Source organism: Erigeron canadensis, chromosome 7 (assembly GCF_010389155.1).
Source record: "Erigeron canadensis isolate Cc75 chromosome 7, C_canadensis_v1, whole genome shotgun sequence".
NCBI lineage: Eukaryota > Viridiplantae > Streptophyta > Magnoliopsida > Asterales > Asteraceae > Erigeron > Erigeron canadensis.
In genome coordinates this window covers 11,916,406-12,024,819 of record NC_057767.1, presented here as the reverse complement: position 1 = coordinate 12,024,819, position 108,414 = coordinate 11,916,406, and the positions used below count along the sequence as shown (strand labels likewise).

Below are 108,414 nucleotides of genomic sequence, written 5' to 3'. Positions count from 1 at the left end.
AATTGCGATAAAACTCTGCCGCTAGAAGACTCAAACCTGTTTCACTGGAGGACTTTATTGTGAAAGTCCTTAGTATGTCATTTACATGTCGTGAACTCAAGATCTTCAGCATGTAAAGCTAGTATTCAATCATTGAGCTATAATGTAAAGCTGGTGCTCAATAATTATTTATTATTGGTATAAAAATAAATATATTTATATAAAGTAGTAATGGAATTTGTATAAGTTTTTAATTAAAAAAACCAAGTACAAAAAACTATAGAAAATAAGATGATTTTTTATTTTATTCTTGAATTTCATCCCAATAAATTTATGCAAAGATTATGGATAAAGAAAATTTATCTAAAGCTTATGGTTTTAAACGAGATGGTGTCATGGATAAAGAAAAGAAAAAAGGAGGCTTTTATTCTCAACGTTGATTTTAACAAAGCTTATGACAACGTTAATTGGAATTTCTTGATGGCGGTTATGAATCAAATGGGTTTTCTGGGCAGATGGTGTAACTGGATTTATGGAATTCTCTTGTCCGCTCGGTCATCGGTTCTGGTTAACGGTTCACCTATGTATGGTGAATAAAGCTACGACTGGTGGATCCTTGGTCGGCTGAAGCTGCCAAACAATGGACCCCAAATTACACATTTACTCTATATAGATGATTGTATTTTTGTTGGTGAATGGTCAATGTAAAATATTATTAAGGTTACTAGGATGCTTAGGTGTTCTACATCTGCTCGGGTTTGAAGATCAATCTTGGGAAGTCGAATCTTTTTGGGGTAGGGGTCGAGGATGTTGAAGTTAAAAGGGTGGCTGATTTAATCAAGTGTAAGGAAGGGGTGCTGCCTTTTACGCATCTTGGTTTGAAAATTAGGGGGAATATGAGAAGAGTTTCGGGCTGGAATTTTTTGGTTGAAATATTTGAATCTCGGCTTGCTACTTAGAAGGAAAATTCGTTATCTATTGCTGGAAGGGTGACTCTCATTAAGGCTGTACTTGAGAGCCTGCCTACGTATTATTTTTCTTTGTTTGTTGTTCCTAACTCAGTAATTAACGGGCTTGAGTCATTGATTAGAAGGTTTCTATAGGGAGGCTCGGTGGACAGGAAAAAGATTAACTAGGTGGCATGGGAAAGGGTGGCGTCGCCTGTCAAGGAGGGTGGTTTAGGAATTTGTAATCTCAAAGATTCTAATATTGCGTTGTTATCTAAATGGATCTGGAGATATCAGAATGAACCAAATGCTATATGGAGGAAGGTTATTGACTCGCTTCATGGTGCGTCTAGAACTTGGAATGTTGCCCCGGTAAATCGAGCAATGACTGGAGTATGGAAATTTGATATGTCGTATTTTATACCCATTTCCTACGGCTTAATTAGTTGTTTCCATATGGTTTAAGAATCGTTTTCGTATATATTTGGTACGTTTATGGTGTTTGTTAGTGTTTGAGGGTGTTAACAGGTACCTAAGCGTTAATCTGAAGAAAACGAGATTTATGGAGTAAAATGAGTGCTTACGGACGTTTTACGAGGCACGTAAGTGAAGGTTAGAAGCAAGTCAAAGCTGGTCAAAGTTGGTCAACGAAAGTCAACGCATACTGCGACGCATTAGAGGACTGCGACGCAGTTATTCTTGCTGAGGAAAAAACTGCTTCGCAGTAGCCTAAGACTACGACGCAATTGGACCGTGTACAACCAAAAGACCAGTCAATGAAAGTCAAAGTCAGCAGAAGTCAAACGTGAGACTGCGACGCAGTTGGGTGCCGATTCTGTATTCTGTTGGAATGATATAAATAGCTTGTAAAACATTCTAAAAACCGTAACTTTACTTCCAGTCGACTTTTGAGCACTTTTTGAGGGTTTTTCTCGTATTCAACCATCTTTAAGGATTTCAAGCACGATTGGATCAACCATCTTTAAGGATTTCAAGCACCATCTTTAAGGGTTTTTCTCGTTTTCTCGCATGCGATTAGGTACACTGCCTGTGAGTGTGTAGTAGTCAGTCTTTTGGTAATTCGTGTTTATAAATTTTATTACTAGATTTCACACATCAAAATCCATTGTTGGAATGGTGGATAAGGTTAAGGTCGGTGGCAAGGGTCTAAATAATGCTTTCAAAGGGGTTTGTGGCAATGGTGCTTCTGTGCGTTTTTGGTTGGACTACTGGATAGGAAATTGCAGTTTAAAAGAAGCTTTCCCACTTATTTTCAAAATGGAAAAAGATAAAAAAGTGTTTTGTGATTGATCGATTTTGTGGTGAGACGAAGCATTTTATTGGCTGTCAAGAGTGGTACTCAGTAGTGCAATGGGTAGAGATGCTTTCGTTGCTGGAACATATACGAATTCGTGACGAAATGGACAAGTGGGTATGGCTTGGGGATAATCAAAACGCATTCTCGGTAAAAAGTGTGAAAAGGTTTTTGAGGAGCGATCGAGACTATAGCGACAGACATGTCTTCAAGTGGGTCTCTTGGGTTTCAAAAAATGCAACATATTTGTTTGTCGGGTTGTTCAAGATCGTATTCCTACTTATATGGCTTTACAAGCTCGGATTATGTGAGAGTTGGGATGAATCTGTTGATCATTTATTGTGTTATTGCCAAGTTTCTACACAGGTGTGGGATTGAATTGCTGCTTGGTGCAAGTTTGGTAGTTTGGTTTTTTCTTCTGTTCGTGAGCTTATTTAATTGTATGACAAAGTCGGTTTGGGGAAGAAAGCTAGGAAGGTTTTCAAATGTATCCTTTTTGTGACTTGTTGGTGCCTTTGGAAGCCAAGAAATGAGAAGATTTTTCAAGACGTCAAGGTGTGTAGCAATAATGTGTTCTTCGATATTAAGACGGTTAGCTTTTTGTGGTATAAAAGTAGATTGAAGAAAGGTTTCATTACTTGGGAGGATTGGAATAGATTTAATGTAATCTAATCCTGATGTTGTACTTTTACTACTCCGTGAGTGCGGAGTAGTTGTTATATGAATGATACTTACTTTTCGGAAAAAAAAAGAATTTGTGCAAAGTTCGTTGTTATTTTATGCAAATAACCCAGGTTTTTAAAACAATTTCATTTGATTATTAAGGTTTCTATGGGATTTTGTTTTTTCAAAATGCAATTCCATAATCTTTAACTCGTTTTATAGGTAATACTTTTATTCATGACAAACATTTTGTTGCGTGTTATATGGACCAAATGAAACAAGTATTTAGGATGCTGTGATCCTCAAAAACATATAATCACAAATACGGACTCAACAAACTACAAAGGGACTCGTCCCCCACATCGATTATTTTAGATCGTGGTTTGAAACATTTTCTGGACACAACAATACCATAAATATAAACGTGACATGCCTAGGAATGAAAAAAGAATAAAAGAAAACCCGACCTGACCCGAAGGGGAAACCCAATACCCATAAGAATACCCAAACCCGTTCGGGGCCGAAACTTTGAATAGATAAGAATATCGTCAATGAAGACAATCACAAAATGATCTAAGAATGGACGACATACCCGATTCATTAGATCCATAAAAGCGGCAAGAGCATTTGTCAACCCAAACGGCATGACAAGGAACTCATAGTGCCCATAACGTGTACGAAAAGCTGTCTTGGCTACATCATCCTTTTTGACTTTTAATTGATGATAGCCGGACCGCAAATCAATCTTTGAGAAGTATGAAGCACCATGGAGCTGATCAAAGAGATCATCAATACGTGGGAGAGGATACTTATTCTTAACCGTTTGCTTGTTAAGCTCATACAGATAGAACCATCTTTCTTTTTAACAAAGAGAACTAGAGTTCCCCAAGGTGAGGAATTTGGACGTATAAAACCTTTGTCAAGTAGCTCTTGGAGCCGAGACATAAGCTCTTTCCTTTTAGTAGGAGCTGAATGATAATGTGCCTTTGCGACAGGTGTAGCACCAGGCATAAGATCTATCTGAAATGTGACCTTACGGTCGGGAGGAATACCGGGAAAATTATCAGGACAACATCAGGAAAATCAGATACTACATCATCGTTAGAAGCATTAGGCTTCTCCTTTCGTGTTACAATAACATAAGCAAGAAAGTGGTTCTTATTCTGTCGAATACATTTGAGAGCCTTCATCAAATTAATGATCTTTAAGCTCCCTCTCTTCTTGTCTCCATAAACTGAAATAACTTTACCATCTGGAGAAAAGAAACGCACGACCTTTTGGGAACATAAAATATTAGCATCATGTTGAGATAACCAGTCCATGCCAATCACCACATCGAACCCAGCAAGAGTAGTAGGCAATAGCTGGATCGAAAAGCAACGACCTTCTATCTATATGGAACAATCATCATAACCCTCATGAATATCACAAATAGTACCGTTAGCAATTTCAACTTCTATAGAACAATCCAAGGGTGTAGTAACTTTATCGAGCTTAGGGGTAAACAAAGTAGACACAAAAGGCCTATTTGCACCCGCATCAAAAAGAATAGAAGCAGGTTTTGAATTAACAAGGAAAGTACCGCTTACTACCTCATCGTTATCCTTGGCAGCTTCAACTGTCATTTGAAAGGCTCGAGCTTTGGGCTTTTGGGCAGCCGTCTTCTTTCCATCATTTTTTCCTTGTGGGCAATCATTGATGAAATGACCAGTTTGGTGACACCGGTAACACTTTGGCTTATCTTTGCATTCTGCAGCAGGATGACCCGTACCACCATAAGTATCACATCTGCGAATCTTAACATGGACCAATATGAGGCAGCATGCTACCAAAACATCGAGCATTCATCATTCTATCAACCTTGAACCTCTTACTCCCATCCTGAATTTCCGTGTTCTTCATTTTTGAACTCGAACTTTCGTTTTGTCAACTTTTACAAACACATTTTCAACTTGAACCACTACAACTTCCATCACTGTAATATAGCAGGAATCGTTCGTGTTCAAGTGCGGAAGTAAGGTGATTAACAATGGTGGATGTGTGTGTGTTAGTGTGTGTATTGAGAGAGACAGAGATATGTGTGTGGAAAGCTTTGAAATATATTTTGCAATATGTGACTAGAGGTTGCAAAAGGTTAAGGCTTGAGGGGTATTTATACTCTAAGTAAATACATAAGCTCCCCCTCAACCTTATATTACATATACAACTTAACAAAGATAATGAAATACAACTAAGCACTATTTTGAATTTCTAACATTCTCCCCCTTAGTGCTTGGTTGTCTTCAATCAATTCCTCCTGTTCCTCCTCCTTCTTTTCTCAGCTCGTCTTTTCTTGTTCTTTATTTTCTTGTAATCTTGAGCTGCTTTTGATGTGGATGGTTTATCTTTCATGGAATTCCAAAAAGCTCTTTTCTTGTAACTATTCCAAGAGTCATTCCAATACCTCTTAGGAATGAAATGCCAGTTAGCGCCTTCTGGACGTTCATCAGGCAATCTGATATTGTCTTGAAAGTTAACTGGAGGAATATTATGAGGACCTCGTTCATGACTTGGATTCCAAAGAACCCATGAACCTGTCTCAGTATGAATGATTCCTTCTCTTGGTCTAATAGTTCTGACAGCAATAAGATCTCTAACTCTTTGACGCATGTCAATTGTCTCTTGGATCCTTCTTATGTGTCTTTCTCTTTGAATCTGGATGTTTTCATTTTCACTGTGATCAGGATTATCATGAATGGCTCTGAGGAAGAATAAACAATATTTCAGAGTGCCATTTGAATACTTTGGAAAATCAGATGCACGGACAAAGATTTTTCATCTGAAGCTGTTTATGAAAACAAATCCATTCAATTCTTCTATTGGATCTCCAATCTGATAAGAATCCAACTCATAACCTCCTGCTCTCTGAATTGGTCTCGTGAGATTGATTCTTCTTGTTCTCCTTTCTAGACCAATCTGGAAATAATTGAACTCATAATATCTGATTAAAGCCTGAATGTGACTCTTCAGAGCTTCATAAGCAAGGAGTTGATCTGGAGTCTTTGTAATCAAATGAGCATACTGGTTGTAGAGAAAGATGATGTCAGAGATTGGTAAGTATTGAAAAGATTCTTCATGAATAGCATAGATGTGACCATCAGCTCTTTGAACTCTAAATCGGACAAGTCTTTGATTCTGATACTTGATAGGAGCAATTAATGTCAACACTTTTGTGATTGGACTCTGGAACTGATTATACCACTCTTCACTTCTTACTGTGCTTTCAGCATTCATCATTTCCAAGTATGCATCCCTTTGATTTTGATGTCTGAAAAGAAAGAATGCTCTCAACCTATTCAAGGTCATGTTGAGTCTTTCCTTAGATGAGCAGTAAATCGGGAAGGCTCTTTCTTCAATATATCTAGCCCTGCATACTAATTCTTCAGGTCTGACATTCGGATTCAGCATTTGTGCATAATTCTCATGAAAATATCCTTCATTAATTTGCCAGATTTTGTCTCGAGTCATTCTTGGATGTCTAATGCCCATGCTAAGCTCTCTTGGAGTGTCAAGATTATTTGTATCTCTTAGATCATAGACAATTTCTTCAAAGATATCTTTCTCAAATTGTTCTTGAGACATAGCAGGTCTTGGTGGAGCATCATTAGAATCATCCGAATCAGAATCATTGTCATCATCAGTCCTCTTCACTGGTTGAAACGGATCAAGATCACTAGATTGATCAGAACTTGATGTGGTTGAGTAGTAGTGAGATATATTTAACAAGTGGAAGTAGATCATCTGAATCAGAATTATGAACTTGATGAGCTTGAGATGATGAAGGAATATCCACACTTTGAACTTGATCTTGATTTCCTTCTGTTGTATCTTGAACATTTACTTCTTGTGTTGTATTATGACCTTCTCCACTATCTTGAGCATTATTCTCCCCCTCGGGTTGATCATCTGGATTTTGATCATCCTGACTCCTTAAGATAGTGGCCGGTCGACATTGTTGCTCAAGCTCACTTATTCTCTTTCGAATTGCTTCATTTTCAGCCTTATGAGCAGTATCAGTTTCCAGAAAATGTTGATAAGAAAGAATTGATTGACAGATGGCTTGTTTTGGTGGATTCAGATTAGGCTCTTCAGATTTTAATCTACAAAGTACTGCCATTATGAGAGTATCAGTGGATATACCACTTTCATGAAGCCTATTAGTAGTATAATCATTCAAATAAGTATCACTGAGATCATAATCCTATGAAGATGAAGAACTTGAAGAAGAATCATGAGAATCAGGATCAGGAAACGATTGTTGAGTTGATGAAGTTGGAATTTCTGGGAGTGTTGGTAATGATTGAGTAATCGGTGGTGTTGATATGATTGGTTGAGATGACAAAGAAGTAACAGTTGGAACAGTTGAAATATGAGTAGAAGGTGTAGAGATTGGAGTATCAACAGATGAGCCAATTCTAAGTGCACCACCAGTAAGCAGTCTGCGTGGTGAAGAACTGGTTTGAGTCATTGGAAGTTTGCCAGTAATAGTATATCGGGAAGCATGTAAAACACTTTCTTGTTCTTGCTCAATCCCTTCAACCAGATGAGTCACAAGAGTTCGAACAATTGGAGATAATGCTGGAGATTCAGAAATTGAAGAAACAGGAGTAATGGAAGCTGACACATCAGTAGTTCCAAGTGGTTCTACTGAGTGACCTGACGCATCATGACTGTCACAGGATTTCCTGTTGATTCAAGAGTTTGAGCAACAGTTGATGATTCGGCTTCACAACCAGAATCCTGTGGAAAGTGGACAAACGTAACACCGGTGTCACTTAGATCAACCGTTAAACCCAAAGCACGAATAGCCGCAGCAACTGCTCGAGCTTGAGAGAGTTCAAACTGTCGCTGAGCGAATTCAGCTACACGGGTGCCTTCGTTCAAAGCTGGCATAACGTTAGCGATGGAAGGACTTCTAAACAATCCTTGAGAGGGCACTAAAACCGAGCTCTCTATGTTTGTTCCGGCAGCATCACCTAGATGTGCAGATGGTATAACAATCGGTGTAAGTGTCCTAGGGGTACTAGACAGACGTGCAGAAACGAAAGTCAAGAGAGGGGCAGATGTCTCCTTATCTTCAACATCCACAGACTCTGAAGGAGACTGGGATGGAGTACGTGGATTTTGCCCATGCAGAAATGAGACGTCAGCCTGTAGAGAGACTTCCGAATGGCTAGTGGAGGTTTGACCGTGCAAGAGTTGGGTGCTCTCGTCTTCTATCCTAGGTCGAACCCGGCGAGTATATGTGGTTTGAACTAATGGAAGGCCAACGCTTTCTTTATGCCTTATACCTAGCCCGGACCTCTCATCCTCTCTAACATTTTCAACTCCACCCTCAGTTCCACCTTGTTCCTCCGGGATGTCCATGACATCATCAGCAAATTGATTGGCTTCATTATCAGATGAATCAATATCAGAATCAGCCACATCTTTTTGTTCAGTTCGGGAGAAACGATCATACTCAAAGCGAGATCTTTTGAATGTTTTCTTTTTGATATTAACAGGAATGGACTTCCTGCGGCCTTGAAAGTATGTCGGTGGAGGAGATAAGAAAACAGGTGTAGTAATTGTTGATGAAGGAATTTGAGTTGGAATTTGTGATTGAGGCATTGTTGGGGCATCTAGTGTTAGAATTTCTGGAAGTGGAGATGTTTGTATTGGTGAAGAGTGTCTTTGTGGTGAAGGTGTTCTTGGTGATGGTGATCTTCTGATATTTGATGTTTTAGGAGGTGGTGATCGGAGTGGTCTTGGAGTCCCAGACTCAGAGATTGTATCCTCAGAAGATGTTGGAGAAGAAGGTTCAACCGGTGTTTTTCTTTTCAGCTTCTTTTTCTTTGAACTTCCCTTCTTTTTTTGTTGATGTACTTTCTTACTCAACTTTATCACAAACATTTCACCTCTTTGTTTCTTACTCTTTGGCCTACCTGAACTGGATTCACCCTCACTCTCTTTTCTTTTCCTCTTAGACCCCTCACTTGGCGACCTATGTACAACTTGGGTAGGAACCGGGAGGCTTTCCGGTCCCATTGTTGTTCTAATCCAGTCCAGATATGCCTTCTTGGCATCATCAGCATCAGAAACCATATCAAGTAAAAATGATGGTATCAAATAAGAGTAGTTAGGGATACCAGAGTCTCTAACGAACTTGAATGGATGAGTAACAACTCTTCCTGTCTCAAGAAGTCTTGGAATGTGCTTCTTGTTCCTGATTATACTTCGGACAATTGCTGAGAGAAATCTGATGAAAGGTATATACTTCTTGGGTGCAGATAATTTTCCATTTACTGCTACTATCAGCTGATCCCAAAGAAGTTGAGCAATGTCGTAGTGCTGATTGAAAACAAACCCATAGAATATATACAGCATTGTCTGGGTTAAGTTATCCATTCCTCTTGTATATGGATGTAAACAGTTGCTGAGCACAGAAAATACATAGTACCAAATTCTTGGTAACTTCTTCAACTTAAAATCAGTTGTTCTTGTCAGAGGACCATCATAACCAAGTGATATCAAGGCAGCAAACATCACATCATTTGATTCAAATGCATCATAATCATTTCTCCCATTTGAGTTTGCTTCTGGTAGCCTTAAATATCTTCTGAAATCATCTAAATTGAACTCGAAGTCATATGTATTCTCTTCAGAATGAAGTTCGAATTGAAAATAGCCTTGTCTACGAAGTTCTGGAGATTTGACTTTTGATTTAATCCTTGATGAAGATGGATCATGTGGTTGCACAAAGATAATGGATCTCCACATGTCAAATAAATATGATTCAGCCAGATCAACATCTACTGTTAGAGCATGAGTAAGAGGATGATTGTGGAAGATTGCTGAGATTATTGGAAAGCCGGGGGCATTGAAAGGATCATTCAGATATCGATTATTTCTCATATTGATGGAATTTCCGGCTGTAAGAATTTCTTCTATTGATTCATTAATGGCAGTCTCTTCATCATGTCTAACCTCCTCTTGATGATCCATTATTTTTATAATTTTCTGTTTGAAGACATAAAACTTTTAACACACACAGAAAAATAATATTTGAATAGCAAATAACAAGGTTCACACAGACAATTTATATAAGATACAAGGAGGTTCACAAAGGCGATCAACTCAGTGTATCCTTTATAAATCATTTGTTATGAAAAAATAAATACTGAATAGTTAAATACATATTTTCCATATATAAGTTTACAAAGAAGTTCACAAAGGCGATCAATTCTTTGTACTCTTATATACTTTTATATGTATATAACTTTGAAAATAAGATATAATCATATAAGTATGATATATTTGAGAATAATAAGGAAGTACACAAAGGCGTTCGATTCCTCGTATTCCAAAATATATGACAATTATATGATCATACAAAACAGTTTGTCACACCACATAATAATAAAAAAAAATAAAAAAAATTTTGAGAAGGGAAAAAAAAATTCTAAGTATAGAAAACCAGAACGATCTAAATTAGATCGTTCTAGGTTAGACTCAGTTGAAGAAATGAAACGCTCTAAATTTAGATCGTTTTGAAAACTTTTATGGAAAAAATAAAGAAGTATGGAAAACTGAAATTGAAACGATCTAAAAGAGATCGTGTTAAACCTTTATTTGAGCAAAAGTTTTAGTATGAGAAAAGAAAGTAAAACGATCTAAAAGAGATCGTTTTAAGTTTCTCATGTGAGAGAGAAAAAAAATGTTAAGTAGGGAAAAAAAATAAAATGATCTAAAAGAGATCGTTTTAGGTTTTGTTGAAAACTTTTGAAGTGAAGGAAAAATGAAACGATCTAATTTAGATCGTTGTGGAAAAATTTTGAGAAAAACTTCACTTCTATTTGAAAGGTTTTCTAACACTTTAAAAGATATAAAGTGAAATCAAATTCATGATTTCTCTGTCACTTAAAAGTATCAGATTTGAGCGAACCGAATTCATAAGAATTCAGTTACCCATCAATCGAATTCCAAACTCATTCTTAAACCACACAGCGTTCAGATCCAAGAACGATCCAAATTAGATCGTTTTGGTCTCAGTCTCAAGGGTTTTATCAAAGAAATAACATGAATAGAACATAAAAGGTGAATGGTAAACTTATTTTACTTCAAGTCGTTTAGAAATCAAAACGATCTAAATTTAGATCGTTTTAGAATCAAAACAACTCTAAAATATAATATTTTTGCCAAACACTTTTCAGTTACCCAAATATACATCAATATTCACATTCAATGGATCAAACTGCACCTTGAGCATGGCATAACATTTATCCCTAGCCAAACTAATAATATCATTACGCAACATATCTGAACAGACACACATCAATCCATTTAAACACACTCTGATCAACTTTATTTTCAAGAACAGGGTGGGAAGGGTTTTTGAATTTTCAAAAACATCAAACAAAGCATTTAAACATGTAGTAGTCATTTACACCTATCCTGAACATGCTTCTAATTCACATAATTAATACAGAAGTACTAACAGAATCAAGAAATTCAAGAAAAATTGTAAAACGGAAATCTACATTTAAACCGAGATAGTACATGTGGATGTGATTGAAAGATGATGATGTTATAGAAAGAAATGATCACAGAATGATTTGGAACAAGACCCTTAACTTCTTTTGATGATCAGAAACAAAAAAATTTTATGATGATTTTTGGTGAGAGAGTTAAAATTACGGGTAAATGTGAATAGATAAGAAAGAAAAATAATCTTTCCCTCCTTAAAGAGAAAGAAAAGAAAAATGGGTCGGGTATGGCTGATTGGATCGGGTTTGGTTTATCTGGGTCAGGTATGGTTTTATTTGTGTTGGGCTTGACTTGTTTTTGGGCTTTTTCTTATAACAGAATTTTGAAACAATAATAAACAAAATAAAACAAACAAAAATATTATTTTTTCATATTTTCTATTTTTATATTTTGTTTTTCTAAAATAACAATGAGTTCCTAATCAAATAGTGCAAATATACAAACTCCCCCTTGCTTCATGAATTATCCTTTCTCTCCCCCTCAAACATTGCATGATATAAGACATATTGCACGTAAGCATAGCATCAATGTTTGACAGATAATGAATGAAATTAGAGAGATGGAGGTTTGTTACACAACATGCAGAGGTAAGTTAGTATATTGGTAATTAGCACTTATTTGAGATAGTTTCTTTGATTAGAAACTCATTCCAGAATCATGTGTTGAATATCTTCCAAAGTGGAAATACGTAACACAGACCTTTATTACCTGAAAAAAATTATGTTGTTTTTGGTACCCACTTTTGAATGGGTCCTTTTGGGTTAGAAGAATTGATCATGATTTTTTTTGAAGATTTGGGATTCTGTTTCTTTGGAGTTTTGACAGTGAACCATCCATATTGATCCCTATAAATAGTTATACCTTAGATGTGTCTTTTGTGAGGAAAACTTGACTAGTTTTTGACATCTTGGATATTGGACTATTTTTAAGATAGTTTTAAGAGCAGAGGTTCTAGAAACAGATGAAACATGAACCTTAATGGTGTCTTTTCCTTCGTCAGTTGGTGCAATCTGACTTTTGGGTGAGTAAAGTGAAGTTGGAGCAATCTTAAATTTAGATTCCTTCATTGATTCAACTTTAGGCTTTTTGAAAGAAAGTTGTTTAACTCCTTTTTTAATTTTTGATTGACTTTTTGGTTGAGAACCGGTTTTGGTAGTCATCTTTTCAATCAAAGCTTTTGTTTTAGCCTTAAAATTTTCAGGAATCTCAATTTTATGCTCTAAAGTCACTTTACTTTTGTCATTAGGTGTGATCACAGGGGTTTCAAAAGAAAGTACCTTTTTGACAGAAGCAAGACGTTTAGTCTTCAAAGCTTGAATTTTTTCTTCAATCTTGGAAAATGATGATAGCATTGTTGTGGACATATCTTGAATTTCTTTAGAAAAGATGCAATCATCCTGCAATTCTTTTGTAGAATTCTCACTCCCATTGGATGGAGTGAAACAATTATCAGAATTATGATTAATCATCATATGGGTAGGGGTTGTCTCACTTACCTTTTGGGAATAATCTTGAGTTTTCAGATGTTCAATGACTGTTTGTTGAGACTCAACTTTTTGTTTTAGGTTTTCAATTTCTTTTTCCAATATGGTAGTTGGAATATAAGCTCTGTGAGAAATTGATCTTGAAGACTCTCGTTGAGACTCATTTTGTTTCACTGAAATGTTGTCTATTTCTTCTAACTCATAAATTGATCTGTTATGAGTTTGCTTGTAAGTATCATTAAGAGCAACATAATCAATGTTTATTTGAGTTGGTTTTGGTCTTTCAACATCATCTAACTCAAAATCATCCTCAGATGGTCTGATGAATTCTTGAATCATGCCAAGGCGAAGAAATTTTTCATCATACAAAGCACCAAGATCTTCTTTTTGAATTTTCTCCAAATGTGCTGGATTCTCACAACCTAAACCAAAAAGAAGTTCTGATTTATCAATCTTTGATTTGTTGTAATAAGCAGTGAAGTCTAAGAAAGGATTTTGTTCTATTTTGTAAATTTTCTCTTGGTAGAACAAAATGTTTGCTTTCAAATCCTCAACTTGTTTTTGAAGAGTTTCAATTTCAACTCCTTTGAGAAAACAAGAACTGTTTAAGTCAGAAATCTGTCTTTCATGTTTTTCACAATTTGGTCTCATATCTTTCATTTTGTTTGTGAGAAACTCAACATCTGCTTGTCTTGCATTTGCTCTTATCCATTCATTGGTTTTCTCAAGCTGTAAGGTCTCAATGGTTTGCTTGAGTGAATGGACAGTCTTTTCAAGGTCTTGACATTTATTAGTTAAATGTGCATTGGGTGAAACAACTTGAGAACTGTTACTTGACAAATGCATTTCTTTCAAAGAGTCATAGTTAACTTTGAGAGCATCATGAGCTATTGAGAGTTGAGAAAAAAGCTTTGTTAAGTTTATCAAACTCTTGTTTAGCTATAGTCAAATTTCTCTTCAAAGTATGATTTTGCATTGTCAAAGTATCAACAGTTGTTTGAAGAAACAATGTCAAAGTATCAGCAGTTGTTTGAAGAAACAAGTAATCATTTTGAGTAAAAGCTTGTACGTCTCTTGATGAAATGTCTGAATTGATGTTGATTTTTGTCATTTGAAATGATTGAAGTAAAAAAATTTGACTTAGAAACTGAAGCTAGAAATTTAGATCGTTTTAGATTTTCGAAAAAAAATTCTAAGTATTGAAAAATGAAAACAGAATGATCTAAATTAGATCGTTTTAGAAAAGAAATTTTCTAAGTGATGAAGAATAAAGACGAAAGAAGAAAGAAAGAAAAAAAATGAAATGTTTTAAAAAAGATTGTTTTAAGGAATTGTAATGAAAAGTTAGAACGATCTAAATTTAGATCGTTTTAACAATTTGGGTGAAAAATTTTCTAAGTATAAAAGCTTTGAAAATCTGGGCAGAGTAACACAATGATTTGGAAGTTTTTGAGCAAAACCAATCTCAAGGAGATCAGTTACCCAAGGAAGTGTGTGATTCCCAATCACTACAACTTCAGAATCACGATCCACACACCACACAATTCACACAGAATTAAACAAGCAGGAACGATCTAAATTAGATCGTTTTATCTTCAAACTGGTCCAAAAACTAGAACGATCTAAAAGAGATCGTTTTAGTTCCTTCAACATAGATCGTTTTGTGATACCTGCACATATAAACAGAACAGATAAAACAAATGGTTTTTGATACAAAATTGATCAATTCTCACTCAGTTTTGAGAAATAGGATGTGATCCAAACATCAAAATGCTCAGAAAATGATCGCGCACAATCCTAAAAACAATTCCATCTTTCAAATCAACTTAATTGTGAAAATCAAATTTTGATCAAATTTTCGAAAATTTTGATTTTTACTCAAAACTTTGAATTTGATTCTGAAACTTAACAGAATGTTTTGAAATATGATTTGGAAAGTATTAGTGAACAAAAACTTGAAAATTGAACAGAAATTGAATGTAAATTGTTGAAGAACAGAAATGGCGGTAAAAGGTTCTTTGAACACGTAGAAGCAGAATTTGAACAAAATCCAATGAATCTGTATTGAATCTGTTCTGGATCGTCAACTGATTGTTGTTTTTCTCTGATACCAAATGTAATATAGCAGGAATCGTTGGTGTTCAAGTGCGGAAGTAAGGTGATTAACAATGGTGGATGTGTGTGTGTTAGTGTGTGTATTGAGAGAGACAGAGATATGTGTGTGGAAAGCTTTGAAATATATTTTGCAATATGTGACTAGAGGTTACAAAAGGTTAAGGCTTGAGGGGTATTTATACTCTAAGTAAATACATAAGCTCCCCCTCAACCTTATATTACATATACAACTTAACAAAGATAATGAAATACAACTAAGCACTATTTTGAATTTCTAACAATCTCCCCCTTAGTGCTTGGTTGTCTTCAATCAATTCCTCCTGTTGCTTGTCATAGGGTCGAATTGATGTTGCTTGTGAATGTTGAACAAGGTTTTTATGTTTAATCGAAGATCCACAATTATTTGGATTTAAATTTTGTTTTCAACTTTTATATTTATTGATTGATAATTGTAATCAGAAGTTCGGGAGAAATCTATGTCATTGTCAATTGATTTATGAAATGGTTAATCGGTCTATAATTAACCTGAAATCGTTGGAGTTTGGGAGAAATCAACGATAAAGATTAAAAACAATTAAATTCATTTTGAATGTGTCAACGCTTATGATAGAGGGATCTGATTAGGCGAATAAGCAGTTCGGGAGAAAGCTTTCAAAAGATTAGATCATAAAATCAACTCAGGAATTTAATGCTTAACTGTTTAGAGGAGAAATTAAGTGCGGGAGCAATAATTATCTTTTGAGCAGTTAAAGTTTCAAGTATAACGGGAGTTCATCTTGTCTACTTTTTGAGTCGTTCAACAAATGCAAGTAATATTTAGACCCGATGATTGGCATGTGAGCTGATCCAAGTAGGTGTTCATTTTAAATCTGTGTTAAGATTCAACCAATCAAATACTCTTTGCGATTAATCCTACGGGATTACTGACTTTCTTCACTGACTTTGCAACGTGACAATTCGGTCACAAAACCCCCTTTTAATCTGAATCACTTTACTGTAACAATTGCTTATTAAGTCCTTGTGTTCGACCTCGGTTTACCAAGTCAACTATACTGCATACGAACGGGTTCACTGCCCGCAAGTGTGTAGTAGTCAGTAGCTATGTACTTCGTGTTTATAAATTTAAGACTAGAAAATACACATCAAGTTTTTGGCGCCGCTGCCGGGGACTTAATTTAAGTAGTTGTTTAGTTTTGTGATTCGACCCTTCCTTGCATTCATTTGTGAGGGAGTTAATTGTCTTTAATAGATAGATTTTATTTTTGTTTTAGTTTTACTTTGTAGTTTCTGGTGCGGTTAACGGTATTTCTTCTGGTGTTTGTGCAGGTGCTTTGTAGTTGATGAACACAAGAGCCTCTGGTAAACCTTTGCTTAGTCCTCAATCTAATCCAGGGAAAGCCAGACGACGCTTACTCAGATCAGACAACACAGAGCCCTCAAACACCGGAAACATAGATTCTAACACCGAAAACCGTGACCACCCGGACGTAGACTTGGATCAATATTACTCAAAGAAAGGTTCAACGTCCGAGGTGCGCTCAAGTCCTAAATTCTCCGAAGGTAGTGGGTTGTTCAAAACTGGTGATAGTTCAGGGGAAGAAGATAATCGGGATAAAACTGATCAACAGGATTTAACTGAGATTCCTAGAGAAAATCTTCAGGCAACTCAAACAATTAGAGCCAGGAGAATGGGTGATAGAGAGTCGGTAAACCCCGATAACTGTCTTTACGGTGAACGTAGGAGATATATCCCTACTAATAGGGGCACTCCTATTCGCCTTCCAACCACCGGAGTAAACTTTTCTCTTAAAGGAAGTCATTTGAAAAGTGTGGAGGAGCAGAAGTTCGATGAGGTGGCGAATAATGATCCATATGGGCATTTGGAAAGGTTCGAGAAGATTTGTAGGTTTTATCACTATGGCGCGAACCAAGATGACAATGTGAAGCTTGAGCTTTTTCGACTCACTTTATGTGGAGGAGCTAAGGCATGGTTAAAGGAGAAACCAGATGATCTGTATACGACTTGGGATGAGCTTCGTGTTGGGTTCATTGATGAGTTCTATTCTATCAGGACTTAGAGACAGTTGGAGAATAAGATCCGATCATTCACTCAAGATCTGGGGGAAGATGTAGTAGATGCCTGGAAACGATATAAGGAGATGATCAGGAATTGCCCAGGAAACAATCTGAACACGGAAGTAGTGGTGGAGATCTTCTACGATGGGTTGCTAAAGAGAACTAGAAGGGAATTAGCCGGGGCATTTGGAGGTAGTTTGAATAATGTCACCCCGGCTGAAGGATACAAAATCTTGGATGATATGGCCAAGGAATTCTCTGATCGCGATGAGGTTGTAAGTAAGAGAACTAGTGGAAAGACTGTAGCAAAGTTGGAAAGTAGCGAAGAATCAAGCTTGGTTGCTGAAGTCAAAGCCCTTACAAAGCAGATGAACGAGAGGTTTGACAACCAAGATGTGAGATTCAAAAGCATTGAAAGGGATGTTAAGGTGATTGCTGATGGTTGTGACTACTGTGGGGACATGCATTATTCAGAAGATTGCCCGGATAAGCCAGCTCAGGAAGTTAACTATGTCCAGAATCAGCAAGGGAAACCTGTTATCAAAATCGGTCATCAGGTACTTCTTATCCTTCGTCTAATTTTAATGCTAATAATTCTAGTTTTAGTGGAAGCAGGTTTAGCAGGTTCAACAGTCAGCAAAATGCGAATTCAGAATTGAGAGACATCATGAAGGATTTGGTAGGCGCTCAGAAAGCTACCAGTGAGAAGATGGCCTCTCAATGGGATGCTATGACTACTAGGTTTGATGGATTGGCAAATAAGCTTGAGCAAAGTTTGAAGAGTACTCATGCAACGTTTCAGGATATCGAGGCTAAGCTTGAAAGGCTAGGAACATCAAATAGGCAGCCTGGTACATTACCGAGCAATACCCAACAGAATCCTAAGCCTCAGCAAAATAGCCAAGGATCAGGAGCCAAGTATAGCCACCCGAACGCTCGAAATGAGCAAGTCAACGCAATCACAACAAGAGCAGGTAACACTTATAATTCTGCAAACCCATGGCCTAATGATGTTACTCCTCTTGTGCAGGTTGATGCCGATGGAACTGTTGATGATGAGGTTGAGATGGAACCGGAACCCGCCGTGAAGACACCGGCCGTTCCATCCAAGATTGCTGAGAAGACTCCTGTTGAGAAACCACCAGTTAAACCGTATCAGCCAAAGATACCTTTTCCTCAACGATTGAGGAAAGCGAAGATAAAGAAAAATTTTAAAAAGTTTGTTGATTTGATTCAAATGTTAACGTAACTGTTCCTTTAGTTGATCTTCTTGCAGGTATGCCAATTATGCAAAGTTTCTCAAGATCTTGTTTCGGATAGGAAGAAGTTAGAAGAGGCACAGACAACTGTACTGAGTGCCGAGGTGTCAGCTATCATCAAGAATGAGATTCCTCCTAAGCTAGAAGACCCAGGGAGTTTTCTTATCTCTTGTGCTTTTGGTGCTGTCTTGTATAAGGCACTAGCTGATTTAGGGGCTAGCATAAATCTAATGCCTTATTCTGTGTACAAAAGATTGTCTTTAGGTGATTTGACCCCTACCCGCATGAGCATTAGGCTAGCGGATCATTCATTCCAATATCCCATGGGGATAGCGGAAAATTTGCAAATTAGGGTAGGTCACATGATATTCCCGGTAGATTTTGTTGTTCTTGAAATGGAGGCGGATATTAATGTCCCTCTAATTCTTGGCCGACCGTTCCTCATGACCGCGGATGCTATCATCCGTGTAAAGCTAAGGAGATTTCCTTAGGGGTTGGCGATGACCGGGTTGTTTTTAATATTGATAGGGCTCTTAAGCATCCTTACTCATGTGATGAATCTTGTTTCAGGATCGATGTAGTCGAGGAAGAAGATGTTTTGGAAAAGGAGCTCATGGATTTTCTGGATATGGAGGGAGATGAAGCATTTCTAGCTTGTAGTGAAGAAGAACGAGAAATGGTTGGTGAAATGGTGCAGGAGATCATGGCGTCGAGTGTTGATGAAACGCCACCGGAAGATGACACTTTTGAAGAGATCACCGTTAATGATAGAAGACGAGTGCTAACTTCGGTGGAGAACCCTCCTACCGATTTGGAACTAAAGCCACTTCCGGACCATCTAGAGTTTGCTTATCTCGAAGGTACGTCTTTCTTGCCCGTTGTCATTTGCTCCTCACTTTTGGAGGATGAAAAGTCTAGACTTATGACCGTCCTAAAGGCCCATAAAAAGGCCTTTGCATGGAAAATTTCTGATATCCCGGGTATAAGTCCAGAATTTTGTAAGCACACCATAAATTTAATTGATGATTTTAAACCGGTTGTGCAAAGGCAACGTAGATTGAACCCGAACATGAAAGATGTGGTAAAAAAGGAGATAATAAAATTACTTGATGCGGGAATCATATTCCCCATTTCGGATAGTTCATGGGTAAGTCCGGTGCATTGTGTGCCGAAAAAGGGTGGGATGACCGTAGTTTTGAATGAAAAGAACGAATTGATTCCTACTAGAACTGTCACGGGGTGGAGGGTATGTATTGATTATCGGAAATTGAATGATGCAACCCGCAAAGATCACTTTCCTTTACCCTTTATCGATCAAATGCTCGAACGGTTAGCCGGAAACGAGTATTTTTGCTTTTTGGATGGGTTCTCCGGGTACTTCCAAATACCCATTGACCCCAAGGACCAAGAAAAGACTACCTTTACTTGTCCCTATGGCACTTATGCTTATAGGAGGATGCCATTTGGTCTTTGCAATGCTCCCGGAACTTTTCAAAGATGTATGATTGCCATTTTTCAAGACATGATCGAAACCTCCATGGAAGTTTTCATGGATGATTTTTCTGTCTTTGGTAGTTCATTTGAGAGTTGTCTAGAGAGTCTTGATAAAATGCTTGGAAGATGTGAAAAGGCACATTTGGTATTAAATTGGGAGAAATGCCATTTTATGGTAAAGGAGGGGATTGTGTTGGGACATAAGGTTTCTAAAGCAGGTCTAGAGGTTGATAAAGCAAAAATTGATGTTATCGCCAAGTTACCTCCACCTACTAATGTCAAATCAATTAGAAGCTTTTTGGGTCATGCCGGTTTTTATCGTAGGTTCATAAAAGATTTCTCAAAAATAACCCGGCCAATGACCAAGTTGTTGGAAAAAGATGTCCCTTTTGTGTTTGATGATGATTGTCTTAACGCATTTAACTTGTTAAAGAAAGAGTTGATTAATGCACCAATTATGATTTCACCCGATTGGTCATTACCTTTTGAGTTAATGTGTGATGCTAGTGATTTTGCCTTAGGGGCCGTTTTAGGCCAAAGGAGGATAAACATTTCCGTCCCATTTCTTATGCTAGCAAGACTTTGAATCCGGCCCAACAAAATTACACCGTGACCGAGAAAGAATTGTTGGCCGTTGTGTATGCTTTTGACAAATTTCGTCCCTACTTGGTTTTGAATAAGACTATTGTTTACACCGACCATTCCGCATTGAGGTACTTGTTTTCCAAACAAGATGCCAAACCCCGTCTCATTCGTTGGGTTTTGCTTTTGCAAGAATTCGACATTGAGATCAAGGATAAAAAGGGGGCGGAAAATGTGGCGGCCGACCATTTGAGTAGGCTCGAAAACCCTCGCCTTGAGGAGTTGCAAGAGCATGAGATTAATGATTATTTTCCTGATGAAGATTTGATGCAGGTGCAAGGAGAAGAAGAACCATGGTTTGCAGACATTGCTAATTATCTTTGTGCTAACATTCTTCCCGAAGAAATGACATCTCAACAAAAGAAGAAATTCTTTTCTGAGATTAAGCATTATTTTTGGGAGGAACCGTATTTGTTTAGAATGTGTGCAGATGGGATGATCAGGAGATGTGTTGCCGGTGCTGAAACCCGTGTGATTTTGGATGCATGCCACCATGGTCCGACCGGTGGTCATTACGGACCATCTGTGACGGGTAAGAAGGTATATGATGCAGGGTTCTATTGGCCCACCATTTTCAGGGAAGCAAAAACGTTGGTCGAAGTTTGCGATGCATGTCAACGTCAAGGTAATATCACTAAGAGAGACGAAATGCCTCAACAAATGATACAGGTATGTGAGGTTTTTGATGTATGGGGGATTGACTTTATGGGTCCTTTTCCTCCGTCACATAAGTTTCTTTATATTTTGGTAGCCGTTGATTATGTGTCCAAGTGGGCCGAGGCTAAAGCCCTTCCGACTAATGATGCTAAAGTTATAATTGAATTCTTGAAAAAGTTGTTTAGTCATTTTGGTGTACCAAAGGCCTTAATTAGTGATCGCGGGTCCCATTTCGCGAATCACCAGCTTGCTAAGGTTTTAAAGAGGTATGGGGTCACCCATAGGTTCTCCACCTCTTATCACCCTCAAACAAGCGGCCAAGTGGAAAACACGAATAGGGCTTTGAAAAGGATCCTTGAAAAGACCGTGCAAGATAACCCAAAAATTTGGGCCAAGAGGCTTGATGATGCCTTGTGGGCGTTTCGAACCGCCTACAAGACTCCAATTGGTACTACTCCTTATAAGCTTCTTTATGGAAAAACTTGTCATCTCCCGATTGAGATTGAACACAAAGCCTATTGGGCTTTGCAAAATTGTAATATGGATCTAATCTTGGCTGGTGAGAAAAGTTTTTGCAGTTGCACGAGTTGGATGAAATGAGGTTGCAAGCTTATGACAACTCCATGCTATACAAGGAGCGTACAAAAGCTTGGCATGATAAGAAGATCAGAGGAAGGAATTTAAAGCCGGTGACAAGGTACTTTTGTTTCAATCAAAGTACAAAATCAAAGCACCGAAGCTCAAGTTGAGATGGATTGGACCGTATGTGGTGAAAAGAAGTTATTCGTCCGGATATGTGGAGTTGTATGGCAATGATGAGAGCTTTATTGTAAATGGACAACGCTTGAAGCATTATCATGAAGAAGATGAAGAAAATGCGGAGGTGTTCGAAATTGGTTTTTATGCCATCAATAAGTGAAAGTATCAGGTGATCGAGTCAAGCTAAGCACGCGTTAATAAATTAAGCACTTCTCGGGAGGCAACCCGAGTTTGTTTCATTTTATGTTTCATTTTTATCTTGTCATTTTCTTTTCCTAAAATCAAAAATCCATAAAAATGTAAAAGTTATAAAAAGCCAAAAAGATTTTGTTTATTTCCTTTAGTTTCAATCATTTTTCAGTTTTTAATGTTTTCTGCATCAAGAATTGCAGGTCCGAAGGTCATCGTGGGCGTCGAGGTAAGTCAGGTGCAAAAGGTAAGTAGAAGTGCCGTTAGTAAGTTGTCACTTCAGGTCCTGTCGTCCGTTAAGTGTCACATGTTCGTTAGATTTTGACTTTGCTGGACGCGTGTAACGCCCGTTACCCCCTCTAACGGCCGTTAGAGGGGGATTTTGTTTTCCTGCTGTAACAGCCAGTTAGGGCCCAAACAGCCGTTAGTCCACTTTGAGTTTGTAACGCCCGTTACCCTGGTAACCCCCGTTACACGCATAGTACATGAGTAACTCCCGTTACTCTGCAAACGGCCATTACACGCGAAAAGTCTGGATAGATAAGGTCGATTATTGTCAGGAAAATCTCAAAAATCCAATCTCAACACATCCACACACACACGGCAGCAGAAAAGAAAAAAAAGGGAGGGGGGTTCCTTGCTTCAATTTTTTGTTTCTTCTTTTTCTCACATTAATCTCCAAAATCTTTGTTCAATCATCAAATTTTTCAGGTATGATTCTTCATTCTTTTCTTTTAATTTTTGTTTTTTTTATTGAAGATAATTATTGTTCTTGGAGATATTGTGAGTTACGGGTTTGTGTTTAATGGGTATGTTTAGTTGTTATTCATATTAGATTTCGTAGACATAGCCATAAACCTCATGTTGCTAGTGTTTCTTCCCCATTGTTTAGTTTAAGTGTGGGGGAAGAGGATTAAAGTTTGTTGAACTAAGAATCATAGATAATGTTTGTTACTAGTCGCTTAAATTGATCTTGTCGTAATTAGAGTTGAATTTTTCTTTAATTAGGGGATGAATTCTAATGTGATAATTTATGTGATTATTTAACAAGTATGAGTTTTGAGAATTGGAAAGGATAATGATGGTGGAATTATTTGTATGAAAAAATCACTTAAATTGATTTTGTCTAAATTAAGGTTTTTGTTCTATTATTTAGAGAAAGATTTTAATTCGATGATTTCTGTGATTTAATTTTTGGTTTAAGTTTTTGTAGACTTGGAGTCATCACATTGTTTTGTAGTCTTATATATGTGTGTGCTTGATTTTGTAGATGGCTACCAAGAGACAGCGTGACATGCAAAGGGCTGCCGCTTCAGCTGAAGCTTTCGCCTCAAGAGCTAGACAACCTGTAGCTCGAGCCCCCGTCATCCGTACTCCCGAGGAGGTACCCGCAAAGTACCAACCTAAGATTACTTTAGATGCTGTGAGGCGTAAGCCTATTATTGCTAATCGTAGGTTAGATTTCGATAACCTGGGGGAGTTAGGGGTAAATGTTGAGGAGTTGAACGGATTGTTGACACCCCCTTGGAGGGCCTTGTTCTCCATTAACACCAACATCTGGAGACACTTGTGCAATGAATTCTTTAGTTCGTTTAGGTTGAATACGGACGAGGGAAGTTGTAAGAAAACAGTTATGACATTCCACCTAGGAGGTCAAATTCATTGTATGTCCTACCAAGAGTTCGGGGTCCATTTAGGTTTTTATAGTGAGGATGATGTTCAGAGGGTGGCTTTTACAAAGGGGATTGTTCAATGGCCCGCATCTATGACTGCAGCCAGGTTTTGGGAGGAGGAGAATTTGAGTGATCAAGAATTCCACTATAATGTCAAACAATCTGCTGTTCGGAACCCGGTTTACAAGTTGCTTTTAAGAATGATAGCCGAGACCATTTCCAATAGGCATAGTAGTTCAAATAATGCTACTAGCACTGATTTATTTTTCTTGTATTGCATGGTTCGGAAGGTCTCTTGCAATTTAGCTAGGGCTGTGGCTTTATATTTGTATGAAAAGGGGCATGGTAAAGCCAAGGGTCATGTAGCCGGTGGTTTCTTTGTTTGTCATTTGGCAAGGCGGATGGGTTTGGTCCAGACGGATCGATTTGGTCTTTTACCGGGTTTTCAAGCTTATTGTCGCAGTGGGGTACTTGATAGGGCGACAATGATTAGAATGGGTATGGTTAGCCAGAATGAGGACTCGGAGGATGAAGGAGACAATATGGACGCTGAGGATGATGAGGATGAGATGGATGAGAAGCCGGATACTGGTGTTGGTGCTTCTGCGCCAACTAGAGGTGCCACCTCTAGCTCACATTCTTTTGATTTTTCAGGTTTAGGGCAGCGTGTGGACGAGATCTTTCATGGGCTCACTGGGATTCACGAGCGATTGGACCGCCAGGATGATTGGTCGCGTTTTGTCGGTAGTCAGGTTAACCGAATGGCATATCAGCAGGAGTACTTCCAGCCTTACATGCAGAGTTGGATTGCTTCAGGGTCTCCTCCACAGGTTCCTTCTGTGCCATCACAGGTACCTCCCCAGCAGTTCCCTCCCCAGCAGCCGTTTATGCCACCGTCGATTTATCCCATCAGCCAGAACGCTTTTGATCACTACTATCCCCAGTACGGTCAGGCGGCCCCATCGGGTGCAGGTACCAGTAGTTCTCAACCGCCTCCCTACAGTGGTGATAGGTACTCTGGTAATGCCTTTGATTTCTATGATATATTTGGTGGGCGACGTGATGGTGACGGCGATGGCGCTCCTTCAGCCTTTCCTCCGCCTGAGTTTTGAGCATGGATGGTTTTGATTATTATCATTGATACATTTTTACATTTTTAGTTTATCTTTAGATGTGTATTTAATTGTGTATATCCACCTTTGAGAGGTGATGAGACTATTTTCTTTCTCTTGCATGTTGGTTTGATTGCATGGAATTCTACATTGCAGGGTTTTTCTCTTTAGATATACATTAACGTTTTATTGTGTGTTCGTGGTGCTAGCACGTTGATTGTCATATGCATATCTGGCAGTAAGTTCAGCGCTCATGTTTCTTGTTGGCATCATTCACGCATGGAACACCTTTCATACCCGGCAAGTTTTTCTTATTCCTTATTTTTGCTTCTTAGTTTACTTTCCCTATTTCCCTTAGATTGGCTTAGTTTATTGGACATTGAGGACAGTGTCCAACTTAAGTGTGGGGGGGATGGTAAATAGGAAAAGTCGGGTATTTTAGAGGAATTGTGAAACTTTTGCTTGCTTGTCCTTGTAGTTAATTGCTTTTGTCACCTAATTATACATATAATTGAGCAATGTAACTACACCCTTGGCAAAAATTTTAATGTGTGAAATGTGTTTTGACTGATTAACGTGGCACTCCTTCTGGATTAATAACATTACTAGCATGCTTATAGCACCAAAACACCAAAATTGTGAGATATTATTGATTCATTGCTAGATATGATAGGTGTTACGGTTTTGGAACCTTTAGCCTTGTAAATTTGTCCCTCTCTTAGGCTTTTGGATTTATCCGGAAGTAAGGGTCTCTTTTAGAGCTCTGAACTAAGATGTGCAAGTTTAAGGTTGATTTTCCATTTCCAAATTATTTCATTTGCTATGAGTGTGCCGGTGATTGCGTTGATTCTAGAACTTGTCCTTGTTGATCGTTCCGTTATCTTGCTAGATGATAAAGAGGCAAATTTAGGATAAAACCTTTGTTCTTTGTTCATTCACCTTTTGTTTCGTAAAAATTTGTTATGTGCATGTTTTGTAATGTGCTTAGTAGCTAACTACACTGGTTAGTGAACCACCTGGTGAAAACCCGTATGTTGCACTCACTTTTAGTGTAAGAAACAATAGAAAACTTGTTGTCACTAGCCTGTTCTTTGTTGTCAAATCTACCTAAAAATAAACCTTTCCTCGCCATACCGATAGTCGAAGTCCTGGTGGGTCATTGGTTGCCTTTGCTAGATTGGATGGTTTGGGTTTTACCTTATTATGTCGGTCGGGTTATTCTCATCTTATGAGGGTAGTTTGATTTCATCATGGTTTTTGGAAAAGTCTAGATTGTTAATCTTGGCATCTTTTGTAATGATTTGTCACTGTTTCTTAAATTTTGTAAGAGAATACCAATTAGTCAGAGTAAAAGTAGCTCACATAAAAAAAAAAAAAGATATATATATAAAAACGAAAGAAGAAGCTTGGGCTGTCAGTTGGTATTTCTCTCTTTTGTCAAATCATTTTATGTAAGTTGGTACGTCGTTTAAAACCAACAAAGTGTTCTTAAATTGATACATTTGATTAGAGTGTTTGAGGTTGGCAAGTTTGTTGAAGTCAACACGGTAGATTTAGTTGATAGGCTGTTTGATTGTCATACACCACAACGGTGCCGGTTTTTGGATCGTTCTATTAGGGGTATGGTCGGGATAACTTCTTGGGATGTGGATCGTTGGCAACTAATGACATGGGTTTATTTGGACTAGACTATTTGTGAAAAAATTGTTAAATGTTGTGTTAGTTCTTTGTTTAACACTACTTGTTACCAAAAATTTCCAAACCTTGTTCAAATACCTTGTTTAGCCTTAAAATGTTACAACCCTTAAAGTCCTCTTTTGATAGACGTTATAGGGCGCATGCGCCTTGACGACTTAGGAACGATCCTTGTACAAGCCTATGGTTAAAAGATTATGCATCACGACTTGGCTATTGAGTGATTATTCGAATATTCAACCCCATATGAATGTTAGTTAGAGTAGGATAGGCGAGATATCACTTGTTCGTTACATTTGTGCTTAGTCGTGTTATTGAGGCTTGTATATCAGTCGAATATTGTCAAACGTTCCGGTTTTCATTTGAGATTAAAACTGCATAACTATTTATTCTCATTCTTGATTGTGGTTGCGCTTCTTTTTGATTACTGAAATGTGGTTCCATGATATGCCAAGGAATTTTATGATTTTCAGTTTGGATTTGCTTGAGGACAAGCAAAGCTTAAGTGTGGGGGGATTTGATGTGTCATAATTTATACCATTTCCCATGTGACTTTAGAACCAATTATTCGTCATTTTGATAGTTTTATATCCAACTTTCGATGCTTTGAAGGTGTGTTGAGTGTTTTTAGGTTGGAAATTGATTAGACGAATGAATTGGTCGATTTTGATGAGTTAAGGAAGAAACGGAAGAAAGATTCGGGTGAAATTAAGCGAAAGATGAAGAAAACGAATTCTGGAAGTTGTAACTGCCGTTACATGGGTAACGGCCGTTACAGAGGTAGTTTGTGGATTCTCCTGTAACTGGCAGTTAGAGAACTAACGACCGTTAGAAATTAACTGGAGTGTAACGGCCGTTAGTGTTGTAACGCCCGTTAGTTGTCAAGTTAAAGTGTAACGGCCAGTTAGTCCAGTAATGGCCGTTACACGCGTGTTTTGTACATGGGATCAGTTAGGGTTCTGCACTTTTGGACGATTAGGAGAACACAATTTGATGATTTTTTCATACTTAGGAATATTTTAGAGTAAACAAGTGATTAGGTTTTCACCTATTTTCAGCTTTGGATTGTAATCATCATTGCTACCGGATTATCGTCATTGAATTGGTATAATATGATTTCCTCTCTATTTGTTTGTTCTTGTGTTTGTAATATGAATAGCTAAATCTTTAGCACCCGCTTGGGTAGTAAGCATGTCATAGGGTCGAATTGATGTTGCTTGTGAATGTTGAACAAGGTTTTTATGTTTAATCGAAGATCCACAATTATTTGGATTTAAATTTTGTTTTCAACTTTTATATTTATTGATTGATAATTGTAATTAGAAGTTCGGGAGAAATCTATGTCATTGTCAATTGATTTATGAAATGGTTAATCGGTCTATAATTAACCTGAAATCGTTGGAGTTCGGGAGAAATCAACGATAAAGATTAAAAACAATTAAATTCATTTTGAATGTGTCAACGCTTATGATAGAGGGATCTGATTAAGCGAATAAGTAGTTCGGGAGAAAGCTTTCAAAAGATTAGATCATAAAATCAACTCAGGAATTTAATGTTTAACTGTTTAGAGGAGAAATTAAGTGCGGGAGCAATAATTATCTTTTGAGCAGTTAAAGTTTCAAGTATAACGGGAGTTCATTTTGTCTACTTTTTGAGTCGTTCAACAAATGCAAGTAATATTTAGACCCGATGATTGGCATGTGAGCTGATCCAAGTAGGTGTTCATTTTAAATCTGTGTTAAGATTCAACCAATCAAATACTCTTTGCGATTAATCCTACGGGATTACTGACTTTCTTCACTGACTTTGCAACGTGACAATTCGGTCACAAAACCCCCTTTTAATCTAAATCACTTTACTGTAACAATTGCTTATTAAGTCCTTGTGTTCGACCTCGGTTTACCAAGTCAACTATACTGCATACGAACGGGTTCACTGCCCGCAAGTGTGTAATAGTCAGTAGCTAGGTACTTCGTGTTTATCAATTTAAGACTAGAAAATACACATCACATCCCAACCCGTCCTAAAAGCATTTCATCATAAAGCTAAAGCTTAGATACTTAAGCCTATCATTACTCATGTGGTTTAAGTCCAAAATCCTAAGGTCTTGGTCGAATTTTGGTTCACTTAAACCATTTCTCTGATACCAACTTGTAACACCCATCATTTAAAAACCTGGATTTTCAAAAAACTTTCGCCTAACGGCGTTTAATAATAGCGGAAAAGGATCACATATAAATCTGCCCATCCGTAACCGGATGAAACTTTTGAAAACATTTGGTGTTACTAAATGAGTCATCGAAATAATAAAAGAAAATCCAAGTGTTGGCACCAACATATATGCCAAACATTATTATATAGTCTTTAATCATAATATCGTAAATAAAGTAGCCAAACAAAAGGCTAAGGGTAGCTTAAGCATCAAGAACATAAATGTTATTGTCTTTATTGTCTCTACCCATCCTCACCAAGCTATCCTTTCTCTAGCTCCAAACTCATCTAATCTGATGGCACAACATTTTCAAAAGAGCAAGTGTTAGCTAATAAATTAGCTAAGTAAGGATAACATATTTGAAAACATTTGCTGATTAGATATATTAACAAAATCATATCATCGTTATATGTTAATATCACATGAGCATCATAAACATCATAAACATAAGAAACATCATGAACATCATAAGCATCATATAGCAAAACACATTAGGAACATCATAATCCTAAGTGTGCCTATCATCATAAAGCTTTACTTTTCATCTTTCTTTACTTCCTTTATTTCTTTACTTTTCTTTTGCCTAGACGTAGGCTATGTGACATAAGCCACACATGCTTAGGGATGTGGGGTTGTGTGTAGGCGGTCATAGACCATACATGGAGTCCTCACACCCGACATGATGGGTAAACCATAAGGTGGTCCATCGACGTCGTTAAGGAAAGACAAAGTCATTTCCAACTGAATAAACCGTTTATGCCTTTACGCATTGGTGGTTAGTTACTCCACCCGGAATAAACAAACATAACTATGCCACAAGGAGCAACTCAAGTGACCACATACGCACTAGTTTTACAACTAGCACGGGTTAAGCTTAACACAACTTTACAAATGCTCGAGACTTCTTTATTACATTAGTTTAGGCTACACTTTCACCTAAACTAATCACTTTTATCTTTACTTTATATCAACGTAGGCTACACTTTCACCTAAGTTAATCACATATCATCTTTACTTTATGGCCCTTAACGTGCACGTGAACATGGCAATCCTAATCAAAGGACTAGTGACTAGGTGATCAAGCCACACATTAAATCTTATCATAAACATATCATCACTTCATGATCATATAACATTATCAAAACATCATTTCATTATCACCTATCATAATCATGTCATCATTACATATTCACTTTACATAAGCATATCATTACATTATGATCATTTAACTTAAGCATAACATCGTATCATGATCACATAACATAAACATGGCATCATATCTTATTCACATTTCATAAGCATATCATCATTCCATGATATGAGAACTTACCTTATGCCTTTGCAACTTGCATATACATGTCATTCATCATAGAAAGGTAAGTGTCATATCCCATATCAACCTCTCATAATCCCCTTTACTTTACTTTCAATCATACATACATGTTTGGAAGGTTTTACTTATGAAAACGTATTTTGTTGTACCACCAGGTGACAAAAGATGTTATCTTACCTCGTAGAAGCGTACAAAATGATAACGTAAGTTACCAAACTTTGCAAGTATTCCCGGCTACCTATAAGCATTAAACAACATAATGAGCTAAACAAGTACCTACTTACTTATGATCAGGAACAAGCCTAAATATCTATAAACATTACCGATGACAAGGGTTGATGCATCGGAAGTTCGTTTAATACTTTAGAGCTTACATAACTCGATAGAAATCAACATTCACTCAGTAATTTAACCTTTCAGGAAACTTTACATCATAATAATCTTTTATAAACATTACCATTAGAAAGTAGACTCTCTCACAATTTCGTGGATAGCTTATTTGTCAAAAACGGAGTTACGGTTCAAAAGTTATGTCCATTTAAAATTGTTAACAAAATCAGTCCCTAACGGGAGTTACGAATATTTGTAACGGGAGTTACAAGCGTAACGGGGGTTACGAAAATTTGTAACGGGAGTTATAGTGGAGGTGTTATCACGATTACCCAGCTAACGGGAGTTACACAATCATAACGGGAGTTACGACGACCAGACGTGAAAAACAACTCCAAAACCTAATCAAACACATTCCAAATGACTTTAACAAATCTCCAAGTCTTATGAACATCAAATACACTTAAAATAAGACCCATTTGACACCTCCAAAACACCAATTGATCCATGAATCATATACCAACCTTATACAATCGATTTAAAACCCGTAATTACCTAAAATCGATTATAAACGTAATTGAATCCAACCCAAACCCTAAGACCAGGAATAATTGATTCATATGATCACAAATCAAAGGGAAAATATCCATATTACCTGTAGATGATCGAGAGGATCCATAATCTTAACAAAACTTGCCCGAAACGGAAGAATTTGGAAGCGATTTTCTTTGAAGGAGGGAAGGCGGCGGCTTGAGGGTTTTCTCACACACGTATCATCTGGAGAATGACAATTAGGGATGCCTAATTGCCACTTAACCCCTGGCCATCATCTCCTAAAGTTTCATCTTAGGTCCCTCGACTTCTAAACGTTACTTTCTTAGCATAACTTTCCTACCGAGAGTCTTTACAATCTAACAAGCACTTAACTTTCATACTTTACTTTTAATTACTTTCATTTAACTCATATTAGTCATTTAATATTAAACACATAAGCATTTAATCACATAATCCCATATAGGGCACATAAACTTAACGTTGACTAACGGAAGGTCAAATAAACAAACTTAAAAAGTTTGGGATGTTACAGTTAGCAACTATTAAAAACGCGTGGTATCATTCTAGGAGACATTTATTAGTTCTAACATCATGGATCAAGATCACCATGCAATGCAATATAAGTTACTTAATAAATACAAAATTAACCTCGTTGCGGTAGAGAAGATCCATCATGATGTGGAAGATTCCGAAAACGAGATTCCAAGTGCATAAACCCTCCGGAAGTGTGTACACGAACAATGTCTTAACCAAGGATATGCTAGACACCTTTAAGCTTACGACCGCAACAAACGAAACCCTTACAATTCCACCTAGTGGAATTTGAACCTCTATAGCTAAAACAATTTTAAGGTTTTGCTTCTTTTGGGATGTTTCGTTCGACATACAAAAAAGGGAGAAATAAGATTTTCACCTTTATGTGTGTCTTAGGGATTTGTGAATGAATGAATTAACTAGGGATTTCTTAGGGTATTTTTAGGGAATTCTTCTAATCAAATTATGAAACCAAAAACCCTAAAAATCCCTTGCAAGTTTGATCCTCTCCCTTCTAAGATTGATCTAGAACCGCCCCAAGGGGATATATGGGTCGGACCGGACTTTCCTTATTTAATTAATTAACTATTAATTAATTATGGACATTTAACTATTAATTATCCAACCCGTTAACTTATTTAATTAATAAGTTATTTATCAATCAATTGAAACTAACTTTAATCGACTACTATAAATAACGATTGTCATTTTATCCGTTTATTGTCAATTAACTCGCATTAATTTATAAACGTACAATTTAATTAAAACTATTTAATTAAATGCGTAAATGATCAAATATCATTTCGTAGCTATGGTTAAATATTATAGATGTTCAATTGTGTATGACCCTACAAGCTCAAAGATCTGAAGAAATATGGTTAGTCGGGTCTACGAAATTTCACACAATTTCAACAACTTTTTCCCATACCCCTATTACCTGTATGTCACTTTTATCCGACAGTGTCATGGGTTCTATCTAGGTGGTCTTAATATGTCCCGATAAATAAGAATAACGGATTTTATTTAGGGTGTCCTATTTACATTTGTGTAGTAGTGTCATTACTATATAAAATGTTGTTTGATTTCCTAGTCAATGGTAGATCAAACAAAGAAGCAGCCAATGATATTTCTGGTATTATTCATGTGTGATGGTGGTGGAATATACCGTTAGAGGAGGACGGACATCATAAAAAGTTTATTGAAAAAATGTAACTGTCCTTTCAAATTGCATGGTCGTTATTCAAAGGCATGTGATTGGAGAGTAAATGTGATATATCATAGACATAATCATGACACAGATGATGTGTATGGTCATGCATTTGCTAGACGTTTATCTCTGGCTGAAGAAGAATACGTAAGGATACAATATTATTTAAGTCGGTTCGGTTTTTACTATCGGTTTTTATATATGAAACCGAAGCCAAACCGATCCATTTGGTTTCTAGAAGACCAAAACCAAACCAATCCGTTGATTCAATTTTTGCTTTGGTTTTATCCTTTTTTGTTGTTTTTGGTTTTCCAAATCGGAGATGGTAAAAATAAGAGTATTGATGATGAAAGAACCATAATGGCTACGTTAATCTAAACAACCAGAATATACTTTCAAAGATATTAACAACAGTGAAAGAAGATTGCATAAATAAGACTATTATAATCATGTTCTCGTTTTCAAACATAGTGACTAAATTGATACTTCCACATCTTCTCCTTTAATGTTTGAATGAACCATAAGACCATGTTCCAAATATTAACACTAGAACACAAATATATAATAAGTTATAACATATATGGTTTCGGTTCGGTTCTGTTTTTACTGTCCGTTTTATATATGAAATTGAAACCCGAACTGATCCTTTCGGTTTCTAGAAGGCCAAAACCAAACCAATCCGTTTATTGGTTTTCGGTTTTCTTGGTTCAGTTTTATCTCTATTTCGGTTTTCGGTTTCCTAGATCGGTTTTTGCGCACCTCTAATATGTATTGATCTGGAATTTAAATATATATTCAAAAGGGGCGAATTTTGCCCCTTCTGCCCAAGATATAATACCCTTTCTCTCTGCTCAAAATACCCTTCCCATATATTCTATATTTACCTGAAAAAACTATAATACCCTTTCTCTCTCTTCAAATCTCAACCAATCATTTTTTCTTTCTCCTCCATAAATCATTTTATCATTCTAATTCATTCAAAAATTTTTATATCAAAAACCGTACATCAACAAAATAATAAAAATTATGAGCACGGTACCCGCGCGATGCGCGCGATAGTCATGGCGGCGACGGTGTGATGATTGGGCGACGGTTGATGATGGAACGATGTTGAGCTGTGTATATAATTGATGTAAAGGGTTAATGGATATATTTTGAAACATAAAGGATTGATAGTATAATTTAATCATTAATGTCAAGAAAATAGTGTATATGAAAGTATTTTAAGAGGTGTCAAGTGAAAATATTACATATTTTCAACATTACTAAAAATAAAAAATTTCAACATTATCAAAAATAAAAAAAGGCTATTCTTTTTATAATATAGTATAGAAGTATAGATATGGGTATTCTTAAGATTTGATGCTCTTTTATTAGAGTGGTCATTCGATATACTTTCGACGAATTTTTATATCCGAGGGCAGAGCCCCGTCAAGTAGATCACCCCATCACCGCCACCGCCGCCGCTGCCGCCATTACATCACCACCCCGTCATCGATCACCTCCATTACTGCCGCAACGCACAGGTACCGTTCTCGTTATTTGTAAAAGTGAAAACGAGCAATGAAATAAAATACTTAATTTGATATGATAAACTACAAAACAACGTTGAGTATTCCAACCGTTGGTCTTGACTCTTGTTTGACAATCTGAAACTGGTCTTGTACGTTGCTCAAATATTCTTGTTATGGTTCCATTTCTTCCTTTTTTTTACCATTTACGATATACTTATGAAAGTTCAGCATCAAACAAGTACAGAACTGAAAATCTCGGTAGCAAACCGGTATGAGTTTAGTGGATTTGGTACTATATCGGGATTTGATTTTGGGTATTCCATCTGTTTCAATACCGGTACCATACCGAAACCATCTTTAGTTAATGATCCATATCTAATGAAACGAAAGTGTGTGTGTGTGAGAGATATTGTCATACTCCCACGGTTGACCTTTATCGTCAACGAGTCATCTTATAGTGATTTTTGTTATTTGACGGTTAAGAAAGAGACTTTGGTAACAAATATTAAGTTTATTGTGTATTAAGGCCTGTGCTTATAGGCGTCCAAACCTTGCGTCTTGGAGGTTTGGGAAGCTAGACACCATTGGCATGGAGCGTCCAAACGGGTGCGTCCGAGCAAAACGTCCCCGTGAAGAAGTTGGAAGACGACATGAGGTGGGGCCACGGAGATGCTTTTTTTTTTTTTTTTTGTGGTTTATATACTAATATACATATGTATTATATAGATATATTTATGTATATGTCTTTATATTGTGTGTGTTGCAGGTGGAGGACGTCGAAGTTTTGCAGGTGGAGGCCGATTATTGATGAAGATGAAGTGGGTGTGATGATATATTATATATATAATTAATTTTCAAATCTAATCCTTAAATACTGACACATTAATAAATAAGTTTGCTAGTTTTATAAACTTTAAATATAACCCCCAAAATTAATGTGTTTTTTTTATTATACTAAAATGTGTTTTTTTTTATTATATTTGAATAGTGTTTTGTTAATTAAATAAATGAAAAAAGAATTGATGATGTGGCGAAAAAGTTCTGAAGAAGCTGTCTTATAGACAGGGAGAGTCCTGAGGGGAGTCCTGCTGATGTGGCGATCAGGACTCTCCAGGACTCCAGTCCTTATAAAGAGGACTCCAATCCATCTTTCACATGTGTGCTTGGTGTTGTGTCATTTAAAACTTAAAAGGCAATTTCGTTAAGTTTTATGTGTTTGTTTGAAATCGCTATTGATGAAATACATAGATGGTAATGAACCACCGCCAAGATGGCCGAGCCATGCGTTTGATTTATCAATTATCAAAAAACTTTTTAGGTTCGAAGCATTTTAAGTTGAGTATTTTGAAGATGACAAAAAAAAAAAAGTTTGAAAATGGTCTTGAGTTTATTTCGGTTAGGTCATATAAACCGGAGTCATTTTTATGCATCGCTGGTAATGATAGCTTCAATAGATTATTATTCATTTTAGAAAAATACATTTGAATAAAAAAGATTCATATGTTGGTACTGAATGCTAAAGTTTTTATATGAAATTTTGTATAGGGTCTAATGAAATTGTTAGCAAAATTTAAATATTTATTCCAACAAGGTAAAGTACAAATGACACAATACTAAATCATAGCAAAAATAAAGAACATATGTTTAACAAGAAAATAAATTCCCAATGGACCATATCCTGCAATCCTCTTCTGAGATGAAGAACAACAAAGTTTTATGCAACAGCAGGCATATCCTTCAACCATGAGTCCAATGGCTTCCCAATTGAGTACACAATGAACCCGATATCCCTAAGTTCTTGCGCGTTCACAACATTTCTTCCATCAAACACAAATGCCGGTTTTGGCATACTGTCATAAATCTTCTTGTAATCAAGATTCTTGAACTCATCCCACTCGGTCAATATGCACAGCCCGTGTGCGCCCTTGGCTGCCTCATACGCATCCCAGACTACTTTCACTTGCTTCACGGTATTCGGGCTCATGGGCTGCAGGTGCACAGGGTGGTCCCAGTCAAACTTTTTCATCGAAAGATCCTTCTGAATCTGTTCCTCGGTTACTTGTGGATCGTAGATGCTTAGTTGAGCATTATCTCCTAACAATCCTTTGCATACATCAATGGCTGGAGTTTCCCTTGTGTCACCGGTGTCTTTCTTAAACGCAAATCCCAAAACTGCAATCTTTTTGCCCGAAACAGTGTTAAACATTGATGAAACAATCCTGTTGACAAACCGAGTTTTTTGGTAGTCATTCACTTTGATCACTTGTTTCCAATAACTAGCCACTTCCGGTAACCCATTGCATTCACAAATGTAGACTAGATTTAAGATATCCTTTTGGAAACAAGATCCACCGAACCCAACACTGGCGTTCAAGAACTTGTGTCCAATCCTGGTGTCCTTTCCCACAGCGTGGGACACTTCTGCCACGTCAGCGCCAGTGGCTTCACATAGCGCTGACATGGCATTCACAGAGGAAATTCTCTGTGCCAAAAACGCGTTAGCTGCCAGTTTGGACAACTCAGCTGACCAAAGATTAGTACAAAGAATCCTCTCCTCTGGCACCCAATGTGCATAAACATCTTTTAATGCCTTAATCGCCCTTTGACCATCCGGGGTTTCCCTACCTCCAATCAACACACGATCAGGGGCAAAAAGGTCTTCAATTGCCGTCCCTTCAGCTAAAAACTCGGGATTGGACAGGATCTGGTAATTCACCCCTTTACTGTTATGGGTCAGAATCTTTTCAATCGCCTCTGCTGTTTTCACAGGAACCGTCGATTTCTCAACCACAATCTTGTCAGATTTCGACACATCAGCAATCATACGAGCTGCACTTTCCCAATAAGTTAAATCAGCTGCCTTTCCAGCACCAAGACCTCTAGTCTTTGTTGGGGTATTGACCGAAACAAAGATAATGTCCGCCTCAGCAACATGCTTTTCAACATCAGTGCTAAAGAACAAATTTTTGCCTCTACGTGACTTGACCACGTCATCTAGCCCTGGCTCGTAAATCGGGAGCTGGTCACTGTTCCAGGCTGTGATCCGGGAGACCGAGATATCAACCACGGCGACCTCAATATCAGGACACTTAAGAGCAATGACAGCCATTGTTGGACCTCCAACATAACCAGCTCCAATGCAACATATCTTCACCATCTTTTAACCAACTTTTGCCTACAAAGTATATAATAATATATATACATCTCATCTCATTAACCCACAAAATTTCTAATCATTGGCTATGCAAAATACTACATTCAAAATCTCTATAAAATCTTGACTATATTTTGTTTCTTGAATATCTAGTATTCTATGTGCTAACAATTTCTAGAGTACAGACATATTTAGACTCAATACTAGCATTTCTTGAATTAAAGCATACATATAATACAAATCAGAAACCACTAATAACAATGAACATAAAAGATAGAAAGAAAACTGACATTTACATTACATGGAAATTTTTTGCATTTTATTACTAAATTTTTGAATTTTGCTGACCATAGTCATAAGCTTAATATGTTCAAACATACATAAATTTAGGAAAACAACCTAACTTATATGCCTAAAAATCAACCTAATACCTTAAAAATTTGACATGTGAATTTCACTCATTCTCTTTCCTAATCTTGCCCCTGATTTTTCGCTTGTCATTATCCTATAATTAGGTTGATTTATCATTATCCTAAAATTATTGTTAATTGTTGTTGATAGTATTATTAGCAGTATCCTTAATTTTTTTAAACACATACATCAAATACATTTGTATACTTGGTTTTTTAAATGTAATAGCATAGTGTTCAAGAAATTGACAAGATGTGAAACTTAATAAATGATTTAAAGAAAAACTTGAAAATTGGGTTGAATGTGTACCTTTTTCTGAAATGAAAAGTAGTTAAATCTCTGTTGATTGAGAGAGAGGGAGGGAAGGTGGCTTTAAATACCAATGGTTTAATGAAGACATAAAAAAGAGTAACTTAAGACCTGAATTTCATTTGACAATGAAACTTGAAACATTTAAGCAAAGTGCCAAAAATGACGTTTTGAACATTTTACACGTTTCCAAACTTGTTTTATTTCCTTTTTTCTTTAGATACATCTCACTTGTATCTCAAAGGTGAAAATGTTAAAAAAAAATGAATTTTATTCTTACATTTTAATGTATAATATATTTTAATTTTTTTTAAAGAAGTTTATAACAAATTTCATGAGATTATTTCTTTCCATTACATAATACCCGGTTGGCATCACTGTCAGAATCATATGGGTAGTCCGATTAACGGGTCCGTATTTCTATTACATGATATTTCTATTACATGATGCCTGGTTGGCATCACTATCGGAACCATATGGGTAGTCCAATTTACGGGTCCGTTTGTATTATAATTTTCCTGAAAAATGAGTTTTAAATAAATATAAGAGAAAATTACATTTTTCGTCCCTAAATTTTGAACATTTTGTACTTTTCACCCTTAAAGTGAAAAAATAGCAAAAAATACCTTAAACTTGACACTTTTTTCATTTTTCGTTCCTGCGATAACGATGTTGGTTGTTTTCTGTTAAGATTGCCAACATTCGTTAGTTTTTTTTTCACTTTTCGTACTTTCCATTTTTTCACTTTTTTTTTCTTTCCATTTTGATAATTTCAAAACTTCCATTGGTGTATAAACCACATTTGAAAGTAGAATAAGAGACATACTACAACTTTTTTATATATTTTTTAGGGCTGTAAACGGTTCGGTTAACTAGAAATTTTGAACCGTTTTTCGGGTTTCGGTTCGGTTAGTTAGAAATTTTGAACTGTTAACTTCAATTATCCGCAAATCGGTTACCCGAAAAAGTCGGTTAATTTCGGTTTTATTTTCGGCTAACCATTTATTAAAGTTATGCCAATATAAAGTTTACGTTTTCAATTATAGTAGGCAATTTACATTGTATTGATTAGTTTTTCTATGTATAATATAACTACATTAATATTATTTTTTTATAAATAAATAACATTACATCTAATTTTGAATTACCTTTTTCTAACGTTATATATATGCAATGTGAGTTTTATATTTAAGATGATCATGATTTACTACTTAAAATGTTTTATATAAGATATTACTAATATTTTTAATAAATATCTTAAACAAAGTTAATAATTTTTCTTAAAAAGGGTATATATATATATATAAGAAAATTAGTTAGAATATCTAAAATTAATTATAGATTATGAAAAAAAGTTAGTAAAATTGTTAATATTTTAGACAACAAATACACAAAATTAGCTAAATAGATATGTAAATAATGTATTCATGTAATACATATAGGTGTAAATATACATATTTATAAGTATATGTAGGTATATATCAAAATTCGGTTCGGTTCGGTGAACCGTTACTCATTGGTTTTTTTGTTTTTGGTTTTTTCGGGATTCGGTTTTTCCCGGTTTTGGTTTTTTCGGTTGCGGATCGCGCGGTTCGGACCAGTTTTTCGGTTTTCCGGTACACCCCTAATATATTTATACTTACCAAAATATATTTATTGAAATTTATATAACACAATATACTTAACAAAATCATTATATTATAATTGTGGGTTGGTTTGATTATTTGTAAAGTTCAATAATCAAAAATATTTGAAAATATAATTTACATAATAATTAGATATGATGACAATAAATATAATATTAATTGTAATAATATATTTATTGTTTATTAATGTTCTCTTAAAAGAAATTTTTAAAAAAATAATTATAGCCTAAAAGAGATATGCGTTGCTTTAATATATTGTCACGCGTCACTTAAAGAAAACCCCAAATGTATTTTAGTACATTTGTAGAGATGACATATTATGTGATTAACTTTATTTATTAATCGTGTTAATTGTATATTTATGTAATTGTCTTGTTCAATAAATCGTCATGTGTTTATGGATATCCATGCTTTTTAGATATTACTTGATACTAACCCTACTCATTTAATAGTTTCTTTTAAGATTGGTAGCCTACTCATGTACGATTTCTACATCGCTGAGCAGTTTTGACATTTTCAAAAATAAACAAAAAAAAGACGAAAAGTGAAGAAAAAACTAACGAATGTTGGCAATCTTAACAGAAAAAAACTAACACCGTTATCTCGGGGACGAAAATTTAAAAAAGTGCCAAGATTAAAGTTTTTTTGCTATTTTTTCACTTTAGGGATAAAAAGTGCAAAACGTGTCAAGTTGATGGACGAAAAATATAATTTACTCTAAATATAAAATATCAGTCAATTTAAACAACTATAAATTTTGAAATTTCTTTTTATCAATATAACTTATAAACTGAACAAATAAATTTGAAATGAATACAATCAAATGTGCAAAAAACTCTTTAAACCCGTCCAAAAGAGATAAAAAAAATGCAAAAATCGTTATACTTTAGTTGTTATCAATATTTAACGTTGATTTCTAGAAAAAAACCTGTACTATGGGTTACATTCAACCCTGGTTCTGTCACTGAATGACAAATTAATAAAAAAAAACCTCTCGAACTACATATATGTTCCAAATTACCAAAAACCATTAAAAGTGGCAGTTTTCCATGTGAAAATGAAAATGAAAAAGAAAAAGAACAAACACAAAACTTGATCATTTGGCAAATTTTCAGTCAAAAAATGTGAAAAAGGAAGCTTAAGGTTTCAGAAAAGAAAGCATGAATGGTGATGAAAAAGATAATAAAAGGGGGATGTAGAGAGTTGAGTAAGATTCAAGAAATAGTTTAAAAAATGGTCATAATTAACAGAGAACTTGATTTGAAAGTAAAACATAGCCAAGACTGGCTTTTATGGACATTAAAACGTGATGATACCTCATAAAATGGATTCAACCAGCTACAACATGGGGTGGCAATTAACCTTCAGATGTACTCATTCTGTTTAATTAATTAATTGGGTGACACATGTTGTCGATGAACTATATATATATATATTTTTTTAATAGCAAGTTAGTAGTTATTAATTATCAGTTAACATTCGAAACACCACAGTAACATTCAATTGGACAGTATGCGGTGTTCGAACCATGCATGTCTCGGATGAAACCCAAAATTCTTAAAAACCTCCTAATAATCCACTCCTATAAATGTCCTCATAATAATCCACTCCTACAAATGTAAGAAGCGAGATTAGAACCATGATGGATTTCCCAAAGTTCTCCTTACCAAAGTGAGAGTCTTGCTTCTCTATAACTTTTTGATTCAAATTTGCACATTGAAGTTGAAGGACAAGGTGAGAGACTTTCTTTTTAAAAATCTCTAATTCAAATCTAGACATCGACTAATTACTTATTTGAAGAAAACTAACTATTAGCAAATAAGATGTGATATTTTTCGTTTAAATAATATAACACATGTTGTTGAAGTAGATGCCAATTATGCATCGAACAAACAATTTGATTTTGACATTAATTAGTTGCATGATTGGTATATGGTGGAGCCTGAGACAGAAAAGTCTTGGGTTTAAATTTTGGTATGAACAAAATGCTTCCAGGATGGAGACAAGGGTTTTTCCAATATGGATTTCCCCTAGAATTGGAGTTGGGAAATTTGCCGTTAAAAAAAAAACTAGTTTGGACAAAGAATGAAAAATAAGGGAAAAGTACACCCGAAAGGATGAGACATACTTATAGCAATAATGTAAAAAGATAAGTACAAATTTTTAGAATATGATAACGTAAAATGAACGTATGTCTGAAAAGTATTTAAGCTTACGGAGTCACACGTCTCAGCATGAATGTAACTATAATTAATTAATATATTAAATGTAATTTATTAATTAATTAGATCACGAAAAACTAACGATTGTCCGTTAAAAAGTTAATAGTTAACGGTACTTAATTAACGGACTTAACGAAGGAGATAATTGTAATTAGAAAACAATTAGGAAACCCTCTAGAATGTTCTAAAGGGGGGGCGGCCGAATAGGAGAAGGAGGGGGTTTCACAAACCCTAAACTTGGTCATCAAGTAAACCTAATCCTATAAATAAAGACCTAAGTTAATTGTTTAAATATACAATTCATAAGGTTTTCTAAAACCCTAAAAAATCTCTCTTTCTCCTCTCTCTTGGCTTCGGCCGAAAACACCAAGAACAAAGGGTTTCGGGTTTTGGTTCGTTTGATATTAAGGGGTATTTACAAAGGTTGTTCGGTTCGTGATCAAGTGCTAGCACGCATACATTATTGTGTTGTGTGTGCAATCGTAGAGAGGTTTTACTTTAAACCTTTTCATAAAGTTTCTTGCTTTATTCTCTTCAACTTAAGTTACACGTTTCTTATCTTGGTTAATTAATTGACTACATAGATTTTATTCTGCTGGGTGCTTTGTGATTTGATTTGATAAATAGTTATATATCCTAACAGTGGTATCATGAGCCTACTATGTATGTTTCTTGATTACCAATTAAATCAAAACTTGAAGGGGGTTAGGGTTCTTGATTTTTAAAATTTTCGGATATATATATACATATTTAAATTGATTTTGTAATTTAAATAAGAAAAAGGTATTATTTAATGTATATATATACATATATATGGTTCGAAATTTTCTAGAAAAATAAAATAAAAATTGATTTTTTTAGGGTTCCTAATCTAAGTTTTGATTAATTACATGTTTATGTGATAAATTGCATGTATATATATGGTGTACCTTTAATGGTTAAAAAGAAGTAAAAATCATGAATTTTGTGAAGTCCCTCACTTGATGGTTTAACCCACAAGTGTAGAATACAACAAGTCAAGTAAGCACTAGATAGGACTAGTATGAATGCGACAAGTCAAGTAAGCACTAGATTGGACTAGTATTACAATAAATATAAATGCAAGAATATATATAAAGTAATACGTACTTAAGCAATATAAAGATAAGCAAGTAAAGTGAATGGTGAGACACAATGTAATTTTTCAAGTGTATTTTATTTATTGATGTTAAATAAAATACAAGGTTGTTGCGGAACAAGATATTACAAAGTAAGTATCTAAACAACCTATGAATTACAAGTGATCTAATATTGCTAAACAATCTCCTTGATCGAAATACTTAAAGTTATGAAGTATAACTGTTTAGATCGAGAGTATTTGAGCAAAAGCACCAAATTGCAAAAGTGTAATTTAGATGAGGGAAGTGACTTGGTATTTATAGGCAAAAAGAATAAATACAATATTCTTTTTGCCGTACAAATATGGTTACATCATTTAAGGAAATTACTTTAATTCCTTAAATGCATTGATTAAAGTACAAGAATAAAGTCACTTGATAGTGACTTGTCTTCTAATTAACCAACCACCTTTACATGCGTGTAAGGCTTTTAACAACGGACAAATGGATTGTCCGGGTAAAGGCATGTAAAGGCATAAAGTCAATTCCTCGTAATCGGTGTTCAGACTTGTAAGGTCTAGAACACTATCAAGGACTCCAGTCAGGAGATCTGGTAAGTCTGCCAGTGAGCTCCGCTATTTGTCAGACTTCATTCTTCAGACTTCAGTCTTCGACTTCAGTGAGAATGTTCTTCAGTAGAATGATCTTTGACTGGAGAGAAGTCCAGTGAACAAATCTGGTGGAATCCAGATTCCTGTACAAGTAAGTTGTTCACTGGTCTTCACATAATTTCTGGACAAATTTTCAGAGAGCTCTAGTAGTCACGTCTGGAGCGAGTCCAGTAAATCTGGACCTAACAAATTCCCCCTATTTGTTTAGAAATTATGCAAGGATTTTCAAGCTTTTATCTATACAAGTTTATGCTTGAAAAGTCCTTGAAAATTTGACTAAGTCTAATTTTGAATTACTGGAGAGCCACTTTATAGATCATCAATGTTCCCAGTTTGTACATTTTAATTTCTAGACTTAATCTGGATAAGTACTTGTGAGAAATAAGAATTGCAACTTATATTTACAGATATCAACAGGTGGAAAGTTACAATTTTATCAACATAAAAATAAATACAAGTACAATATTTGATTCAAGCCCCTCTCTTTTCAGCATGCCCAGATGGCTCTTCTGTGGCTTTCCTCTTTGAACCTGGAGATGATCATGTAGTTAGTGTAGTCCTTAAGCCCAACTCCATCTCCATCAGTTCCTTCCTCATCCATTCCTTGCCAATCCTCTTCATAAAATACTTGACATCCTGGGAAACATCTTTACCTCTGTAGGAAAGGCCAATCTCTCTAAGTTCTGACCATCCAAATGCCCTGATTGACGTATCTTTTCTTTCATCAGTAAAGTTCCCTTCTCTGAAGAGTTTGGCATGAAACTTTGAGAAGTTATCATGATTTTATGCTAGATGGATCTCATCACCCAGTATTGGTCGGACATCAGCTCTGAATTGTGACAAATGCTCGTACTTTTCTTTTGTCTGAGCCTTTTTTACCATATCATCAACTTCCCTGGACACCTTTCTTTGCTCAGCAGCTTGTTGAAATTTTGCTTTGTTAATTCTTTCTGAAGTGTTCAAGGGAATGAAGGTGCTAAGATCTGCATCTCTGGCAGCTTTTGATTTTTTAGCTGGTGCCTTGGGCAAACCTTTGATCTTCTTTCTATATTCATTCTCCAGAACAGTAGCATTACTCCTTACTTGATTCTGGAGATCTTTCAATTCTTCTCTTCTCTTGGCAATGAGATCTAGTATGCTTACACCATAGATTTCAGAATCATAAACTTGTTCATCTTGAGCATACATGGATCGAATATAGACATCATCCAAGGCATCCAGACATTTCTTGAGCCTGGGATCATCCTTCATCTTTTTATAAACTTCAATTTAAACTCCTAACCTGCCAGCGTTATAAGAATCCAGAGTCCCATGCCAGGCCATATCTAACTGGTGAGCAATTAAGTCATCCTTCATATTTTTCTTGAAAATTTCAATCATGATGCACTCTTGCTCCAGTCTTTTTGCCTTGGCCTCATCAGCGGATACATATTCTTCTTCTGCTTCTCTAGTTACTTCACTAGACACCACTTGCTTTCTCTTGATCTTTTTCATTGTGGTTAGGATGTCTGGGAATTCTTCAAATACTGGCTCACTGGCATCAGTACCAGCAGCCTCTTCTTCAACCTGACCACTGGCGTCAGTACCAGTGACATCTTTTCCAATCACCTTCTTCCAGACTTCAATTTTCTTCCGAAGATCACCAGCACCAGCTTCTTTGGAAGAACTTTCCCCCTTGGAAGCATCTCCAGACTGAAGATGATTCCACACCTGGTCCAACTTATGTCTGTCAGCAGAATCAAAGGTTCTACCAGACACTGGAGCAATATTGTTCACAGTTTTCCTCAACTGCATCACTTCCTTTTTGATAATCTCAAGATCCCGAGGAAAGTGGCGAGGCAACTGGTTCAATCATCTTCATTACTTCAGGCAGCAACCCATCACAAAGATTTCTGAGGAGTGTTTTAGAAACTTCTTCAGTAATTTCCTTCAGCATATCCCCCCTAAATTTTCTAACAACTTCGTCACTGAGGGTGCTGACAACAGAGTTCTTCTCAAGAGTTGGCCTGCTTTCCAGAGAGCTTATTCTGGTGGTCAAATTCTGAACCTCACCAGTCAGACTCGCCAAGGGTTGAACAACTTCGGCTTTGATGGAAGTCTGAACAGATGTCATCATATCCTCCTTTAATCCCTAGACTGTAACTTGTATAAATTCGGAGTTTTTATTTCTGACTTAAGATTATTGGAAATTAGAGATTTGAAGTCAAAAATAACTTTAGAAGAAGACTGGAGTGATCTCTCCAGGTCTGCCACCTTATCAAAAAGGCCTTGGACCTCCGTTGAATAAGAAGAGGAGAGACCACTGGAAGGATTGGTGATTCTGGTGATAGAAGAAACTGGCAACACCCTTGTGATATTTTCAGTTGATTGGGTGACTACCAGTGGTTCAGAAGTTTGAAGGGGTTGATTTTCTGGTGCAGATGGTGATTCGAAAATTGTTGATGTTGTTGTTGCTTGTACATTCTGGAGGAGGTGTTGGTGTATTTTCTGGAGGTGGAGGAGGCATTTCTGAAAGAATTGACTGGGAGACAGAATGGATAGTGCGATCAACTTCTTCTTCTCCCAGAAAACTCACGTTTACATCAAAATTATTGTCTTCAGACAGTGGAGAATCAACCATATCCCAATCTAGGCCGGTTCCACCTGCCTGGTCCTCTACTTGTACATTTTCAACCACTCTATTCAAGTCAATCTGAGCACCTTGTTCCCCCTTAACTCCTTCAACAATTAACAACCCATCAGCAGTCATGATGTACCCACTTCCAGAATTTGAGACAGGTATAATTAGAGGTGAGCCAGACCCTCTTTCTTCTTCACCACTTCCTTCTACAAGGACTGTGGAAGTGGTTGCTTGTGGAATTGCCTGATCAATATCTTCAGAATCCTGTTGAGAAGATTCTGGAAGAGATGAGACCAAAACTCCATCTCTCCTAAGACGACGAGTTTTATTTCTTGGTCTGGTGGGATTAGGGGCTACTTGAGTAATTGGTAGCACCTTTTCAGCAGTAACAGCTTCAATGGTTTCTTCATGTTTTTGAGGCTCACCTGCAACCTCTTCATCTGGTGATGATGCATTAGCTTCTTCTTCTTGTATTCTGAATTGGTACAGCATCACCGACGGAATATCAACCTCAGTAGGAGATGAGGTCAACTGATTGAGATCCCTCAAATATTCACATAATGAAAAATGAGTTGTATTTATAGAATACTCATTTTTCAAAGCCCTTCTGAATATAATAGACAAAAATCAAATGAAGGGAATGAAGGCTTTCCTGCTCTTGACCTTCAATCTGTCCACCAGATCATTAAAGAATATTTGGGCAAAATCCACCCTATACCCAAGCCACAAACAATAGGCAATCTGGAGCTGCGTTTGATTTATCTGGTCTAAGCCTCCAGAACTGCCACCCAAGCATTCAACAAGATGAGTGAAAAAATATCTCCAAGAATCAATTAGCCTGCTCATATATACAGTTCCTTTCCTGAGCAGTTGTCCATTCTCATCTACAATTTCAGTATGCCCCATCAGCCTGCATACTTCCCTGGTATTGATGCCAGAAGGAATTTCAATGGGCATCTCATTCTCATCAAAGTAGTTCATTCTCAGGGCATCTCTGAGAGAATCAACAGTAATGGTGAAACTCTTGGTGCCTTGTTTAAGTGTGTAGTGGATGGATTCATCACTTTCCACATACACGGCAGTGTACCAAAACTCACATAAATAGTCGTGGTACATCTTGCCCGGATTCAAGGTTAGGGCACCATATAAAGGACTGCTCAAGAAAAAGGTATTTAACCTTCCAATAATAGATGTCGCCGAATGATTGGTTGAGAGTTTGGCCATCCAATTATTCATGTTGATTCTAATGGCGTCGGCAGTGAGAGAGATGTGATTGACCTTTTTAACATTGTCTATGGGTGCATAATTAGCAGCTAGAAGATTTTTAGGAGATGGTTTGGGAGCCATTGAGATTTATGAAGATGAAACTGAAAGAATTTAGAATTGATAAGGAAAAATTTAAGAAGAGAGATGATGATGATTGGAGAGTAAATGAAGAAGGAAATAAATGAAGGAATTTGAAGATTTGGGAGTAAATGATTTTCGAGATAAAATTGAAAGTGAAGGTAAATATGGGTATTTATAGAGGAAAGAGAAAATGAAATTCAAAACGGTAAGTTTGAAAATTTTCAAAACAGTTTTGATCGGTTTTGACATCCGCATTTAATGTTTCCCATCACACATAAATGTATGATGGTTGACAGCCCACAAAAAATTACCAACTTGTACTTTTTGTCTTCCCAAGGTAACAAAACCATTATTTTAAGTTGAAAAAGTCATGCCACGTAAGGTGAACAGTAACTGTCCAGATAAAAAGTTTGCATGGATGGCACGCACTAGCATTAAGTATTAAAATATTATGACTTGACACACAAAGACTCATTTCAATGCATCTGGAGGTTGACTGGACACTCCAGTTCCACTGGTGGATTAGGCCAGTAGAATATGCACTGATGGTACATTGGAGGGACACTCCAGTACGTACCCAGATTAGACCATTCTGGTAATTTTCAAACACGCACAACAAATAATATAGACTAATGAGAGGGATACATTTACAAAGCGACTGAAGTCACTTCAAACATGCACGTCAACTTATCCAGTATTAATGAGAGGGACACATTTACAAGGTACTAGAAACATTTTCCAGAAAAAATATTTGTCCAGTGAGAAAATAAATTAATAAATTCCCCCTAAAACTTAGATAAAAAAAAAATGTGGTATCAGTCTTTCCCCTTGAAATGGTGATCCATAAATCTATCAGTGTAAAGATAGTATCACAAAGGCGTTCGATAGCTTTACTGGTATAGATTTATAAATCTGTAATCAAAGAATCCTGCCAGTGTCACAAAGGTGTTCATAACAAGGTTCCAGATTAAGGGTTCAACATTCCCAACTCACTGACAAGATTTTGAAAAGTTTTCTCATCCAAATGTTTTGTAAATATGTCAGCAAGTTGTTTGTCAGTGGGAATGAAGTGGATTTCAACATTATTTTTCGTAACATGATCGCGAATGAAATGATACCTGACATCAATATGTTTCGTCTTGGAGTGCATGACTGGATTGTTTGAGATAGCAATGGCACTGGTATTATCACAGAAAATAGGAGTCTTTGAATACTTAATACCATAATCAAGCAACTGGTTTTTCATCTAGAGGATCTGAGCACAACAACTAGCTGCAAACACATATTCTGCTTCAGCAGTGGATAAAGAGACTGATGTTTGCTTCTTACTGGTCCAACTCACCAGTTTGCCACCAAGGAAATGACATCCACCAGTAGTGGATTTCCTGTCTATCTTACAACCTGCATGATCTGAATCTTAATAACCCATTAGATCTAAGCCTGAGCCTTTGGGATACCAAAGACCCAAACTGGGAGCACCCTTAAGGTACTTCAAAATGCGCTTTACAGCCGCTAGATGAGATTCTTTTGGGTTAGACTGGTATCTGGCACAAAGACATGTTGCAAACATTATATCTGGTCTACTGGCAGTTAAATACATTAGTGAACCAATCATGCCTCTATAGGCAGTGGTGTTCACTGGCTTCCCATCAGGGTCTGAATCTATTGTTAAAGGTGCAGAAATTGGAGTTAATTTTGAAGGTGAAGAATTCATATCGAATTTCTTAAAATATCTCTAACATATTTTTCTTGATTAATAAAAATACCATCACTAGTTTGTTTAATCTGGAGTCCAAGAAAAAATGTTAATTCACCCATCAAACTCATTTCAAAATTTGAAGACATGATTTTCGAAAATTTCTTGCACAAAGATTCATCAGTAGAACCAAAAATAATATCATCAACATAAACTTGTACCAATAGAAGATTACCTCTTTCACGAAGAATAAATAAGGTATTGTCAATTGCACCTCTTTTGAAACCGTTTTCAGATAAGTGTTTGGTCAGAGTATCATACCAAGCTCGAGGGGCTTGTCTGAGGCCATACAGTGCCTTGTCCAGACGATATACCCAATGTGGATGCTTTTCATCAATGAAGCCTGGAGGTTGCTTGACATAAACTTCTTCTTCTAATTCTCCATTCAGAAATGCACTATTTACGTCCATCTGGTAGACCTTGAACTTATGATGAGCAGCAAAGGCTAAAAACATTCTGATGGCTTCTAGCCTTACTACTGGTGCAAATGATTCTTCGAAGCCAAGATCTGTCTGGACGTACCCTTGTGCCACTAATATGGCCTTATTTCTTATCACGTGTCCATCTTCATCAACCTTATTCCTGAAGACTCATCTGGTTACAATTGGTTCTTTCTTGCCAACTAGAGGAGGAACTAGATTCCAAACTTTGTTTCATTCGAACTGGTGAAGCTCTTATTGCATAGCTATCACCCAGCTTGGGTCATTCATTGCCTCGTCAATCTTCTTCGGTTCAATCAGTGATAAGAAGCTGACATATAAACATTGTTCACTTGAGGCACTTCTGGTTTGAACCCCTCTACTAGAGTCAACAATAATCTGGTTGATTGGGTGAGCTTTAGTCCATTTAGAGTATTGACCAGGATTGTTATGAACAACAATATCAGTGCAAGAATTCAATTGATTTTCTGGAATGGGATCTTGCCAGACAACTTCAACGTCTTCATCAGAATCTGTAAGATCATGATTTGCATCATGAAATTCTTCATTTAAAGGCATTTCTTGAATTACTGGCTCAAAATCAATTGGAGCTGATACTGGAGGAGTAGTACGAACATCTGATCTAATAACAGGTTCAGAGGGTAGTTTGAAACTTATTGAAGGATAAAATGAAGTATTACTGGGAGGTTTCTCAAATTTCACTGGTTCCAAGTCAGGATGAATGGAAGCATCTTCAGATGAATCTTTGATAGGATCAGATTCACCAAAGATAATTGGATTTTCTGGGGGAGAATTAAGGGTTGGCTTTTTATTGATTGCTTCATTGGATTCATTAAATGTGACATGTATTGACTCTTGAACCTTTTCCAGTCTCTTGTTGTAAACTCTGAAGGCTTTGCGAATGGCTGAATATCCTAAGAAATATTCCTCATCAGCTTTGGCATCAAATTTGCCAAACTGACTAGAGTCGTTCAGGATGTACACTAGACATCCAAAAACGTGAAAATAACTAATCTTTGGTTTTCTATTTCTTAATATTTCATAGGATGTCTTCTCGTGTCGCTTCACGTACACTGAACGATTCTGGGTGTGGCAAGCAGTTGCAATTGCTTCAGCCCAGTACATTTTAGGAAGACCAGATTCAACAAGCATACTCCTGGCAGCTTTTATCAGCGTTCTGTTCTTTCTTTCTACAACTCCATTCTGTTCTGGAGTGCGTGCTGATGAGAAATTCTGGGAGATGCAAGTGTCAGTGCAGAATTTCTCCAGAGTTGCATTCTAGAATTCTGTTCCATTATCACTTCTTAACTGACACACTATTCGCTTATATTTGAGTTCAATTTGCTTGATAAGAGCGATGACTTCAGTAGCAGTTTCATTCTTTGATCTAAGAAATATTACCCAAAAATATCTGGAGTACTCATCAACTACTACCAGGGTATATTTCTTACCAGCACGAGTCTGAACATTCACTGGACCAAAAAGGTCCATATGAAGCATATAAAGTGGTTCAGATATGCTAAAATTCTGCTTTGTCTTGAAACTGGTGCATTTCTGCTTGCCCATCTCACATCCTGGACATGGCCTTTCCTTTTTGAAAGAAACTGAAGGTATCCCATCTGCAAGTTGTTTTCTGGACAACTTATTAATATTTTTGAAGTTTAAATGGGATAACCTTTTATGTCATAACCAGTTTGTGTCTTCATCAGCCTTGGTATAGAAACACTGCTCAGAAGAAGAGCTTTCCATATGCATTACATACACATTCCCTCTTCTGGGAGCAATCAATACTACCTTCCAATCCCTATTAAATACAATGCTCTGGGAGATGTTAAACAACACTTGGTAACCATCATCACACAGTTGGCTCACATTTATTAGGTTATATTTCAAACCGTTGACATAAGCCACCCGTCTGAATTTGACTTGACCATTATTCAGGACACCATATCCCTTAGTCTTTCCAGAACCATCATTCCCAAAAGTAATAGAGGGTCCGTCTGAAGCCACGAACTCCTCCAGCAGGGTCTTACATCCGGTCATTGTCCTGCCAGCAGCGCTGTCAAGATACCAAATATATTTCTTTCGATCGCCCTGCACATCCACCAAATTGATTAGTTAGTTTTGGGAACCCATCGACTGATGGGTTCTCTGGATCCTGCCAAATGGATCCCTGGGGGTATCTGGTTGAGTTCACTTTCTTCAACAGTAGTCTTAGATGAAAAGACCACTGGGTTTGACAGTTTTGAAACCTTTTTCTTGTTCTTTTCAACAGATGTGCTCGATTTTTCTTTCTTGGAAAAAGGTTTGGTATTTTGTTTAGGCCCAGATGTAGTACCCTCAAAATTGTTTAATCTTGCATTACAACTTTGAACCTAACGAGCCAGTAGTTGAAACTGGCTCTCCAACTTTAACAAAATAGTTTCTTCAGATGACACTTTGGCCTTTCCAGATGACTTGACTTTTGGCTTAGGTGGGGAGACAACATTCTTCTTTTTCTGAACCTGAGGTTCTTTAGAAGATGATTGAAACAAAGGCTTATTCTGCTTAACCTTTTTGACTGGAGCAGTCATCTGGTGTGCTCCAGTCTTGATCTCGGTCAATTGAATTGGTGGAATAACACAAGTCTTGGGAGTTGTTGGTTCATCATAAATAGTGATAGGTTTTAACACTTCTGGCAATCGGTCAACAACAGGTATTAATGCTGCTATATTTACATCACCCCCAGATATGCACGTTTTTGGGAGGGGTACTGGTTTCGTGCAGCATCATATAGTTTCCTGGTCTCAAGCCATGACTGAATGACTTGTTTTTCTTTAGATAAAGCATTTTCAAGTTCTTCCTTTTCTTGGACCAGTTGTTCAATGACCAAAACTTGTGCTTTAAAGGCCAATTCAATGTCTTGAAGTTCTTTTAACTTTGATTGTAAATTTGTCATTTCAGAAAAATCTGTTTCAAAATTATTTGACATTTCTGATCAAACAGTTTCCACAAAAATTAAATCAGAGTTTAGAGCTTCAGCAATGTCCAATTTTAATTCAGGATCAGTTTCCTTGTCATAATCAATTACCTTTTTGATAACAATGTCCACCCATCTTCCAGATGTGACATCTTCCTTCACCAGATGCTCTTGATCAGCCAGAGCCATATAGCAGCAATCTCTTTCCTCTTCATCATCAATTGATGAGTCATCAGAGGGAACCCATTCTTCTTCATCAACCATGCATTGATTATTATCTTTTTCTGCAAACATGAGAGCAATTTGAGCCTTAAGCTTTTTGTACTTGGATCTGTAGCTATCATCAGGCTTGTTATAAGAAGTTGATGGACCAGATTGAGAAACAAACTAATTGGACTTGCACTCTTTCTTGAAATGACCTTTTCTTCCACACTTAAAGCATGTCAGATTGGTCTTGTCAATGGAAGAACTGGGTGCATGTTGTCCAGTGGGCATGTTGGCTCTTGCTTTAAAACGATTAAACGTTTTAGCAATCATAGCCATCTGATCATCACTATCAGTTTCATCATAATCTGAAGAGATATTATTCATGGCTCCGGAATCCATTAATTCAGACATCATCTTCTTCATAGATTATACATTCTCAGAAGACATTAATGTCACACAGGGTGGTTCAGTATGACTAACCACAAGGGAACTAGTGGAAGCATGATTAATAGCATCTTTTTCTGCCTCAATTCTCTGGGCTTGATTCTCTTCAGTGAATCTGAAGGCTCCATACAATGTTGACAAGGTATGGGAATGCAAGGTTTTACCTTGTCTCAAGACCACGATCATGTGAGACCATTTAGATGGAAGAATATCACAAAAATTTTCAAGAAGTATGTCCTTGTCTTTTTCTACTCCAAGCCCTCTCAACTGGTTTATGATACTCATAAATCTGGTGTAAGTACCAGTTAATGATTCATTGGGCAGAGCAAAAAATGACTCGTACTTCTTATTCAAATACACTTTTCTGGTAACAATAGTGTCATCACCACCTTCATACTGGTTTACTAGTTCATCCTTCCGGTTCCTGTATTTGACTCCTTGCCACCCATCATTGTCTTTTCCATTTCCGAAATCTATAGCAGTTGTTTGGATTTTTCATCGTCTTTATTAGGTTTAGGGTTTTTCGCCTCCATTCAATAGGTTGTACTTGTTGGTCACTCATATATATAACCATCATCACTTGGCTTAGTTAATACTCCCTCCGTCCCATTTTCATTGTCCTATTTTGACTGGTCATGTCTTTTTCTTCCGACTTTGACTGTAAATATCTTTGTTTATGTTGTATATTAGTTGATGAAACTTATATCAATGAAAAATACGTTTAAAACTCAATCAATTCATATATGTTATATCAAGTATTACATAACACAAATAAAAATATTTACAGTCTAAGTTTAAAGGAAAAGACTTAAAAAGTCAAACTAGAACACTTAATATGGGACGGAGGGAGTATATACATATTTTGGATTTAGGTAGTGTTTGTTTATTCTTTTAATAAAAAAAATCGTCACTTAATCAGAACTATTAATCCATTCACTACAAGAAAAATTGGATTTAGCCACGACAAAAGTCGTGGCCAAATCTCATAAATGTCACGGCCAAAAGTTTTGGCCACGAAATTAGACACGACAAATAGTCGTCACCATATAAGTGAATCCTGTTTTTTTGGCCACGAAATTACCCACGACAAAAATGGGACCAGCACCCGTAAAAAATAAATAGAAAAGAAAATCAAAAAATATTTGGCTTCAACTAAAGTGGTGGCCAATGTCGTGACTAAATGTAATTTTAAAAAAAAAATACAATATATATTTTAGTATACTGTATAAATACAATATACCAAAATACATATTGTATTTATATTTATATTAATTGCAATGAATATTATATTCATTTATTTTCTCAAAAACAAATATCATTTGTTTTAATTATAAAACACAAATTTTTATAAATTTTCATACAAAATAAAGCAATAAAATTTTATACAGAACATAAAAATCCAAGATAAACCCACAAATTTCCACACAATCATACACAAGATATTTATAAACAACAAACTTCATTGATAACAAACTATAATCAATTATATCAAAATAAACAAACATAATGATACAAACTAAAATATACACAAGACTATCCAAACTAACCAAATATCACCATCTAAACAAAAAAATCCGGCTAATAACGGTGGTCGGCTTCAGCAACAATGGTGTTATTTGTGGTGGTCGGTTGCGGCTTCAATGGTGGTTGAGGGCAGCCGTGGTGGAGGGTAAGCAACGGAGGAAGTGGTGGTTGGCTGTTGTCACCAAAAGAATAACAAAGGTAAGAAATTTAGTAACAAGATTAGCTTAAATTACATATCTATACCACTATATAAGAAGGGGAGTGATATTAGTACCACTTCTTTCAATACATTTACCAAAATCATATAGTACTAATTTATAAAGTCTGCTGTAAAACTTGTATGTTGTGGTACATCAATCAAAAATATTGGTACGAATATCACTTCCCATATAAGAAACACTTATATAGTGAGATGTGTTTTTTGTGGGTTTCATTGATATGGAGGGATAAGGAGATCTGATATCTATGAAAGTGTTTCAAATTTTTGGGGAAGAAAATGGAGGGATATGGAAAGGGTTTCAATTTTTTGTTGAAAAAAAAGGAGGGTTAATGTGTATAGCTTTTTACGGAATTATCTCAAATTAAAATTTATCAAATTCTGAACGCATTCATTCTATACTTAAAAACAAAAAAAAAAAAGAACCGTATGATTATTATTACATAAATTAAATTCTAATGAAAATTCTTTGATATACAACTTTTAAAAGTGTTATCTAGAATCAAATATACAATATTAGATTTAGACCAGTGTCTAATACACGGATTATTTATTACAAATTATTTACGTCAGGGCTTGTTGTTGTAATAACGTTTTTAGCGATAAAATCAGGAGAAACTTCTTGTAGTTTTTGTTGTGCTATTTGTTTTTATGAAAGTTTTGGATTATATAATTGTTAGTTGTTATTATATATATATATATATAGACATACAGTCATTGATTGATAATTTGATAAGTTTTATAAATAACTTGAATAAGTTATAATTATAGTTGGATGAATTATAATTGTAAACAAAGTTGGTTTTTTATTTATTGTAATAATTTTTTTGATTATTTAATTAGCTGAATATTTGAGATAAACATAAGTTTTATATTTTATGTATTTTATTTCAATAAAATTATTATTTTAAGAAAAGGGACTAAAAGTGTAAACAGGTGATGGAAATAAAAAAAAAGAGTGTAAATTGTATTATGACACGTGTTAATTTAATTAAATCAGAGAAATTAAGAGTTATGATTGGTTAATTGAGGTTAGATCAATTGTCTTATAGATTAAGATTTTATTAATGCAATTTTTGTCTTTATATTGTTATATCATGTGACATTGAATTTATTTTTACATCTTACGTGATGATGATAATTAGTCTCTTCCTTATCTAATAATCTAAGAAAACTAATAGCACAATCTGAAAAAATATTTTAAAAATCGGTATTTGAGTAATACCGGTATGAAAAAATCATTAGTTATTATCGGTATTGACGGAAATACCGGCCGGTACGACTATTTTAGTTCTTTTTTTTATATAAAAATCCTACAAAACTTGTTACAATTTAACGAAAATAGTCAAAAAATAATTATCCACTCAAAAATAATAGCAAATAGGTATTTTATAACAAAATATAAGTTTTAAAGTTCACAAATAAAATAAATAACATTAAAGTATCATAATAATTTTAGAAAAAATTAAAAAAAATGAAAATACCGGAATAGTATACCGGAAAATACAGTTATTTCTAGCTTTCTAGATGTGCCACCACCAAATAAAGAGAATCGCCTCAAGGATACGGCGTTTGTTTTAACAATGTCGTTTATCTATTACATAGAATAATAATCAACTTTATTACATAACATAAAAAGATGATAGATTAGTCTTCATCGATGTCGTTTATCTATGAAGGCTAATAGATTCTTGCTCTTGAGATTGACTTTCTCACATTTGATCAATGGGATGTCATCATCATTTATAAACTTATCATTAGTTCATTTGTCTATTTATTGGGCTCAATATGTTCACTACATGTATAAATGGGCCAAACGAACTGCGTGTGTTCATCATTCACTCGAATGGATTTATTGGGCCTTAAACCTCGTTTGTTATATATAAAATATGATGCTCAGTATCAATGGGCCTAATGGGACTTAAACTTCGTTTTTTATCTCATTGAGTCTATTAGGCCCAATATGTTCACTGCTTGTATAAATGGGCCAAATAGGCCATGTGAGTTCGACTAAAATAAGCCTATTGGGCCTTAAACCTTGTATGTAATCTCACTAGGCGTATTAGCTCCAATATGTTTATGGATCATTCGATTTGGCTTAACATGATTCATCGATAAATATAAATGTATGTATATATATGTATGTATGTATGTATTAAAGTATATAGGGATGTATGTCTAATCATCGGACCTATTCGGCCCAATATGTTCACTGCTTGTATAAATGGGCCAAATGGGCCGTGTGAGTTCGTTATTCACTAGAATGGGTCTATTGGGCCTTAAAACCTCGTTTGTTATTTCTTAAGACCTATCAGGCCTATATGTGTTCTCGAGCATTTGATTGGGCTTAACATGATTCATCGATAAGTATGAATGTGTTTTATATATATGTATGCATAAAGTAATGTATATAGTAATGTATGTATGTCTAATCATTGGGTCTCTTAGGCCCAACGATGTTACCGTTTGTATAAATGGACCGAATAGGTCGTGTGTGTTCGTCATTCTCACAAATATGTCCATTGGCAAATTGGGCCTTCGTGTGTGTTCGTCATTCTCACGAATATGTCATTCTCACGAATACGCCATTGGGTCTTCGTTTGTTATCTCATTGGGTCTGTTAGGCTCAATATGTTTCCCGATCATTCGATTGAGCATAACATGATTCATCGTTAAATACAAATGAATGTATGTACGTATTTATATTTAGATCATGGATGTACGTTTATCTTAGAACTCAAAAGCTTCATTCTTAGTATGTACGTACGACATGATTGATTTATATTTCACTCAATATTAGTAAATAATAAAAGAACCTAAATAAAATTATAATTAACATTTGTTATTTAAATATAATTTTTAAAATTTACAAAGTAAATTAAATATTGAAAAAAAGTTTTGGGCCTTTTGGCCACCATAAAGTCGTGGCTGAATTCGTGACCAAATCATTGGGGAACTTTTTGTTGTGGGGGAAAATTAAAATATATTAATTTATTTGAAAAAATAGATCGGCCGCGACAAAGTTGTGGCAAAAGTCGTGGCTAAATAATTGGCGGGAACTTTTTTTGTGGAGGGAACAAAGATATTAAAAATTTTCAGAAAATTCCATTTTATTTTCGAATTAATTATATATGGAAAATTGAAAAATATTTTGCCACAACAAAGTCGTGGATAAAGTCGTGGCTAAATAATTGGCGGGAAGTTTTTATGTGGGCACGAAAATGAATATTAAAGAAATTAAATCAAAAATTATATAGCCACGACTTTAGCCACAACATAGTCGTGGACAAATATTTTTTATTTTTTATTTATTTATTTAATTCAAAAATGAAATAGAAAAATATTTGGGGACGACTTTAGCCACGACAAAGTCGTGGCCATAGAAAATTTGACTTTTTTAAGTCAAAGTCATAAATTGTTTTGTCGTTTAGTGAGTTTTAGCAACGAAAATAAAGTCGTGGCTAAAAGTTTCGTGGCCAAATCTGTTTTTTCTTGTAGTGATTAAGTCGTCAAAAGTATTTGTTCTTTTAACTTAATAAATAAAAAATAATTGTATTGCCTTTGATTTAAAACAAATAAGTCTTGGTGATGAGAGAAAAAAATAATCTAATTAAGAAACGAATACAAGATTGAATAATCTAACAAATTTTAATTTTGGTGTATAACTACTAAGAGTATTACGAGTATTAACATCAAATTTAATGTAATCATGAAATGTTTCTACCAAACAAGTAGATGATTACTATTTAAAATAATTTATCAAACTTTAAGACGAAAATCTATGAAACAACTATATAAATATCTATTAAACTGCGTACATCAGATATGATATTTGATCAAAGCTAAAAATAAAAATCATATTAACCATCTCGAGTTGATAGAAAATATAGAGGTAAAAAAAATTAGCACTTAATGCACTGCTTTTGTTTTTGGAGTGGTCTTTGGAGTTATAGTTACGGGATTAGTCTAGCTTAAGGTTATGTGTATAGTCTAGATTTTAACGTTTGTACTCTTGACCTTTAGTATCTTGCTAGATTGTTCTCTAGTTTTAATATATATCATTTTGCCGTTAAAAAAAAAATAGGATTAGATCATTTTTTATTTGAGTAATTAAATAAGTGTGGGCCAGTGTTTATTGTAGCACATTGTCCGTAATTAAATAGGTAGGGGTCTATTAATTTTGGGCCGAAAACTTCCTTAGTTCTTAGTTTTTACACCTAAAATGATATTGACTTTGAGAGTTTGAGACAGTATAAAATGGCTAGAATTTTTGGGTACCTGACCTGACCAGACCATCCACAAACTTACTTTAACTAGACTAAAGTCACTTAACAAGAAATGTCAAACATATGAATTTATGATCGAATTATGAAACGTAGAAAACTATGTTCTCTTAGTAAACAAGAAAGCAACTTCACACGTTACTTGCAAAGCACAATTACATTTGTACATTTGACATTGTAAAAGTTGAAAAATCACAACCAAAACACTCATCCTTCCATTCCTCCAACAGATGGAAAAATCACCACCAAAACATCCCGCATCCACCACAGCCATCATGAGCCCCAAGACTCCGGCTAGTAATCTCTACGACTCCTACGAATTCCGGGCCATCACGAAACAACTCAACCGTGCAATGAGAGGGTCCAACAGCCCCTTGTCTCCTTACTCATGTTATCTGAAATCGGCAACACCTTTTTACTCTAAGCAAGTGAGACGAATATGTGGAAATAATTCATCTAACATTAAAAGGAAGGCTTTATGTGCAAAGAAAGAAGACTCGACCCATGCCAAAGGATTCGTGTGGCGGCTTTGGACCAAGGTTAAAGACAGCTTTATACGGACTCACTAACCGTTTATATAATTTATATTATGTTATTTTGAGTTGTATATATGTGGTATATGTATAAATAAAGATTTGATAACAGTTCGTATTGAAACCAAATTATTTTGATTGTATATTTCCCCAAAATTGTCTATACTGTATTAACTTAAGGATGTTTGCCATTATTTTTGAAAATACATGTCTTTATCTGTTTTTTTTTATTAAACTCCGTTTTCATTCTATGCAAATGTGTATATAAATAATCGATTTTGATTATTTTAGTTTTATAATTACAACAATCAAATAATCTCCTCAAAACATTAAATTACACGTCGTCTCTTGAATTAATACGTAGTGACAATACAAAGTGTGAACTTGTGAAACCTTGTTGCCGTCCCTAACAATATATTAAATGTATGCAAAGATGGTTCCAAATTTTTGCATCTGCCATAAATCTCCATGATTTATCTTTCAGCATCAGGAGGTTATGACATTAAACGGTAGAATGTAGAAAACTGGGGTATTTCTTTTGACGATGAGGTGCGAAACAAAGAGAAGGCCTGAATCATCATTAGCAGGGTATCGGCCTTGTTTATTTTCAGGAAAAGCCGGATCATATTTTATTCATCTAATGTTGGCCGGATATCATGTATGTTTGAATAAATAGTGTTTGTGAATAGTATTGTTGTTTGTTTTATACATTTTATATAAAAAAAAATGTTTTTAACAGCAACAACTTAATTGATAAAACATCTTCTTTTTCGATGATATAGTGGGGGCAAAAGAAAAATCGTGACGGCCAAATGGTATATATAGACCGACATCATATGAGCTTGACAATTGTTAATAGCGAAGAAAAAGAAGCGCAAAGCAACTACATTGAAAAAATGCAATAAAAGTAATAGAAAATAGCTAATTATTTCGATGTTATTAGTAAAAAAACACATCAAGTAGAGCCAACACAACAAATTATCATTCGACGTACAAAAAGGAAGTGCATAGCAATAACTAAAAGCTTGTTAAATTGTGTAAAGGCTTATTTAATTGAGGGCACACACAAATTAAAGCGAGGGCATTCCTACTAAATAACTAAAAGCTTATGGTTTTTAATATAAAAAGACACTAACATTTAGAAGCATTTTGGGGAACATAGGGGGCAATACCCCCCTCTAATCTATACTTACATCCGCCCCTGCCCACCTTATAATAGTAAAGTCCTGCATATACTCTAGAATACGAGATGTAAACCATAAGTCATTACATTATTTTACCTTTTCAATCATTCTTTATACATTAAATTCATAGCAAACATACACCTGTTAAAACATTTACTCATTAAATCAGTTATGTTCTAAACTTGTTCATTTAAATGTTTATCTAATTATTGAATTGTTTTTATTGAGTATATAATATAATAATATAAAAAATTATAAAAGCAAAAACAATAAACATTTAACAAAAATCTAGTATGAATGAAGTCATTTACTCATTTTATTAGTATATTGACATGACGATGTAATGAATTTTGTAAAGTTAAAGGGGCAAAATTGCAACGTGAATGCCCTCTCCATCGTATATGCACCAATAACTTAGAATGACAGGAAATGAAAATTTTAAGGGAAGAGATAAAAGAGAATAAATGGATTACACATGTCATATTATTATAAAAGTAAAAGGATTATCAACTTGATCATGATATTTCATAATTCAAAGAATGGAATTAGAAGAAAGAACTTTTAAGAGAACTACTGGCATCAAACTGATTCTTAAAAACATATATCATTTGTTGAAAAATGATGGAAATCGAGCGGAAGAAGAAAAAAAATGACTATAACACTACATGTAAGTCAAAAATGTTTTCTCATCACGAACAGCCTTCATCATTTATCCATATGAATTTTTTTACACACAAAAATTGAGCAGCAATGCCTAAAAAAGTATATAAAAAAAAAAAACTGTCCAAAACCTCCATACCTCCTCGTGCCAAAACTTGCGAATTTTGACCCACCTCAGTTTTAACATGTCACCCGATCCACCCAATTCTGCCACTTTTAGCAAAAGTGAAGTTGAAAGAAAATATGTTAACCAGAATCCTAACATATTACCTGTCTTTAGTTTGGAATAAAGAACTGGAACGGCGGTACCTCTCCCAAGGGACTATAGCCAATCACTCCTAAGTCCTACCACCTTGCCTGAAGGCATTTCCATCATCTGATGATAATCTGCTACCAACACGGGAACAACTGTCCCTCCCCCCCCCCCCCCCCCCCCCCAAAAAAAAAAAAAAAAAAAACCCTCCCCTTTGAACCAGCTCCCCTGGAACTTCTCCCTGTTAGAGAACCTACCATAAAAGTCACCTGCTGGAACATCATCTTGTGATGCTGGCAACAGCAAATAAGACACCCGATAAAAATCAGTAATGAAGTAGACTGGTTAGGATGTTATAAAAAAAATGATTTGGAGTTAAAAGCCTAGTTTACTCAATATAATTTTGACCTATTTCGGTTTATTTAAGATAATAAATTTACTCGATTTACCTGTCCATTCTCATTTTAGCTAAAAATATTATTTGACCCTTTTTGGGATTAAAATGCCCAGCCCTGAATTTAACCCAGTCTATAAGCAAATGGGTCAAAGTTCCAATCTTTAGATATAGTACTCTCTACAAAATCGAACTTCACCTTTGTAACTTATGTAATATTGTTGCCAGGTGAGCAGGCTCTAGTTGCTTTTTGGCGATATTTTCTGGTAGATCAAATACTGGTCCCTGAACCTGATTAAAAAAGATAAATGTCAGGAAAAATAGATCTCTTGTGAAAGAAAATTAGTCTAAATACAAAAAAAAGGATCTCTTCCGCAATTATATGTAGTATTCCAAGTTCATCAGCAATTGCATAAACATCAGACAAGAATCCAGTAACGGTTCTAGCTGAGATGAACCCTCTTGATAAAGTGGGATCCCTGGTCAGTAGCACATAGTCCATCCCTGTAATGCAACCATTCATAATTAACCCCACATAATGAACGAAGAAAACAAATATAATGATAGAGATATATACACATACAGACACTCTCCAAACTAGAGGAAGTAATTTCGACCCAATACCTACAAATGGGATTATAACTTAGCTACGCTATATCTTTAACTGGTCAAACAAATTGGTCAACAGCTAAAAGGTTGCCCAAAGTGCACGATTAATCCATAAAACCTCGTAAACAATTTATTCAGAAGATTATCTAATTATTGAAGTAATATAGACTTTGACATACTAGTTATTAGGAAAAAGAAAATGGTCTTCATATAGGGTGTTTCAGGTCAATCTGAGTATCTGACTATCCCCACTTCTACATATAACAAAAATTATTGTTTGCACTCATTACCAAAACCATCATTTTTCCACCTCTAATCCTAATAAATTCAAATAGTCTCATGCAAATATAAAAGATAAGCAAAAAAGGTAACGTAACTCACCTGCTCATGCGTGATAAGCGAACGGGATGATGGAGGCTTTGAGAAACCACTCAATTGTGCAAGGGAAGCAGCAAGTGCACTTGCACCCTGTTTTTTTCATAAAGCTTTTCTGTGGTTGGAGTGAAGAACCCCACAGACGCACGATGAACACCAGCAAGTGTGGCAACAACTTGCTGAGCCAAAGACTCCAAAACATCTTTTACAGCTGGAGGACTTGAACACTCAAATTTGCATCCCGCATTACGCTCAAGAGATCTAATTGTTCTCCTCAATATTTGTAAACATCAGAATAACTCTACCTTCCTATCCTGCACGCCTTGTTCTACCAGATCGGTGAGCAAAAAGGTCTAGGGATCTTTCAGGAGTTCATAGTGGATAACATAAGGAAAAAAAAAAACAGTACATGTCACCAATGTTGTACAAGTCAACGGATTGCTCAGACTCAGAGGACTGGGGAGTAAAGTTTGTGCAACTCGGACTACATAATCAGTCAACGGGTTAAACTCGGGTCAAAGTCAGAATATTCCGTGATTTCCGTCAATTCAGGTAAACTTGGGTCAAACTCAGGGTCAGGTAAAGATGGTCAACTTTTTTAAAAAAAAATTAATAGAAAATTAGGTTTGAACTTTGAAGTATTTATGTTTATGTTTCTAAACCATTAAGTTTGAACTTTGAAGTATTATCTTTATGTTTTAATTTTAATTACGTTTGAATTTTCTAGTCCATTTCTAAGTTTCAATTACATATAACACCAGGAATTTTTATTTCTATATCAATCCGAATACTCCCAGAGTTGCCAAAAACTTCTGATTCAGACTCCGGCCGAGTCGAGTCCCGGCCGCGAGTTACCCCTACATTACATGTCACGATTGCATCCAGAAAGCTCAGTAAGGAGTTGTATGGATCTGTGATTTGAAAGTAATTATATGATATTCAAGAATCAGAAATTTAGATGTTTACAATATTTTAATTACTGAAAATAAAGATGTTCTTTTTTATGAAAAATGATATATGAAAGGGGTATGAAACTCTTTTAAAAAAAAGGCTAAAAGATGGCAAAGAGGAAATCTTATATTACTTTTAGATAATCAGGTCTGTTGCAGCTAGTATGGAACTGATTATCTTACCCCTTAGAATCAGACAATCAGGTAATCAAGTCCAAAACACAAACACACTCTAAATAATCTACCAAGGAAAAAATCATTATGATAAAACATTACTGGAACTTACTAAATCAACGTTGGGTGTATCAAGCCCCCAAAAAGCAACATTAGTAGCAACAAGAGCAGTAAATTTCCTTGTCTGAATCCATTCAATGTTCTTTCTCTATAATGTTGAGATATATCACCAGGTAATGCCTCAGAAGTAACACTATTAGTCGACGCCAAAGAGACCTCATCAGCATCCTATTTTCTTTGAGTAAAAAAAAATGTCTTTTCAACCTTTGCATACACCTATAATCACCAACAGGTAATAATAATAAGCATTCCACTCACTAACCATAACAAGCTCTGACCTCACATAAAAGAGATGCTATAAGTACATCTCATGCCGTGACAAGATCACCAAGTACTTGCTTCGAGGTTTGTATTGTTGGAATAGCATATAGCTTGATACCCTCTGCTAGCTTTTCATCTTGATCTCCAACCTTTCAAGGTCAAGAAAACAACTTTTATGACTAGTGTATAAAGAAAATAGAAGATGAATGAATAGAAGGTATAAAATATAGTTTATAAAAGAAATTGAACATGGGTGTAGAGTAAGTTGAAAAAGAAAAAAAAAAGAAAAAGAAGGAATATAACTTACCAAACAAGTCACCACAAAGATGAATAAAACCAAACTATCTTATGTACAGCATCCAAATTCTAGTTTTAAGCAAAACTAACTCATGGAACTTAATTGATATATTGCCAATAACATCTATACCCGTCTCCATAATTTTTTCTAAAAAAGAAATATCACGTTCGTGTTCAGTTTGAAAAGTGAGTCTCATTAGATTCTTTGAGATGAGAAGTTAATGCATAAGCCTTCTAACATTTCTAAATGTTCCAAAAATATGATTAAGTTTTCGTCTCAACAAAATCTGAAGAAATTAGTATTTGTATACACGAAAGTATGAAACATAATATAGTCAACCACTCAAGATAAATTTATATACACAACTTTAGGTTAGAACTTCTATTAAAACTTAAAAAGGTAAAAGAAACTACTTCCGTTTGTGTATCATTTAACACATGTATACTACCTCATGACTTAAAATTTATTAAGTTAATGTTTAATCAAAGAAAACTTGTTAAACTGCATAAAAAAGAGCAACTTTTAGTACTACAAATCAGTTAAAACAATGTTTCATTATCCAACAATATCCACACCAACAGATATATATATATATATATACACACACACACACACACAAACAAACAAACAAAAATGGTACAAAAATTGACAGTTACTAAGCCACAACATGAAAATGGTCTGAAGTTTAAAGTCTGATTAACATAACAGATAAGGTTAAATGGCAAGTTATCATCAAATTCAACTTCAAGACACAAACTTTATCCACTATTCCAATAATATCCATAAGTTGATACTTACTGTCAACTATGTACTCCACATGTGCAACTGCCTCAGAACTCACCTGAACTGTATTCGTTAACTAACGCATACGGTTAAGGTGAGCAAATGGTTCGGGGGACGCTTTAGGTGCAGCTTTAGCAGCCACCTCAGGGATCCCAAAAACGTTCCATAATCTCAATGTCTCGTCTGCAGCAGATGCAACTGTACATCCATCTGGACTCTGCAAACAAAAATCATTATTATCATTAGAGACCAATCACCAATGTTTAAACTATAATCAAACTTAACAAAAAAAGAAAATGTTAAATGATTTTTGACAATACCTGTGCCATGAAAAGAACTCTTGAAGTATGGCCAGTAAGCTCAGCCATCTTAACCGTTGACGGGTACTTCCACAGAGTCAACTGGTTCTGTGCAAACCCAAGTGCACCCACTTGTGACCCTATGTCAACAGAGTTCAAGCAGGCACCATTGCTTGTGTTGTAAAATTTGATACACCCCTCACTACCTCCGGAAGCCAAACGATTATCTTGAAACGGGCACCAAGCAAGGGCTCTCACTGCTGCAAGGTGATCCACGCACCTGTGAAGATATTGAGTTGGGGCATTCCTAGAAGCCATGGATCTGTCCCAAATGTGAAGAAGACTGTCATTTCCACCACTGGCTAAGTGCTGACCAGAGGCTGACCACTTTAAGCCACAAATTTCTTGGTGGTGGCCAGAGTAGGCTTCCACTATGGGTGATCTGACTCTAATATCATTGTTTACAATCCGGGAGTCCATTCCTCCTGTAGTGAGAATGCGGTTGTTCCAGTCCAATGCACCAACCCGCGATTGATGACCACCTCTGATGGTTCGCAACTGTTTCAAATCAAAAGAGTCAATTAGTATTCAAAACTAGAGTTGGCGAAAGAGACAGGGTTGGGCAGATTAAGAAACGGGTTAATTAAGCAAAACAATTTTCTTGAACAATCTTCTTATTATGCATCCCATACTGACCCGTCAAGGCGTCAACATATTCAGCCCCTTCTATTTAACTTCCCTAAATGGCTCAGAAAAACCCAAAACCACCCAAGTTCAGAACTTGTATAAAATAAAATAAATCATATATATAAGATACATACCAATTTGTTAGCAGCCAAGTCCCAAATCTGGACATCAGCGTTGTCTAGACCAACTGAAAGGTGACGTCCATCAGGTGCCCATCTGACACTAGTCACTGGGACACTCTCATCATCTACAGTCACAAGTTCTAATGTATTACCATCTGTAGCATCCCGCAGATACACTATTGATCCAAGAGCAATCGCAAGAACATTGCTGCTTCCCCAATCCAAAAGATTCAAGCAAAAATCATCCACAAGATCTGGAGCTTCCAATGTTCTTTCTGGGGTCTGTAATCAATCAACAAAAAAAACCTGCATATTAGGTATCTGATCATGAAACGATAACAAGGGGTGATTAAAAACAACACAGATAATAATGGATGGATCCTGTGAATAAACCACATTCTAAAACTTGGCACACGTAAATTTTAAAATCAAGCCACAAACTTTAAATCTATCCTTGCGGAAGGTGAGCCGTCACCATGTTCCTTATCCTTGCCTCCCGTTAAACAGTATTTTGCATAATCCCAATCAATATAGCCGATCGATTCGGTATGAATCTATCCAACTACAGAAAACAAACAAACAAACCATATTTATTTAGTAACAAACTAAACCCAATAAATAATATAAAAAAACTATACACACAAGAAAAAAACACAAACAAACAAACCAAGAAACCATAAATATATATACAACAAACAAAACACCAATATAGTAAAACTACACACAAGAAAAAAAAACACACAATTTATTGACAATTTGCAAGAAATAATATATTTTAGAAAAAACCCTTAAAAATCTGAGGAGAAGGAGAAAGAAAAGAGGAAATACATTTTCGCGACATTTTGATGGAATCCGATACCGATTCGTATATATCCGATTCATTTTTGAGTTTCAGAATGATAAAAATCGTGGATCTAATTATTATTAACAGAAAGTATTATTGTTACAGTATACTAGAAGGCGGTGTGATAGCGACGGCGGTGACGGATGGTGGTAACGTGCGGCGCTAGCGGCGGCGGTGACAGTGGTAGCGGCGGAGATAGAGTAGATTATTGATGTAATGCGGTTTTGATTGATATAATGTATTTGCTTTTAATATATATATGTATAATATATAGATACAGATAATTTTGATGAACCCTAAAATTTTTGGGAAGAAGATACCAGAAAGTTATACCCCTAAAATTGACATAAAAGGCGATATATATACATATGGATGAGATAACAGCCTTCACTCTTTAGTCCTTTTTCTTCTGACATGTTCCACTTTGAACCCTGATCTTTAATCTTTTCTTTTAGCTTTAACCATCTTACAAAACTTTAATATTTTAACCACATAAATTATTATTTTATTTATATAAATTTACACTATCTATGAAAATAGATCATTCTTTTTTTTTAAAAAACTTTCTACTTTTGAAAAATCAAAAATACCTATCTCTTTTATACACTAATTTAAACATCTCCATCTAATATACTTATAATATCCTTATTGAAACAATTACAATATAGATGTATTAACAATTATAATAATTACACTATCACCTTTAGCATCAATTATTCCTTACAATTACTATCATCGTCGCCTCCACCGCCGTCCCACTGTCATCCCCACTACCACCCCATCACCGCCACCACCTCCGCCATCACTACCTCTACCGCCGCATTGTGCAGCATAAATCTAATTATTATGAATCTATATCTGTATTATTTTATAAAAGGTAGATTTATGCTCGCGTTAACTACACTTTATGTTTATAACATTTTTAAAATAAGATAATTTATGAATATATGTAAGTTTGAATGTAAAAAAGTATAGATAAAATAAAATGAAAAGAATAAAATCCAAAACATTGAACTATATATTATTTTCATTTTGTAATACTTTTGCTAGACAAAATCTGTTTATATTTTTTGATCAACTTTTGTTGCTTATTATCAATTTAAGATATTTTTTTATTCAACCTGAGATATTTTGAGATATAATTGTCCGTACTTTAAACTAGACATGGTAATTACAAACCAAATCATTAAAAAAAAGAAAAAAAAATGTTACTAAAAATTATAAATCACTTTAAATTAGATTAATTTTTTAGAAATTCCTAAATGTTTTATAGACTTCATTTCATTCGCATAAAATAATTATAGTTTTTCATATTAAAAACTCACTCTTATCTTTTATGATAAGTACATAACTATTTAATGCAAATCGATTAAAAAAAATTAAAAAATATACCATATCTCGAAAATTTCCTATATATCAATTAAAACCCGTGCGTGAGTATTTGTGCCATCTCACAAGGGGGTTTTATTTTAATCTTTTGATGGGCCTCATCTTTTCTATTCGTTTTTCTTTTCCTTTTTTGCTTTCCAAAACACAAAGTCCATCATGCTCACAATAGTTACCGGTACAAATCCAAAAGCATAACTTACAACACACATAAACATGCACCAAAAACGTAGGTAAAATACCGGGAACAACCAACGTTTTCTCTGATTGTCTATCAACAACTTCAATTTGTGCATCTTCTTAAGCAAGATATAAAAATTCTTTATCATATCAGTAACAAACATTATCGAAAAACAACAGTACAACACCGATAACAAACACCACAGCTACAAATTCTTCGGTATAAAAAAATGAAAATGGTTTTTTATATAATAAAAGAAATGAGAAATATGTAACATGGGAGAAAAACTTACTCTCCTTTTTCTGGCCAATCTCGAAATCTCCACATCTCGATGATTCGATGGCAACGTTATCATCTTTAGCAAATAAATAGACTAAAATGTTATGAAATCTGATATATTGTTGAATATATGCCATGAAATACTATTTGCAAATTGTTATGCATGTCACAGAAAAGAAAAATGGAGAATAACGTGAAGATGGAAGGGTAATTGATACAAGGAAGAAAGAAACCCAGGTAATGACTAATAAAATGGTGGGTGGAGGAGTATAGTGGACAGGTGGTAAATGTAGGCATGTAGCTTATTGAACAAGTGACACAAGTCACAGCTCACAAATCTTTAATTGCTTTCTTAATCTATAATATATATTATTATTTTATTTTATATACTTATATTAAAAAAGAGTAAGTTTTTGATGGGCTAATGATTTGGGCTAATTCAATGGTGTCAAACTTTATATACTTGTATGAATACTTTATGGGCCAGGACATACGCTTTACCATTTTCTTAGAATAACATAACATTCTCAAAATATGAGCTTAAAAATGTACATACATATAATTACATAAAACGTCTGCTTATAATGTTCCTTCTTTACTATTATATCAGCGTCCGCGGCGAAGCGCGGGTTAAAAACTAGTTAAATTTAAAATCAACCATAAGTAGAAATATATTTTTTTTACCACTACACGTGACTACATGTAATGATGTAAGTCAAACATGTTTTGTCATCATTCACAACCTTCATCATTTATCCATATGGATTTTTTACACAAAAACATTGCATAAAGTGTTTTGGAATTTTGGTGCGTATGGTGACTCTGATTCTGTGAAGTGGCCGGTGTAGTTTAGTTTACCCACCATTGTTGTTTATACAACTTAAGTATTTTTATCTTACTTAAAATGTTGCATTTGCAGATTAGAACTTTGATGTTGTACTGAACATTATTAAAGATAAAGGACTAAAGCTGTAGAAAGGAAAGAAGGAGAAGACTGAAGGACTAGATGTATCATTCCTAGTTTACAAAGGACCTGCTATGAAATTCTTTGTTCTACATATATGCAGTCTTGTCTATCTTGGGATCTCAACATTCCCTGCATTTTCTGACCGTTGTCATTCAAACGTCTCTTTTCAATGTAATCGTTTATCATTCTGGTTTATCTTTTTAGGGTTTGTTCAAAAACTAATTTTGTAATCACTATACTTTTATTATTAATCAAATCCCATATGACTATCTCAATCTTTTGCTTTCTTGTTATTGAATCATCTAAGTTTATATTACGTATCTATATTAAATTCAATTAAGCTTACATGGTATCAGAGCCAGGTTGGCTTATATCTTGATTAGACTTGGGTTTGTTCAATTGATTTTACTGATATTTTTTTTATTTTATTTATTTTTCTAGGGTTTATCCCGATTTGGGGATCTCTCTTTTTAGGGCAGATTTCGAATCGATTGATTACTGTTTCTCTATCAACACACCTTCTCTTTCTAGGCTGTGAGTGTTGATAGATTGATTCTTCCTCATCTACCTTTGTGTGGGCCTCCTCTTCTTTAAGGGTTTGTAGGCTTGCTTTTGTGTAGATCCATTGATTCTTTTAACTGATTAGATCTTTTTAGATCATATTAGTTTCTTGAATCCTTATAGCTGGTTTAGATTTAGATATTCCTTGTATATCTATTTCTTTAACCTTAAATCTTGGACCCTTACTGGTTTATATCAAATGGAATTACTGTTGGAAATCCCACTGTGAGTTTCTTTACCTACCTTCTCTGTAGCAAATTGCTTTGTGTTTAGAGTGCTCTAGACACAGAGAGTTTGGCCTATAGGGTTGGATCCCTTTACTTTCCTTGCTGCTCTCTTTGCTTAATTTACTTGTTTGTGTGTCCTCTTTATGAATATATGCTTTATGATGTCTTCTGCTGCTATTTGTGTGTTTACTTGATTTATTAGTTATCTTAATATTCTATGCTAACCTTTTCTTTGGTAGAAGAGAGAATCTCAAGTAATACCTGTTCAGACACTTTGGTGTTCTGGAATCTGGCCTCTTGCTTGTTGGTTCTTTAGGTTGTGTGTTTTGTTCTTTCTTTTATCTGTCTTTGTTCTCTGGTTGTTGCTTAAATGGCTGATATGAATCCCTTTGAACCTGATAATGTGTTTGCTACTTTAATAAGTAAGCTTGACTTTAGAGATGAATTGTATTTACATGCTAGTGACACTACTGGAACACCATTAATCAGTCTTAAACTTAAAGGTACTGAGAATTATAGAGTGTGGGCTTGTGCTATGGAACTTGCTCTTGAAACCAAAAATAAAATGGGATTTATCAATGGTAATTGTGAAAGATCTGTTGACAATGAAATTCTTGCTAAGCAATGGGATAGGTGCAATTTTATAGTGTTATCTTGGATCTTAAGTTCTGTTTCTGAGGAATTATATCCTGGACAAATTTTTTCTAAAAATGCTAAAACTGTTTGGGAAGAACTAAAAGAAACTTATGACAAAGTTGATGGATCAATTACTTTTAACCTTCATCATAGAATTAACTCTTTGTGTCAAAATGGGACTTCTGTGTCAGAATATTACCACAAATTAAACTCTCTTTGGAAACAATTTGATTCTCTTTTGAAGTTACCTACATGTACTTGTAATGCTGCCAAAGATTTTCAAGAACACCAACAACTTTTAAATTTAATGCAATTCCTAATGGGTCTTGATGAAATCTATTTACCTGATAGAAGTAACATTTTACTCAGAGATCCTCTTCCCAGTGTCAAGACAACCTTTGCTATCATATCTAGAGAAGAGTCTCACAGGGGTGGTCATATGTCTGAAACTGTTTTGAAACCTAACAACACTGCTTTTTTGGCTAAAAACTTTGATAATGGAAGAAAACCTTTTGGAACTAGAAATTTTAATCATAGAAATTCTGAAAATAACAAAAATTTTGAGTATAACAAAGTTTTTGACAAATAGGAGAAATCCTAACACCACTATCAAATGTGATAAGTGCCATAAAATTGGACACACCATTGAAAGATGCTTTGAAATTGTTGGTTATCCACCTGGGTATGGAGAGGTGTACCCTGCAAGAAGAAACTCCTCTTATTCTCCTCAACATCTGTTTAAACCTATGAATAGTCATAATGCTTTGGTCAATGATGTTTCTAGTTCTCAATCTTCTAGCACTGGTTTATCCAAGGGTGTTGGTTCTTTTTGTCTTGGACCTGGTCCCAGTTCTGGATCAGAGTCTAATCCTAACATATCTCTTACTTCTGATCAATATGCCAAACTCATGTCTATCTTGAATGATAAGTCTCCTTCCAAAGGTGTTTATTCCAACATGGTAGGTACTATTTTTAACTCAAATCACTTCTTTAATTCCAACTTTACTAGATTTTTCTGCTCAAATGTAAGTTTAAAAGATAATAAACCTTCAAATGGCTGGATTGTGGATTCTAGTGTTAATTCTAACATGACATGTAATGATGATACTTTGTTTAATGTTTATGACATATCTGGTCTGGGTCTCACTGTGGGACACCCAAATGGGACTCAGGCTAGAATTCTCAAGATTGGTGATCTTAGACTCACTGAAAACATTGTTCTGTTTGGTGTTCTATTTGTTCCTGAATACTGTGTCGACTTGCTATCTGTTCATAGTTTAACTAGAGACAGCAAAGCTTTCATAGGTTTTGATCAATATAAGTGTGTTATACAGGATTTACAAACCAAGAAAGTGATTGGGAGTGGTAATCAAAAGGATGGTTTATACATCTTTAATGAAATAAAAGGTAGGACTGTTGTTAACAATCATGTGAATTTTCAATGCCACTTGTCTACACAAGTTTGGCATAACAAATTAGGTCACCCCTCTGATCCTGTTCTTGCTACCCTAAAAGAGATACTGAACTTGGATAATGTCACTACCACTCCTTGTGAAATTTGTCACAAGGCTAAACAAACTAGGGATCCCTTTCCTTTAAGTGTGCATGAGACTAATTCTCTTGGAGAATTGGTTCATCTTGACCTTTGGGGATCCTACAAGGTCCAAAGTAGAGAAGGTTATAGATACTTTCTCACTATTGTGGATGACTACACTAGGGCTGTTTGAGTGTACTTACTTAAAACCAAAGATGAAACTTATGACAATTTCATTAGCTTTCACAATCTGTTGAGAAACCAGTTTAAAAGGAATGTCAAAATAATAAGAAGTGACAATGGAAGTGAGTTCATTAACTAAAGAATGAACTCATTTCTTGATAAAAATGGCATTATCCATCAAACATCTATTCCTTACACACCTCAACAGAATGGGATTGTTGAGAGGAAACATAGGCACTTGCTAAATGTAGCAAGGGCCCTTATGTTTCAAGGAGGTTGCCTCTGTATTTATGGTCTGAGTGTGTTCTAACTGCTACCTACTTGATTAACAGGTCACCCTCTTTTGTTCTCTCTGGAAAGTCACCTTATGAGCTAATTTATAATAATGAACCAAATCTCTCCTACCTTAGGGCTTTTGGTTGTCTCTGTTTTTCAACTATTCTCAATAATCATGATAAGTTTGCTAGTAGATCTCAAAGGTGTATTCTTATTGGATACTCCAATGAGAAGAAAGGCTATAAACTTTTCAGTTTGGATAATAAGAGCATTTTGTTCTCTAGGGATGTCAAATTCTATGACAATATTTTTCCTTTAAAGATGTTGAATTAATCTCATAACCCTACTTCAAATAATCAAAATAAAACTTCTCCAAATAAGTTTAACTTTGTTTTTGAAAATGAGAAGCCAACAGTCCAAGAACCCAATGATGAAGGGAGATTAAACCATCATGAGGATGAGGGCAGGGTAACTTGTTCCTCTGGCAGTATTGATGCATCTGCCAGGAACCATGAGTCCATTGCAACATCTGATGATGACAATATCATACCTGAGGGTAATAATGAAACTAATTCTGATAACAATGCTCATAGGGTTGACAATCCTCCTACCCTTAGAAGGTCTAATAGGACTACTAAGACTCCTAAACATTTTGGTGATTATGTGCTAAGTAAAAAAACTAGACATAGTATCTCTAACTTTGTGTGCTACTCTAGACTCAATTCTGAAGTTTCTTGTTTTATCTCTAATCTTAACAAGCACCATGAGCCTAACTCTTATGAGGAGGCTGCTAGAGATCCCTTATGGGTTGATGCCATGAATAAGGAAATTGAGGCATTGTATAAGAACAATACTTGGGTTCTCACTGATCTTCCTCATAAGAGGAGGCCCATTGGGTGCAAATGGGTCTATAAGATCAAATACAAATCCAATGGTGAAATAGATAGGTACAAGACTAGACTTGTTGCCAAGGGCTATAGCCAAAAGTTTGGCATTGACTTTGATGAAACTTTCTCCCCTGTTGTGAAAATGGTGACCATTAGATGTTTGATTTCTATAGCTGTGAAAAATAGATGGCCTATTTATCAAATGGACATTAACAATGCCTTTCTATATGGTGATCTTGATGAGGATGTGTATATGACACCTCCTCCTGGCTATCATTCTCCTTCTGATCCCAAGGTTTGTAAGCTCATTAAATCTCTGTATGGCCTAAAGCAGGCTCCTAGGAAGTGGAATGAAAAGTTGAATTCTGCTTTAGTTGAGCTTGGTTTTGTACAAAGCAAAAGTGATTATTCACTTTACACTAAAACTGTTGAAAATGTCTTTATTGCTTTATTGGTCTATGTTGATGATATTGTGATCACTGGGAACTCCTTGGAAGAAATTAATCACTGTAAATCCTTCTTAAACTCTAAATTCTCTATAAAGGACTTTGGAAAGTTGAGATACTTTCTTGGAATTGAAATAATAGATGTTAAAGAAGGTATTTGCATGTCTCAAAGAAAATATGCTTTGGATCTAATTGATGAGTTTGGATTACTTGGGTGTAAGCCTGCTCCCACTCCCATGGAACTCAATCATGTTCCTCAGGATTCTGTTCACAATGACAAACCTTTAGAGAACATTTGTGGTTATCAAAAACTTGTTGGGAAGTTAATCTACTTAATTCTCACCAGGCCTGACATTGCTTATGCTGTGCATATATTGAGTCAATTTATGCATAATCCTTTTAACTCTCACTTAAGGCTTGCTATGAGAGTTCTTAGATGTCTCAAGGGCTCTCCTGGTAAGGGTATTCTCTTTAAAGAGGATACCACTCTTACTCTCTCTGCCTCTGTTGATTCTGATTGGGCCAAGAAGATAACCACTAGAAAGAGCACCACTGGGTTCAATCTCTTTCTTGGTGGTTCTCTCATCTCTTGAAAAAGTAAAAAGCAAGCCACCATTTCTAGGTCATTTGCAGAGGCTGAATACAGAGCCTTGGCCTCTATGACTTGTGAAATCATTTGGGTACTTAAAATTCTTGAAGAAAGGACCTGCTATGAAATTCTTTGTTCTACATATATGCGGTCTTGTCTATCTTGGGATCTCAACATTCCTTGCATTTTCTGACCGTTGTCATTCAAACGTCTCTTTTCAATGTAATCATTTATCATTCTCGTTTATCGTTTTAGGGTTTGTTCAAAAATTAATTTTGTAATCACTATACTTATATTATTAATTAAATTATTATTAATCAAATCCCTCAATTTTTTGTTTTCTTGTTATCGAATCATGTAAGTTATATTAGGTATCTATATTAAATTCAATTAAATTCAATTAAGTTTACAACCATCTTTCTTTCCACACTGAGAATTCCATCATTTCTACTTTTCAATTTTAAATCATCATCAATAACAATATTAATAATCCTTACAACATTTTCCCTAAATTAAATTCTCATGGCATCATCTTGTTTTTCTGTTCCTTGTCCTAAGAACCTCAATCCCATCAACACAAACACCTCACATTTAAAATCCACTTCGTGTTTGCTTTCTGGGTCTTCTTCTCTTAGAATTATTCAGGTATATTTTTAATAATATTTTTTTCTTTATATTACTTGTAGCTATTATTATGGTTTTTAATTACATTCTTGATCCTTTTGTAGTTGACTTTTAAGGGTAATGTTTGATATATTTAGATATGATTGAATTGAGTATGTTTTTAATAGGGAAAAATGCCAAGAAATGTGACATAAAATACAAAGTTTGACAAACTTGTGATAGCTCCCCAAAATGTTGTCAAGCCTAATTTTTACAAAATAAGTTATTGGCTTGTATTTTAGGATCCGAGCCAATTCGATACGTTAGTGTATAAGTGGTAATCCATGTACATGTCCACGTTCTCAACCGGGCCTTCGTGGCAGTTCATGACATTGCCACTACCTAAGTGGCGCTCTACTTAGGCGTCTTTTGATCCATTACCTTATAAAATCTTGAACTTCAGGGTGCAAAGTTGGATTTTTGGGACTGAGACCCACATTTTAAAATTCTGTAGTTTATCTTATCTTTTTTGGAAATTTTCGCTTCTCTTTTCAAGTGTAGATGCTAGTGTTCAAGGTTTTGTGAGGAAAAATGGACTTTATTCTACAATATCTTGTTTTATTTTGGACTCAATGAGGACAGATATGATTTGATTTTAGCTCCGGCTGTGTTGTCATGTAACTTGCTTCATTAAATCCATGTATTTGGTTGTAAATTAAATCACCATATTTGATTTGACAAGACAAAAGGATGATGACAAGGGAAATTGGCAATATTACAGAACAGTATAAATAGTCATTTTAGGATATCAATAGTTTACGCATACACCGATCAATGCTAATTGGCTGGAAGTTTTCTGGGATTCGTTGGTCAAAAAAAGTTGTATAGATGTATGGCGGGATATGCATATGATATTTTTGCTCAGTCTAATGTAACAAATTAAGATTCAGTGTCCTCAAGTTATACCATTTCTTTCTTTTCCTCCTGTCTGCAGTTCTGCATTTACTTCTAGAAGTAAACTATGGAAACATGAGTTACATATATTAATGATAACTTTTTCCTCGTATAACGTGATTTGCGAGGTTTTATGTAAGAAAAACACACTTGACTTTGGATTCACTTCCTTTTTAACTATTTTTGGCTTTGCATGACTAAACGGACCCATTCATAAGTAAATGAGTTGAAATACATCCTCCAATAGAAACTGATTTTGGTAACTTTGGTTGGTGATTAGATCAGTCTTTATCTTTCTATCATGGCTATTCTTTGTATCTTCTATGATGATGGAACGGAACCACCATGTGAAGGGCATACTTAAAAACTAAACGGACACTACTTTGTCGATTGTTTTGAGATATCCTAAATATTATGAGCTATCATGAGACCTAATGCTAATGAAAAGCTTTGGGTGATAAGTATTGGGAAACGATTAGAAACAAGAACTTTTAAGTACTGGTTAAAGCAGGTCTGGTTATGGTGGGTTGGGTTGACCAAAATCAAAATGTGACTTCATAAATAAAATGGATAATTTACAAATTAACTGTGATTGCAAATCCAATATTATTGCAATATTAGTCTAATTTCTTGAATAAAGCAGTTTGGAAGTTTGGTGCCTTAAAATTACACTTCTGGTGACCTTTAAGTTTTAACACATTTGAACCGTTGAACCCATTCATAAAATTTGTTTAAATGCCACCTTTGAATATGCTCTTACTGTGCCGGAAAACGCTTCTTAGATTTGTAACTCCATAAAAGAAATTCGTCTTTGTATGAAGTCTTACGTCAACTCATATGAGAACTGAAAAGTAGCCCTATATATACTTGCTAACTTTTCAAGCCATCTTTTAGGCAACTAAGAGGAACCAGAATGGTGTTATGAAAGTTTCTGCTCAGCTTAATGAGGTACGCGACATACTATTACAAAATGCATAAAATCAAATCTTATTATTTTTTTACTTGTTTCATCAATCTTTTCTCTTTAGATTTTTAATGGAAAATCATCAAATGCTGCACTATCATCAGAGAAGTCTGGTGAATCAAGCAAAGTATCTTCTTCTAAGACCACAGTTCCTGATATTACATCCTTATCAGCATTTATGAACCAAGTAGCAGGGCTTGTTAAGTATGTCAATATGTTTCTTCTTTTGCATCTTGACTACTTATTTTATTCTACAAGAAATAGCTATTTCGTCTACATCCTTTTGGACATCCCTAACTAACCTATGGGGAAACTTGTTCGCAAATGAACCAAATCATGATTATGGGAGTGTAAACATGCAAAAAATAAGATCATGAGAATTCCATGGTTTAGTCAAGCAGTGATGTCCATGCCCACACTTGCAAGTAAATTTTGTTGACATGGATTAGGTCCTTACAGCTACTCTCGAGTAGATGTGGCAAAGTTGTAGGGCTTGGGTTGTTTGGGTAACGATAGCCGGTTTTCAGGAAATTATCAAGCATTTTGGATAAACTTTGGGGCTCTGGGCGACTTTTAAACCATTTAACCATTTTCATTTTTAGCTAATTTCTTAAAATAACAACTTTGACCCATTAGAGTAAAAGTACAAAAAACATAATGGGTTGAAATTGCCACATTTCAACCAGAGAGGTGTTTTTGCAACTACAGAAACGAGCTGAATATATCCGGAAGTGCCCCTATTATTTCCTCAGGCACTCACATGTATCGTGGCTGAATGAAATCAGGTTTAACATGAAACTCCACAACCATTGGGCCTTGATCCGAGTGGTATCTGTGATGACCCATCAACTATTAGTGTCATGGTGGACATTCGTTAATATGTGTAGATTTATCTCTGCTTATTAAAAAAACATGAGTAGCTCAGCGATTTATAATTCATGGTTATGTAACTGTCTCTTTGAATTTAAATATTAGATGAAAATCCATTTATAACTATCTTTTCAAATCTCTTTTTACTTTTTTTGCGTTAGCCTCTGAAATGTGTCAAGTGACATGGGATAACAAACTAAAGTTTCCAAGGATTGACAGATACTTTTAATATCAGTATAAAGTCAATTGCTTTAAGTTATTCAGGGGGTAATCAGTGTTATTATTATCTTCTCTTTAAGGCTCGTGGATTCAAGAGACATAATTCAGCTGCAGCTAAAACAAGATGATTGTGAGGTCCATATAAGAAAAAAGGAAGATTTGCCCCTGCCTCCTGCACCTCCTATGATGATGATGCAATCTTCACATCCCCAGGCTATGTTTCAGTCTCAACCACCCCCACCACAGGCTGCTCCTACTTCTTCACCACTGGCTTCTTCTGCATCAGCACCAGCATCACCTCCCCTTGCAAAGCCAAAGTTCTCACTTCCGCCTCTGAAATCCCCCATGGCTGGAACATTCTACCGTGCTCCCGCACCAGGAGCTCCGTCATTTGTCAAGGTAACAGTTGAGCATGCATTCACCTGGTTTTCATACTCGCAAGATTAACCCTGCCAATCTGGAGATATTGATGGGTGGGTTGGGTAACTTGTCACACTGAGTTTGGTTAGAAACATATCAGTTTCTAGACAAAGTGGGCTGGGTTTTGTTAAAAGTTAATTGATCAACTATTATTTTTATTATACTGATTAAATCTTTGAATACGACAGTTTAGGAGCTTGCAGTATAAGTAGTGCTTTGACGCCTTTTGGCGCGTTTTAACCAATCCCCTTTTATCTACATTATTAGTATTTGACTCAGTTTACTATGTTGAAATTTTCACCTCAACACTCTTATCAACTGCATAATTTACTTTGCTACTCTCTACTCTTGAGTCATTTGTTCTTTTACTTGGAAGTGATATGTATGTGGGTTGCTCCTGAATATAATTTATTCATGTTTACCAGGTTGGAGACAAGGTTCAGAAAGGTCAAGTAGTATGCATTATTGAGGCAATGAAGTTGATGAATGAGATTGAGGTAACTCGCTTTCTTCCACAATTCGGCGTATTTCTAACATCCAAAATTGAGTATCCTCATAACTGGAAAACTATGATTGATCACAAATAGTGTGACTTTGCCCCATAGAGTTAACATACATGTTTGAATAGTTTAGTCAAAGGTCTGAATGTCCTAAAATCAGGAAAGAATAGCAAGGACCATGGTCCACATAAACAAATCTGAAATTTGAAATCTAGGTGTGTCCTGTAAAATGTAATAGATATCTCTGAATAATTGTCATGGAAACTGAAAGGCCAGATTGGTTGGTTATCTTAGCTTGTGACTTGTCACTCTTACCATCCAATGTCTCTGAGAAGGAAGCATTATGTATGTGTTAATAATAATTTGTTATTCTGTTAGGCTGATCAATCTGGAACAATTGTTGATATAATTGCCGAAGATGGGAAACCAGTTAGCTTGGATACGGTACCTCAATATTTCTGTTTCTTTACACACACATCACACACGAACACATGTATACACCCTTGGCGAAGGTTAAGTTCTAAGTTGTACTGAAAACACCATTGTTATTTGCAGCCTCTACTTATTATTGAGCCACGAGGAGGAACATTTTGAAGTTGTGATAAGTGCATAGGTAATAGTCAAGTAGCAAAGTGAAGTTAGAATTCCCTTCCTTTTTAGCTCTCTATTTTGGTGGTTTTGCTAGTTGCTGTATGTCATTTATGCAACAAATTGGTTTTGTTCGGCTTGTCTGGAGTAATACATATATTATATATAATATTAAGATGCATTCAAGCAATTGCATTGTTTACGCATGTGTTTAGGGAGTTCTTACTTCTCTGGAAATGAAAATTTGTCTTAATTTGTAAGTTGTATTCCCATGTGTTTACTATTGTGTTCATTGTATCTAATCTGCCTCCGGTTAAAACCTGAACCATTGGTACCAGGGTTCAAGTACCGTATGAAATATAGAAAATTTGTTAGTGTTTACATGAACTTTAAACTTTTATATTGATGTTTTTAAGGTGGTTAAAAGTCAAAGTAATGAGAAATGTGTATTTAATGTATACATTTATGTAATTATAAGTTTTAAGTTTGCTTTGGTAAAATACTTAATGAATAGATAGATTGTTTAACTTTGATAAACCTGTTCATTTAATTTTCTGAGATAACCTTTTTGTTAAGATTTCAAGGAAATAATGTAATTACAAACATAGACCATTATATAAGAACAAGAAGAATGGTAATGTCATAATTTAAGAGGTATTTTTAAACACCAAAATGACAACGATTCATTCTTACTAGTCAGAGAAAAAGCAAAACAAACTTCCACTTCATATGAAAGGGGGGCCTATGCAATTACAAATAACCGGATAAAACCGAGTCAAACATAGTCTCCGCTCCTACTTGAGCCTTACAAACGGAAGAACCCTTAAATGACTAGATGTAAACCGAGTCAAATCTTAAGTCTTCACTGCTCCTCGAGCAGGGCTCATGTAATTTGTCACCATTCCCATAACAGCAAACCTGAAACATAATATGGCATCTTAGAACAAAACAGAAAAGTGGTGTTAACCATTATCTTGTAACTATTGAACATGTCAATTTACTGGATTTGTATCTCTATTAGAAACAACTCATTTTCCAAATTCAGATTGTTTTTAATTTACAAATAGTTCAATTAAATGTGAATTCTCTGTAAATGATTTAAAGCCAGAATTCTAATGGAAGGGATTTTTTCAATAATAATAATAATAATAATAATGATGATAATAATAATAATAATAATAATAATAATAATAATAATAATAATAATAATAATAATAATAATAATAATAATAATAATATAATAATAATATAATAATAATAATAATAAAGAAAAACAAAAAGCTATTGTCAAGTTTCAAAAGACGGTGGTAAACGGGAACTGACATATATGTTTATGCCAATAATTTGGAAGATAATAAAACTCGGTTTCAGTTAATTAAGATCTAGATATCTAGACTACACATAAAATTAAGTTAAAACTATTTCATGTTAAAGCAAAGTTTGCAACTTGGTGCCTATATAGCTATATGGAAATTCGAGGGACAGATAGCTCATCACGTTCCATGTTAAAGAAACTTACATAAATCCCGTGGAGATCTGTTTTAAATCAGTCTCTATATTCTTCATGTTAGCAAGTGATTGTGCACAGAAGATGAGAGCAAGCCATGAACCAAGCTTATACTGCAAATATGCAAAAAAAAAAAAAAAATTAATATAAAAAATTCTTCAGACAATTACAAGCCACTATTTTAAAAAAAAATGAAACTCGCGAATTTGACTACTCGGAAGTAGGGAATGAGATACTTGAAAAAGTAAACAACATTTAAACTCATAACACAATTCAAATACAGTAGGATGTAATTCAGATAAGACTTTCAACACTAGAATGAGGCCCAGTCGCCCACCAACAAATACATAACAGAAAAATTGCGGTTTTCACCATGTTTCTGCATTTCAAATAAAATGATAAGCAAGTTTCGTGTGCTTGAATATTGATGGTCATGTACATGGCAGATAATATAGATAGTCCGCTTTGACACAGCACATAGATCAAATCAATAGCTGAATAGTGTGGCCCGAAAAGGGGTGTCACATCAAAATGCTAGAAAGCCATTAATGCAAAAATTATGCCTAATACATGGCGAAGTCATAGCAGTTACAAGATTCATAACAGTTAGAAGTTTTGATTGTAACAGTTACTATATTACTTTTCAAGATTTAAAGTCATATGGAAGCAGCCTCTCTACCCTCGCCTTCAGGTAAACTGGTAAAGATATGACTGTCTACATCTCACCTTCCCCATGCCCCTCCCTGGCGGCATTGGCTATCGTTGTCGTATAAATACACTACTGTTAAGTGCGTTTTAGCTTATCTTACGGGAGGAAGAACAAACATATTTTTTTAAGTCAAAGAAATGCTACTTATTTTGAGCACAAGTTTTAAACCATTAGTATTTAAAACATGAACTCCTAAACAAGGATGGAGCCAGGAAACTAGCTTAGTGGGTCAAAAAAAAAAGAAGACAGCAACACTTGATAAAACACAAACGAAATGATACCCATAAACTACGTCACGAGGATACATGAAGCAGCAAAATGATAGAATCAGAGTAGTGATAGAAGTTCAAATGCTACATAACTTTACACCTCTAAACAGCTTTGTCCAGGTAAAAAAAGACAAAAAATATAAAAAGAAGGAAACATCACACATGGATAATTGTCATATAGCATAAATTGGCCGGACATGTCCGACATTAATCCTTCACTAATAAACAAGTGTTTTATGTTAACTAAAAAAATTTATAAAAAAAAAAAAAAAAAAAAAACTTGAATATATAGCAAGTTTCGTAGCTTACGGCTTTTTTTCATTATTATCAAAGCCTTATACTCCGTATATGACTAGAAAAAGGTCACAATTATAGATCTAAAATCAAGATATATATATTTTATCTTCACTTTAGTGAGTTCAAAGCAAACATTTTCATTGGTCAATATAGAATGTTAGTAAATAAATCTATTTCACTCAGGAAATACATGAGATTTTCCCTGTTCAGGCAAGAAGGCAACTCTTCGACTAGCCAGGATAATATCCCCATGACCTGTGCTGGATGCAACACACGAATGGCCCACTCTGAAACTAAGCCGACAACCACTTATAGGCCTCATCCAAAAATACTATAAAGCTCTTAACAAAAATCAACTCATTTAAATTCCAACTACATCAAATTACTAAGCTCAAAACTGCTGAAAATATGACTCCAAAGTGCTCAATGTGAAAAGCAAGTCTGACCAGCTTTTCTCATAACATTAAATTCCTCAATTGTTTTTCTTGTTTGGTTAAATGTATATTGATTCTTAGCTCAGTCCACGTAAATTTTATAAACCCGAACTTTTGGTTTTTGTTGAAAAAGGGACAAAAAATTTTGCTTTTGTTGTTCCTTGCGTTAAAAAATTAATACGTCAATGACCACTTTAACAAAATTTGCCATCGGAAGAAAAATTGTAGTTTGTAATTTCGTTATCATGGTCACTCAAATTACTAGATGAACTCGTGACCATTTTCAAACATTTTTGCAGGCCAACCCCATAATGTTTACCTAATAAGGTTCGAACCTATATATCATATTTTCAAACCCTCACAAATTCCATAGTTCCACTATACTTTTTTTACCTTATCTAGATAATAACTAGTAAAATCCAGCATTTATAAAATAGATACCAAACTACAAACATAACATCAAATATTTAATAATAATAAATTTTAATTCAAGAGTTCCCTAACATACACTAGTTTTTTTTTTTTTTTTTTTAAATTTTAAATTTTACTTTTTTGCTACCTCAATCTTAAGATGGCCTCTACGGAATACCGGCCAGTCGGCATACATCAAATTTTCCACACGACTATCTTGAACAGGAAACCTTCTTAGGTTAACCGCTTTAAAGCATAGCATAATCATAATCATTTTATTTAATGAGTGTATCTAATAATGACATACAAATTTTCTGATAATTAACACTTATATATATATATATAATAATGACATACAAATTACTACTGAATTTAGTTTCTCCAAATCTATCTAGAAATCAACATAAATACATAATACACATTTACATACACACACACACACACACACACACACATATAAGGTATGAAGATAATATAGGAATATTACTTACACGAAACATAACGCCAGCGACACCGCAGATGATGGCGATAAAACCGGAATAATCAATGGGGACATTATCAGGATGAACAGGTTTTGGCTTGTATGGCTTCGCCGTCGATGGCTGACGTGGATCGCTTCCCGAAGACGACATCGTTTTGTTTATTATTATCAGATCTCTTTTTCCTTTCTTCTTCTCTTCTTTCAATTAGGTTTGATAGATTGATAGAATTTTTTGTTTTTTTATACTGTATTTTCGAGTTTTTATTAAAGTAAAAGAAATGACAAGATTGGATAGGGGAAGAAAGGATAGAAAATTACATAAAAAGAGACATTCTCGAGTTGACAGAAAAGAAAAGAAAGTTGATAGTTGAATGTATTCTTGAGTTAGAAGGAAAGGAAAAGAAAAGGTAAAAAGATACAATTTTACATTTATAGCCTTGTAGTAATTTAAATCTTTATATAAGTTTGAGGGGTATAATAATAATTTAACCATTTTTCCTTGCAAATCTTGCCAAAAGTGGCAAGAAAGTTTTGGGATCAAAACACTTTATTTTTCCTTTTCTTTCCCTTCCTTTTCTTTTAAAACAAAAACTCAAGAATATAAAAACTAATATTTTTTTACCCTTTCTTTTTTTATCTCCTCAAAATAAAACTCAAGAATGAAGCCTTATGGAATTCATCGTCGTTAATGTTGATCGAAGAATGGAAACCCCCTAAGGTTTAGTGTTATTACAAATATATCCCTTTGCTTAAGTTTTTTCTTTTGGATACTCTTCAATTTAAATTCATTTATAAAAAATCCTTATCATTTAGATATTTAGAAGAAATGCATTCAGGGGCCTAACATAGATAAAACTTAAGGTAAGTTTGGTTCACATAATGTTTTGGAAGGAATTAAAATCTGTCTAGATAATTAGGGGGTGTTTGGTTCGTGGAATTCTTAGGAATTCCTAGGAATTGGAATTCGAATTCCTTTCATTTAACATATTTGGTTGAGAAGTATAATGGAATTGGAATTAGAAACATTCCACCAAATTCTTTAAATCAGGAAATGTGAAATTCCTTTAATATGTCGATGGAATCTCAAAACTTTCCATTGGAATTCATAAAAAGCCTAAAAAAAAACCTACCTTTTTTTTCTTTTTAGACGCTATGGTTGGCTCTTCTTCATCTTCATCTAAAAACCCTTCTTCCTCATAGTTGCTCTTCAAGATCTTCCTCCATAAAAGTCAGATCTACAATTTTCGGTTTCCCTCACAAAGATATTTCTCTGTTTTCCTTTTTATCTTCACAAATCCTCTTTTATATCTTTTTATTTTATCTTTTTTCTTCTGGTGAAAATCTACAATTTGTGTTCATGCATCTTTGATTTGGTTTTTTTCCTTTTTTATTATAATGGAATTTCTTAGTTAGGGTTTATTTATATGTTAATACCATCAAATATATATATATATACTGAAACCTTTGGCTGTTTTGAAAAAATGTAAAGAAATAATATGTCTTCGGCTAGCTCCATAACTTGTTGCTTTGATATTCTTTTCAAGATTATAAATGAATTCACACTTACTAGAATATAGGATTCATAGAAAGAGTATAAAAAATGGCCTTTATATCCATTTATATTAACAAGAAGCATATGTTTTGTTTTTTTCTCTTGAATTGGAGCAGTGGTATATGAAATAAGTCGTTGGTTTTATACGAAATTTTTATGGACAGTAAATGACTCGGCTTAGTTTAACAGCCCAAAAACATGGAGAAGAAAAACATTGATGTTATCTTGGTGGAACCAAGTAAATATAGTTATCTGCTGGTTTATTATATGTCTTTACATGTTGGTTATCGAATACCAAATGGATAAACCACGTATACGATACACTTTGTCAAAAATAAATCGACATTCAATATTGAATAGATATGTTTATGAGAGTGATACTTTGGCAATAACAAATATTAGGATGAACCGGAGATGTTTCGACAAGTTGTGTGCCATGCTTTTTACATTTGGTGGTTTAAAATCATGTAGAAATATGGGTATAGAAGACCAGGTTGTAATATTTCTTCATATGATAGCTCATAATATTAAGAATCGTACCATGATAACTAACTTTCATCGTTCGGGAGAAACAATTAGTAGAACATTTTCTCGTGTTTGTAATGCGGTTATCAAATTGCATTCACGTTTGCTCAAGAAACCTGAACCTGTTCCCGAGAACTCCATTGACCATAGATGGAAATGGTTGAAGGTATATATATACGTCATATTAAGTATTTGTATGTTAGTAACTTCAAGTATATAATAATTTGTTTATTTTTTTCTTCTTCGAATTGTCTAGGAGCTTTAGATGGAACATACATACAATGTTTAGTACCAATCGGGGAGAGACCTAGATATAGAACAAGAAAGGGAGATATTGCCACAAACGTGTTAGGTGTGTGTTCACAGGATATGCAATTTATCTTTGTGTTACCGGGTTGGGAAGGGTCTGTAGTTGATGGTAGAGTGTTACAAGATGCTCTTGATCGACCTAATGGATTAAAAGTTGCAAGACCCGGTTACTATTTGGTAGACGCTGGATATACAAATGGAGAGGGTTTTTTAGCCCCGTATAGAGGACAAAGATATCATTTAAATGATTGGCGTGATGGACACCAACCGACTACACCAAAAGAATTCTATAACATGAAACATTCATCAGCAAGAAATGTAATAGAAAAATGTATTGGTCTTTTGAAGGGAAGGTGGAAAATTTTGAAGGACAACTCATTTTATCCTATTGATACAAAGATTAGGATCATAATGGCATGTTGTCTCCTCCACAATTTTATAAGACAAGAAATAGAAGATGATCCGCAAGAAATGGAAAATGATGATGTGGATGAGGGAACCGGAGATGGAGGTGGATATGGAGAAGAGGATAACATAGGTTCTGTTGGAACTTCAAATGAGTGGACAACATTTAGAAATAATTTAGCAAATACTATGTTTGAGTCTTGGAATGCTAGCCGTATTTGAACCTTTTATGTATGTTGTGATTGAACCATTTGTGATTTTTATTGTTGCTTTTATTAATTCCATCTGAACCTTGTATCTTTGCTTTTATGCGTCCTGTTTTAAGCTGCTGTTTATCCAGTTTAGTGCAGTTTTAAAGATGTTTTCACTGCTTTTTAGTGCTATTTTAGGCTGTTGTTTTCATTGCTTTTTAATGTTGTTTTAGGTTGCTGCATTCACTGCTATTTAATCATGTTTTAGGCTGTTGTTTATGCATGTTTAGTGCTATTTCTGATGGGGTTTAGTATTGTTTAGGCTGTTGTTTTTGCTGTTGTGTACTGCTGTTGTTCACTGCTAATTTGGGCTGCTATTTATGCAGTTTTAGGGCTTTTTTTGCTGCTGTGAAATGCTGTTTTAGGCTACTATTTTTGCTGCTGTTTACTGACGTTTTAGATTGTTGTTTGATGTTGTTTTACTGCATGTTGGGAATCTTTTTGTCGTTTCATACAGGTATGACAAGCCAAAATAGAAATTATCGGGGATGGACGAAAGAAGAAGATGAAAAACTAGTGGAAGCTTTACTAACCATGGTAAACACTGGAGGATATAAAGCTGATAATGGCTTTAGATCCAGGTATTTATCTCATCTTGAAGCAAAGTTGAAAGAATCGCTTCCTGAATCGAGCATTTTGGGTAAACCTCACATTGAATCAAGAATAAAAACAATGAAAAAAGATTGGCAAGTTGTCTTTGATATGTTGAATAGTACAAGCGGATTTGGTTATGATAAGGAAAACAATTGCGTGACCACAACATCTCCAGGAGTATGGGATGCTTACCTCGAGGTATTACTACTTCTATTTTATTGTTTACAACATGTTAGCTCTAGTCTTGATATATATACTTTTATTGTTATAATGTGATATAGTCATAAAGGGGCAGCAAAATGGCAAAATAAAAAGCTTCCACACTATGAAGAATTATGTGTAGTTTTTGGAAAAGATCGAGCTCAAGGGAATAGAGCCAAGGTTGTTACCGATATGGAAGAGGAAGTGAATATAGAAGAACAGCAGGATGACTCACACGATAGTTTTGATGAAGCTATGGAAGGCAGCCACACGGCACGTACCACTACAAGTGTTCAAGTTGAAGAAGTTTCAAGTGTCCCTAGTAAGAAAAGAAAGAGCACATCTCAAACAAGTTCTATGGTTGAAAGTTTCAATGATGCGGTAAAGTTTTTTGGTGAACGCCTCAAAGAATCGTCGGCTGAATTGAGTGAAGGTATGAAACTTGATGTTGAACTAAGTAAGAAAACCGCTATGCTACCTTCGACGCTTGAAAAAATGACATCTTTGTCTCAGTTGGAAAGATTTAAGGCTATTCGAAAAATGAAAAGTGATCCTGATAGTGTGCTTACATTTTGGGATTTAAAAGAAGAAGAAAGGGAGGATTGGGTGCATTTTGTGATGTCTGAAAATTAAAAGACTGATTAAGGAAGTTGTAGCTTATGTTGAAGTGAAGGGTACTTATTCTGAAGCCTTTTTGCTGTACGTTGGTGACTTGCTTGCTTCCATTAATTGTAGTTATAGAAAGTCTGGTAACTTTGTATTATGTCTTTTGTTTGGAACAACATCTATGTATGGTTTAATATATTTGGTAATTTTGTAATATGTGGTTTAACTATATATATGAATGTTTTACTACTAGTAAAAACAAACAAGTTAACATATATCATGAAAATATAATAAAGAATATAAACTTTATTTATAAATAAGAATAAAAATCTTACAAGTTATTAATAAAGAAAAAAGAATTACAAAAAATTGATCAAACGGTAATTTTGTCACTAGACGTAAATTACATTCCAATTCCTTTGACCCACTTACAAACCAAACAAGATTAGGAATCTGAATTCCATTGAATTCTGTCAACCAAACACAAGACAGTTTTTAAAACTTTCAGATTCCAATTCTTTCAAATTCCAATTCCTTTGACAAATTCCAATTCCATCAAAAACATTCTGTGAACCAAACTGCCCCGGGGGTGTTTGGTTCGTGGAATTCCTAGGAATTGGAATTGGAATTCCTTTCATTTCCCATGTTTGGTTGAGAAGTATAATGGAATTGGAATTAGAAATATTCCACCAAATTCTTTAAATCACGGAATGTGAAATTCCTTCAATATGTCGATGGAATCTCAAAACTTTCCATTGGAATTCATAAAAAGCCTAAAAAAAATCCTACCCTTTTTTCTTTTCAGACGCTATGGTTGGCTCTTCTTCATCTTCATCTAAAAACCCTTCTTCCTCATAGTTGCTCTTCAAGATCTTCCTCCATAAAAGTCAGATCTACAATTTTCAGTTTCCCTCACAAAGGTATTTCTCTGTTTTCATTTTTATCTTCACAAATCCTCTTTTATATCTTTTTATTTTACTCTCTCCGTCCCATTAAAAGTGTCCATATTCCCTTTTTTATTTGTCCCGTACATGTGTCCACTTTTAAAATTTTATTAGCCAATTTCCAATTTTACCCTTAGACACACAAAACTAAAATAAACTAACAATATAATGGACCCATGTAATGGAAGAGAAAGCAGACAACATATGTTCCATTCATTATTTATGAAAGTAAAAGTCACTACATCCATTTTGCACCAGTAAGCACTTAGACACCATTCACCATTTAGACTGCCTATGAAGTCCTCAGGAATCGTAAACCAAATATTGGTTATTTCCATGTATTTGGTTGTCCATATTATATTCTCAACGATTCCAGTCAGTTGGGAAAGTTTGATGCAAAAGCTGACAAGGGTGTCTTTGTAGGTTATTCAGATATAAGAAAGGCCTATAGAGTTTATAATTATAGACTCCAAAAGGTACATGAGACATATCATGTCAAATTCGATGAATCAAATGAAGGAATCAATAAACAACCAAGCTTTGATTTATCTCAAGTTATCCCAGTTGATTTTGGTGTATCTGATCAAGTTCATCAATCAGTTTCTATACCAAAAGATGTTTCCAGTCACCAAGACTTGGAACCAGTTGCACAGAAGAAAAGCTCCAGTGACACTTCATTCTATCCTTCCATCAGTTTTAATTTACCACATAAATTGGTTATTGGATCAGATGTACGTGCCACAACAACATCAGAACCAGTTCAAACCTCACCAGTTCTTCAAGATATACCTTTGTTTGAAGATAATCATGTTAACACTCCAGTTGACACTGATGATGAAGTTGAAGTAGTTTGGGTTGATCCCTCTCCAGTTGCTACAACTGTTGAAGATCATCAGGTGACTTGCACTGTGTTGTGCTATATCAACCTAGTCAATACACTAAATGGACTGCAGCTCATCCAATTGAGCAAATTATTGGAAATCCAGATAGTGGGGTTCAGACTAGAAGAGCCACAAGTGAACAATGCTTGAATGTCACCTTCTTATCACTGATTGAACCGAAGAAGATTGACGAGGCTTTGGTAGATCCAAGCTGGGTTGAGGCTATTCAAGAAGAGCTCAACCAGTTCGAAAGGAACAATGTTTGGGAACTTGTTCCTTGTCCTCCGGGGTTAAAGAAAGAACCCATTGGTACGAGGTGGGTCTACCGAAACAAGATGGATGAAGATGGCAACGTTATTAGGAACAAAGCTAGATTGGTTGCCAAGGGTTATTGTCAAGCAGAGGGTATTGATTTTGATGAAACTTTTGCTCCAGTTGCAAGACTTGAAGCCATTAGAATATTCTTGGCTTATGCTGCTCATTTGCAATTTAAAGTCTTCCAGATGGATGTCAAAAATGCGTTTCTGAATGGAACATTGGAAGAAGAAGTGTACGTTAAGCAAACACCAGGATTTCTTAATGAGAAGCATCCTCACTGGGTATACAGACTGAATAAAGCTTTGTATGGTCTTCGTCAAGCCCCAAGAGCCTGGTATGACACTTTAACTAAACATCTTCTTAAAAATGGTTTTAAACGAGGTGCAATAGATAATACCTTGTTTATTTTGAAAGAAAAAGGTAATATCTTGCTGCTACAAATTTATGTTGATGATATTATATTTGGGTCAACTGATGATGCAATGTGTGAAAAGTTTTCTAAAATCATGTCAACTGAGTACGAAATGAATTTAATGGGTGAATTAACATTTTTCTTAGGTTTACAAATTAAACAAACCATGGATGACATTTTTATTAACCAAGAAAAATATGTCAGAGATTTGTTAAGAAATTACAAATTTGATTCAGTCCCATCAAAAACCACACCCATTGCAGCTCCTTTAAATTTGGATTCTGACCCAAATAGAAAACCAATGGACCAAAAAGAATATCGTGGAATGGTTGGTTCACTGATGTATTTAACTGCAAGTCGACCAGATATAATGTTTGCAACATGTTTATGTGCCAGATTTCAGGCTAACCCAAAAGAATCACATTTGCATGTTGTTAAGCGCATTTTCAGGAACCTGAAAGGGTGCCTTAGCCTTGGTCTTTGGTATCCCAAAGGCTTAGGGTTAGATCTAATGGGTTATTCAGATTCAGATCATGCAGGGTGTAAGATAGATAGAAAGTCAACAACTGGTGGTTGTCACTTCCTAGAGGGAAAACTGGTGAGTTGGACCAGTAAGAAGCAGACTTCGGTCTCAATGTCAACTGCTGAGGCAGAGTACATTTCTGCGGCCAGTGTTGTGCCTAGATTCTTTGGATCAAAAACCAGTTACTTGATTATGGTATGAAATACACAAGAACCCCAATCTTTTGTGACAACACCAGTGCAATTGCTATATCTCACAACCCGGTGATGCACTCAAAGACAAAGCATATTGACATCAGGTATCACTTTATTCGTGATCATGTTATGAAGGGAGACATTTAAATTCATTTCATCCCCACTGATAAACAGTTAGCTGATGTTTTTACGAAGCCTCTTGATGAGAAAACTTTTAAACATCTCATCAGTGAACTGGGTATGTTAAATCCTTATTAAACTGGAGAGGCCCTTCAGTTGAGGATGGTCCAGGTGATCCTTGATTGGTTGGAGATTGAACGCCTTGATGTACTCAAAGACTAGTCCTTGATCAAATGGATCACATTTTTAGGGGGAAAGACTCAAAATATTTTTCCAATTAAAACTCGTTTTATTTTGAAAAATGCAACTGGTGAATCTCTTAGTTGAAACTGGCATCTGGAAAATCCTCCCAGTATGCTAGTTTGGTCTTGTCTTAAACTGGTTGTCAACCAGATTTTATAACGTTATGTTTTACTTGGTCAATAATTGTGACACGTGATGGTACTCGAGTGTTTGTAATGCACTTACAACCGTCACCTGACATGTCTTACGTGTCAAGACTTTTTGTTGAAAAAGAATGCACTTTTTTTATGGGGATTGTTGAAGTTAATGGGCTAGTGGGAATACCAGCCATCATAGCATTAAATGCTTGATGGAAGGTGTTAAATGTTTTTGAATTTCAAATTTTCTAAAACTCAAATTTATAAACGATTTCGAAAATTTGGGGATTAAAATATCTTTTCGTATATATGTTGGTAATATTTTATTGCCTATATATACCCCCACCAAAATCATTTATCATATACTTCGCACAAAAATTCCTTCATTTACTCTTCAATCATCAAAATCGTTTCCCCTCTCTCTCTTTTCTCAATAAATTAAGAACCCTAAATCTCATTTTCAGTTTCCAATCATAATCAAATGGCTCCTAAATCTTCATCTTCTTCTTGTTCTCGTGATGTTAACTTGCTCACAATTGAGTATGTTCCATCTGAGAACGTTCATCCAGCCATGGGTTGCCCTAATCCTAAGTTGATTGGGCAAATATCAACTGTTGTAAGTATGTGTGACATTGGTCTTAAAGTAAAAAGACTTTGAATACGAGCATCCATAGGCAATAAAGAGGGCTGTTCAGGTGCCACCAATGGTAGAACATGACTCTTTGAGATAACACCAACTTGAGTAGTATCAGCAGCAGCACTTGCTTGGCCATGAATCTCAAAACCACCAGAAAGTTTCTCAATATTAAATGGTTGGACAACTGATTTTACTTTGCCAACTGTTTCATGTAACTGGTCGGTTTTTAAAGTTCCATATCTATCAAACCATGAAGAGGCCATTTGAGGACTGATGCGAGAGTGCTCAGCTTTAATAATAGTCATGCTATTGCTAAGAACAGAGCTTTGAAACTCAACCTGACCATCGATAAGCTATCCGACCGCTTCAGTCTCTTCGTTACCCTGTCGAAAGGATCATGATCCATTTTTCCTGTGGCACTCATTTGATTCCTAATAGAATTATTTAGACCAATATTATATGTTGTAAGAGAACGCCCAAAGGCTTCGAGATCTATCTGATTGGTAGTAGGGGTCACAGGCAAAGCATCAATCACAGATATCTTCCCTAGTGGGCCATTCATCCTTTGACCATGGTCAACAATTGCAGATGAGACAGGTGGAATGGGCCCTTTTGTTGACTGCACTCCTGCAAAAGCTATGCCCTGCGAATTCAAAGAACTTGTACCAATATGAGGGAACAGATTGCCTCTGTTTTCTGCATCTTGCTCTACCCAAGTTGATTTTGCAATATCTAACTGGCTTCTGGAAGATATTATTTGATGGTTTTGAAGCTGACTCCTTGAGCTGGGAAACACAGAGCCTAAAGTGCCCATACTATTGTTCTTAAATCCTGTATGAGGGGTTTCTGGAAAGGAGACCAAGAAGCCAACGCAGGCTGACCCTTGTCTCTTAGATTAGAAGAGATATGAGCCCAACTCAAAGGTGTAGAAGCATTAGCTGCGCCAGACAACTGTTGTGATCAAGGGAGTAAGTGTATGCCAAACCCTTGGAGAGTTTAATGACTGAGTTCTCTGTGGCCCTTTTAATGATCCATCCAAATGATCGCTTCAAGTGTCTCTCTTCAAGTGTCTCTGAAGATAAATTGCATTCTATCCTTCTAGTATCACCATCTCTTGACTGATCCATTTTGTGAATAAGCTCCAGCATATTTTGACCATCTGCAGAAACCTGACTGCTAACTTTAGTGTGTTTAAGACTTTCAATCCTCCAAAATGCTGCAAGGACATTGGCGTCGTATTGATAACTTGTGTTTTCCAACAAGGGGTTGGAACATTCATTCACATTTTCCATTGGATGATACTGAAACTTCTGTTGAGCATAAGTCAATCGATCAGACTGGGCCCTCGCATCACCAGCACCAGAGATGGGCTGACAAAATGAGGTGGACTGGTAGCTGTCATGAAAGCTCTCCCTATTCCTTTGGTTCTCTATCTCATGCAGATTTACATCCTCATCAGAACTATTAAATAATGATTCAGACACCTGGTTCAAATGATGCTGTGCTTTCACTGTTGATGCAACATGTTTCCAGCAATTAAGTTGATGACTGTTTGAAGGGAGTTGGCCAAACTGAATATAACCATGCATGTTGCTAAGTTTAGGTGTGGAAGCAGCAGTATTCACAGAAAGAACTTGATCTGTTGACTATCCATGGAAGTACTTGAGGGTGTCGGATCAACAAAAGAATTAGAATGAGCATCAACCCTCCATATACCGTCACCATGAGCAATTTCTTCATGCATGACTTGTGTACCATCATTACTCTGAGAGTTTTGCAATAAGTTTTCAATTTCATTGCTTTGAGGGGGGTCTATCTGATGGATATTGGAGATTCTGAGAAGTCAAACCAGTCATTTCTTCCAGCAAGCTTGTACCGCTGCCAGTGCTTTCCTCAACTGCCGATTGCATAAGAGCACTCCAGCTACCACTTTGAATAGAAGGGATTGCACTTCCATATGCATTATCATCCTGCAGATTAGAGGTTCTGTCACTTCCAAAAGCTTCCCAGATATTCACATCTGAACCAAACAAAAATTCCTCTTCCTCGGGATCTAAAGAAGGCATTGTAGATTCATCCTGTGAGATTTCCGAGGGGCTCGTCAGATCTTGTGGACCCTTAAACATCTGATCTGAACCAGCTTGATAGGTCGGTTTCACTTGTTGAACTTGCTCCATGTTTATCCAGCTAGTTAACCCTTGACCAGAAGTGTGATGCTGATTACCAGAAGATGAATTACCATAGGTTGGAATTGGAATTTGTCTTGTCAGGGCCTTATCAGTGGGACTAGAAACAGGAACCACGTGTAGAGAATGATCATCCTGCTGCTGGGTAAAACCCATGCGAACGGGATTTATTAGGTCATCTGAACAGTGGTCGGTTGGTTGTCTAGCAAAGAGAGACGCTTGGTTGACAAAATTATGTTGCCTTGTGTCTACTTGCTGCATACTTTTTTGCCTTCAAAGCTCTTGCAATTTTTTAAGCATGAGTTGCTGTTGCAAATGTTGTATGTCACTGAACCCAGATTGCTGCTGTTGTAAGGGTTGCAGCAAACCTGAATTTTGAACATTCATCTGATGTTGACCTCTGCAAAGATTCAGACCATCGAATTCATTTGATCCACGTATATTAGAGATTCGCTCAGATGCCAAGAATCCTCTCTGGTTCATCTTATTTTGATTTAAATATTTAATACTGTATCTAAACCCAATAAATTTGTTTTATTCCGGACTGGTTGTAATATATGACGTCCATACATGTAGCCATTCAAGTTCTGATCCTGGATTTTAGACTGGTATTAGCAAACTCCGGCCATCCAGTTGTTTGCATAAAGTTGAAACCGTTTAAGAAAGGATAGCGTTTGTTGTGTCTTAGTTAAAGCACTGTTCATCAACAAGAAAAAAATAGCAGATATTTAATAGTCAGTAATCATCACAGAAAGCCCATAATTTGTAACACCAAAACTCTATATTATCATGGGAGTGGCAGTGGGTCAGATAGGGGTTGGGTCCAAACCAGCATACGCAAAACAATATCATCAAAAATCAAGAATGACAACCTATTTAAGTATAATATCACAGATTAGAAGATAATAAACATTTGGATACACTTTAAGAGACTTCCAAATTTGACCCATTTCTCCTATTTCTATCCATGCCCCGGGGGTACCTATCGCTTTCGATTTGAACTCGATCTTATTAAGTTGGAGTATATAGCTAATTTCTTCTATATTATTACCCATTCCGCTTCTTTACATTATTCATCACGGGCCAAATCTCTAACTTAAAACTAGAAAGATTACTAGATAATTCACAAACACACTTCTCACTCAGCTAGAAGTTGGTCTATAACCAAACTGTGAGCATTGTAAGTTTTTTGTGGGAACCCAAGGGATGAATTTGTTTTAGATTACTAACCCACAAACTATTAAAGTTCTCTTGATCAAAACAATTTTGAACCCTTTCTCTCAACTCAATTAACACACAACAATAATCAAACCCCAGATTAAGAGTATAGAATGTTAAATACCTTAAAGCTTCCAATTTAAGAATTAGCAACTTCATCATCATATATATATAACATATATAGTTATCATCACATAGCAGAATCTGTTAAGATGACCCGAATTTAAAGCTAACCTGAATAAGAGATCTATTATAAAAGACATCCATTAAGCATTATCTATCTAGTCAGATAAAAACTAAATATAATATTAAAAAAAAAAAAAAAAAACCCACAGTTCTAATGGTAGAGAATTCGAAAACCTCATATTGGTATAGTTGTCAACAAAATACATATTCTGTTCCCATGTGCTACAAAACATGTGGACTGAGAAGTGGATAAAATCATTGTTGATTAACATCAGAATCTCTGACTTCTAAGAACAAAGACAGCTTTGTTATTATCATTCTATTTTACTTTCGATGACGTCCCTAAGTGAGTAGTAGACTGGTTTTACTTACTTTTTCTCTCGGGATATTCAAGGAGAAAAATGGAAAAGAAAAAAAAAAGGCGAAAAAAATTAGAAAACAAATGTTGGGGATTTTATTAATAACTAACTTTCAACCTTTTCCTTAACAAGAGAGTGTAGTGTTCAAATATAGCTATCAAAGGTAGACAGAAAAACAGAAGGGGGGTCTCGTCGTTTCGATGCATTTCCCTTCCAAATGTGGGATGATTGTGATGGAACCATTTCCCTTCCGCCGTCTTCCTTCCAGCTCAAGAATGCACCTTAATTTAACTTATCTTCCTTCAGTTTTATCGCCTTTACTTATCCTTACTTTCCCTTACTTTCATCTCCTCTCAGTTTTAACTCCAGAAAGCAGTATAACAGTATATGAGATGAGAATAGCTAATAAAGAGTCAAAGAGTAAATTAACTTCGATTACCTATCAAAAAAAATATATATATACAACTTCAACCAATTTCTCAATATTTAACGTGGCTTTTCTTGTCATTAAGATCCAACTCAAAGCAGCTAATTAGCCAACCAATCACCAGGCTCATCGTTTAGGCCGCATTTATAGGATACTTGGTAGACGGTAGCTGAATACCTATTTCAGCATTCAACTAATACTAATAACTAACAAAAATAGCAAGAATCAAAAGCATACTACATCTTGCACGCATGGAAAATAGGCATGTTAAAGACTCATCCTAAATAATACTTCAGTCCTTCCGTAACTTGAATTTTCGAGATTCTTAAAGTTTTTCCTTCAAAATGTTGAACTTTAAATCAACATTCAACAGAACTGATTATAGAGTGTCGAGTTTAAATTATACAATGGAATGGGGTAAGAATATTTCAACGCTCATTGACAGGGGTCATTTAATACTAATAAGTAATAGATAAGACGGTTATGATTGGAAAGTGTATTAATATCATGTTATGCTTGTTATCTAACTAACCTATAAATGCACAAGGTAACACACATTCATTCAGTAAAGAAACAAAAGTTAACACGTTTGATTTTTTGCGTAATACAGTCATTGCTATCAAGTAAGCCAAGCGACAATACTTGCTTTACTCCCTTTGCATTCTTGTGTAGTCACAAGTCCAGTCCCGAATTTTGACAAAAAGACGAGTAGGTTTCTTAAATCCGTCCTCATTTTTGCCTAACCTAAAACAATGTATTACCCCATGTCTAGTTAAGACACTAAAAGTCTAAAACATAAACATTTGAATTTTATATAATACTATATACATGCGTGTGTTTGTGTGTGTGTGTGAATAAAGTGAATGTTCAAAAAACACTGAAAATTTAGATTTAAGTAGCAAATTCTCATTACCCCTCCATTCATCAGTAAGAGCAAATAAGCGGGGAATAACTTTACAAAAAGTATGTGTTTATTCACATCTAATTGGATTCATTATGCGATGGCCACTCACTGGTGTACAAATCAAGTGACATGTTCTTAGCAAGCTTCAACTACTTTCGTTCTCATTTAGGGTATGTTTGACAAAACTAGCTGATGGCTGGTTCTTGAAAGCTGAAGCTTTTTAGTCTTTTAGATATATCTAGGTATTTTTTGTTCAAACTAAAAACTTTAAGCTCTTGTAACCGACACGACTTTTTAATTAATTAGAGCTATTTCTTAATTGCTTTAGAAGTCCTTGCCAAACATAGCCTACATCTAAACACTTTTTTACACATGCACAGACCTAATCATATGTGAATTAACGCGTAATTTTCTACTTCTCTTCGGCTTTATATTAATCCTAACTAAAAGGTATAATGTCGTAAAATATCAAAATTTCATATTCAGCAACCAACAATAACTCATTAAACATAGTTAGTAAAATTTAAATTATAGATATACATAAATCAAACAAAAAAATAATAATATGAGGAAAAAAAAAGGTATTTGAAAGGTAGGGTTTGTGTGGAAACTTACTGAGGTTGATATTGCAGTTATTATTGGAATTATATGTATATATGTATGTATGTATGTATAGGATCACAAGAAAGAGACGCATATAACATTTCTAGCTTGTTTTCGCTTTGTCTATTCACTGAATAGTGAATACCGGCAAACAATACTTTTAAATTTTGGATATTTGGATATATATATATATAGCTAAATAAATTAATTATTTTTTTATATTATTATGTTTTAAACTCATAAATTATACGCACGTCTGAAATGAAATTCAGGTTTCTTGAAAAATCTCCTATTAATCTACTCTCATAACGTAAGAAGTGGACTCAAAACAAAGTAACTATTTCCAATGTCAAAGAATTTACCAATAGGTCTTCAATCCTAAAGAATGAATTTACAAAAATAAAAATGTTTGAAATTATACCTTATGGAAATAATTGTGCAAGATTCATAAAGTTACTAGTTAAATACACGATACAAAAAGAAAAAATTATATGTAGAACATTTTTTATATTTTATACTAAAATATTTTCTAAACGAATTATAAAGCCTCGATCTCTTTTGCAGCAAACTCATTATGGTCTGTACATTTTCAACCAATTAAAGTCTGGGACTGACCATTTGATAGTACCGGCTAACACAGTAAAACGAATCTGCGTTGCAACACGATTCCAAATCCTCCTTTCGACTAACATTTGTTCAACCAAAAAAACGGTTTTCCTTTAGGCTATAATATATTGACATCTTTAAGTGCCATAAACAAACATGTGAATTGTTGTAGTAGCTACATAAAATTTCTTGATTACATCATGGGCCCCAGCCAATATCTGACCACACAATCAATAAAACACTACAACTGAGTCACCCAAAACCATTCAAGAAAATAATCCCTCCCGAAAGGATTACATACTCTAGATTGACATTATAGAGGTTTGTTCGGTAACGGAGAGTAAAATTTCTGCAGTCAAACTACACGGTAACGGAGAGTAAAATTTCTGCAGTCAAACTACACAACGAAATATACAGAACAAAGTATTTATCGACATTTACTCCACAGCGTGCATTTTTTCAAGCAAGTAATTTAGACAGAAACTAGGCTTGGGTGGCTTTGATAATTTTGGTCCTTATCAACCGAATGACATGTAAGCAGTACATGTAACTGACTTGCACAACCCAACCATGAAGTGCAGTCATTCCAACAACATCAGGCGCCAGTAGCTTCAGCACCATCGTGAAGTGCACAGCACACAGTGGCTTTATGATGTCCCTGATACACTCTAATATCTTCACCAGTAGACATTGACCATAGCCTCGCTGTTGTATCAGAAGAAGCTGAAACAAGAGAAAAGAGGGGGGATATGTTAGATCATAATTCAGTAGCAGTAATTGTGATTTGTGTGTCCAGCTTGAGATTTAAAGATAAACAAAAACAGATCACATGCCACGAGCCAACAAACTGAAGGGTAACAAAATGGGTCTAACATGTTGCTTATATAATGGGTTCCAGACAAACACTTTCATATCCAGATATCTGAGGTTTATAGATAGATAAAGTAATAAATGTGATGAAAAGAAAACTATATGACTGCGATGATAATGTAACTTCTGCTTAGCATAAAAATTTGGAAAGTTTTACAGCTTTGAATACAGTTTGAAATTTTATACTACTTTACACGTTTGACCCATTTGATGCGTTACAGATAAAACATAATCGTAAATCAACCCAATTATATAAACATGCATCAAAATGGCCACATATGCCTAAAGCTAAATTAAAGACGATAAAGTAGCAGGTCAGGTTTGTCTATGAAATACCTGTAATAAGATAAGCACCATCTACAGAAAACACACAATCCCACACCCAACGTTGATGTCCTGTTACATCCAAAACTAGAATGTTATAGAAGAAAAACACAAGATTCTCAATTTCTCCCAAATAAACTCAACATACCAACAAGAGTTTTCTCCAGTGTGAAACCATCTACATTCCATATCTTGACAGTGCTATCAGAAGATGCCGTTGCCAGATACCTATTTCGGCAGTAAATGTAGAAATAACCAACTGTATCAGTCAAAAATCACCCTAACCACTTCTAACAAAGACATCAAAGAACTCTGGAATCCAACCTCTGAGGCTCACAAAACTCAGGTGAAAGGAGACATTTGAGGATATAACCATCATGAGCCTGTAGCTTGTGAAGTGGCTCAAAATTGGTCATGGTCTGTAACACAACATGAACATGGTCAGCATTATTTATCAAGTACCTAAACGGTTAACTACAGCTGACAAAATGGATGGCCGGTTATAAGGGTTAAAATAGGTTCGCTGCTGCATAAAAGATGATACCTGTGTTCCACGCAACAACCTCCAAACATAACATGTTCCTTTGTTGTTGGCAGCAACTACTAAACTACCATCCCACATCACTGTCAATGATCTCACTGCTGTATCAACCTCTGGCACCTGAGTTGAAGGCATTAATCAACGGCATCTCTATTTCAAGAGATGAAAATCACGATAGCAAAAATAAAAGAAAATAATCACAAACCAGCTCGCAGCTGCATGAGTTTGCAGTCAAGTCCCATACACGAATATTGCCATTTTGGTCACCAGATATCAACTCAGTCTGCAGAGCCAACCAGAACAGAACATCATTGAAATAACAGTTGGTAAAGTTTGGTTCCTATGTGACTAACTACGAACCACCAAAACCTATGAACGAAAACAAGAGTCTAATCTAGTTCAGTTTCATGACATGATGATTTTGGGACATTTTTAAATCATAGATGGTCTTTAGATGTTCATTTGGAAGTGATTATAAACGTTTTGATAACCAAAATTAGACAGCTAACATTACTAAAAGAGAGAATTTTTGGATGTATTTTTGCTGTTTGAAATTGTTATTTATTAATAGCAAACTCTGATCCTTCACAAAATCATAAAATGACCAAGAACACCCGCACAGATAAATTTGAATTACATGGTGAATAAATTAGTATAATACAGGTTAAATGGATATACGTTACTGTTACAGATAAAATTAGATTGTTTGGGCCGACGAATCAATAATTAACGAACTCAATCAATAAAAGATGGTCTGGCAACTTTAATCACAACGCTAAACGAACTTAAGGATCAAAAACAATTTAATGAAACCATGGTCAAAGTGACTGGTGCGGCTGAAATTTAGTCAAATTTCTTAGTCCAGTGGCTTGCACTAACAATCTCACACCTCCATTTCTGATTTCCCAATATGAAAGTTATGAATCTTATTGAAACTGAGCAAAAAGTAAATGTGAATTCACGAAGGAATAGACACCTGATTTGGATGCAAAACAACGGTGTTAACAGCAGCACGACTTTCGTATTCTCTCTGGCAACCTGGTGCCCTGATACCCAATTTAATTAAGATCATAAATTCAGATATGTGGAAGATATAGCCTTTTTTACCAACGTAACATGAACATTCACTGACCTTAAATCCCAAATCTTGACAGTTCCATCTTCAGAACCTGAATACATCCATTTTCCATCACATTGGAACCCCACGGCCATCACATTGTTGGTATGGGAATCATAGCTCATAACCTGTCATTGCAAATATAAACAGTAAACAGAAAAGTTACACAAAGATGTATTAGAGGTGAAAATCGACCTAAATACTTATGTACCGGTCCACTTGGGATACAACCTATTTTTAACGTTTGAATGTGTAAGATCAAGAAAAATAGCTATAAAATAAACAGCTCAATCAATCTAAAGTTGGCCAAAGTAAACGGTTCAATCAGTCATAACTCAGCCATTTGACACCTTTAATATATGTATGTATGTGTGATTGTGTGTACATCATGGAAAGAGAAACATACATACCGGTTGAGGGCTGGTGGAGTTTACATCAAATAGACGAATGTGTGGATTCCCTGCAGCAGCCAGGTACCTCTTATCTGGAGTTATCTCTAGCCTATTCACTTGCTGCATATAAACAAGAATTAAATCAGACATTAAAAACTGAATGCCTTCTTAAGGACTAATTGTACGTTTGTACCTATTGTGACATACACATATTTGCAAAATTGCACTTGGTTAAGTGAAGAAAACAGATAAAAACAAATATTTAATTTGTTTCGAGCAATTTACTCCATATAAAATTTCTTTCGTGAGAAGGTTTCATGGTACATTACCTATCTTCCCATTGAAAATCGTTACCAAAAACAAACGACAGTAAATTTGATCTGCAAGATTCACGTTGTCTTTATCGAAGTGTATTTTAAGCGTCCAACTCCTTATAGTCTTATGGGGATGGAGAGAGTATATCAACATTAACATATTACATATTTTAAGGTTCCCTAGTTTTTACTTATCAAATGGTATTTAACAAATAATCAGACACTTCCCGGGACAAAGTTATAAACTTAGGTGTTACGCCAAAGTAGCCATCTATATCAAGATTTGCAAACGTAAAGTAACTGCAAAGTATATTATCTTACAGATTCTGGGTACTGTATGGTTCGATAGCACCGTCCACTTTTCGCCTCCCAGAACCTAATGGTGTGATCATAGCTAGCAGTTGCTAATATAACAGACGGTTGAGTCATAACTTATTTCCTGCTGGTTAACATAAAAAGAAAACAATAAGTAACCTAATCAATAAAGATACATAAACGTGCACAAAATCTTTTAAAAGAACGTCCAAAACAAAACACGCAGTCATTGCAATAACAAATTATTGACGTCATTTTGCATCAAGTAGTTTAACTACATAACTAAACGTTTTTAATAAAAATAAAACACCCTTTACCCTAAAAAAACGTACATCTAAGTTTAAATGACTTCGATATAACAAAAACCATACTTTCATGTAGCTTTCAACATTATTGAAGGATCCTTAAGACGTCTCACAAATATCATAACAGCCTTGTATGTGGCACAACAAAACTATAGCGGTATGTTTAGCCGCAGACAATTTTGAATTTTCTGTAATTTTCCATCAATCTATCTCTAGAAAACGGAAGGTGTTTATGTTTTCGATCTCTAGAAAACTACTGCAAACTTCGAAAGCGCGTTTAATATTATTTTTTTCCCCCAGTTTAGCAAGCATAAGAAGTTTTCTATCTCCTTATAAACTACATCAATCAGCTTTCAAAGACTTAAATAAGCAAAAAGTGGGTTCTCTAAAACTTCACAATCTTTTTACTATAGGTATATTGATACATAAATTAGAAAATTATTTACAAAGATATATATAAAACATATACAAATTCAAATGTAAAAAAAAAAAAAAGACATACTACTATTGTCAATCATGAACTGAATACTTTCCTGCGTCCATCAATTTAATCTTGTATCAACTGAGATTAAAAAAAAAAAAATTGACACAAAATATCAACGGGTTAACTATAAATGGATATATATATATATATATAAGAAAGAAAAGTGTGTAAACCTTGATATGGTGATGAACTTGCATCGTGATGGGTTTAGTATAAAAGAAGTGTGAGTTGAATGAAGTGGCGAATTGAAATGGGAATAATGAAGCTGAAAAAGATTCTGAAAACCAAGTTGAATGATCAGACGGACGGACGAGTCATTTTATTTGGTGGGCTTCGTTGTTCCTGGGCTTCTTTAACTTTCATGTGAAACACTATTTCATTGCTTAATTTTATTTTTTTTTAAACTTCTTTTTAAAAATAAATCTTTTTATAGATGAGATTAAAAAAAGAATTTATAGAATATATTTGTCAAGTAATTATGATATTAAAAACATTATTAATTTTTTTTTTTAAGATGTTATTTCATTTCCTTTGAAAATAATTGATAAGAAGCCTTATAAAATGACAAAATTATATTTTTGGTATTTAAAGTTGTTAAATTTTCACTTATAGTCTTTAAGTGAAAAAATTACATTTTTAGTACCTGAAGTTGGTTATTTTTTTCATTTTGACCGTAAATAACTTTATTTGTGTCATGTAACACTTGGTATAAAATATATGAATGGATTGAGTTTTTAATGTACTTTTCGTCCATATAAGTTTTATCAACTAACATATAGTACAAACAAAGTTATTTACGGTCAAAGTTGGTCAACGTGACAATTAAAATGGGATGGAGGGAGTATTAGTTATGTTTTCATTTGATCATTCAACATCGTAAATCTGTAAGTATTTAATACCCGCTCCTTGATATGCATCTAATGATAGTTCCCTTATTTCGTTGTGTAGATGTTTATGCCGAATTATTCGGTTCCAATCCTTTGGTATAACTTCGTTTTATTATGAGTTTTTTCAATAACTGTATAAAGGAAGAGAATTTTTTTTAAAAAAAATTTAACTACTTATTAGTGAATATGTTTATAGCTTATGCGGGGTTAACCCACTTGGTAGATAATCTGCGAGTGTAAATTAGGGATCAATCCTTGACAAGAGCGTATTTAGGAGAGTAATGTAGGTACGGTAATAGATTTAACCTGTTATCTTAGTTGTTTGTGAAACGGGTACATTTTAAAGGTTCGGGTTTCTCAAGCCACATAAATTTGAAATTGGTGAAGTGTTTTTGGTTTTTGTGATGTTGATAAAATGGCGCAGCTTATGTCCGTGGTTATATTGGCTAAAATAATTGGTTAGATGCGACCCAACCAAATACTTTGGCAATGGGCTGGCTAGCTCAAAGTTCCATATAATAGTTTGTTGTACAGTATTAGTTGTTTGAATGGTAGTTTGTTGTGCAATATTAGTTAACTTTGCGAAATTTGTCCTTTTTGCAGGCTTTTGAGGACTACGCAAAGGTGATAAGTGATTTTTGGGCCATATGTCACGAGTAAGGCGTAATGCTCTCCAAGTTTGACTTCTTAGTTTGTGCTCATATTTATAGAAAACATTCAAATCAAAATATAGCCCTTGCTCACTTTAAATTTTAGTGGATATGGCGAGATGGGTGGGTTGGGTAACATGTTATACACTATCAATGTAAGAAAAGGTTTTAGAGGGTCGTCTATAAACACGTTGTTAATTTTACCTTTATAAAGTATTTAACATGTTACTTATGATTATGAAAATAATAATACTATAGTACCAATCCAAATATGTAACTAAATAATAGGAGGTTGTATGCATTTTGATATCCTTTGGCAACTTTTAACAAGTTTAACTCATTCGATGTGTTCTTCTTCTAACTAATTATTAAATTGGCCAATATGACCCACTGGACATTGAATACTACTAATGGTGACCCAAACATAAGTTGTTGAGCTGAGATTATCACCTTCAGTTTTTATTGACTACTATGCTTCTTGAAAATGTTGCATTTATATATATATATATGTATATATATATCCGTTTTGTATATAGATACTTCGTGAATGACTATTATCGAGAGTTTCTTATAAACAACTACATTATTTTTATCTACATATATGATTAATGGCAGTTGAGCTTAACAGTATAAAGTGACGACTTGTACAATATATGTTTTTTTTAGGTTTGATCAGATTGTCTTTAATTATTTTTATCTATCTATATGTTTTGTGGTTTTAATTTCATCTTTAACCTTCCGCCTCCCATGTCACATCGATTTAATCACATCAATTATAATAATAAATCCTACATATGCAAGGTTTTGTGTGTTCACTGTTTAGTATACAACATGTGCAAGGATTCACTATACAACATGTAAATAGCTTGATTAATTATTTTTGTTTCTAAATCGCAACTCGCGTAGAAGTTGAGATTTCGCTCAACAGATTATGATTAATTTTACTGCTAGTTCACACAGACTCTTCAATAACTTGCATTTCTTTTTAATTTCTGTTTATAATTTTTAGTTTTGTAGAAAAATTCATCTACGTTTTACTTTTAACTTGATTTTAACTTTTGCTTTTAGGTTATTAAAATCTGAACTTAAACGTACTTGAGTTTTTGTGCAGTGACATCAGCCTAAAGGGACTAAGAAAGAGACTTGCTGGGATCGTTGTGGTGAGTTCAGGATTCTAATGTCAATGTGTTGCTTGGTTAAGTTGACACGGTACAAGAGTTATTTGGTAGTAGTACAGAATCATGTATTTGCTAAGGACTGAGAGATAAAATAGCATCTTTTAATATATGATGGGCGTGATTGGTCTAATCGAGTTCCTCATAAACGAGATTTTG

General features: G+C 35.1%; 6 protein-coding genes and 1 pseudogene across 7 annotated transcripts; 2 read left to right on the top strand and 5 right to left on the bottom strand.

Moving 5' to 3' along the window:
- Nucleotides 1-35,866: 35,866 nt before the first annotated feature.
- Nucleotides 35,867-38,231, bottom strand: LOC122607535 (UDP-glucose 6-dehydrogenase 5-like). The gene is made up of 2 exons (XM_043780525.1): nucleotides 38,184-38,231; nucleotides 35,867-37,484 (listed from the first exon to the last, which is right to left on the bottom strand). The coding sequence occupies exon 2, from the start codon at nucleotides 37,464-37,466 to the stop codon at nucleotides 36,024-36,026; it is 1,443 nt and encodes a 480-aa protein (XP_043636460.1). The 5' UTR covers nucleotides 37,467-37,484; nucleotides 38,184-38,231; the 3' UTR covers nucleotides 35,867-36,023.
- A 24,394-nt stretch (nucleotides 38,232-62,625) lies between these two features.
- LOC122608968 lies at nucleotides 62,626-66,211 on the bottom strand (annotated as a pseudogene).
- Nucleotides 65,030-67,606, bottom strand: LOC122608967 (cell division cycle 20.2, cofactor of APC complex-like; the record flags this gene model as incomplete). The annotated part of the gene is made up of 4 exons (XM_043782034.1): nucleotides 65,030-65,278; nucleotides 66,226-66,427; nucleotides 66,531-67,067; nucleotides 67,331-67,606. Coding segments are annotated over 3 exons (954 nt in total), but the record flags the coding sequence as incomplete, so codon positions are not given.
- Nucleotides 67,607-76,716: 9,110 nt separating this feature from the next.
- On the top strand, nucleotides 76,717-81,698 carry LOC122607369 (biotin carboxyl carrier protein of acetyl-CoA carboxylase 1, chloroplastic-like). The gene is made up of 7 exons (XM_043780330.1): nucleotides 76,717-76,959; nucleotides 78,766-78,819; nucleotides 78,900-79,039; nucleotides 80,005-80,323; nucleotides 80,770-80,841; nucleotides 81,223-81,288; nucleotides 81,400-81,698. The coding sequence occupies exons 1-7, from the start codon at nucleotides 76,837-76,839 to the stop codon at nucleotides 81,436-81,438; spliced, it is 813 nt and encodes a 270-aa protein (XP_043636265.1). The 5' UTR covers nucleotides 76,717-76,836; the 3' UTR covers nucleotides 81,439-81,698.
- Nucleotides 81,699-82,025: 327 nt separating this feature from the next.
- LOC122607964 (protein Asterix) lies at nucleotides 82,026-85,774 on the bottom strand. Its single transcript, XM_043781048.1, has 3 exons — nucleotides 85,551-85,774; nucleotides 82,952-83,052; nucleotides 82,026-82,350 (listed from the first exon to the last, which is right to left on the bottom strand). Exons 1-3 carry the CDS (start codon nucleotides 85,689-85,691, stop codon nucleotides 82,287-82,289), a joined length of 306 nt encoding a protein of 101 aa, XP_043636983.1. The 5' UTR covers nucleotides 85,692-85,774; the 3' UTR covers nucleotides 82,026-82,286.
- Nucleotides 85,775-89,116: 3,342 nt separating this feature from the next.
- Nucleotides 89,117-90,010, top strand: LOC122608966 (uncharacterized protein At2g29880-like). The gene is made up of 2 exons (XM_043782033.1): nucleotides 89,117-89,374; nucleotides 89,456-90,010. Exons 1-2 carry the CDS (start codon nucleotides 89,117-89,119, stop codon nucleotides 90,008-90,010), a joined length of 813 nt encoding a protein of 270 aa, XP_043637968.1.
- An 11,013-nt stretch (nucleotides 90,011-101,023) lies between these two features.
- Nucleotides 101,024-105,842, bottom strand: LOC122606941 (target of rapamycin complex subunit LST8-1). Of its 2 annotated transcripts, none has more exons than XM_043779837.1 (12): nucleotides 105,717-105,842; nucleotides 105,562-105,621; nucleotides 104,761-104,881; nucleotides 104,144-104,245; nucleotides 103,749-103,861; nucleotides 103,593-103,662; nucleotides 102,822-102,899; nucleotides 102,620-102,736; nucleotides 102,400-102,494; nucleotides 102,224-102,303; nucleotides 102,088-102,147; nucleotides 101,024-101,604 (listed from the first exon to the last, which is right to left on the bottom strand). In XM_043779837.1, the coding sequence occupies exons 3-12, from the start codon at nucleotides 104,866-104,868 to the stop codon at nucleotides 101,477-101,479; spliced, it is 951 nt and encodes a 316-aa protein (XP_043635772.1). In that variant the 5' UTR covers nucleotides 104,869-104,881; nucleotides 105,562-105,621; nucleotides 105,717-105,842; the 3' UTR covers nucleotides 101,024-101,476. The 2 variants fall into 2 exon arrangements, with proteins under 2 accessions (XP_043635772.1, XP_043635773.1); XM_043779838.1 differs by having other exon boundaries at nucleotides 104,761-104,878.
- Between the last annotated feature and the right edge of the window lie 2,572 nt (nucleotides 105,843-108,414).

What these genes read in the sequence shown, in the direction of transcription:
- LOC122607369 (XM_043780330.1), top strand. Translation starts at nt 76,837, where the DNA reads ATGGCATCATCTTGTTTTTCTGTTCCTTGTCCTAAGAACCTCAATCCC. An exon ending in TTTCTGCTCAGCTTAATGAG is followed by an intron (nt 78,820 to 78,899) that starts GTACGCGACATA and finishes TTTTCTCTTTAG; the next exon opens with ATTTTTAATGGAAAATCATC. An exon ending in AGTTGATGAATGAGATTGAG is followed by an intron (nt 80,842 to 81,222) that starts GTAACTCGCTTT and finishes TTATTCTGTTAG; the next exon opens with GCTGATCAATCTGGAACAAT.
- LOC122607964 (XM_043781048.1), bottom strand. Translation starts at nt 85,691, where the DNA reads ATGTCGTCTTCGGGAAGCGATCCACGTCAGCCATCGACGGCGAAGCCA. An exon ending in TCGCTGGCGTTATGTTTCGT is followed by an intron (nt 83,053 to 85,550) that starts GTAAGTAATATT and finishes GCATATTTGCAG; the next exon opens with TATAAGCTTGGTTCATGGCT. An exon ending in CAGATCTCCACGGGATTTAT is followed by an intron (nt 82,351 to 82,951) that starts GTAAGTTTCTTT and finishes ATTATGTTTCAG; the next exon opens with GTTTGCTGTTATGGGAATGG.
- LOC122607535 (XM_043780525.1), bottom strand. Translation starts at nt 37,466, where the DNA reads ATGGTGAAGATATGTTGCATTGGAGCTGGTTATGTTGGAGGTCCAACA.
- LOC122606941 (XM_043779837.1), bottom strand. Translation starts at nt 104,868, where the DNA reads ATGACTCAACCGTCTGTTATATTAGCAACTGCTAGCTATGATCACACC. An exon ending in CCATACAGTACCCAGAATCT is followed by an intron (nt 104,246 to 104,760) that starts GTAAGATAATAT and finishes GTTTATATGCAG; the next exon opens with CAAGTGAATAGGCTAGAGAT. An exon ending in ACTCCACCAGCCCTCAACCG is followed by an intron (nt 103,862 to 104,143) that starts GTATGTATGTTT and finishes TTGCAATGACAG; the next exon opens with GTTATGAGCTATGATTCCCA.
- LOC122608966 (XM_043782033.1), top strand. Translation starts at nt 89,117, where the DNA reads ATGGTAAACACTGGAGGATATAAAGCTGATAATGGCTTTAGATCCAGG. An exon ending in TATGGGATGCTTACCTCGAG is followed by an intron (nt 89,375 to 89,455) that starts GTATTACTACTT and finishes ATAATGTGATAT; the next exon opens with AGTCATAAAGGGGCAGCAAA.